General features: G+C 39.8%; 2 protein-coding genes and 1 long non-coding RNA gene across 7 annotated transcripts; all 3 read right to left on the bottom strand.

The window, feature by feature from the left end:
* Positions 1–40,853: 40,853 nt before the first annotated feature.
* LOC124250390 (uncharacterized) lies at positions 40,854–132,608 on the bottom strand. The gene is given in 21 exon segments (XM_046682187.1): positions 40,854–45,934; positions 45,936–47,601; positions 55,997–56,092; positions 56,550–56,676; positions 66,666–66,754; positions 67,170–67,468; positions 67,562–67,722; positions 73,597–74,187; positions 74,462–74,563; positions 86,557–86,807; positions 87,618–87,710; positions 89,183–89,309; positions 92,119–92,177; positions 101,295–101,388; positions 102,588–102,895; positions 119,528–120,721; positions 124,683–124,778; positions 125,094–125,220; positions 127,466–127,535; positions 127,789–127,845; positions 132,078–132,608. Coding segments are annotated over 19 exon segments (5,619 nt in total). The 5' UTR covers positions 127,499–127,535; positions 127,789–127,845; positions 132,078–132,608; the 3' UTR covers positions 40,854–45,828.
* On the bottom strand, positions 69,766–73,925 carry LOC124249872 (uncharacterized). Its single transcript, XR_006891480.1, has 5 exons — positions 73,702–73,925; positions 73,030–73,091; positions 70,927–71,097; positions 70,208–70,259; positions 69,766–69,989 (listed from the first exon to the last, which is right to left on the bottom strand). It is a non-coding gene; the product is annotated as an uncharacterized LOC124249872 (long non-coding RNA).
* LOC124249851 (neurotrophin receptor-interacting factor homolog) lies at positions 84,872–102,701 on the bottom strand. Of its 5 annotated transcripts, XM_046681321.1 has the most exons (8): positions 102,588–102,701; positions 101,295–101,457; positions 92,802–92,932; positions 92,443–92,678; positions 92,119–92,177; positions 89,183–89,309; positions 87,618–87,713; positions 84,872–87,119 (listed from the first exon to the last, which is right to left on the bottom strand). In XM_046681321.1, the coding sequence occupies exons 5-8, from the start codon at positions 92,131–92,133 to the stop codon at positions 86,824–86,826; spliced, it is 534 nt and encodes a 177-aa protein (XP_046537277.1). In that variant the 5' UTR covers positions 92,134–92,177; positions 92,443–92,678; positions 92,802–92,932; positions 101,295–101,457; positions 102,588–102,701; the 3' UTR covers positions 84,872–86,823. The 5 variants fall into 5 exon arrangements, with proteins under 5 accessions (XP_046537277.1, XP_046537276.1, XP_046537280.1 ...); XM_046681320.1 differs by lacking the exon at positions 92,802–92,932; XM_046681324.1 differs by lacking the exon at positions 92,802–92,932 and having other exon boundaries at positions 87,618–87,710.
* Positions 132,609–138,404: the final 5,796 nt, after the last annotated feature.

The raw sequence follows: 138,404 nt of genomic DNA, 5'->3' as shown, positions 1-138,404 counted from the left end.
TGTGACGGTGTGTGTGTAACTGTCGCCGCACACTTTTGTGCTTGCGTATCACGGAGCAACGGGTTCTGTCAGTGCAGGAGTGTCTGTATCTTAAGTCACGCCCCTGGATTGTGGGTTGTTGTGTGACACATTGTGGGTCTGTAACACCGAGAATATGAGAGTGATTGTGAGTGTATGAGAGAGACTGTGGCTGACTTTGGACGTGACTGTTCCTGTAACTTCTTGTCCCAGTGACAGGCGGTGGAGCTTTGTTTGTTCCTGGGCTTGCCTTTATGGTTAGTACGTGGGAGAAGAGTCTGTGTGTGTCTTTGTGTGTTACTGTCTTCAGATCTAGCTGTTCTCCCACCCCCACCCCACCCCACCCCACCCCCACCCCCGGCCGTGGGCGGGGTCAGCGTTATCCTCTTTCATACAACCCTTCTCTAACTGCACCTAATGTGAGGCCGGGCACAGAAGGGAAATTAGATTCCATTTGTAGGAAGATGCTCATTTGCACCAAAGCCATTTATGATTTTGTAGCCAGTAGCTCTGGGGTTTGTCTTGTTGCTGTTTCCACCTTTTCGCTTTACAACCTTACTTAGGGCTCAGCTTTAAGAAAACTGCCCACAGAAAGGACAAGAACGTGAGCCTTCGAGTGATGTTAAGGAAAACCAGAGCTGGACAGTAGTTGAGGCAGTGAAAAAAATATGTTATTCAGGAACTATTGCGATAGAGGAAAAGAGACTTCAGTATGGAACTGGGCTCAGTTCCAAATACAGCAAGAACAAGTGGGGATTTATAGGCAAGGAGCAAGTTGAGGGGTGGGGAGGGTGGATGGAAGATTACTAAGAGGAGACAGCAAGGATGGGAGGGGATTTTGGCTGGACTGACCCACAGGATTCTTGCTGAGGGCAAGTCAGGGAGATCAGACATCACCTGGGTGGCTGAGGAATTTAATTAGATATTGAGAGTGATCAGATATCAAGAATTCTGTTTAAACTGACCTGATATAATAAAATTTATGTAATAAAATAATAATTTGGATGATAACTGTGGTTTGGTACTTGACAAATACATCAAACAGCTCTCCCCTGGACTTGATTATCATGCAGGTTGGAAATCATCTGGGATGTTTCATACTAAGGTGCTAGAAATTTAAGATCTTCCGTTCTTGACTGGCAAGATATACCTCCAGAGCAACTTTGTATGTGTAGGACTGCCTCTTCACATGTCAGTAATTGATCATAGGAAGACTCTTTGTCCTCTGTTTATTTTTCTTATCTCATACCGCCAAGTCCAACCCTGGTTTGACCCAGTCATCTCCAGTAGAATAGGGCAGTGGTCCTCGAAGTGTGCCAACTAAGTAAGTGGTTGCAGCGCTAAAACCAATTTTGGTAGGACTCTGTCTATCAGGGTCTAGTGAAGAAAGCAGAACTACACCGGGAATTTTAAACAGGAGATTTCATTATAGGAAATTGATTACACAGTGTTGAAGGACTGAAAGAGCAGGAAGGGGAGAGATTTATAACTTCGGGAAGCAGCTAACATCCTAGAGCTTGGAGAACAAAGGGGAAGAGATGGATTTGCTAGGACCTGAGAGCTCTGAAGAGGGCTCTCAGCCTGGCTGTTAACTGGATTTGATAGTCTGGTGCTGGGAAAGCAGAAAGAATCTGCAGGCAAACTATAGCCCTCCTCAGCTGCTAGGGAGAGTGAAAGAACTGGAAAATAGCAAGTGAGTTCCTTCTCCCTTTCTCCCTTCCAACCTCTCTTTAATGCCTCCATTGACAAACTATAACAGGAAGCCAGCTAGCAAGGGAGTCTGGGAAATGTCCTTGTCAGGGTCCCAGCCCCAGCATTGCAGAGTAGAGAAAGGCATGCTTGGAGCTGGAACAATGACAGGAAAAGAATCAGCACATGATCCTTCTTAAACTTGCTGGAAAATAATTTGGATAATTTTCCAAGTTTATTTTTTATCCCCAGAAACTCTTCTCAACCAGGTTACTACTTCCTTATAAAGAAATGTCGATGCAAATAATCCATACTCAATCTATAAATCAAAATTGAGGTGAGTTTATTATGAGCCAGACTTGAGGACTATAGCCAGGACCAAAGAAGTGGGGTGTACAGAGTGGTTATATGCCATCTTGGAACAAAGAGCATATGTCACATGTGACAGGAATATCTCTTTTACTACTGTCACCGGATGCTTAGCTGGCGCAGCAGATCAGGGGTCAGCAGGTCAGTGGTCGCAAGAGGAGCGCAGCAGATCAGAATTAATCCTTAGTTCCCTGGAAAAGAGGCTTATCCTTAAAGAAATGCCAGTATAGGGGGAAGCTACATCCCTATCTTTAAGGGCATTGTTCTTTTCTTTGGGACATTGTAAATGTTTAAAGTAGATGTACAACATATGCTCAATAGGCCACCTCAGGCCCTTTTGGAAAAACAAGGTCAGGCTGAATTAGTTTTAAGCCAAATGAGTTCCTCATATACTCCAGTATATACTATTTGTTTTCATTTATTTATCAAGAATCCTATTAAATGACAAAAAATGGTGCACATTTAGTAACAGTATCTTAATAACAAAGCAGTACACGTTCTGAAATAGATTATGTCTAGTTTAATACGTAGTTATTTGGATGAACTCATGTTTTTACCTATTTTGTTGTAATTTTTATAATAAATATACATTTTCCCAACTTTGTTATTAGGTAGTATAAATATTTCATAGTGAACTACTAATTGCCCCCATGACTTCACAGTTCTCAATATCCTAACAAGTATGAGAATGTATGTGAAAGTGTGATTTTTTTGGTAAACTATTATGTACATTAGTTATTTCTTTTTTTAAAAATTGAGGTATGATTGACATATTAGTTTCAGGTGTACAACATCATGACTCCATATTTGCATATATTGCAAAATGATCAGCACAATAAGTGTAGTTAATGTGGGGTGAAGAACTGCCCCACACCGTGGTCTGTGAATTTCAAATCCAGATAAATAAAAAACGCACTGCTAATTTCTGGGGAAGAGAATTTACATTTAATGGATAACTTCTAAGATCCAAGAACTCCGTAATTTCCTTGGTAAATGTTATCTCATTTGTTCTTTACAATATTACAAATAAATATTCTTATCCAATTCTATAGTTGGGACTCAAAGGTGTGACAGCTTGTAAAAGTTCAGGTGGCTGGTGTGGGACAGGAGCCAACCTTATTTATTTTTCTTCAGCATACACGTCTGTGAGGGTTCACCTTGATACATCCTTTACTAAGCTTGATCTTGATCGGAGCAGTGGTCTTTCAAATGCTTTGCTACATTCCCCTTGAAACAGTTTTGAAAAATAAGGTACTCTCTTTTACATATTTAAGTTGACACCTACAATATTTTCTTCATAAGTTTAAATAATGCAAAGATATAATTTCTAGCACGTTTTCAATACCATCATTCACTAAACATACACGAGCAAGCTCTTCTTTAACATTTAGAAATCTGGCACTGTAACTTATTTTGAAATCATTTCCCTTCCACTTTCATCACTGAGTTTTATCTTAATGTAACAACTGCTTATCCTTAAAAATCTTTTATTACCTCGTTTTACTTCTCTGCAACAAAAATGAAATTTTAATTTTTTCTCTGTGACCAAAAGACTCTAAGTGTTAAAAAGTTTTCTTCAAGATTCAGTTATTATTGTAATTATTAGTACTCAGTGATCAAAATAACAATATATTTAACATTTTTAATAATTATTAAACATGCAAAGGGCCACGATTTGGCCCTCCTTTGGCCAAGCCCTTTCCTTCCTGGTGAGAAGTCCATATGCAAAGAGACATGTCCGTCCAGAGCTCACAGCCTTTAGACCATGCTGTGGGCATGTGGGTCCCCAGAATTCCCCACTCAAGTGGTTTCAAGCCTGCTTCCCAAGATCGTACCTCTTGTGTGTCCGCAGCTCCTTCCCTTGATCTGTCCTCTGAACAGTGACTGTGTTGCCTCTGTGCACAAGGTGGCCAAGTGGAAGCTATTTTGGACAGAGCTTAGACAGGCAAGCTGGAGTGTCCATATGTGTCAACGTGAGGCCCCTTAAGGTGTGGGACAAAGATGGGAGTGGGGAAAGAAGGGGTCTGGCTGGGGACGTCCACCTGTACTGTTGACCCAGGAGTCTAAATGTCAGTGGCAGGTTTGCTTGTGTACAATCTATTTTGGAGCTTACTGGTCGTAAGATATGATGGTGGTTTGAATTAGGGTAGTAAATGATAAAGGCAATGAGAAATGTCAAATTGGGATACAATTTGAGTAGAACTAACAGGAGTGGCTGATGCTTGGATGTGAATATTGAAGGAAAGAAAGATATTAAATGTAATGCCTAAATTTTTGTCTTGAACATCTGGATGAATGGTGGTATCATTTACTAAGATAGAAAATAGTGAGTATGTAGCAGGTATATAGGATGGGGGTTGAGGGTGGTCATGTTAAGTATGAGATGCTTGTTGGATATCAAAGAGGTGATACCAAGTAGGCATTTGGATATACGTGGAGCTCAGTGGAAAGGTTGGTACTAGAGTAAGAATTTGGGAATTTCAATTAAGATGCTTTTAGCTGGAAATTAATAATGCCCAGCTGGAAGTAGCTTTTACAATAAAGGCATTTATTTCTCCACTTGGTAAGAAGTTCAGTTGGTTTAGCAGCTGAACAGTTATATCAAATGCATTTTATATCATTTATTTTCATAGTGGATACATTTTATCAACTGCAATTGGTTGGTTAATTGCAAAAGTTTGGTTTTAATGGGAAATCATGAAAAATGATACACACTAAAAACATTTAAGTTTTATCCAAAAATATTTAAATGCATACTCATTTACCTATATTTGGATGTATTACAAGGAATCTATATGAGTGTCTTCTTCTCTCAAGAGCCATCCAGCTTTTGTTTGACCTAAGTTTCATTGCTGCTTCTGCACGTTGGCTGAGAGAGCCTAATTCTTGCGGCATCTAATTACTGCTGGCTTTGGCATGTCAGCCCACAGCTGGACATCATTCTGAGGCCTTGAGTTCACATCCAGAAGAGGGAGGGATTTGGGAAGGGAAGGGAGTAAAAGTGATGGAGGGAGTTATACTTCTCTGAGTGTACTATTTTGTGTAGTTTTGACTTGTAGAAATGTTAGTGTTTCACATACTAAAAAAGTAGATAAATAAAATTAACAAGTGCATTAGTTTTCTATTGCTATGGAACAAATTACCACAAACCCATGTATTATCTCACTGTTTCTGTGGGTCAGGAATCTCGGCACGGCTTAGCTGAGTCCTCTGCTCAGGGTCTTACAAGGTTGAAATCAAGGTGTTAGCTGGGCTGTATTCTCATCTGGAGGCTTGACTAGGAAAGGATTAGCTCCCAAGCTACTTCAGGTAGTTGGCAGAAATCATTTCTTTGTGGCTATAGAATTCATGGCAGTTTGTTTCTTCAAAGCCAGCAATGAAGAGAGAAAATCTTTGCTGCCCAGAGTCTCTGACTTCAGGGAAGGTCTAGGCCCTATTTTAAAGGGCTCACCTGATTAGGTCAGACCCACCAAAGCTAATTTCTTTTTCCATTAACTCAAAGTCAACTGATTAGAAACCTTAATTACATTTGCAAAATCCCTTTACCTTTGCCATACAGTTTAATGTAAAAACAATAGTGATATCCCATAACCTTGGCCATATTCTGTTGGGGTAGGGGGTGAGGTTGAACTAGGGTTCCCGCACATGGTTTGTACTTCTCACCGGAGTTGAAGGAGGGAGCATCCAGGCTTTCTTATCAGCATGCCTAAATGTTGGGCCGAAGGGGAAGAGGGACTCATTAAGCTTAAAAGTTGTCAGCAGTTAAATACAGAAAATGGAGCAGTCTCTTTACTACAGGTAGACGTATACATCGATGAAACAGAAGTCAGAGTCCAGAAATAAATCTTTATATTTATAGTTAATTTATCTTCAACAAAGGTGCCAAGGCAATTCTTTGGGGGAAACGGTAGTCTTTTCAACAAATGGTGCTGGGACAATTGGATATCCATATGCAAAAGGATGGACTTAGACCCTTATTCACACACACATAAAACTCAATGTACATTAACTAAAAATGGATCATAGACTAAAATGAAAGAGTTAAAATAATAAAACGTTTAGAAGAAAATATATAGGACAATATCATTGAGATCTTGAGTTAGGCAATATTTCCCAGATGCTACACCAAAAGCACAGTCCACAAATGAAAAGTTGGGCATTACAAAATTAGAGACTTTTATGTGTCCAAAGACCCCACTAAAAAATGAAAAGACAAGCAACTCACAGGGAGAAAATATTTGCAAAACACATATCTGATAAAGGATTTATATCCAGAATTTATAAAGAACTCTTTCAACTCTTTCAATAAGAAGACCAACATCTCAATTTAAAAAATGGTCAATGGATATGAACAGATTTTCCCAAAGAATATATACCAATGGTTCTTAAATACACGAAAAGATACTCAATGTCATTAGTCACTAGGGAAATGCAAATTAAAACCACAGCAAGATACCATTTCCTACCCAAATGGTGGGTATGAAATGAGATAGAATAATAAATGAGACAGAAAATAACAAATGTTGGCAAGAATCTGGATAAATGAGAACCCTCATAGATGGGAATGTAAAATCACGAAGCCACTTTGGAAAACAGTTAAACGGTTATACATCAATAAACATAAAATTAACGTATAACCCATCAACTCCACTCCCAAGGAAATGAAAAGACATCCCCTACAAAGACTTGCACATGAATGTTGCCTGGGGCTCGGGATGGGAATGGGGATTAACTATAAATGGGCATGAAGGATTTTACTGGACTGATGAAAATGTTCTAAAATTGATTTACAGTGATGGTTGCATCATTTGTAAATTTAGTAAAAATCACTGAATTGTACACTTGAAATGGATGATTTTTACACTATGTAAAAGTATACAATAAAATCTCTTTGTCTCTGCATCCCCGTATTTGTGTCTCTCTTTACCCCATTGTTCTTCTTGGTCCCCTCACGGCTCTCACCCCTTTGTTCACTCTGTGTTCCTCTCTCAGCGTGTCCCTATGACTGTCCTTTTATCTCTGTCCCTCTATATCTCTGTCTTTATTCACTGTCTCCTTCTATTTCTGTCCCACTCTCCCTCTGTCACCTTCTATGTCTCTGTCTTCCTCCTTCTGTGTTCCCCCTGTTTACACCTCTCTCTGTCCCCTTCTCCCTCTCACTAGATCCCTGTTTCTCTGTTAGTCCCTCTGTGAATCCCTGGTTGTCCTCTGTCCCTTGCTCACTCTCTGTCCCTCTCCCTGGGTGTTTGCTTTTATGTCTTTGATGATGTGTGTGTCACTCATATAACCTCTTGTCTTGCCCTCTTTATATCGTTTTTTTCCCTCCCTGCTTCTCTGCCTCATTTCTCAGTATTAACTGAGGCCTGTTAAGTCCTCTGTGATGTCAACTAAAACTTGTTTCAACAAAATGTCTTCAATTCTGCCTTAAGAAAAGTTTCAGTCTTAATTTATATTAATGAAGAATTTGAGGGGCCAGCTTCGTGGCCCAGTAGTTAAGTTCGGTGCACTCCACTTCGGCGGCCCAGGTTCGGTTCCCCAGGCACAGATCTAGACCATTTTTCAGCAGCCATGCTGTGGCGGCAACCCACAGACAAAATAGAGGAAGATTGACACTGTAGGTGTTAGCTCGGGGTGACTCTTCCTCAAGAAAAAAAAAAGAATTTGATTTGGAGGGGCTATTCTTCCTCAAAAAATTACATATTTAACATTGTCTTAATTATTGTATTCCAAGCTCTATGATGGCTGAAGTTGTATTATTTAAGAAAATATCCAAAGCACTCTATAAACCTGACTTTCTGATACTTACTTATATTGTAAGTTTCACCTCGCCTAAATCAAGGAAAATAAAATCCTATGCAATAACTCAATGTTACCAATGATGAGTGAGGACACAAAGTATCAGAGAGCTCACTTGGGATGCTATGCTGTTTTATCTGTTCAGCTATCTATCCCAATAAGGTAGGAAGGGCAAGGGGAACTGGGTAGGAAAAATTCAGCCATTAATTGCAAAAGAGCAATGCAATGGATAAAGGATAATATTTTAAACAGATTATGTGGGAACAACTGGATAGTCAAATGAAAGGAAAATATTCAACCCCTACATCACACCACTCACAAAAATTAATTTGAGATACTTAACATATCCAGAAGAGTGGAGTCACTTGACAGAACTTTGTAAGCAAATGAAAACGTATGGCTTTCATTTATATGAGTATATACATACTAGACACAACATTACAAGAGTTTTTAGGATCTCTCTGGTTTAAATTAAATTCCACAATTCTGCCATTTAGTTTGCTGCTTTTTTTTTCTTTAAAGATTGGCACCTGAGCTAACATCTGTTGCCAACCTTCTTTTCTTTTTCTTCTTATTCTCCCAGAAGCCCCCCAGTACATAGTTGTATATTCTAGTTGTAGGTCCTTCTGGTTGTGCTATGTGGGACGCCACCTCAGCATGGCCTGATGAGTGGTGCCATGTCCGTGCCCAGGATCCAAACTGACAAAACCCTGGGCTGCCAAAGTGGAGTGTGTGAGCTTAAACACTTGGCCTTGGGGCGGGCTCCTAGTATACTTCTTCTGATCCAGACTTGTTTTCTCTAAAAGTTCTAAGACTGAGTGTAAATATTCAGTATCATTGGATCACAAAATACCATATCCATCCAGAGAGAAGAGTGATCATGTTATTTACCTATGCCATCACAGTCTACTTTTATTTCTTCCACACATTTGCTTTATATTCCTAAACCCCTTTATACTCTAGAATCATCAAGCTCTCAAGGCCTGGCATATTTTTTTCATCATTCTTTTGGTTTGTAATATTTAATCTCACAGTTCTACAGTCTTTCTTGTTCTGACAATTTCATTTAAGAAGATTGATGCAATAACTCATTCAGATTAATCTTATTCAAGTTTAGAGGTCCAATCTTGAAATAATTAATTGACTTACATTTGTACCATGTGTTGTGCTTAAATATTCAATGCACTTAAACTTCCAAAGAGGTGGATGAAGATTAATTTCATGAGGATGGGTAGAGGGAATAAAATGAAAGAAACATAGGATGTACACTGATTGGATGTAAGGTGTGAAGGAAAGGCATGAGTCAGTGGGGTTTCCCATGTGTCTTCCCACACAATCAGGTGGATAATGATGCCAGTTGAGATAACCCCGGAGAATGATTAGATTAAGGAGAGAAGATTTGTTCCGTCTTGGACTTGTTGAGTTTGAGATCTCAAGTATGCAGTGAGATATATAGGTCTGAAATTCAGGAGGGAGGCCTGAATTGGAAATATAGGTTATATTAGCAATTCTAATTCTTATTGATAATAGAATATGTGGAGGGATTATATTTTGCTATATGAACACATACTTTTTTCCTCCAAATTCCTTTTTACCCTGTAATCCACCCCCATTCAGGCAAAAAGACTCGATCACAAGTCATTTGTTGCGTCAAGAGGACTGGTATCACTTAACTAAAGAAGTGAGTTTTGGATAATTCCTCACTTAATTAACAAGGCCATTTTATCACTGACCCAGCCTCTGATGAGCTTTATCAATAAATCTATTTTTTGTGTGTATCTTCCTTGCTTTGTTATGTGTCCTTAAATTTTAACAATTTGCTTCTGAATTTCATTTTCTCTAAAGTACAAATTTTCTACAACTTTGTTAATATTAAAGGCTCAAAACATCCTTTGATATGCATTAAGATTTGACAACTGACTGAATAACCTGTTGCAGTTGGTCCACTGTAAGGTTTCCTTGCCATGTGAGTTAACTGTTGTTCAATGAACTTTTAGTATTTTCAAAATGCTATTACATACTTATTAGGTTTGGAAGTTTTCTCCCAAAAATCCAAGAATCTTTTGATTGTTTATTTGGTTTAATTTTTATTTAACAGCTATACCACAATCATTGGTTTAGTAAAGTTTCTCTTTAGTATGATTGTTTTTCAAATGAGAATTAGGAATTGCGTACTTGCTAAGGAACCTCCTGTATTTATTCCATTTTAAAATTTTCTTTTCAATATGAATTCTAGGATATTGAGTAAGGCTTGGACTATCTAAAATAGCTGTTCCTCTTACAATATATTTGTAAGGTTTACTTCTGGTATGATTTTCCCATGTTTGTTATATCATCAGTATTGCTGAAAGGCTATGAAAATTTCATCACATATTTCATGTTTCCTATGATATGAATGCTTCATTTTAAATCAGGCCTAATGATTGGCTAAAAGCTTTCTTAAATTCATTACATTTGTAAAGCATCTGTTTTAATATAATGTTTATGTTTATAAAGTATATGTTAGACAATTTTTAATATTCTTTATATACAGAAATACAAAGGATCATAAGAGACTACTGTCAACAATTACATGGCAACAAATTGGACAACCTAGAAGAAATGAATGAATTCTTAGAAATGTACAACTACCAACACTGAATTGTGAAGAAATAGAATATCTGAACAGACCAATAATGACTAAGGAGATTGAGGCAGTAACCAAAAACCTCCCATCACGGAAAAGCCCAGGACCAGATGGTTTCAGTGGTGAATTCTACCAAATATTTGAAGAATTAACACCAATCCTTTTCAAACTATTCCAAAACACTGAAGAGACAGGGAACACTTCCAAACTCATTTTACAAGCCCAGCATTAATCTGACACCAAAGCCAGATAAAGACATTACAAGAAAAGAAAACTATAGACCAATATCCCTGATGAATATAGATGCAAAAATTCTTAGAAACATATTAGCAAAGTAAATTCAACAACTCATTAAAAGGATTATACACCATGACCAAGTGGGATTTATTCCTGAGATGGAAAGATGGTTCAAGATATGCAAATAAAGACATATGATACACCACATTAATAGAATGAAAGATAAAAATCATATTGTCATCTCAATAGACACAGAAAAAGCATTTGGCAAAATACAACATCCTTCCATGATAAAAACTCTCAACAGATTGGGTATAGGAAGAACATACCTCAACATAATAAAGGCCATTTATGACAAACTCTCAACTCAATGGTGAAAGATTGAAAGCTTTTCTTCTAAGATCAGGAACAAGACAAGGGTGCCCACTCTCACCACTCTTATTCAACACAGTACTGGAAGTCCTAACTAGAGCAATTAGGCAAGACAAAGAAATAAAAGGGATACAAACCAGAAAGAAAGAAGTAAAATTGTCATTATTTATAGATTATATAACTTTATATATAGAAAATCTTAAAGATTCAACCAAAAAACTGTTTTAACTAATCAATGAATTCAATAAAGTTGCAGGATATAAAATCAACATACAGAAATTCATGGCATTTCTATACACTAACAAAGAAACATCTGAAAAAGAAATTAAGAAAACTATCCCATTCACAATAGCATCAAAAACAATTAAAATACTTAAGAATAAATTTCCAAGGAAGTGAAAGATCTGTACACAAAAACTACAAGGCTTTGATGAAAGAAATTGAAGACACAAACTAATGGAAAGGTATCCTATGTTCAAGGATCAGAAGATTAATATACTTAAGATGTCCCCACTACCCAAAGCCATCTATAGATTCAATGCAATCTCTATCAAAATTCCAATGGTATTTTTCAGAGAAATAGAAAAAACAATGTTAAAATGTGTATAGAACTACAAAAGACTCAGATTGGCCAAAGCAATCCTGAGAAAGAAGAATAAAGCCAGAAGCATCATACCTCCTGATTTCAAACTATACTACAAAGCTATAATAATTAAAAGAGTATGGTACTGGCATAAAAATAGACACACAGACCAATGGAACAGAATCAAGAGCCCAGAAATAAACCCCACATATATGGTCAACTATATTTGGCGAGGGAGTCAAGAACACTCAATGGGAAGAGGATAGCTCTTCAACAAATGGTTGTTAGGAAAATTGGAGAAACATATGCAGAAAAATGAAATTGGACCCCTGTCTTACACCACTCACAGAAATTAACTCAAAATGGATCAAAGACTTAAACATAAGACCTGAAGCCATAAAACTCCTAGAAGAAAACATAGGGAAGAAGCTCCTTGACATTGGCAAAGAATTTTTGGATATGACACCAAAAGCATAAGCAACAAAAGGAAAAATCAACAACTTAGACTACATCAAACTAAACAGCTTCTGCACAGCAAAAACAAACAAACAAGCAAACTAAACAGCTTCTGCACAGCAAAAACAAACAAACAAGCAAACGCAATCAATAAAATGAAAAGGCAACCTATGGAATGGGAGAATACATTTGCAAACCATATATTGGATAAAGGGTTAGGATCCAAAATAAAGAGCTCATACAACTCAATAACAAAAAAAAAATCTGATTTTAAAATGGGTAGAGGAACATTTTTCCACTTTGGACATTTTCCAAAGAAGGTATACAAAGGACCAAAGGGTGCATGAAAAACATGCTTAACATCACTAATCATCAGGGAAATGAAAATCAAAACCACAATGAGATATCACCTCAATGGATATCATTAGAAGACAAATGATAACAAGGCAAGGATGTTGAGAAAAGGGAACTCTTGTGCCCTGTTAGTGGGACTGTACTTTGGTTTAGTCACTATGGAAAACAGTATGGAGGTTCCTAAAAATTAAAAAATAGAACTACCATATGGTCCACCAATCCCACTTCTGGGTGTATATCCAAAGGAAATGAAAACAAGAATTTTAAGAGATATATGCACTCTCATGTTTATTGCAGCATTATTCACAACAGCCAAGATATGGAAACAACCTGTGTCCATCAATAGATGAATGGATAAAGAAGATGTGAGATATAGACATACATATATATGGAGGATATCCACTTGCAACAACATGGATGACTCTTGAAGGCATCATTCTAAGTGAGATAAGTCAGACTGAGAAAGACAAATACAGCCACGCCTTGTTTTATTGTGCTTTGTAGATATTGTGCTTTTCACAAGACCCTCCACCAGCAAAAAGATTACAACTCGCTGAAGGCTCAGGTGATGGTTAGCATTTTTCAGCAATAAAGCATTTTTTAATTAAGGTATGTACATTGTTCTTTTAGACATAATGCTATTGCACACTTAACAGAATACAGTATAGTGTAAACAAAAGTTTTATATGCACTGGGAAACCAAAAAATTCATGTGACTCGCTTTATTGCGATATTTTCTTTATTGTAGCGGTCTGGAACCAAACGCACAATATTTCCGAGGTATGCCTGTACAGCATGATATCACTTATATGTGGAATCTACAGAAGCTGAGCTCATAGAAACAGACTAGAATGGTGGTTACTGGGGGCTGGGGGAACCGGGGAGATGTTGTTTAAGGGTACAAACTTGCAACTAGTAGATAAGGAAGTCCTGGAGATCTAATGTGCAGCATAGAGACTACAGTCAACAATACTGTATTATATACACGAAAGCTGCTAAGAGACTAGATCTTAACTGTTCTCGCCACAAAAAAGAAAGGATAATTATGTGCTGTATTAGAGGTGTTAACGCTATGGTGGTAATCGTACTGCAATAAATAAATGTATCAAATTAACACATTGTACACCTTAAACTCACACAGTGTTATATGTCAATTATATCTCAATAAAAAAATTAAAAATCATAGAGATTATTTTGCACATCTCTATGCAAATAAATGTGAAAATAGGGTAAAATGGATATCTTTTAAAGGAAAGTAGTATATCAAATTGAACCCAGTTAAGTTAAAAAGTTTAAGAAAATCAATTTCCACAGATGAAACATAAGAAATTATCAAGGAACTTTCCCTCCAAAATACACGAGACCCAGATGTTTTCACCAGGGAATTATACTAAACATTCAGAGAACAGATAGTCTCAGTGCTATATAAATTCTTTCAAAAAAAATTAAAGACAATCTTCCAAATTCTTTTTATGAAGCCAATACAATATTGATATCCAAACCAATAATGATTGCACGCACAAAAATAAAATTACCTATGAATAAAAACCTAAATAAGATACTAGCATCCATATGTCAACACCACATTAAGAAAATAATGCACCACGACCACGTAAGGTTTATACATGAAATGCTAGGATGGCTAAACATTTTTAAATTTATTAATATAATTCACAATAAGTTAAGGGAGAAAAATCAAATCATTATCTGAACAGATGTTGAAAAACCCATCAACACAGTTCAACACAATCTATAATGAGAACCTTGAGAAAGCAGAAATAGATACTTCACCAACATGATAGAATATACACACATCAGTTCATAAGCCACCATCATAGTAACAGGAAAACACAAGAGGCAATCCCATTAAGGTCAGGAACCAGGCAAAGACGCCTCCTACCTGCATTACTACTTAACATTGTCCTGGAGGTCCTGGCCAATGAGACAAGAGGAAAACAGTCAGTGGGAAAATAACTGGAAGTAACGTGATTCCTATCTGTAGATGCACATGTAGATGACAAGGGAGCTGGATAGTTTCCTACGGGCGCTGCAACAATTACCATAAACTTAATGGTTTAAAGCAACACAAATTTATTCTCTCATAATTCTGGAGGTCAGAAGTTTGAAATCAGTTTCACTGGCATAAAGTCAAGGTGATGGCAGAGCTGATTCCTTTTGGAGACTCTAGAAGAGAATGCATTTCATTGCCTTTCTAGCGTCTGGAGGCTGCCTACGTTCCTTGGTTCACGACCACTTGGGCACAGTACTCCAACCTCCTGCTTCATTCATCGCATCTCTTGCTTCTGAAGTCAAATATATCTCTGCTTCCCTCTTATAAATATATTTGTGATTTCATTTAGGACCCATCTGGATAATCCAGGATAATCTGCAAAGTCCCTTTTGCCACATAAGGTAGCATTCACAGATTCTGGAAATTAGGATGTGAATAATTTCAGGGGCCATTCCCTAGCCTACAACAGTAACATACTTTACAAATCTCTCACTGAAGAGTTTCAGTGATAAAACTAATGCAAACAGTAAAAGAAGTCAGGAAGGTAGCAGGATATAAAAGTAATACACAAAAACCAACAGCATTCATATACACAAATAATAACCATTTAGAAGATATAATGAAAAATAATATGCACTTATTATTACAATAAAAAGATAAAATCCTTCAGAATAAACCTAAGAAATGTTCCAAACATACATGTAGAAAACCATGACACACTCCCAATGAAAATAAAAGTAGAATTGAATAAAAGGAAAGATATTCCTTCTTTTTGATTAAGACATCTCAACACCACAGGATATCAGTTCTCCCTAAATTTATAAATTTAATGCAACCCCAATAAAGGTACTGAACTTTATTATGAAGCTAGAAAATTTGACAGTAAAATTCATATGGAAACATAAACATGTAAGAATAGCCAAGACAACACTAAAAAGGGATATGATGAGAAAATAGCCCTCTTAGACATTAAAACATCTGTCAAAGCCTCTATAATTAAAACAGTGTGGTACTGGTGCATGAAGAGACAGACCATTGGAAAAGAAACCCCTCAAATAGACGCAACACATGTAAATAAAGGTGAAATCTTAAATCAGTGAGGCAAAGACAGTGTTTTAAAGAAATGGTGTTGGAAGAAATGGATGGCTGTTTGGAAAAAAAAGATAAAATTAGATTCATTACACCATACATAAAAATAAAATACAAGTAGATTTAAGGAAAAATGAAATTGTACAAGTACTAAATAAGAGTGAATTCCTCAATAACCTGCGTGTGGCAAAAGGCTCTTTAATTATGATTCAAAATCCATATGCATGTCACAGGAATATCAAAGCCTGCTTGAAAAGACTCCCACTGGCAAAATTTGAGACAATTTGATTATCAAAATAATTAGAGAAGTTATATATATACCACTGAAAACAAACGAACAAATAAGTCCATACTGAAAATGAATGAATGAGAAAAAAGGACTCTTGCCTCTTGCTTAGAGTAGAATCTCTAGAACTGAATAGCAAATGTGGAAAGAGTCCACGTAGTTGGAAAATTAGCCTTTTGACACCATCAGAGTAAAGACTGAGTCAGGACAAAATAATCAATGGATGCTAAATCTAGGGGGGAAATTTACAAGAACCAGAGTATTTGCATGGCCTTAAAGTGTCTTCCCACAGATTGCTTGTCAATTGTAAGAGGGAGAAAAAAAGTAACCACTTTGTAGAGAAATCAGACAATACTCTGGGTGATCAAAATTAATATCACCAAGAAGGGGTAGATGGACATCCTGTGCCTCTGGAAGTGATGCCTAAAATACCCAGTATTACTCATGGAGCATTTCCAACGGGGAATGCAGAACTTGAATCTAATCATGAAGAAACATCAGACTAATCCAAAATAAAGAATATTCTACTCAAAAGGAGAATAAATTCCTCAAAAATGTTAATTTCCTAAAAGGCCAGGAAAGAGTGACAAAATGTTCCAAATTAAAGGAGACTAAAGTGCCATAATTAAATGCAGTAACTGCCACTAGAGTTGACACTGTACTAAAGGGGAAAAAGCCATAAAGAACATTTTGGATCAACTGATAAAATTCGGTTACAGACAATAGAGTGGATAAAACACTATTATTTAAATCAATTAAAATTGAAAACTTGGGGCTCGCCACATGGCCTAGCAGTTAAGTTCGCCGTGCTCCACTTCAGCAGCCTGGGTTTGGTTCCTGGGCATGGACCTATACCACTTGTTGGTGGCCATGCTGTGGCAGTGACCTACATACAAAATAGAGGAAGATTGGCATAGGTGTTAGCTTGGGGCAAATCTTCCTCAGCAAAAAAAAAACAATAGATAGATAACTGTACTGTGGGTACATAAGAGAAAATCCTTATTATAAATACACATTAAATTATTTAGTGATAAAGGGCCATAATGTATGCAACCTTTTCATAACTGGTTCAGAAAACATATGTATATATTTACATAAAAAGAGCAAATTAAAATAAAATAAAGAGGGCAAAAATCTTGATAATAGGTATATCTGGGTAAAGGATATATAGGTGTTATTTGTGCTATTCTTATTGGTAATTTTTGTGAAGTTTTGATGTTATTTGCAAAGAAAATATTAAAAAACAAATGTATGAAATATTTAGAAAACAAAAAAGGGAAAGGATAATAAATATATATTAAAACACATTACCAAAAACAAGAATTAAATCATCTTCAGTGTACAATAAAAACATAAAAAAATATAGGGACATTATCTAAACAGTTACATTTATATTCAAGAAATATAGACTTCTTATCATAAACATAAATATAAAGCATGACAGAAATCAGCTATGTCATGAGAAAAATTAAATATAAGGTAAAATTAAATTTAGATTTTCACTTCACTTCTTTAAAAAATGACTCTGTATATAGCAATATTTCAATAAGTTTGAATAAATGGACACATATGTATATTTAAGACCTTGGGTAAAGGGGCTATTCAAAATGTTATATATTTACATAAACATAATACTAATCTAATATCTATAACATATACGGTGACATTGTAAAATACAGATTTGCTAAAAATTTTTAAATATGAACTATATAGTGATTTTAATTTAAAAAACACATAAAACCTCAACAAAGCAATAAATGATGTTGACCAAAGGTGAAATGAATTTAGGCAATATAGGTATGTATGTATTCATAGGCAGACATATATTTAAATGGACATAATATAACTGGTTTTCCACTCAGCAATACCTGAGGACACATTCCAATGGAAATTGATTGTAGATCAGTATCATCATATTTAATGGATACAGCATTGCATCACAGAAATTTGCCTTAATTTATAGATTTTATAAATGTGCTTTGGACAAAAACACTGTGCATTTATCCTTGTTATACCTTTATGCATGATGACGGTTTGCCTAAGAGAACTTGATAGAAATGAGATTGCCAGCTGAAAGAAATGCCCACTAAAATTAATTTTGTGCATGCGTATAAAAGTCACACATATACCCATTGTCCCCAAAACAACGAAAAATTTAAATTTACCAACAGCCACAAGTTTTTCACCACAGTCATATAAAAGTGCTTTCAGCCTATTCCCTATGTCAGCAATCTGTGACATTGCTGATCGCTCCTTTATTCCAGAGAGCAGAAAATGATTTCATAAACCTACATATCATGCTCTTTCTCCTATTTTCTTGCTCTATCTGCTAAACTGAGACAGTCATATCATCTTCACCATTTTTCTTTTGTGATCACATGCACTGTATCAACTCTACTGATCACTCTATATGTGCCAGGGTAATAATACAACATATTAACCAGTATCTTATCTTCACCATTTCCTCTTAATGAGCCTTTGCCTCTTGGACAAAATGCGTGGGTCTCACAGCACCTCAAGGGAGTATGCTTACAGAAGAAACAGTGGAACAAAATTCAAAAAGCTCAACCTTGGACTGACAAATGCAACTTCCAGCTGCTGCATCCTGAGGCATTGAGAGAACGGGTTATGTGGCACAGCCAGTTTTTCCTGCTCACTCTTGACTAAATGAAGCTGCACACTTGATGAATGAATAGAAATCTGAGAGCAAAGCATGGGGGTTAAACCCACACACCTATAACCATCAAGGTGAGCACTGTCAGTCAATAATGAAACACTCACATAGTGTTCAGGGTTTAAACAGGAGAGGTTCTCTTTTCCAGGTATGGATAATGGCGTTCCTAGAATCTCCCCAACTCATAAAGTGAGCAAATCAGGGAAGAGATGGCTGTGGGCATGTCTAGACAGGGAAGGCCTGACATTATAGGTCTGCAGAGACCTTAGACGCATTAGGCCAGAAGCCAATTGTTCTCATGCTCCTGATGACGTCTGAGAAGAGCAGTGGAAATGGAACTGAGAGAAGCCCTACATGTCGAATGAGGGAGACAGCTGTGATTTTTGAAGACTGAGGACTGAGGATCAGATGGACCCTGTACAAGTCATTAGAGGGCAATGTGAATGGATTATATCAAAATAAGAGACCACTAAAAACAACCACATGGTATTACATTTTATGAGCTCAATCTAGGTAAATTCAAAACCCTAACTGTGTGGGGGAGTGGTGAGAACACCCTGAATTGACTGAAGAAACTCTGAATTTCTTAGGTTTATCCAGATGTGATGGAGATTCAGTTTCTGTCACCTGACAAACTGAGGACTCAAAAAACCGAATGCATTATTTAAGCGAATTCTCATTTGCTGAAACTGAGACACTGAGAGGTATTAGTGAAACAGGTAACGTAAATAACACTGAAGTATAAAAATTCACCTCTTCCACTACATATCTTTCTGTAGAGCATTCATCGTTTCTTTAGTTTTTTAAATTTAGCTACTGGAATAGTGGACAATAATGCCTTTATGAGACACCAAAAATAGAGACATTGCTTTACATAAAGAGGTTACCTGAAAAGGAATATGAAGACTGTCCCTTGGAGATAAGAACCACCCAGGAGAAGAATTACTCCAAAGATGTTAACAGCGAGATTCCTTTAGATGGTCATAACATAAGCTGATGTTTCATTTCATGTCTATCACATCTGAGATGTTAATAAACAAACTAAAGGTGAACCTCCTCTCTGATCGGCCGATGTGTTACTCCTGATGGTTTTCACCTGCCTTGCTCCTTTTCACTTACCTGAGCTTGTGGCTCGTGTCACCATTCTCTCTTCCATCCATGGCTCTTTCCCATTCTCAAGTAAGAAGATTATAGATGGCTTAGGCCTTCTGCTTCCTGCTTGTGAGAAGAAAAAGAACTTGTCAATGCTGTGAACTTCCCAGAACTGGGAAGCGATGCTTTGGTAATCCAGGAGGAGGAGAATTATAGCTACTCTGGAACCAACTCGATCAGAATGCAGATTCCAGGGACACAGGTCCAAGGTTCTCAGAGGCAATCACCATGGGACAGATCTTCGAAGTCAGAATTTTTACCACTCTTAAGGAGGTTTAATATAAACAGAAGTTTTAAAACCAACGGCCACAGAAGGATATGCAGATCATCCAAAGAATGGGTAAGATCAAAGTCCCAGCATTCCGAACATTATGAAACAGGCCACGTGAACCTGCCCATTTCTAATTCCACGGAGCACCTAAAGCTGCAGAGAATAGGAAACAGACATACTGGCAAGCCAGTCATAATTTCCCCCAGAGTCATAATGTAGCACCCAAAGGAATATGGAAATCTTGAGTTTAGGAAGAATGATGTCCTTACACCATGAAACCAGGTTGTTGCCGTTCTCCACCCTCACACTCCTGTACAATCTCTCTGAGCAGGGTCCAGACACGCCCACTCCTCCCAAGAGAAGGTGATGGAAACATTCCTGAAAGTCACCAACCCCTGAAGTGAGAAACCTTTTATGAGCAGGACTGTGCATGCCACTATTATTACAGGGAAAACTTTTTATTAAGAGCATTCATAAAAAGTCCTAGTTTAAGGATTGGCTATATTAGTGTTTATGGTTTTTAACTGCTCCAAGAAAGGTAATTTTGAGCGTCTACAATAATCCTAGTTTTTTAAACTCTCCCTTAACTGCTTTGGATTTTACTATATTTTAAAGAACAAAGAGTTTTTACACACAGGAAAAACAGTAAACAGCAAACAAAACAAAGATTTAAAAACCAAAGTCTATGTTAAGTACGGTGAGTACTTTAAAATCCTTACAAATAAGAAATGAAGGTGGCCTATAGCACAGACCTGCATGCAGTCTTCCATAAATTCCAGGGGCAAATCCCAGCATTCCTCAAAGAGACAACGAGCAAGGAAGAGCTTAAGCTGTTCGCCACAAGACAAAAGGCCAAGCAGGCAATGGTAGAGAAAGAACTTTAATAAGCGATAAGCTACCATATTGGAAGATGGTGGACTGTCATCCTGAAAAAAAACATTTTAGGGGGCTGGCCCCGTGTCTGAGTGGTTAAGTTCGCCCGCTCTGCTTCAGCAGCCCAGGGTTTCGCCAGTTTGAATCCTGGGCATGGACATGGCACCGCTCATCAAGCCATGCTGAGGTGGTGTCCCACATGCCACAACTAGGACCCACAACTAAAAATACACTAAAAATAGTGGGGGGCTTTGGCAGAAAATAAAATCTTTGAAAAAAATAACAACCCATCTTAAAGGGAACTGATTTGGAAGTGACTTATATAATGCAGATGGGGTTGGGGAGGGGCTCAGAAACGTCAGGTGATGGATGACCCCAAAACATTGGGCCCCTCTCCATAGCAGATCTGCTGAATGCAACATTCCTGTGGAATCTAAGAAAACCTCAGTTACCTCCTTATCTGGGACAGAACGAACAGTTTGGGAAGAGGACATAAATTTTCTGCTAGCAAGCTATTCTTTCCACTGGTTACAGATTAACGTGCCTACGTGCAGTTCTAAGCGTTTTTCCAAAGCACATTGTGAGAATAAGACAGGGAGGGGGAGCATGTAGCCAGTCCCCTGCGCAGGGGTGACTGTCCCTCATATTTCTTCATGAGCCACAGGTGCAAATCCAGGGTTGGGCGTCCTATATGTTGCATGCGGTGGATCTTTGGTCTGTGATGTGTCAACTTACAATGGGTCATTGTAGCTGCTCAGTGCTCCTGCGCGATGCTTAGGCAGGCGGGGAGCTGTCAGCAAGCTACTTTCTTCATCAGCGGTCCTCATGTTGTTCTGCAAGACAAACTCAGAAACTTTGGTTACTTGGTTTCCCACATCAACCTTGTGGATACAGGCTCAGTTTCATCCTAATCCAAGGAAATTTCAACTCCACCTAACTAAAACTAAATTCTTGCTCTTATCCCTCCCAAAACGTATACTCCAAAATATTCCTTCTCTAAGTAAATGACAACTCCACCTCCCATTTCCTCAGGCTGCAATCTTTGGAATCCACCCTGGATTTGCCTTTTCTCACATTCCACAATTAATTTTTCAGGAAAACTTTGGCTCCTACCTTAAAAATATATCCAGAATCCTGACACTTCTCCCACTTTTACTAACAATAATTAATCACTTTTTTGATTATTGCAATAACCTTCTAATTTTATACTTACAACTTTGCCCACAGATTTTAACAGACAAGCCAAAGTGATATTTTTTCAATATAAGCCAATCATGTCACTCGTCTGTTTCAAGGTAGCTCATGGCTTCCCCTATCACTCAGAGAAGAAAAATCCCCGCCATTAGAGTTGCCTACCAGTTTCTACAATCTTGGCCTGATGTTAGCTCTAGGACCTCAGCTCCAACTCTCTTCTTTGCATCTTCAACTTAAGCCACAGAGGCCTCCTCCCTCCTTGGGAGTCCTGTCACAGTCAGACAAAAGTTCCTTTCGGAGCATCTGAAATCACTCTCTTCTCTACCTGGCATAGTTCCCCATCTCTACAAAGCTTCCTTTCTCCCTCTCCTCCTTCCTGTCTTTCACAAAGGCCATATTTACTGACACCCCTATTGAAACTGCATTTCTCTACCAGATTCTATGTCCGTCCCTTGCTTGAATTTTTCTCCATAGGTTGTACCAACATATGACATATCATATATTTTATTTCTCTCTGTGTTACCTATTTTTCTACTAGAATGTAGACTATAACGAATGCAGGCTTTTTTTTGTGACCCATCCTGAGACTTAGACAAGCGTCTGTCCCCAGTGATGACCAGTATTGTCGGCAGAAAAAAATAAATGGATAAAAGGGTGACAAAGATTTCTCACTCTAATACTTAAATAAACTAAGAGCTTACTATATGCCAGGTTCCATTTTAAGGTTTTTGCTTTTATAGAATTTAGAAGTTAAGAAAATATTAGAAGTAGATAACAGTAATAGTCATTTTATAGATGAGAAAATAGCACTGGGAGGTTAGTAACGTGAATTAATCACACAGCTGGGGGAGGTCAGAATGAGAAGTGGACACCAACATTTATCATGAAGAAAATTTGGATACCATTGAAAAGATGTTCAGGGGGCTGGCCCCGTGGCCGAGTGGTTAAGTTCACATGCTCCGCTGCAGGCGGCCCAGTGTTTCGTTGGTTCGAATCCTGGGCGCGGACATGGCACCACTCATCAAATCACACTGAGGCAGCGTCCCACATGCCACAACTAGAAGGACCCACAACGAAGAATATACAACTATGTACCTGGCTTTGGGAAGAAAAAGGAAAAAAAAAAAAGTTCAGAACTATGGTTCCAATCACAAAATACAGAAAATAATTTCAGTGTCTACTACAGCTGACAGGTGAAATCAGTCACTGGCCAGGCGGTGTGACAGTACTGTCCCTTTGGAGGTGAGCCAGCAGAGCGCACACTCCCTGATGGCAGAGACCTCTAGCAGCCGTTTGACTGCTGTGTGTCTACAGCCTCTAAACATTGTTTGCCATAAAACCATGATTTAAGCAGTAAGTGATTAATCAATAAATATGATGATACTAACAAATTCTTAAGTATAAAAAAGTGTTACACTATGTTTGAGCAGGATTTTTCCATGTTAGAAAAGACACATAAACACAAATATATATGTGAAAATATTAATAACGGCATCTGAAAGCTGGGTACACAGCTGATTCTTCTCTTTTTAAAAAATATTTGCATATTCAAATGTCTTAAAGAATTTGAATTGTTTGGTTATTAATGTTTTCTAGAATTAAAAAGAACAAAGGAAAAGATCATTTCTGTGACACTAAATGTACATGAATAAAGCAATCATTCCTATTGAAAGCTACATGCACTGATCTTTTGTTCCAGACAAAATTCTCATACACAAAGCAGGCTGCTCCCAAATTCTAGAGCAAAATAAATGAACAAATATCTTGGAAGAAATGATTTCATATTAAGTAAAATAGGTTAAGCACTTCAATTAGCCTGTTGTCTACTTTGAAACAAGGCTCAAAAAAGCTATTTTCTGCCTAAAATAAGTACACATTCAAGAAATTACATTAACAAATATTTTAAATAATTTAGCAAAATGTAACTATTATTTATTCTAATCATCATCAAGTATCTTTTTTGGTGACAGTTATTGGGCACTTATAGCTCAGACAAGAAGCTAAGCGCTTTTAGACATCTTAGAAAATCTGTCCAGGATAAATATAATTACATATTATCAATTTATACATATGGCAACATGCCCAGAACCTTTTAAATACATGCCTTCCAGCAAAGAATTTACTATTTGTTCCAGCCAACACTTGATGATAAGGTCCCAGTCTCCCAGTCTTTGGGAGAGAAAGAGCTTAACTTTGATAAGAGCCAGTTAGCAAACCCAGATGCGTTTTACATGGACCAACGCTCTTCCCACTTTTAAAACTTTTCACTTCCCGGACTCTACTGAGCCCCCACTCACCACCACCCACTTCCCCCGTCACCCCATTCCTTCATTCTCCCTTTAAAACACCCTGTCATGGCTGTACACACTGAAGCTGAGCTCAGTTCACCCTGGACTTTTTTCTCTATTGCAATAGTATATTACTGATTAAAATCTGTTCTCGTCTTTAATTAGTGTTGGAGTTTGTTTGACATCTCTTAATGGTAAAGGAAGTAAATACTCAAATATCATCCTGATTTGGAATTCCTAGAAATCAGGGTACTCATTCTCTTACAGAATAAAATGTTTTACAAATGAGGAACTCTGAGCTATTAGTATTGGCCTGACATCTAAATTGATTCTTTTTAGTCTATCCAGAAACACCTAAATCTCCACCACATCAAGCAGATTAGGATCAGATGAAGCGCTCTTTCTCTTCAGAACATCTGAATATAGTATAATTAAGGGAGCTCTGAATTAGCAAACCCTTCCACATCAAAATGACCTTTCCCGGACATAATCAACACAAAAGTGCCTAGAGTGAGGGGCCGGCCGGTGCCCAGTGGTTAAGTTTGCACGTTCTGCCTCAGTGGCCCAGGGTTCCCCAGTTCGGATCCCGGGTGCGGACATGGCACCGCGTGTCAAGCCATGCTGTGGCAGGCGTCCCACATATAAAGTGGAGGAAGATGGGCACGGATGTTAGCTCAGGGCCAGTCTTCCTCAGCAGAAAGAGGAGGATTGGCGGCAGATGTTAGCTCAGGGCTAATCTTCCTCAAAAAAAAAAAAAAAAAAAGTGCCTAGCGTGTTATCTATGCAGTTGGTCAATAAATGTCAAATGCATTTGGGTAAATTAATTTCATCAAACTAACCAATTCCAAAGGTGAGAAAGTTTGTCCTTTAGTCCCTTTATTAAATTGATCAGTATCTCATCCCAAATCACTCATTTAAGCACATCAAACCCTTTCTCAAACATCTTCAAAACACGGCTTGCGCCAAAGTCCAGTCCCACAGTCGTCAGCCTGGCATTCAGACTCTGGCTGACCTGTCCCCACCCGGGCTAAGAGGTGGTGAATCCATAAACAACTGCCCAAGCCAGGCGGAGAGGTGAAGGAGTGAGGCAGGCAGGGTGTCATCCGGTCAGTCCTTTCGGCCTCAGCATCCAGCGGAGGGAAGGGAAAGGCAGGAGGTGGGACACGTGGACTTCGCAGGCCGGGTCTAAACCAAACTCTGCCAACCCAGAACGCCGACCAACCACAGCGAGAAGGACTTGTTGACAGAGAAGCAGATTATCCAGATTTCTAGGTGAAAAGTCCTTATTATTAATGCTGAAAACTCAGACAAAAACTGTTCTGATCAAGCCAAGCCGCTCCCTGTTCCGCATGCGCACAGCTACTGCATCTTTGCCGGTGTGTAAAAAAAAAAAAAAAATCAACATTAATGAAGCCCATTGGCCATGACACTCTCCCACACTGTGGCAAGCGCACTGTGCAGCCTCTGAGAATAGCCACATTTCCTGTCCTCCTCCCACTGGCACGTCTTCTCCAACGTGACAAATCCGCCTGGGCCCTCCCACCTCTCCAGCCCGCCGGATCTCGGATATCCCTGCCCTCTTCCTCCATCCACCATCGCCGGGCATTCAAACACGGACCTGCGTGTATTTTTCTTTAAATGTTCCATCCGTGCTGTTCAAAGGAAACTACCTGGTGAGATTGCACATGAACGGAGCAGAGAGTGCTGCCCAGAGCGGCCCCAAGGCCAATGCAGCCAGGACCAGCCCGACCACAGGCAGTCTCCAGGGCAGAGACGGGACTGGACCAACGGACGGCGAGGACGAAATTTCAGCCAATACTCACCTTTTCTCTGATTCTCCTGGGCCCACAGCCATCTTCACGTTTTCCTGAGCGCCTTCCCTGGAGATGGGCATAGTCTCCAAAATGCAGATCTGAACTTGAGAGAAATGAGAGGGGCTGGGAGAAAGGCCTAGGATGGAGGTGGGGATGGCAGAAGGCGCCGGCACTGTCCGGACCGCTGCTCATGGAGAACCAGGCCACAGGCCAGCTGCACTGACGTCTGGACTCCAGTAAGAAGAAAAGAGCCTCTGGGGCCACAGGAGTTACAAGTGTGGCTGAGCATCCTTGCGGCAGACGAGGCCGGGCAGGAAAGCTTCCCAGCCTCTAGCTCCACGTGGGCGGGTCCCGTGGGCTGCGGTGCTTCCGGCTGGTTGTCCCCACTGATGCAGGGCTGGCCGGCTGCAGGCCCTGGAAGCGAAAGAGGCTCCAGAGGCTTCTGGAGAGAGAGGACTTTGAATCAGGGAGGTGCGCACACGTTTTTCTTTCGTATGCCCCAATTTAGGGGCCAGATATGTGGGGCCCACATGGAATTTAGGATTGAGTCACATAGCAACTGTCCTAGTTTGCATCACGTCCACTTCAAGAAGAAAATTTTAAAATGGAGTGAGGGGGAACTGTGCTAAATCAAAAAGTTTTAAGAGGTAATTTCATACCTGAAATATCATGTGTGGGTCTTAACTGGATTCTGGTTTGCACAAATCAGCTGCGAAAGACATTTTGAGAAACATTAGGGATGATTTAATATAAACTGAAAATTAGATTTTGTTGGGAATTATTGTTAGTTTTCTTAGGTAACAGGGAAGAGGCCAAGGAGGAAAATAATTCTCCCTAATTTTCAGAGACACACGCTGAATTATTTAGCCATCTGATGATGTTTGGAATTTGTTTTAAAATATTTAAGCTTCGGATAAATCAGTGGCATGGGATAAAATGGAAGGAGAGGTACTGTTACGGAACAAACGAAAAAGACCTAAGACCATCTGAACCAAATGCAATAGGTAAACCCTGCTTGGATGGGGATTTCTCTCTGGGAGAAAACGGTATCACAATCAGGGAAATTTGAACGTTGACTTTTTATTACATAACATTTAAAAAATCATTTTTTAGGTGTAAAAGGGTTTCTGAGTTATGTTTTTTAAAATCCTTGTATATTTCGTAAATATATGGAAGAATTTATTATGAAAAATGTTATCTGGAATTTGCTTTAAAATATTCCAGGAAAAATGTCAGTGGGGGAATAGATGAAACAAGACTGGTGGTATTGACCGTTGTTAAAGCTGAGGAATAGGTAATAGGCAGATTGATTCTACTATTCTCAAACATTTGTATATGTTTGAAATTTTCATAATCAAAGTTTAAAACGTACCATTTTCAATAGCGTAGTTTAGATAAAAAACAGACTGTAGTGAGGACACAGTGTCAATGTCTGAAGCCATAAATGTGAGAATTGTCACGGTGACTATCATGTGGAGACTGCAGAACCAAAATTAGCCCAGAATAGAAATTATTAATTTTGAAAGATGGAAGTACACTATTTCAGGTTAAACTAGGGTTCAGCAAACACAGCCTGTGGGCCACATCCAGTCACTGCTTGCTGTTATAAATAGGCAAAGTGGTTCTGGAACAAAGTTACGCCTGTTTGTTTACGTATTTTCTCTTTTTTTCCTGCTTTTTCTCCCTCAATCCCCCCCAGTACATAGTTTCATATTTTAGTTGTGGGTCCTTCTAGTTGTGGCATGTGGGACGCTGCCTCAGCATGGCCTGATGACCGGTGCCATGTCTACGCCCAGGATCCGAACTGGCAAAACCCTGGGCTGCCGAAGCCGAGCGTATGAACTTAACCACTCAGCCATGGGGCCGGCCCCTGTTTATGTATTTTCTGTAGTTGCTTTCCTGCAGCAACAATAGAGTTGTATAATATAGAGTGTATACCAACAAAGTGCAAAAATTTATAAAATGGCCCTTTCCGAAAAAAACCTTTCCAACCTGGGATTAAATGAAAGAATACAGTTAGCAAAGGAAGAGATTATGGAAGAAAAAGAAGGAAATTGCAAACTGTCAATTATCCTTTGCTGTGTAACAAATCTCCCCAGAATTTAGGGGCTTGAAACAGCAGTGAGTGATTAGCTATGAACTGAATGGTTTTTCTGCTGGACTCGCCCTTCAGAGTCAGCCGGGCGGTCTGGGGTGGCCTAGGAATGCATCGCTTACTGGCCCCTGACGGGCTGCTTGGTGCAGGGAGCCTCAGCAGGGGAGGGTCATCGCTGCTCCATGTCTCCGTGGAAGGAGCCGCAAAGAATATGTGCCCATTTGCATCCGACCACAAACATCTTCCATTACGACAGCAAAAGGCATTTTCGTTTTTAACAGGTTTTTCACTAACATAATTGGCATACAAGAACCTGCACATACTTAAAGTGTACAATTTTGATATTGCTACCAGGCTTGTAGTGTTTATATACATCATATAATACGTATAAAAAGAAATGTATATAATTAGAAACATGTTATATGTAATATATATAATCATTACTAGCAAGGTAGTGAATATATTTCTGTCACTATAGATTAGTTTTCTCTTTCTAGAGCTTTCTGTAAATGGAACCATATAGCATGTACATTTAAAATACTTTTAGATCTTGGCAACTTGCCCTTCAAACAGGCTATACTAACTTAATTGTGCCAATGAAGTTTGACAGCGTCCCTTCCCTAGGATTACCATATAATTTGAATTTCAATATTTGGAATATGTTTTTACTAAAAGGTTATTCACTGTTTATCATAAATTCAAATTGAACTGAGCGTCCTGTACTTTTATTTGCTAAATCCAGCAGCCCTTCTTTCTCCCAACGTCTTCCTAATACTAGATATTTGACATTTGAAAAAATCTGAAGGGAAAAATATTATGTTACTATTTTGATTTGCATTCAGAACAAATAAGTAGAAAGAGAACGGCACAATGAAACTAATGAAAAAATAATATATAAAAGAACAGAAATTAATGGAATGTAAAACTGAGGCATTAATAAATCAATCCCAAAGCTGGCTTTAGGAAATAAAGTAAAATAGATGGAACACCTACTAATATCAAAAAGAACCGAAGCACAAATACAGAAATTAAAAACGTGGAAAAGGGAAATAATCAGAAATACAAAAGGTGCTACCAATTATTTTATTACTCACATAAAAAATCTCTAGGTGTTTAAAAATAATATGAAAATCTGCTAGAAATGGATAATATGCTTGGGTTATAAAAGTTGACCTTGAATGTATAAACAACCTAAAACACCAATAACCTCGGAAGAAGTCAAGGAAGTTATAAAGGCGCTAAGCTCCCAGAAGCTACCAGGTTCAGAGATTTTCACAGGTGAACTCGATTTCAAATTTTCAAGGAAAAAAATTATTCCGGTGTAATTTAAAGTTTATAAAGCTTAAAGAGAAGTTTTTATGATGTTTTTAAAAAAATCAGACTATTTTTAAGAACAGTTTTAGGTTCACAGCAAAATTGGGCGGAAAGTACAGGAGAGTTCCCATATGCTCCCTGCCCCCACGCACTCACAACCTCCCCCCCATCACATGCCACACCTCAGTGTATATTTGTTACAACTGATGAACCTACATCGACACATCATTATCATCCAAAGTCCATAGTTTCCATTAGGGTTCACTCAGTGTACAATTTATGGGTTTTGACAAATGCACAGTGACACGTACCCATCATTGTAGTGTCATGCAGAATAGTTTCACTGCCCTAAAAATCCTCTGTGCTCTGCCTGGTCACCCCTCCCTCCTCCCAACCCCTGGCAACCACTGATCTTTTTACTGTTTCATAATTTTGCCTTTTCCAGAATGTCATGTGGTTGGAATCGCACAGTGTACAGCCTTTTCAGATTGGCTTCTTTCACTTAGTAATGTTCATTTAAGTTTCCTCCATGTATTTTTGTGACTCGATAGCTCATTTTTCTGTAGCGCTGAATAATATTCCATTGTCTGGATGTACCAGAGTTTATTTATCCCTTCACCTACTGAAGAATATTTGGTTGCTTCTTAGTTTTGGCAATTATAAATAAAGCTGCTAAAAGCATCCCGGGGCAGGTTTTTGTGTGGACGTAAGTTTTCAGTTCATTTGGGGAAATACCAAGGAGCACAAATGGGTCATATGATAAGAGTAGTAGTTTTATAAGAAACTGCCAAACTGTCTTCCGAAGGTGCTTACCATTTGGCATTCCCATCAGCAATGAATGCGAGTTCCTCTTGCTCTAATCCTCACCACAATTTGGTCTGTCACTGTTCTGGATTTTACCCATCCTAATAGGTGTGTAGTGTTGTCTGACCGCATGCCTACTTGTGTGAGCAGTGCAGGATAGGTTGCAGAGAGACCGAAATAAAGACCCGGAGACAGTGTATGAGACATAAGAGTTTACTGGGACTTATGTACAGGGAGTCCAGGAGTGGCTTGCTGGATGAAGTTGTGCACTGCTACCGTGAATAGAGAGGGGGTTGCTTAAGTAGGCAGGGGAACAAGGCTGCATGCTTGCCAAGGGGACCATCCTTGCATGACTAGCATTCCAAGGACCAATAGCTCACGTGGGAGGACTCTGTGTTTCTTCAAGATGTGCTGTTGTTTGAGATCAACAGATCTGGGCTGGCCAGGTTGGCATCCTGCCCAGAAGGGGGCCAGAAGGACACATGGTTGCTATAGGACATGTGGGCTAGTGTCCCTACAAGTGCTATCTCATGGACACATGATGTGGACGTCTTTTCGCGTGCTTATTGCCATCTGTATATCTTCATTGGGGAGGTGTCTGTTCAGGTCTTCTGCCCATTTTTTGATCAGGTTGTTTTCTTATTGTTGAGTTTCTGAGTGTTATTTGCATACTGAATTGAACAGAACTTTATCAGATGTCTTTTGCAAATATTTTCTCCCAGTCTGTGGTTTGTCTTCTAGCTCTCTTATCTTTCTAAAAGCAGAAGTTTTTAGTTTTAATAAAGTCCAGCTTATCAATTCTTTCTTTCATGGAGTGTGCCTTTGGTGTTGTAAGGTTATTTTTATGAAGCCAGCATCTCACTGATTATAAAACTTGACAAAGACAGCACAGAATTTCTTCGAATGCAGCCTTGGCCTTAAGATGTACTTCCACTTAGTCTTTAAGTGATTTAGAATGTTAGGGTAAGTTAAATGCTTTTAAATAAATATTTTTGTTTAGGAGAGGACCTAAGGGGAATTTTTCTAAATAAAAACAAAATTAAGAGACAAATCACTCCTCAAATGCCACATGTGGGCCTTGACTGGGCCATGATTTGCCCAAACCAACTACAAAAGATATTTGGAGACTACTGGGGTTTTTAGAAATATAAATAGAGAAATAGATGATATAATTAATAAATTAAAGTCTAGAAGAGTCCAGAAATACAGAAAAGTATAATTTAAAAGTCAGGGGCCAGCCCCGTGGCCGAGTGGTTAAGTTCCTGCGCTCTGCTTCCGGTGGCCCAGGGTTTCCCTGGTTCAGATCCTGGGCGTGGACATGGCACCACGCGTCAGGCCACGTTGAGGCAGCGTCCCATGTGCCACAACTAAAAAATATACGCAACTATGTGCTGGGGAGATTGGGGGAGAAAAAAGCAGGAAAAAAAAAAGAAGAAGAAGATTGGCAATAGTTGTTAGCTCAGGTGCCAATCTTTAAAAAAAAAAGTCAGTTCTCCTTCAAGACTCTTCCCATAGTCACTGTGGCAGGAGTAACCTGTTTACTGTTTAGTGAGCGTCTTTCAGTTTGAATTTTGGTTTATGCATTTACATTCTCATAAATGTAAAGCATAGACAAAAATACACACACACATTTGAAAACAGTGTTTATTCTCATAAATAGGAAACGTATTCATTTGAGATTTGCTATTTTCAATTAATGACTTGGAGGTATTTTCATGTCACCACACAGAGATCTGAACTCACTGTTTAAAATAATTCCAAAACCATTTATTGGGTGTACCATATTTTTAAAAACTACACATATAGTAATTGGCATTGAGATTATTTCTAGTTTTTCTCTTATACAAACAATACTCCGATCAGCATTCTTGTACAAATAAATTTATACACATGTGCAAATGTTTTCTTATCTGAGAGAAATATTTTTTATCTGTTTATTATCTGAGAGATAAATAAGTGGAAGTGCAGGGCTCAACATCTAAACTACCACAAAATGGCACTTTAAATAGCTATGTCATCTAATTGCAACAATAATTGTTTGAGTGCCCTTTTGCTCTCTATCTCTGCCAATAGTAGGTATTTTCAATTCTTAAACTTACCAACCTAAAGGTTAAAAGATATTAATCTACTTTTTAAAACTTGCATCCAAGTCAAGAAAGTAGAAGGAGAACCACAAAAGGAAACTAGGGAAAACAGAAAATGATTCAAAAAAGAATAAATATTAATGAATTAGAAAATGTAGCACTGCTAACTAAATTTGAATGGTGGTTTCAGTAAATGAAATAAAACAGATAATACACTTGATGTTACTGTGAATGATTCTTTTCTTTATTCCTCTTTCAGATACTTCATTGCTAGTTTCCAGAAACGCAAGTGGTTTGGTATGTTGATTTTGTATCCTGCAACTCAACTGAGTTCATTTATTAGTTCTAACAGTGTTTTGGTGGAGTCTTTAGAGTTTTCTATATATGAGATCACATCATCTACAAACAGACAAATTTACTTCTTCTGTTCCTATTTGGATGCCTTTTATTTCTTTCTCTTGCCTAATTGCTCTGGCTAGGACTTCCAGTACCATGTTGAATAGGAGTGGTGAGCGCTGGCATCCTTATCTTATTCCTCATTTTAGAGGAAAAGCTCTCAACCTTTCATTTTTGAGTATGATGTTAGCTGTGGAGCTTGCCATATATGACCTTTATGACAGGATATGTTCCTTCTATGCCCAATTTGTTGAGAGCTTTTATCATGAAGGGGTGTTGGATTTTGTCAAATGCTTTTTCTGCATAAATTGAGATGATTATATGGTTTCTATCCTTCATGCTATTAATGTTGTATATCATGTTTTTTGACTTGCATATGTTGAACCATCCTTGCATCCCAGAGATGAATCCCATTCGGTCATGGTGTATGATTCTTTTAACGTGCTGTTGAATTAAGTTTGCTAATATTTTGTTAAGAATTTTTGCATCTATCTTCATTAAGGATAGTGACCTATAGATTCTTTTCTTGTAGAGTCCTTATCTGCCTTCGGTATCAGGATAATGCTAGTCTCATAAGTTTGGGAGTGTTCCCTTCTCTTCAGTTTTTGGAACAGTTTGAGAAGAATTAGCATTCATTCTTTAAATGTTTGGTAGAATTTACCAGTGAAGCCACTAGGTCCTGGGCTTTTCCTTGTTGGGAGGTTTTTGATTACTGATTCAATTTCCTTAGACATTATTGGTTTGTTCAGATTTTCTATTTCTTCATGATTCATTCTTGGTAGGTTGTATGTTTCTTGGAATTTATCCATTTTTTCTAAGTTATCCAATTTGTTGACTTGTAATTGTTCATAGTAGCTTCTTATGATCTTCTGTATTTCCATGGTGTCAGTTGTAATGACTCCTTTTTCATTTATAATTTTGTACAATCGAGACCTCTCTTTTTTTTTCTTGGTTAGTCTAGCTAAAGGTTTGCCAAATTTATCTTTTCAAAAAACCAACTCTTAGTTTCATTGATTTTTTCCCCTATTGTCTTTATAGTCTTTATTTCATTTATTTCTACTCTGATATTTATTATTATATTTCCTTCCTTCTGCTAACTTTGGGCTTAATTTCTTCTTCTTTATCTAATTCCTTGAAGTGTAAAGGTAGGTTGTTTATTTGAGATCTTTCTTTTTTCTTAACGTAGGCATTTATCACTATAAAATTCCCTCTTAGAACTGCTTTTGCTGAATCTTGTAAGTTTTGGTATGTTGTGTTTTTGTTTTCATTTGTCTCAAGATACTTTCTGATTTCCCTTTTGATTTCTCTTTGACCCCTTGTTTGTCAGGAGCATGTTGTTTAATTTTCATGTATTTGTGAATTTTTCAGTTTTTCTCCTGTATTAATTTCTAATCCCCTACCCCTGTGGTCATAAAAAATACTAGATATGATTTTGATCTTCTTAAGTCTGTTAAGGCTTGCTCCGTGGCCCTACATATGATGTATCCTGGAGAACATGTGCTTGAGAAGAATGTGTATTGTGCTGTTGTTGGATGAAATGTTTGGTATAAGTCTGTTAAGTCCATTGGTCTATAGTGTTATTCAGATCCACTATTTCCTTATTAATTTTCCATCTGGATGATCTATACAATGTTGAAAGTGGAGTATTGAAGTCCCATACTGTTACTACAATATTATTGTAATATTGTTACAATTATTGTAACTGAAATAGTATTGCTGTCTATTTCTCCCTTCAATTCTGTTAACATTTGCTTTAAATATTTAGGTGCTCCAATGCTGGGTGCTTATATATTTACAATTGTTATATCCTTTTGATTAATTGACCCCTTTATCACTATATACCGACCTTCTTTGTCCTTTGTGGCCAGTTTTGATTGAAAGTCTATTTTATCGAAGTATAGCCTCTTTTGGTTACCATTGCATGAAATATCTTTTCCCATCCCTTCACTTTCAACTTATGTGCATCTTTAAAGCTAAAATGAATCTCTTGTAGGCAGCACATTGTAGGGTCTTGTGGGTTTTTTAAAAATCCATTCAGCTTTGTGTCTTTTGATTTGAGAATTTAGTCCATTTACATTTAAAGTAATTATTGATAGGTAAGGACTTATTATTACCATTTTGTTCATTGTTTTCTGACATTTTTAAAGTTTGTTTGTTCCTCTCTTACTGTCTTCCTTTATAATTTATTTTTGTAGTGGCATGCTTTAATTCTTTTCTCTTTACCTTTTGTGTATCTGCTATAGGGTTTTTTCTTTGTGGTTACCACGAGGCTTACATAAAACATCTTACAGGTATAACAGTCTATTTTAAGCTGATAACAATATACCTTCAATTGCATACAAAACCTCTACACTTTCTCTTTTCTCCCCACATTTTATGATATTGATGTTGCATTTTACATCTTTTTATATTGTGCATCCATTAACAAATTATTGTAGCTATAGTTATTTTTAATATATTTGTTTTTTAACTTTTATTTTAGAGATCAAAGTGATTTACACCCACCATTAGAGTATTACAGTATTCTGAATGTCTATATATTCACCTTTACCAGTGATTTTTATGTTTTCACGTTGTTACTTAGCATGCTTTCATTTCAACTTGAGGAACTCGTTAAAATTTCTGGTAAGGCAGGTCCAGTAATGATGAACCCCCTTAGCTTTCGTTTGTTTGGCAATGTCTTTCTCTCTCCTTCATTTCAGAAAGACAATTTTGCTTGTTATAGTACTCTTGGTTGGCAGGGTTTTTTTCTTTCACTACTTTGAATATTATCATCTCACTCCCTCCTGGCCTGCAAGGTTTCTGCAGAGAAATCTGCTGATAGCCTTATGGGGGTTCCCTAGTGTGTGAAGAGTCATTTTTCTTTTGCTGCTTTCAAAATTCTCTTTATCTTTGATTTTAACATTTTGATTATAACGTGTCTTGGAGTAATCTTCTTTGGGTTGATCTTGCTTGTGGTCCTCTGAGCTTCCTGTAACTGGATGTCCATATCTCTCCCAAGATTTCAGAAGTTTTCAGGTATTATTTCTTTAAATACACTTTCTTCCTCATTCTCTCTTCTCCTTCTGGGACTCCCATGATGCAAATGTTTGTTTGCTTGATGGTATTCCATAATTCACACAGACTTTCTTCACTGTTTTTCATTCTTTTTTCCCCTTTGTTCTTCTAACTCGCTAGTTTTAAATGATTTGTGTGCTCGAGTTCACTTATTCTTTCTTCAGCATGATAAAGACTGTTGATGAAGCTGTCTACTGAAATCTTCAGTTCTGTCATTGTTTTCTTTAGCTCCACGATTTCTGTTTGGTTCTTTTTTTATGATTTCTTTCCCTTTATTAAATTTCTCATTTTGTTCATGCAGTTTTCCTGATTTCTTTAAGTTGTCTATCATGTTCTCTTGCATTTCATTCAGGTTCTTCAAGATGATTATTTTGATTTCTTTGTCAGGCAAATAACAGATCTCCATTTCTTTGGAGTTGGTTACTGGACCTTGATTAATTTCCTTTGGTGGTGTCATATTTGCCCGATTCTTCAGATCCATGTAGCTTTGTGACAGTGTCTGTACATTTGGAGGAGCAAACACCTTTTCCAGCCTTCCACCTCTTCCAGTCTTTACAGACTGCTTTCAACAGGTAAAGACCCTCTCCTGTCTGTTCCTTGGACTAATGAAGTTACCTCTGGAATTGTAGTCATGCTAGTTTGGAGCTGGTTACAAGACTGTTGCTAGGTCTGCAGTGGGGTCCGCAGTTGGCAGGTTTGTTTTCAGGGGCGTGGATCCTGTCTGGATGAGACTGCCTCTCACACCTGGTTCAGTAGGCTGGTGCTGGGACAAGGGTCTGCTTCAGGGTTTGCAGTTGGATCCTTAGATAGTGGGACTATAACCAGGTACATAGATGGGTGTGGCTCCCATTAGATCCCTGGGAGGGCTGCTACCTACTGGATTGGCCCCTGGATGAAGGACTGGCCCTGGACCATGGCTGAGAGGGGCTGGAACCAAGCTCCAGGCCTGTTTCAGGTTCCACAGCCAAAACTGAGGTCTGCGAACTGGCTGTGCAAGTACAGATGGGTGTGTCTCCTGCCAGGTCCCTGGGTGGGCTGGATTGCTCCCTGACTGTGGCTGGTAGGGCTGGAGCCCAGTTATAGGATCCTTCCAGAATCTACAGTCTGACTCATTTGGCGGGCTTACCTCCAAGGATTCCCAGACTGTGGCTGAGAGGAGCTAGAACCCATTCACAGGCCACTTTGGGATCAACAGCTGGGATTGAGATCTGTATGCCTACCACCTGTTGCACAGGTGGATGTGAATCCTCCCAAGGTCCCTTGGTGTTTATGGTGCTGGTGACAGAACCAAAGTCAACTGGGGCTGTAGCTGAGTTCCCAGGGTACAGAGCTGTTCCTGGGTCTGTAGCCAGGATCATGGTTGGTGAGTCAGCTGTCTGTGTATGAACCTACCTTCTCAAAATGGCTCTCCCCAGTCTTGACTGCATCAGGGTTTCATTGTCTCCAGCTGGATCACAAAGAACCCACAAAGTCACTTTTGTCCATGGGTGGATGGCATGCCAAAATTATTGTTGTCGAGGAGATACAAGTAAGGGATGTCTTATTCAGACATCTTGCTAATGTCACTCCCTAGATTCAATTTCTCTAATACTTATAGGACTATTCTATGTTTCATCTCATGTGAGTTTTGGTAGGTTTTTAAAAAAAGAATTGGTCTATTTTGCATAAGTTGTTGAACTTATGGGTGAGAGTTACTCATAGTATCTATTTATTATCCTTTTAATGTCTACAAGGTCCCCCTTTTCACTCTCGATATTGATAATTTCTCTATTCTCTTTTTTTTTTCTTTGTCAGTCTGCCTAGAGATTTATCATTTTTATGGATCTTTTCAGAGAACCAACTTTTGGTTTATTTTCCTCATTGTGTTTCTTTTCAATTTCATTGATTTCTCCTCTTATTTTCTTCATCCTCCTCGCGTTGGATTTATTTTCTCCTTCCTTTTCAAATATCTTTACTTTGAAGCTTAGATTACTGATCTGAGAGCTTTAGACCATCTAATGCTATAAATAACCTTCTAGTTACTGTTTTAGCTGCATCCCACAAGTTCTGATATGTATTATTTTCATTCAGTTTAGTATGTTCTTAAATTTTCCTTTGAGACTTCCTCTGTCCCATGGATTGTTTAGGAGTGTACTGTTTAATTTCCAGGTGTTTGGAGAGTTTTCTGCTATATTTGGGTTATTAATTTCTAGTTTGATTCCATTATGGTTGGAGAATAAACTCTGTATGATTTCAAGTATTTTGAAATTCTTGAGATGTATTGTATAGCCAAAGATATCGTTGATTTTTTAAAAATATATCCTGTGGGTACTTGAAAAGAACGTGTGTTCTGCTGTTGTTGGTTGGAGTGTTCTATAAATGTCAGCTGGATCCTGTTAAGTTCAATTATTTTAAATCTTTGATAATTTTCTGTCTAGTCATTCCTCCAATTACTCAAAGAGGAGTACTGAAGTCCCCAAGTATAATTCTGGATTTGTCTACTCACTTCAGTTGTTAGTTTTCACTGCATGTATTTTGAAGCTCTTTATTTGGTACATACATATTTAGGTTTGTTATTGTCTTCTTGGTGGATGGACTCATCACTTCGTAGTGTACCTGTCTGTCTCTGGTAAATTTTTTGCTCTGAAGTCTACGTTATTCTGTACATCTTTTTCCATCTATTTAAATTTTTTGTTGAGGTGAAATTCACAATTAATGTACAATTAGCCATTTTAAAGTGTACAATTTAGTGCATTCACAATGTTATGCAACCACCACCTGTCTCTAGTTTCAAAATTTTTCATCACCCCAGAAGAGTACCCCATACCCCTTAAGTAATTACTGCCCATCTTTTCTCCCCCATACCCTTGCTTTCTGTCTACGAATTTGCCTCTTTTGGATATTTCATAGAAAAAGAATCATACAATGTGTGACTTTTTGTGAATGGCTTCTTTCACTTAGCATAATGTTTCTAAGATTCATTTAAGTTGTAACATGTATCAGTACAGTACTTTATTGTTTTATGGCTGAATAATATTCCATTGTATGTACTACAATTTGTTTATCCATTCATGTGTTGATGGACATTTGGATTTTTCCACCTTCTGGCTATTGTGTGTAGTGCTCCTGTAAATATTCATGAACAAGTATTTGTTTTGAGTACCTGCTTCAGTTCTCTTGGGTATATACCTCAGAGTGGATCTGCCAGGTAATATGGTAATTATGTTTCACGTTTGAGGAACTGCCAAACTGTTTCCCACAGTACTGCACCATTTTACATTGCTACCAGCAATGAATGACGGTTCCTAATTTTCCGCATCCTTGCCAACACTTCTTTTGCTTTTTTATTATAGCCATTCTAATGGATGTGAAGTTGATCTTATTGTGGTTTTGATTTGCATTTCCTTAATGACCAATGATGTTGAACATCTTTTTATGTGCTTCTTTACCATTTGTATACATTCTTTGGAGAAATGTCTACTCAAGACCTTTGCCCATATTTAAATTGTGTTGTCTTTTTGTTTTGAGTTGTAAAAATTCTTTATATATTCTGGAAACTAAAGCCTTATCAGATATACAATGTGCCATTACTTTCTACCATTCTGTAGGTTGTCTTTTCACTTTCTTGATAATGTTTTGTTGCATACATAAAGTTTTTAATTTTTATGAAGTCCAACATATCTATTTTTTTCTTTCACTGCTCATACTTTTGGTGTCAAATCTAAGAATCCATTGCCAAACAGGTCATGAAGATCTATTCCTATGTTTTCTTCTAATAATTTAATAATTGTAGCTCTTATATTTAGGTCGTTGATCCATTTTCAGTTAACTTTTGTACGTAGACTGAGGTAGGGGTCCAACTTCTTTCTTCTGCCTGTGGTTATCCATTTGTATGCAGCATCATTTGTCGAACAGACTGGTCTTTCCCTGTGAAATGGTCTTGGCACATTTGTCAAAACTCAATTGGCCCTGGAAGTTTGGGTTTATTACTGGACTTTCAATTCTGTTCTGTTGGCCTATGTGTTTATGCTTATGCCAGTCCTACATTCTCGATTACTGTGCTTTTGTAGTTAGTTCTGACATTGGGAAGTATGAGCCCTCCAACTTTTTCTTTTTCAATATTGTTTTGGCTACTTAAGGCCCCTTGAAATTCCATAAATATGGTGACCAACTTTTCATGTCAGCCTAAAAGGCCATTAGAATTTTGATAGAGATTGAAATGAATTGGTAGATCTCTTTAAGTAGTAGTGACATCTTCACAATATTGTCTTCCAATCTATGAACATGGGATGTCTTCACATTTACTAGGATCTTCTTAAATTTTGTAGTTTTAAGTTTTGTAGGTTTATTTTTTGATTTTTGTATTTTTCAGTGCATGAGTCTTTCACCTCCTTGGTTAAATTTATTCTTAGGCATTTTATTCCTTTTGATGCTATTACAAAGGGAATGGTTTTCTTAATTTCTTTTCCAGATAGTTCATTGATGTATGAAAATACAACTGATTTTTGTGTGGTGATCTTGTACTCTATAACTTTGCTGAATTTGTTTATTAGATCCAGTAGTTTCTTCGTGGATGCACTTGTATTTTCTACATATAGAATGATGTTGTCTGAAAATAGAGTTTTACTTCTTCCTTTCCAATTTAGATGCCTTTTATTTTTCTTTCTTATCTAATTGTTCCAAATATGGCTTTCAGTACTATGTTAGATAGGACACTCTATTCACAAAACAATATCAAAATGAAAATGAAGAAGTGAGAAAAGCAAATACTACTAAAAAAGGCAAGTGTAACAAAACTGAGAGCAGACTAATTAGAAACACTGAATGGGACCTGAGGTTGCTCTAAGGTTTTAAAAAGGAAAATTCATCATGAAGAAATGTTATTAATTTCTATAGATCTAAATAATTTAGCTTTGAAATGTATTAAGCAAAATTTGATGAAAATACATGGAGAAATGTTTCCTAACATGATCATAAATTTATTTACTATATCACTTACAGAAATGGAAGCACTAAGTTTTTAAAAATAATTAAGGCTTATTTCTTCTGTTGGGGTGAATACAATGGTCTTTGTTTTATTAATATTATTTATATCTTCATTTTTATCACAGATCTAATTTTACACACGTTAAACATAAATTAATAAATAAAAATAAAGAGATCATTAATACAAAACAACAGGAGAATGATAAGGTAACTATATAGAAAAATATCAAAATTTCCCACCTTTTGTGTTAATTTTGGTATAATATTGTTAAAAGAGGTATACACACGTTCACACATTCAACACTTGCCTTTCCATACACATACAAATCACAGAGCTTGATTAGATTCAAAACCAAACTTTGTGAATTAAAATAGAAGAAATCACAAAATACATTGACTACAATGCTAAAAAATAAAAAAATAAATACTAAGAGACTGCAAAAATGAATATATCCATCTAGCCATTGATAAGCAGTCTTTGAAACAGTAATTCTTGTCTAAAAGAGAAAATAAAAATGAAAATTAAAGGCCACTTAGAAATGAATTGACTTTCAGGAGAACAGTAAAAGGAAGAAGATAAATGAACTGAATTATGATTAAATAAGCTTGCCACAGCAATACAATAAAAAAGAAATTACCTTGAGATTAGTAAATATCAACATAAATTAACAAAATATGAAATAAAAAGACACACTGAAGAGACGACTAAAACCATAAAGCTGCTTGTTTGATTAATAAATAGAAAAAATATTTAGCAAGAATATTCAGAAAGAGACATAGCCACAAGCATGGAGGAGATTAAGCAATTATATAATTTAGTTCTAAAAGTAAACATGCCCCAAGATTTCTGTGTTTTTTCTAGATAGAGCAGTATACTTCGGATTGTAGTTTATATCTGTCAGTGGGTGTTAACAAGCATTTTCTTCGTATTTGTTTCACTTGGTAATTTTCTTCTATGCCTAGTTTAAATTATATAAAGCATAGCTGTTAATTGTATGTTAGGTATTATGACATGTACCAAGTTTTTCCTGGTGGTGTATGTGTGCAGTGTTTTTCACTGTGGAATACAGACCATAAACATCTAGAAACAACACACTTAAAGGTGAAAAGTAAGGCGTTTCGCTTTCACTTGGGTTTGAATATCTTCTACCAAAGAAACAAATCAGTGAGAAGAGTGGCACTATTTCCTATTTTTTCAAATCTCTTTAACGTCTGGTTTAATAGAAGATAGCTGGTATTTTATATGTGCTCCTGCATTCAATCTGTTGAGATAAATAAAGAAAATCTGGCCTCACACAGATATAGAGTTAGAAAATGGAGGAGTATTCTAATGGACTTTTCAGATACTTGTCATATTATTCTTTGATACTACACTAAAAATCAACAAATGGTAATTTCTTAAAGGTTTCTTGTAATGCAGAATCTGGCCTTTATCTCTTTAAATTAAAATCCATTTGTCTATCTTATACTTTAACATACTCACGAATGATTTTGCAGCATCATGCACTAATCATTTGGAAAATATTGGTTCAATGAACTAGGCAGATCTTCCAAATACTGACATATTTCATTATATGGTATTATAAAATCACATTTATTAATCTCATCATAAAGGACTAAGTATTAGGAAGTTGTCAAGTTCAGCATGGCAGGTATTTGTTTTTCAATACTCTAATTTTTTCCTTGAGAGTCAAATTAACAAAAATTACTGTGTTTTCAAAAATCACTTCATTCTTGACAAAATGTCTACCAAATATCCAAATCTGAATCATCTTATTCGAAATTTGTCAGTTATTCTTTCAAATAAGAATTTGTCAGTTATAATTTCAAATAAAATTGGTGTCAGAGAAGAGCATTTCTTTGAAACAACCTCATACTTCAGCATGAAGAAGGGTTCTATGCATATTTCTTTTTTCATCACATAAAATATTTAAAAGATGTGCAAATATCAATTTTAATATCTTGGTTGTGATACTATAGTTTTCCAAGATGTTACCACTGGGGTAAACTGAGCAAAGAGTACATGGGATCTCTCTATATAATTTCTTACTATTGCAAATGAAACCACAATTATCTCAAAATTATACGCATAATTAAAAAATTTGTACTCAAGGGTCAAGATTTAACTAAATTAATTTTTACTGTTTTCTGAAGACCATTCTCAAGTGGAACTGGCACTTCTTACAAGTATGCGGTGGTAAAGAATACAATAACTAGTTGTACGGCTTGGTGACACTACTTTGATTCACGCTAAAGGGCCAGCAGTTTTATCTACCATTAATTCTGCACCGTCTGTGCAAATATCAGCACAATAGGAAAAAAGCAAATAATGCCTCAGTGTTATTATGAAATTGGTTTTAACCATGCAGATTGCCTGAAAGGACCCTCAGACACCCTCTGACCACACTTAGAGAACCACTGTTCCATAATAATAATTTAAAATAGAATTAAATGAAATAGTTATATTAAAACTTACTGCCACTCATTTTAAAATAGAACATTTCAATGGTGATCATAACAGGTTTATGCGTGTGAAGCAATACTCATTGTTTCATATTGTTTATCATCTTTTCTTCAAAATGTGCTCCACACGGTACAGTCTATTTACCATGGAAGTGGTAGGACTGGGCAGTAGCTGCTCTGGGGCACTTTTTCTGTTTTTTTAAACATCTAGAGCTGTCACCTCAGGATATGAAATATGGGCACCAGTGGATGGCTAATCCAGACAGGGACTGGAAAACAATTAAAACACAGACTGAGAAGATTCACGTATTTGAATACTCCATGGTACTTGCCTCCTAATCAGCTTCCACATTTGCACACAGATTTTCATGCCAGGCCCAGGTGAACAGCTCAGGTCACCTGTCCCAATTCTGTCTCTTCTGAGAGGTTCTAAGCAGAGGGACTGATGTGGGTTTAAGAGTCAGCAGAGGTGTGGGCCCAGCCACGTGGCTGAGTGGTTAAAGTTCCTCACGCTCTGCTTTGTGGCCTGGCTTTGCGGGTTCAGATCCCAGGCACGGAGCTACTCCACTCAGCAGCCACGCTGTGGCGGTGTCCCACATACAGGAAGGTTAGCACAGATGTTAGCTCAGGGCTAATCTTCCTCAAACAAACAAAAAAAAGAGAATGATTGGCAATAGATGTTAGCTCAGGGCGAGTCTTCCTCAGCAAAAACCAAAAAAAGAAGAATCAGTAGAGGCGGCCTGGGCAGGGCCAAAGTGTGGGGCTTCTTTCTATCCCTTCCTCAGAACATTTCCAGCTTTCTGTTTGGCTGCTTCTCCACAGAAACTGTCTCCCAGGATTTGGATCTCTTTGAATCTACTGGAGTCTTCACATACCAGCAGTGTTCTATTTTTTTCTTGTTGAGAATTTTAAGCAATTTAAGGCAAAATCTTTTAGTTTTACGGGCCAATTATCTTGAAAAATGAAGTATTCCTTCTGAAAGTTAAAAAACAGTGTATGATATATGTTTAATTTTGGAATCCTTACTTTTGTGACATGATTTTATGGAAAAGAATAGTTAAATTCTAAGACTCAAAGAGATTAAAACCCAAAGGGTAGTTTCCTATTGAGAGGGAGTAAGAACATGAGGTCAGGAATTCCCATGGGGAGGGAGAGAAGGGCAGACCTGGCCAACTGTTCCGTCCAGGGTAAGATTTCATCATTTTTCACCAAGTTCTGCTCACTCCACTCAAACTTAGATCTTGAACAAAAATTAAGACTCTTATTATACCTCATTTTATTTGAGAGAGTGATTCCCTAACGCTAACTCCTTTGGATACTGAGACTGTGGGACCTATGTTTATTTTTTCCCTAAATTGAGAGCCAGTGACAAACACTGAAACTTGTCCTTGCCATTTTCACACTAACTTGAAATCCTGCTTCATCACTTTCTGAATACTCATATATAAATGAGGTTTTTTCTCTATTTTTATATGGTTCTAAAGGTCTATTCTAAATACCTGTACACAGGTAAAAAGACATGATATTGTACACAGTTCCTTTATTTTTCTGCCCATTCTTGGAAATTTTATTTTCCAAATAAATTTCAGAATCATTCAGTCAAGTTTAATGAAAAAAACTGGAACTTGGCCCAGGATTATAAGTTAATTTGTGAAACACTGCCATTTTCAAAAAAGAAGAGCCATCTCAACCAGAAAAATAGTATATTTTGCAATGGTTAGAAAGACTTAAACTAAAGAATTACGTCTGGGATATTGTATCGTAATTCAAAGAAAAATAGAAAGTAATTTCATTTTCTATTTCTGTATTTGTGTGTGTGTTTTCTTCATAAAAGCATATAATGCATTTCTAGTCTAAATATATTGGTCAATAAAATTATCTTCAGTATGGATTCAACCTGGAAACCAGAGAAAGCCCCAGGAAGCAAGCAAAGGTATGGTATTCCCAAAAATGGACACCTCTTCCCAAAACCTAGAGCTAGGATAGTTACAGCCTTTCTTACCTGTCAGCCTTTGTACAATAAAATCTTCTTCTACCCACATACTCTCTCTGTCCCCACGAATTCACCATTTCCAGAACTCTCCCTGAAGCTGACTATGCTGGGCCATGCTCTGGAGAAGCAAGAATAAATCAGTCATGGTTTCTGTCAAGCCTCCTGTTCTCAGAAGGTCAGCCGGACACTAGAGACAAGCTCCAGTATTGTTGTTTCTGTAACATCCGGGTTACTGTGGAAGGACTATTCCAGTGTACTTGGGGAAAGACACTGGAACAGTCTGTTCCCTAATTTCAACCTCTTTGGAAGTAGTCCCTTCCTCAAGTTACCTGAGACCTTCCACAACCACCAGCCCCACCAGGGAACCGAGAGCTCCTGAAAACGCAACAGCAATTCTCCTTCAGGCGGATTGCAGATGTTGACTCTTACCATTAACAGCCTCGTGAACACTCCCATCACACATAAGACGTCTCCACTTTGGTGCCTGGCAATGGCGGACTTATTACTAAAGCCACGGCCCTGAGAGTGATCTCTGGTGTCTCACGAAGTGTGACTCTTGCCTAAAGGTCTCACTACACTCCTTGGACACACGAGGTTTCGATCCTGTGTGTCCTCTGATGTCTGATGAGGTTTGATTTCCGACTGAAGCCTCGCCCACACTTCCTGCAAGTATAAGGCTTCTCTCCTGAATGGATCCTCTGGTGTCTAACAAGGTGTGACTGCCGGCTAAAGCCCTGCCCACACTCCCTGCACACATGAGGCTTCCCCCCCGAGTGTGCCCTCTGGTGTGTAATGAGCGTTAACTTATCACAAAAGCCTTGCCCACACTCTCTGCACACAAAGGGGATACCTGCGTGCGCCCTCTTGTGCCTAAAGAGGTTTGGCTTCTGGCCGAACCTTCTACCACACTCCCTGCATATGAAAGGCTTTTCCCCTGAATGTGTCCTCTGGTGTGAGATGAGGGTTGACTTATCATTAAAACCCCGCCCACACTCCACACAGACAAACGGCTTCTCCCCTGAGTGTGTCCTCTGGTGTGTGATGAGGGTTGATTTCCGGGTAAAGCCTCGCCCGCATTCCCTGCACACAAATGGCTTCTCCCCTGTGTGTGACCTCTGGTGCTTGTTAAGGTTTGACTTCAGGCTAAAGCGCTGCCCGCACTCCAGGCACGTGTAAGGTCTAACCCCTGAGTGTGTCCTCTGGTGTGTCTTGAGGTTTGATTTCCAGCTGAAGTGACGCCCACATTGTGTGCATACATAAGGCTTCTCTCCTGTGTGTGTCCTTAAGTGTCTAATGAGGTGTGACTTCTGGCTAAAGCCTTGCTCACACTCCCTGCACACATACGGCTTCTCTCCTGAATGCGTCCTCTTGTGTCTGATGAGGTGTGAATGCTGGCGAAAGCCTCGCCCACACTCCCTGCACACATAAGGCTTCTCCCCAGAGTGTGCCCGCTGGTGTGTAATGAGGTTTGACTTCAGGCTAAAGCTCTGCCCACATTCCTTGCACACATAAGGCCTGACCCCTGAGTGTGTCCTCTGATGTGTGAAGAGATTTGATTTCCAGGTAAAGCCTCGCCCACACTCCTTGCACACATAAGGTTTCTCCCCTGAGTGTGTCCTCTGGTGTGTGACGAGGTTTGACTTCCAGGTAAAGCCTCGTCCACACTCCCCGCACACATAAGGCTTTTCTCCAGAGTGCATACTCTGGTTTTTGGTGAGGACTGACATATTGCTAAAGCTTTGTCCCCACTCACTGTACATTCGAGGTATCTCCCCTGTGTGTGTCTTCTGGAGGCTGAGCAGGTTTGACTCCTTGATAAAGCCTAGCCCAAACTCTCTATATTTGATTGTTCCAAATCCTGAGACTTCTAAACCGTGCAATACTCTGTCTGTTTCCTCAAAGTCTGTCCTCTGGGCTGGGCAGGGCCCTATATCCACCTCTCTGCTGTCTTCCTTGGACCTTACTGGCTGCTCTTCTCGTGGGCTGGAGAACGCCTTCAAAATGCTGCTTGTGCTTCCTCTCCCAAACAAAGGCTTGGAGTCGTCTTCTCTCTCTTGGATTTCTGCTTTGTTGCTCGAGCAGGTTGGATCAGAGAGTTGCTCCTGCTGCTGGTTCTGATCTTCTGGATAGTGTGTCCCTGGATGGAGAGGATTTCCTGCACATAAACTTGACAACAGCTGAGGGAGATGACTGAGCCACACATGTTGGCTGAGGGCTTGCCGACTAGAGAATGCCAGAGGGCAGGAGGGACAAGGCTGAATTTCTAGCTTTGATCCTGCTGAAGAAAGAATGTTTTTAGTCAGAGTAGTCATAGGTAGGGCTGCCAGGCCATTTTGCTTTGCCCATTGGTCATTCATAATATGTTTACCTCACAAGCTGTTTCCCATCCAGCCATCCTTCTCAAGATCTATTTTTCATTTCACTTGATGCGTTATGTTTTCTAATTGCAGGAGTTAGCAAACATGCTCAGTGGACCAAATCGAGCCTGCAACCTGCTTTTCTATGGCCTGCCAGCTAAAAACGGTTTTCACCTTTTTAAAGGGTTGAAATAAAAAGAAAGAAAGGAGACAATGCAACAGACTGTATGTGGCCTGGAAAGCTTAAAATATTTACTATGCGGCCCTTTATAGAAAAAGTTTGTTGACCCTTGTCCTATTGAAATGTAGAAAACTCACACCAAGGACGTATTTTCACATTACCCAACAGATTAAAAAGTTTCAGGGGTTCTAGAAATGAACCAAAAACATACAATAAATTGAGACGTGTTTATTCATGAAAAACAGTGAACTTCAGATAAGAAGAGTGGGAGTCTGTGGCATTATTGCCTGGAGCCGCTCTCACCCTTCTAATCCCCTAGCGTGGGTGGTATGGTGGCTATACCAGGGCAGGCCAGAAAGGATCAGTTTTGCTGCTGCGGGAGGGGGCTCACTTGATTTGGGGTGGAAGTTCCAATGCCCAGTGGAACTGTCAATAAATGCAGTGATCTAGGCAGTAAATGAACAGGGAAGGCCAGTGACTGCTATCTGAGATTGAAGTCTTGGTTGTGACAAAAAAAAAAAAAAAAAAAAGACCGTCAGACTATCCAGCAATGCAGCAGGGACAGCCTGCAAGTGAGAGAGCCAGAGAGGGGCTTGATAAGCTCCCCACACAACCCTAGCTGACTGGAAGGCTGTTGGCAAAAGAAGGAAAGACTTCTGGGGGCCCAAGCTCTGCACATACCCCTGCCTGACAGAGAGGCTGCAACCAGGTCCAGAGGAAAAATGAGCGGGATAACTGGAAAGTAAAAGGCCAGAAAAGACTTGAAAACTACTGGAACATTGAATGCACTCCCCAGCTCATGCACTTATCCATTGGCAAAGGTAGGAAGCCTTACTGGCTCAAAGTATTTGAATATAACCTATAGCCAATTTTTGCAGACCACTAAGCTCTGCAGATACAAGGTTGAAATCTAGGAAGCCAGGATTAAATACAAACAGAAGAATAAAATAAAAAATCAAGGAGAAACATCATCTTCACAGAGGAAATATATTCCACATATTTAGTCTAAAAAAGTTACTAAACAAAGATCACAACAACAATACACAGGCAGGAAATACAATCAGATACTAGAAGGGCTACAATATAATATCTAAAATATCTTGTTTTCAAAGAAACAGGAAAGAGTGACTCACACTCAGGAAAAAATGCAGCCATAGAAACTGTTGCTGAGTGAATCCTAATGTTGATTTACCGGAATGGTGGGGGGAGACTTCAAAGCCGATACTAGGAATGTATTCAAAGAAGTAAAGAAAACCATGTGTAAAAAATTAAAGGAAAGTAGGATAACTTAAAAAATAAAGAATTTCAATAAAGAATAGAAACTATTAAAAGGAAACAAAAAAGAAATTCTGGAATTAAAAAGTAAAATAACTGAAGTTACAGCGTTACCAGAGAGCTAGACTAGCACATTTGAGTTTGTAACAGAACCAGTGAAGCTGAAGAAAGATCAATAGAAATTACCTAAACTGAAGGACAGCGTGAAAGATTGAAGAAAAACAAAGAGCCCCAGAAACCTGTGGGACACCATCAGGCAAACCAACTCACGTGTAATGGGAACTCAGGAAGGAGAAGACAGAGTGAAAAGAGCAGAAAAATACCTGAAGAAATAGTGGCTAAAAAGTCTGAAATTTGATGAAAAACATTAATCTACAGGTCCAAGAAGCTCAACAATCCCCAAGATAAACATAGAGATCCCTAGTTAGACACATCAAACTGTTGACCATCAGAAAAAAAGACAAAGAGAAAATCTTGAAGGCAGTAAAGGAAAAATGACTCCACACATTTAGGGTGAAAACAATATGATTAGTGCTAACTTCTCATCAGAGACAATGGAGACCAGAAGGCAGTGGAATGACATAGTTAAAGTGCTGAAATAAAGGCAAAAAAACTATCAATGAAGAATTCTAATCTCACAAAACTATCCTTCAAAAATGAAACTGATATAAAGATATTCACAGAGTAACAAGTACTCAGAGTATCCATTGCTAACATGAAATAATAAGTCCTTCAGGCTGAAAAGAAATGACATCAGACACTAATTCAAATCCACAGGAAGAAATGAGGACTACTGAAACTGGTAAATACATAAGACACCATATGTATATTTTTCTCTTTTATTTTCTTAATTTCTCTAAAATGCATAAGATTATTACAAAAGCAATAACTATAACACTATTCTGTGGGCTTTATAACATATATATATAATTATCTTACTAATTAGAAGTAGATTGTGATAAATTAAGATGCATATTTTAATTCCTAGAGCAGTGGTAAGAAAATAACTCTAAAAAAAAAGAAGAAGAATTAAAAAATCAAGAGAATTAAAATAGTACACTTAAAAATTTTTTTAACTGATTTTCTGCAAAGGTGCCAAGACAATTCAATGGGGGAAAGCATTCTATTTTTAACAAACAGTGCCAGGACAATTGAATATTCATATGCAAGAAAATGAATTTAGACTTTCATCTCATACGATACACAAAAATTAACTCAACATGGATCACAGCTCTAAATGTAAAAGCTAAAAGTATAAAACTTCTAGATGAAAATCTTCATAACCCTGGCTAAGCAAAAAGTTCTTAGTTACACCACCAAAAGCACAGCCCATTAAAAAAATTGTTAAATTGGATATCATCAAAATTTAAAACTTTTATGCTTGAAAAGACACTATTAAGAGAATGAAAAGACAAGCTACAGACTTGTCTCTTTTCTGAAACTTCACTTCATAGAGTTAAAAATATGTGAAAATCCTATATCTGATATAGGACTTCTGTCTAGAATATATGAAAAACTCTTACAACTCAAAAAGAAGACAAACAGTTCAATTTAAAAATGGGCAAAAGAATTGAATAGCTATTCCACCAAAGAAAATATGCAAATGGTTAATAAGCACCTAAAAAGCTCAACATCACTAGTCATTAGGGAAACGTAAATTAAAACCACAATGGAATACCGCTACACACCCAGTAGGATGTCTATAATCAAAATTAGAGACGATGACAAGGGTTGTCAAGGATGCAGAGAAAATTAAACCCTAATACAGTGGTAACAGAAAATGCAAAAATAGAAAATAGAAATGTAAAACAGAAACATACAAGGGGCCGGCCCCGTGGCCGAGTGGTTAAGTTCGCACGCTCTGTTTCGGTGGCCCAGGGTTTTGCGGGTTCGAATCCTGGGCGTGGACATGACACCGCTCATAAAACCATGCTGAGGCGGCGTCCCACATGCCACAACTAGAAGGACCACAACCGAAAATACACAACTATGTACCGAGGGGCTTTTGGAGAAAAAGGAAAAATAAAATCTTAAAAAAAAGAAACATACAGCCACTTTGGAAAACAATTTTGTAGTTTCTTAAAAGGTTAAACTTATCATAAAATCCAGAAATTCTACTCTAGTTAACTACCCAAGAGAAATGAAAGCATATGTCCACATCAAGACTGGCACATGACTATTCTTAGCACTACTCACAATAGCCGAAAAGTGGGCACTGTCCAAACGTCTATCAACCTGTGAATGGGCAACCAAAATGCATATCCATACATAAAATGTCATATTGCAATAAAAAGGAATGAATTACTGATACATATAGCAACATGGATGAACCTGAAAAACATTCTGCTAAATGAAAGAAGCCAGTTACAAAAGATTATATATTTATGATACCATTTATATAAAATGTCCAGAAACAGCAAATCTATACAGCCAGCAGATCAGTGGTTTCCTGGAGCTCAGATGGGAGGAGGGATAGATGCAAATGGGCACAAGGGAACTTTCTGGAGTGACGGAATGTTCTACAGTTGGATGGAAGTGATGATCATACAACTCTAAAAGTTTACTAAAAATAAATGAACTACCACTGAAAATAAGTAGATTTCATAGTATACAAATCACACCTCAAAGAAGTTGTTAAAAAAGCAGCACCTGTGGAACTTTATACTTCTAAAATGTCAATGTCATAGAAGACAAAGGAAGGTTATGGAAATGGCCTATAATGAGGGAGACTAAACAGACACGACATGTAAATGCACCACCTAAACCTGGACTGGATCACGTTCTAGAGAGGAAAAAAGATATTATTCTGTCTACCGACAAAATTATAATATGAGGTATTATTAGATAAAATTACTGTATCAAAGTTAAATTTACTGAGATTGATTACTGTACTATGGTCACACGAGAGATTATCGCCATTCTTAGAAAACCTTTTAACAAACTACACACACATATATATACATAAACATATACATAAATATATACACATACATATTGAGAGAGGGAAAGAGAAGAGAGAGCATGCACACAGGAGAACACAAGCAAATGATGAAGCAAATTGGGTAAAATATTAGCAGGTGATTTCATGATGCCATTTTATAATAATCACATGCCATATATATTTACACACACGTATACACACGTGTGTGTGTGTGCAGAGGATATAAAGGTGTTCTTTATTTTTATTTTTGAAAATTTTCTGTAATTTTGAAATAATTTCCAAATATCAAGTCAAAAATAAAAGGATGAAGCCTACTTCTGAAAATGGCAGCAGACTGAATTGGTCACAAGAATCCCGGCAGAAAACAATAATAAAACTGGATAAAATACAACAAACAGCTATTTAAAGGCACTGGGAAACACTCAAAAGCAACCAGAGGCTGGTTGGAGGAGAGAGTTTATGTTCAAAAAAGTGCAATGGAGGGGCCAGCCCCATGGCCTAGTGGTTAAGCTTGGTGCACTCCGCTTTGGCGGCCTGGGTTCGCAGGTTTGGATCCTGGGTGTGGACCTACACCACTCGTCAGCCAGGCTGTGGCGGCAACCCACATATAAAATAGAGGAAGACTGGCACAGATGTTAGCTCAGGGCCAATCTTCCTCAAGCAAAAAAAGAGGAAGATTGGCAACAGATGTTAGCTCAGGACTAATCTTCCTCAGCAGCAACAAACAAACAATGGGAAGGGATAAGAATTTGATTTGTGACTCTCTTGCCCAAGAGCACTCCCAACACACACAACTACAGCAGTGGAAAAATAGTGCTGAAACGGCATAGCCTGACTGGGTCAAGGTGCCAGAGAGGATTCAGAGCTGCAACAGAAGCTGCAGGTATGGGTTAAGAATAGAAGGAAATTTAGAGTCTTAAATCCTCATATGAAAAAAGACAGAAGGCTGACAAGTAATACTGTTAAACAGTCATCTCAAAAAATTAGCAAAAGAATAGCAAAATAAGCCCAAAGTAAGAAGAGGAAGGAAATATTAAATATAAGTTCAGTCACAATACATACAATAGACATGATCAACAAAGCCAAAAGTTGCTTTTTGAAAAGATTAATAAGTTTAACAGACTTTTGACAAGAGTGAGAAAGAAAAAAGGGAAGGCAAAAATATATAGATGAAATAGTATTCTACATATGAAACATTAAAGACAGAATCATAAATTATATGATAAACACCAAAGAACTAGAAATTAAACACCAAAGAATAAGACAAATCATTGGATTAATAAAACCATTCAGCCACGCTGCTGGATATACCATAGACGATCGTTATAGTGAGACATTTTAGTTATACATGTCAATGAAAAACAGTTATAAACATTTAGCTTTTAAAAATATAACTCTCAAAACAGCAAAAAATAAGCCTATGTATAAATTTAAAGAAAAATGTCCATTTACAGAAAATTATAAAACTTAGCAAAAGTTTTGTAAGTAATGAAGTTCTGTTAGTAATGGAGATGCATTAATAAATAAGTGAGAGCAGACAACATACAACAGAAAGACAATGCTGTAAAAGATGTCAATTCTCTTCAAATTAATTAAAATATTAATATATGTATATTAATTAATAAATTCAATGTAATTACAACAAAATCCTGATAGGCTATTTTATGAAATCTGACAAGCTGATTGTAAAACATCAGTGGGCCAAAACTAACTAAGACATGGTGAAGAAAAAAATGGGAGGGCTTGACCTGCCAGACAGGAAGACATTGTAAAGCTGTGGTAAATTAAAACAGTGTGACATTGGTGCAAGGATACGCAAACACAACAATGGAACAGAACAGAGAGGCCAGAAATTAATCCGTGCGTGTACTGAAATTCAAAATATGAGAGAAGTGTCATTTTAGGAAAATGAGGAATTATTCAACGAATGGTACCAAATCTGATGGCTATGCATTTAGAAATATATAAAACTAGATCCATATCTCCCAAGACTTAACAAAATCCATTCCAGAGAGATTAAACACCTAAGTGTAAAAAGCAAAATATTTTTGAATTTATAGAAGAAAATCTAAATAATGTCTTTATGATCTTGACGAAAGGAATTCTTAAATCAGACACACACGCAAAAACACCATACAAAAAAAGATTGACAAATCCAACCCCAACATTAAAATTTATAAAATTATTATGAAAGGCCATTTACACAGTGGGCAAATTTTATAACATTCTTGAAATAAAAAACTTTTACTGACGGGAAACAGATCAGTGGTTGCCAGGGGTTAAAGCTGGGGGAGGACAGCAGGAAGGATTTTCTGTGCAGTGATGGAACACTCCGTACGCTTAATGTGGTGGTGGTGGTTACACGAGTCTACGTATGTGACAAAATTTCATAGTACTATAGAACAACAACAACGAAGCACACGTAAAAACTGATGAAATCTGAATCCGAATGAGGTCTGTAGTTTACTTAATAGCACTGTACCAATGTCAACTGCCTGGTTTTGAAAGGTACTATGCTTATATAAGATGTAATTGGAGAAAGCTGCGTGAAGAATAGATGGGAACTTTCTATATTATTTTTACAAATTGAGACAAATTACTTCAAAGTTAAACAACTTTTTAAAGAGCAAATAGATCACAGACTGGCAGAAGACAGACAGAACACATGTAACTGACAAAGAATTCATTCCCAAGATTTATTGAAAAATTTCTGCAAATGAACAAGAAAAAGAAAAGCCGGGAAAAGGTTTGGACAGGCAATTCATAGGAAAGGAAACATCAATGCCAATCAACCTACGAACATATCAAAAGACGCTCAAGCTCAATGCTAATCAAATTAAAACTACTGTGAGAGGCCATTTCACCCCCAAAAGATGGTCAAATACTAGAGTCTTCGTTGCAGCGGCCCTAACAAACTAACGCGGCAACTGCGGGGAACAATTTGGCATTACCTAGTCAGACTGAACAAGTACGCACTCTTGGACTCAGCTACTCTACTCTTAGGTTTGCAGCTTAGAGAAACAGGTGCTGACACACCTAAGGGCACAGGTGTGAGAATGTTCACAGCTGCATTCTTTAATAGCCAAAACTGGTAAAAACATCCATGTCCAACAAAATAGAATGGAGAAATGAACTGTATTATAGGTATGCATATCATACAATAAATGCTATACAACATATATCAACGTGAATAAATCTTACAAACTTAGTGTCAGTGGAGAGCAAACTACAGAAAGATACACATGGTATGATGACACTGATATACAGTTTAAAAATATGCCAAACAACACTATAGATAGTTGAGGGATTTATGAACTAAAGCAAAAAGCCATGAATGGGAATTATAGATCCCTAGTTTTGAAAAACAGTCCCTTTGGGCAGGGAGGTGGGGAGGTTTCAGATAGAGTCTGGGAAGGGGAGACGGAGGCTTCGACTGTTTAGGTAATGTTTTATTTTTTAAGCTGGGATGTTGGTACATGAGTATGCATTTTCTTATTATTCATAGCTTTCTGTAATCTTAATTACTGAGTAATAAATTTTTTAATTATAGGAATTAGAAAGGTGGAGATAATCAAACTACGCTTAGCCGAAGAGAAAATGGAAAGTGTCTAATGCTCATGGGGTAGGTGCAGTTTTTAAGATCAAGAGGAGAGAAAGCCCGTAAGTGAGGAACGACCAAGCACGATGGAGAAGGCAAGCCAAGTGAGAGGAAGGAGGCTCCCAGGTGGAGCAGAGAGACAAGGAAACCGGGAAGGCCCCTCCCTCACCTGGAGATGATATTCTGGAAGGGAGATCACGCCAGGCAGCCTTACTGGGGCCCAGGAAGGCCTGAAGAAGAGTTTCCTCCCAGGACCCAAGAGATGCCTCCTCCCTCCGTGTGCCAAGCTGCAAAGTCCCGTCTGCCCCGTCTCACACTCACCTGGACAGAGGCCCAGCGGACATTGTCTCTCCTCTATCCAGGGCTCGTCCCCTTGCTCCAGCTGAGAAATGAGTTTTGGTTTGGAAAGTGGAATTTCTGCTCATAGGGAAAGAAAACAAGGGAACTCTAGGTTATGGCTCAAGGGGCCATTCCAGAACTCAGAGCCAAAATGGGGAGGGAAACCCAGAGGGTGGTACAAAGGACCTATGAATAGTGAACTCTCTAGGAGGGTTGAGTAAGAAAAGGGGAGTCCAATCAGAAAAACTGCACATTAACACTTGGTCAATGACAATCTCCTGAGTTTGGAGCAAGCTAAAATAGAGAGCCCCAGCCTTGGGAAAGAGGCCTGAAAATGCAGTGTCATGTTCTGTACAACATGAATAAATCTACCTCCTTTCACTACACTAAATCCTGATTTAACCCGAGGAAAAAGGTAAATTATTGTTTTTAAGCCCAACACTAAGACAAAGCTGCTTCGTGGGCAGCCTTTCCTTGTAACATGTAGAAAATACCCTGTGGGCAGATTTTAAGCGCTAAGGGAAGCCATCCTTACCCAGTGAGACCAGGTGGCTGTAGGTCTCCAGCATCACTTCCCTGTGCAGGGTCCTCTGAGCAGGGCTCAACAACCTCCACTCCTCCTGGGTGAAGTCCACGGCCACATCCCTGAACGCCACAAATGCCTTGAACACAAAACACACCCCTGCTCATCCAGGAGTCCGCCTTGCTCACAGTAGGGATCAAAAGGCTTCCCCGAGAAATGCAAATCAAAACTACACTAAGATATCACCTTACACCCGTTAGAATGACAAAAATATCTAAAACTAATAGCAACAAATGTTGGAGAGGTTGCGGAGAAAAAGGAACCCTCATACACTGCTGGTGGGAATGCAAACTGGTGCAGCCACTATGGAAAACAGTATGGAGATTCCTCAAAAAACTAAAAATAGAACTACCATACGATCCAGCCATCCCACTACTGGGTATTTATCCCAAGAGCTTGAAGTCAGCAATCCCAAAAGTCCTGTGCACCCCAATGTTTATTGCAGCACTGTTTACAATAGCCAAGACGTGGAAGCAACCTAAGTGTCCAGCAACAGACGAATGGATAAAGAAGATGTGGTACATATATACAATGGAATACTACTCAGCTGCAAAACAGAACAAAATCATTCCATTTGCAATAACATGGATGGACCTTGAGAGAATTATGTTAAGTGAAATAAGCCAGCGAGAGAAGGATAATCTGTGTATGACTCGACTCATATGAGGAATTTAAAATTATGGACCAAGAACAGTTTAGTGGATACCAGGGGAAAGGTGGGGTGGGGGGTGGGCACAAAGGGTGAAGTGGTGCACCTGCAACATGACTGACAAACATTAATGTACAATTGAAATTTCACAAGATTGTAACCTATCAATAACTCAATTAAAAAAAAAAAAAAGCCTTCCCCGAGGGAGCTGGAGATTTCTAGACCCTACTTTGGACTGTAAAGGAAGGGTAGCAGAGTATGCCACTCCAAAATATGCCACTTTGGCATCAGGATTACTTTGAGCTGAAGGCAATTAAGAAGCAAACACAAGAGGGGCCAGCCCAGTGGCATAGTGGTTAAGTTCACACACACTGCTTTGGTGGCCCGGGATTTGTGGATTTGGATCCCGGGCACAGACCTACACACTGCTCATCTAGCCATGCTGTGGTGGCATCCCATATACAAAATAGAGGAAGACTGGCACAGACATTAGCTCAGGGACGATCTTCCTCACCAAAAAAAAAAAGCAGACACAAGAGAAGCTCTAAAAGCAGACCATAAATTTGTAAAGGTGTCCCCCATCCCCTCTCTACCAGGGGGAATAGAAGTTAATCACCAGACAACTCTAGACCCTTATGAGCCTAGAGACGGGCCCCAGAGGAATCTTACCTAACTAGCCCCCATCTTCCATTAGTTCCCCCATATATTTACCTTCCCACAATTTGCTGTCCTAGAAACTCAAAATCCTTTTCCTTTGTCTTGTCACTTCTCTAAAAAGTTATTGTTCTTTCACTAAGACGCTATATGAGCCCAAGTTCTAACCATCCCTTTGAGTTACTCATCACTGAGTCCTGCCATGTGTATGCATGATGGACATGTTAATAAACTTGTTTATTTTTCTTGTTAATTAGTCTTTTGTCAGTCTAATCTGCAGGGCTCCAGCCAATGAACCCAAGAGAGGCAGAGGAAAAAAGAATTACTTTCCTCCTCTACATGACCTTGGTCCCAAGGGTCAAAGTCCTTTATTCTCATATCTCTGTCCAGCCAGCATCATTTGTGCAGCTATTGCTATCAACATCCTAGGCTTGCTGCTGGAGGGGATAAAAGCAAAACAAAAAAAAGTTCCTTCACATCGGGAGCTTTAAATCTAGTCAGGGAAAAGAGGGAAATCTCTCTCTCTCTCTCTCTCACACACACACACACACACACACACAAATTAAACAGTAAAAAATAATCATCTTGCTAAGCATTTATGTTCTAATAGCAGCAGGTGAGCCCCTGGGTGGGGGGGGCTGGTGTGAATAACCCACCAATATGTATACTTGACAGCAGGACTCATTCCTTCCCCTCCCTCACACTGCCACTGCCCTGCTCAGGCCTGAGGAATGGAGGTGCAGGGTGGTAAAGAGCCTGGACTCAAACCACACTGCCTGGATTTGGAACTCACCTGCCCCCAGTTAGGGTACCTTTAGGCAAATTAGCTAACCTCTCAGCCTGAACTGAGAGTAACAGGGTGGTGGAGGAGCCGACGAGCGGACAAATGACTCGGACAACTCACTGCTGCAACAGTAGGTGCTCAGGGAGGACTCCCCGGCCATTCCACGTAAAATTCCCCCTCCTGCTTTGCTGTCTCCCTTCCACTCTAGATAATGCGTGTGTTATTCGTCTTTATTTTCTGATTCCCTCCTAGACTGTAAGGTCCCTGTGCGTGGTTTACTGCTATGGCCCCAGTGCCTGGAACAGAGCCTGCGATCACTAAGCAGGCAAATGCTTCTAGAGGACTGAATATGCAATTATTCCACTGGCAAAGTTTCAGATGACCCTCTGCCACCTGGAAAGCTGTACTTTGGAGGCTGGAATAGACGATGGTCCTCGGCACAGCAGTTTTGGGGAGGTGTCGGCATGCAGGTGCGGGAGGCGTGCAGAAACCAAGTGCAAACGAGCCAAGGGATCCAGGTCCGGGATTCTTCCTAGCCCAACCCTTTTCTGTCTTTTAAAATGGGGTACGATCTCCAGTCCACAGGTTTAGTTTGACCCATGCACTGCTTTAAAACTTTTTTTAATATCAATTATATATTGGGAGATTTCATATGAAAATCTCAACTTACGGGCCCTGTTGAGAAATCCGTAAATCTGACCACTCTGGGCTTTGCACAGCTGGAGGCCACAAATGGCTGAAGGTGACTTATACTGGAGGTCGTTAGCCTAGGCATGTTATTGGCAGACTGCTGCAACTCCCACCTTATCCGTTTCGCTCATTTAGGTACACGCCTGGTCTCTTTGGTGATCTGGCTTTGCATCCTCTTCTCAGAACACCACCACTCCTTGAGGGATGACACTGTGTCTCTCAAACTGATTCCATGCTGTGCCCTCCCCATGGCTCTTACCTTCTCAGGAGACCCTCCCCTCAATTTCCTGTCCCGTACCAGCTCAGCTGTTCTCCAGTGGGGCTGGGCTGTGAAATGGCCTTAAGACACTACCCCACTTTAGGCCCCCTCTCCACCTATAGTAATAGCAGTTCTAGAACCCAGCCTGCCCCCATGTCATTAATCACAAAGAGCACAGGCAGGACAAGTGAGAGTTGTGGTTCTTATCCCTCATCCCTGGCTGTACTTTAGAGCTAACTGTGTGGTGTTTTAAATTATGGATTCCTGGGTCCCACCCCAAATCAATAAAATCAGACTCCGGGGATAGGGCTTTCATACTCTTAACAGCTCCTAAGTATAGTCATGGTTGTGAATCACGGGGCCGGAGGACCTCAGGAGGGAGGTTACTGAGGGACAGACAGATCAGGGCAGGTTTCACGAAAGGGAAGTATGATCTTAGTCTGAAAAGGCAGGCAGGATTTCAAAGGATCAGAGAGAAGAGGGCTAGGCAATCCAGACAAGGCACGTGGGATGGGAGGGAATAAGGAATGAAAACTGGCTCGTTGGAAAAGACAGCAGGCAGGTTGTGCAGCCTACAGCGGGTTTGAAAAGCCAAACGAACATAAAACTCTATGCTTTACTGTGCATTTAAGGCACTATTTGAGTACTACCCTTGAATTGATGGTAGAAAGCACATGTAGCAAAACATCCATTGTTGAATCTAGGTAGAAGGCAGATATGTGAGTATCAACATACAAGTCTTTGTATTTTTTCTATAGGTTTGAAACTGTTCATAGCTAAATATTGAAGAGGAAAGACTATTCACTCATTCAGGTATTTGCCTAGTCCCTGTGGTGATTAGATTTTACAACCCTTCTCAGAATGAATGCGCGCGGGTGTGTGTGTGCGCGCACACACACACACACACATCCCCTTGAAAACCCCCGACAAAGAAGCTACATTAGAGACCATCCTACGTTATTTCAACAAGTTTAACACAACTGGTATTCCTGCAGCCCTGGAAAAATTAATGGTGTCTTTGTATGAGAACCATGCATGTAGGTGGTAGGGTAAACACTAAATGGATGACTCACCGTGATCCATTCCAAACTTCTCCACTGGGGAGCAACACGGCGTGGGGAACTAAAGTCAAGTCAAAGGGAGGCCTGACTGACGTACAAATAACCCATGCCCCTGCCGGCTGAAGAATGGATCTACCGCTGACGCTAACCAGAAGCCACAAGAAGCCTGCCGTAGGATTCCAGCAAAAGACTTCTTCATTTTTAAGATGGAATAATGGGAAGCCAATACTTTTCCTGATGCTCATAAACACAGGCACAGGTTACCCAAAAGCAGCAGCATAGCCTAGTGCACTGGCTTTCAGTGTGGTCCCTGAACCCATAACACCAGATCTCTTGGGAACTTGTTTGAAATACAAATTCCCAGGCCCCATCCTAGAACCAATGAATCAGAAATTCTGGGGGTGGGGCAAAGCAAGCTGTTTTAACAAGCCTTCCAGGTGATTCTGAGTCACAGTAAAGTCTGAGAACTACTCAGTGGCTAAAGCACACTCTGGAGACAAACTGTTCAAATGACAGCCCTCCTCCCATGACTCTGCATCAATAACTTAACATCTCTGTCTCAATTTTCCATAAAATGGATATTATAATAGTACTTACCTTTTGGGGTTGTTCTGAGAATTAAACAAAGTTGCTATTGGTAAACATCCTACGCCTCTGAGGGGAACCAGCCTGGGTGAGGCTGACACTGTGAAGAGCAGAGTCGAGTGGAGGAATCTAAGAGCCCCAGTCGTTGACACGCTTATGACGGTAGAGGACCAACCCCAAAGCGCGTCCTGGCTCTGGACTTCCTTTCATGTGAGCTAAGTTACTTAGTGTTTAGAACAGTCTAAATGGAGTTTCCTGCTGCTTGCAGCCCAGAGCATCCTAATTGACTGGTGGATTGTTATAAGTGATGGCCCCCAGTGAACCATGCCTCCCTGTTTCTACCCTTTATGAGTTCTCCTCCTAAACTATCTCTAGGCTTGACCACACGACATCCTTTATCTTATGGGACATTAGCAAACATGATGCAGAGGTTTAAAAGGCATTTGGGTTTGGGGCTGGCTGGCTTTCTTTCTGTGCGGAAACCTTGAGGCCACCATGTAAACAAACTGAGCTTGCCTGCTGAAGAGGCCACACAGAGAACCAAGAAACAAGGTACCTCAGCTAACCAGCCTCTCAACCACCAGACAGGTGAGATCATCCAGCTCCAGCTGAGCAGCCAGCTGACTACAGCCACATGAGTAAGCCCAGGTAAATCAACAGAACCATTCAGCTGTGCCAAGATGAATCGCTGACCCACATGACTATGAACCAATACGTGATTTAAGCCACTAAATTGGTACACAGAAATAAAGTGCTGTCATAACATACACCCATAACATGTGGCATTAGCTTTGGGAACAGGACATGCACAGAGGCTGGGAAAGCATCTAGGAAACTGTTAGCAGAGGTTGGAAAAGCAGTAAACAAACTGTTAGCAGAAGCCAGAAAAGCAGTGAGGAAACCACTCTGGCAGCTTAAAAAAGACAACACATGCTATGTATTAGCAAAACTACCACCTGCACTAATTTGGAAAATAGAAAAATATGTAGTGAACTTTCAGATCTGGCTAAAGAGATCTCTGGAAAGCCTGTTAAAAGTTTCAGACAGATGCTTCTAACTAAATATGATAACGTATAGAAAGAGAAGAGCTAAAGAAGCAACTCCGGCGTTTGCAAGCCTAATTTAGAGGAAATACAGACAAGCCAGGACTTGCTGGGTTGGAAAATAAAACTGTTTTATATCTCCAGTCTCTCCAGCCAGCAGAAGTCTCAAAATAAGAAATGGCCTCAGGGTAAAGATCAAGTTTGGCTGAAAGACCCAAACTTTAGGACCTCTGAAAGTTTAAGCTGATGTCTAGGAGACTCTAAACTAGACAAAAGGGATTCAAGATTCTTACAGGTATTATCTCACAGCACTGACACCCTGACCAAAGCTGAGAGGCCTATCTGGAAAAGAACTGTGGTTATAATTTTTGTTTAATAGAGTGGTCTTATAATCCGATACATGGGAAACCCAAAGAGTTTTTAAAGAAATTTTATCAACTTGACTAAAAGGGCTAGAGACATTTCAAACTGAAGAGGCCTCCTATGTGTCGTCTCCAATTCCTCCCCTTTTTGAATGGGTCTGTCTATTGCAGTTTTCCTGTCCCCGTCTCACCACCGCATATTAGGTGGGTGGCTGGGGGTAGAGGGAAACAATGACTTGTCTTTTCAGTATACAGGTTTCCGACTTAAAGGAGTTTCACTGAAGAAGCCTTAGCCACATCCAGACTGATATACATAAGATACTGGGCTTTGAGTCTGTGATGAAACTTTTGGGGATCCTGGGGGAGGGGTGAGTTTATCTTGCACATGGGAAGGATATGAATCACTGGGATCAGAGGGTGGTTACAGTAATGAACCCCAATGAATCCTGTGTCCCTGTATCAATACCCTTGTGTTATCCCCTTCTACAACAACTCTGGACTTGGCCATGAGACTTGCTTTGGTCAAAGGGACACTAACAAACATGACACAAGTTGGGGCTTAAAAAGTGTTTGTTCGATGGGGTTGTCCTCTCTTGCTGTATAGAGAAACCCAAGACTATCATTTGATCAAGCCCAAGCCCACATGGAAAAGAACCAAGAAGAACTAAAGTACCCTAGTCAAGCAGCTTGGTAAAGTCATGGACGGATGGTCATCTAGCTCCAGTCAAACTGTCAGCTGACTGCAGCAACATGAGCAAGGCCAGGTGAACCCCACAAAACACCCATCTGTGCCCAGCTCTAAATGCTGACCTACCAAACTGTGTGCTAATAAGTGATTTTGCCTTAAGTCAATAAATTTTGGGGTGCTTTATTATGCAGCAAAGCCTAACTGATACACTGATAAAGAAGTCATGTTACATGAAAAATGCTTTGCAATAATATCACCCTTGACTTGATAAGTTGCTCATGCAGTCAGAAACTCCTAAGATAGATTTAGAGAGCAATAGATTCATTCCTCCCATTTCTCACTTACGGGCATGAAGCCATTAGATGGGAAAGAAGACAGATTCATGCGAACAACCAGAATAGTTATTTTTCTCCCTTTTTCCAGCTGAGTGCCTAGAAAGGCAATTTATCTAAGTCAAAGGTGTATATGAGATGACTCTGATGTGGTTGCAATAAATATACTTTCTGAATGAATAATCAGGACATGATGTCAGACACCAGGACAACACATTTGGAATGAGGACTGTCCTAAATATCTAACACACTGTCATGAGCCACTAAAATCTTCTGAACAGAAAAGTGATGTTACCATAATGTTTGGGGAAAATGAGGATTACAGAAACATACAATGGGTAGCAAAGGACCATGTCAACATGTGAAAACAAACCAAGACACTATTGTGAACATTCACGAGAGAAGAAAAAGATTTGCACTGGCAGGTCTGCCTTGGGAATGTACAACTGCACAATGTAACAATAAAAACAAAAACAAAAAACCTGCACAGTGTAAAGCAAAGACATCGTGAGGGAAAAAGGGAGTCTCAGAAAAGGAAGAAATAACTGATAGGATTAAATGTTTGAGAACAGGCAGGGTTCAAAGCTCCAGCAGGTAAACGGTCATTGCTATTTAGCATGTCATATTTTTGTTTGAAGAATAAAAACAAATCTATAAAAGAATTTCTTGCACAAAGTTGATCACAGAAGCATTATTTTACAACAGTTAAATGTTGGGAACAAGTTAAACGTTCGGGAAATATTTAATCCATTCAATGGACTGTTACAGAAATTACTTCTGGTGGGATGAGTGTTGGCTGTTCCTTCATCTACAAAAATGGGTCTCAGAAGATACACTGTCACTAGCTTTAGTAACATGATTTAGTAACTATGATTTAGTAACTATGATTTTATCATTAAGGTTTGTCAAAATGCATGTAGGTAGGGGGGGTGTGTGTGTATGTGTATAAATGAAATCAAATCCCAGTGATAAAGGAATCCCAAAATAAAACGGAAGACTCAGAAGTGTGCAGGCCGTGCTTTACACATCACTGACTGTAGTCTATTGTGTTCTGCACACGGCAGACATTCAGCAAATCTGTTCAGCAGGATCTATGAAAAAATGCTTAACGTTAGTAACATCATGTGCTAATCCATCTCATTTGTCACAAATTCTAATTTCTCCTCGCAGGCAAAGGTCCTTGCCAGTGATACCTAATGTCCTACTGTCTATTTGCCTAGATCGTTTTGTATAATTCAGATGTCATACATATGAGAGTACCTGGAAATTCTACTCAAACCCGCTGAAATACGTGGTTAATTTTATGCCCCAAAAAACACACCAAAACAAACAACAGAAACTCCTTTGTTACTTAGTTCCTTCAAATTAATTTATTTAACGTTGTGGTTCCTTCATGCACCAAACATTTCATGTGTGCCAGTTACTCCTCGAGGCACAGAGGTCTCATTTTAAACAACTTATCCATTCAAATGCTTGTGCCCTTTGATCAATTTTTCCGAAAAGTATTAGGGGCAGGAAAAGTCAGCTGACACAAACTTCTAGCTTTTCTCAGAAAATCAGAATGCTTCCCTATTAGCAGTATGAGCAGTGAAAAAAGTACACTCAAAAGATTCAATGTTACCTTGGGAAACGTCCTGAATTGGATTTCTTATGCATTCTTGGTAGTTTCAAATGAATGAACTATTTTACAAATGAGAAACACACAACCCTCACAGTTCTGATAACATCCAGGAAATTATAAATCTCCATCACGGGAGACCAGGATTTAAGAATAAATCAAGATCTCTTTTTCTGTCTAAATTCTACTCTGATTTGTTGATAAGGACAGTCAAGGCAGATCTGAAATAACCAAGTTAACCCATATCAAAAGTGACCGTAAACCAACCTATTGACTGTGTGTTGGTGCTCAATAAATGTTAATTGCATTCAACTAAGTGAAGGTCACCATAATCGCCATTCTCAGGGGTTAGAAAGTTTCCCCTTAAGTCCCTATACGCCCATTTCATTGATTTCCTTATGTCAAATCCCTTCTCAACATCCTCTAAAACTCAGCTTACTCAAAGACAAAGCCTACACTCCACAGTCTGGCCACCCAGAATCAGAGGTGGGAAATGAAAATCCTTCAGGGGCCAGGTAGGTAATAAATATTGAAGAGGCAGGGAAAATGTTAGCTGGTCAATGGTTTCAATCTCAGTATGGAGGATACTGTAGCAAATGCAGCAAAACAGACTCTGCAGGACTTGTCCAAATGATGAAGACACTTTCAGCTCAAATTCCCTGACACCAGAGCACACTGCAGACTTATTTTCAGAGAAGGAGGAAATCTGTAATTTTGGGAGAAAGCTCCCCATTGCCAAACGCTGAAAATGCTCTCAAGTGTAAAATTAAGGTCAAACCATATCAAACTCCTCTCTGTTCCATGTGTGGACAACTAGTCTGTATCTTCACCTGTACATATTTAAAAATCAACCTCATGTAAGTCTAATGGCCACTAAAATCCTCCCACACTGTGGCAAGGGCAGTGTGCCCAACGGCCCAGCTTCTAAGACTCACCACACCTCCTGCCCTCTTCTCACTGGTATGTGTTCTGCCAACTCTCCAACTTACCAAACCCTCAGGGGCAGCTCAGACAGCCCTACTTCTCCTGGAAGCCCTTCCCAACCACTTCAGGCATCTCTGCTGTTCCTGCCCTTCATCCTTATCACTGGACAATTAAGCATGGACGTCCCTGTATTTTTATTTAAACTGCTTCATGTATGATGTTCACAATTTACTTCGTGGATGACTGTGGCATGGATAGAGCAGACAGGAATGCTGAGGAAGGACTCCTTGTAAGATGAGCCGCCCCTCCAGGACCAGGAGTGGACTTTGCCCAATACCAACAAGGCAGCCTCCAGAGCAAGAAAAGGGAATGGATCCATCCTGTTGACAGCCAAGATGGAATTTACAGGAAATCCTCACCTCTTTTTTGGCTTTCAGGAGCCCCGTGGCCATTTTCCCGGTCTCCTGAGTGCTCTCCCTGGAGAAGGGCAAAGTCTCAGAAGACAGATCTGGGGACGTGAAGAGAAATGAGAAAGCGCCTATGTGGAAACCCTCTCCCCACGAGTTAAAGCGGGGTGTGCTCCAGAGCCCCATAACTGGAGGCTGGGAGGGTCACAGAAACCACCAGCACAACCCAATTCCCACCCAGGCCCTGAAAAAAAAGGACGCACGGTGATCGAGCATCCTCCAGCTCAGGCCCAAGCTCCGGGCAGAGAGTGAAGCCCATGCTCCCCAGCAGCTGACTTAGGGTCTGTCTCTAACTCTGCGGGCTGGAATGAAAGGCAAATGGCCTGGCGGTGCCTACAGGAGAGCGCCCGCGAGTTCAGAGGCAGCTCCGCCTCTCAGCCTGCGTACCCGTGAGTAAAACTGGGACGAGCAGAGCGATGTGCTAACTGGATGAGGCTACGACTACAGGGCACTCACGGAACGCTGGGCGCACGCTGCCAATCCTGAGGCTGAAGCCGGGGGAACCAAGCGCAGAAGCATTAAAAGGACCCAGACGGGCAGGCTCACGCAGCCGCCAACCAGCCTTACGGGCGGGACCCACCGAGCGGAAGTGCTCCTGTACGACAACGCCACACGCTGAGGGGCGAGCGTGAAGGAGGACGGAAGTGGCCGCAGAGGCCTCTGGAGAATGTAGTTTTGGAGGTAGAGGGGAGGTGGGTGAGTTGGCCTCGCCGAGGCAGGGTGACTTTGCGCCTCTCATACAAGCAAGTTTAGGAGTTCATGGTGAAGATGCCCAGACCGCGAGGTTCACAAGCTTCTCCTCCGAAGGCTACTGAGGTCTGTGGACACCGAGAGCGCCGCAGACACACCCGAGGATTCTGGGAAATGTGGTCCTGGCGCCCAGCCGGTGTTGCAGCGGCAGGAGGCCAGACCGTGCGCGCCAACCTCGGGCGGCGCGGATGCCAGATCTCCGCCCCGTGGGTCCTTCCCGAGCAGCAACCAGGGTCGGGACCGGCGGCTGTGGGCTCGGCTCCCGGCAGAAACATAAGGGGTGCTATATACACCTCTAAATTTATGCTTTCTAGTTTCGCTAACTCTAAAATTAATTTGGAGATCCATCAAGACAGATAACGTGAAAAAAATGGGAAGTGTCACAACTAATGGGTGAAAGAAAATAATCATTAGGTGGTGACTGCGAATAAATGCCCGACCAAGACAAAAAGAATTGTCACCTCATGCGAAAAGGCTGAAAAGGGGTTTAGAAGAAAACTGTGGCCCTTAAAGGAATGTAAGACAGAAGAAATCAGGTCAGAATGTCAAGAAATTGGAAATGATTCTTCATGTTAGAAAAAGAACATGACTAATGGAAAGAGAGGAGAGAGGGAGGCAGTAGTCAGACTCCAAGGGTGTGGGGGTCGATGAGAATAAAGGGGGCATCAAGAGAGATGGAGTGTGTACCTAAAATCATTCTCTAGAGCTGTGCTGTCCTGGAAGGCAGCCACCCATCACATGTGGCCCTGAGCATTTGAGATACAGCAAGGCCAAATGGAGATACGCCGTAAGTAGAAAACACATTCTAGATTTTGAAGACACAGTATGAAAAAAAGAATGCCAATTAACTCATTAATAACTTTTATGTTGATTAAATGTTGAAATATTTTGGATATATTGGGTTAACTATATTATTAAGATTATTTCACCTGTTTCTTTTTTTTCCTCTAAAGAGTGGCACCTAACAACTGTTGCCAATTTTTGTTTTCCTCCTTCTTCTCCCCAAAGCCCCCCAGTACATAGTTGTATATTCTAGTTGTGAGTGCCTCTGGTTGTGCTATGTGGGACGCTGCCTCAGCATGGCCTGATGAGCAGTGCCATGTCCACGCCCAGGATCCGAGCCAGTGAAACCCTGGGCTGCCGAAGCAGAGCACGCAAGCTTAACCACTCAGCCATGGAACTGGCCCCTCAGCTGTTTCTTTTTAATTTCTCTAAAGTGGCTACTAGAAAATTTAACATTTCATATGTATCTCACATTATATTTCTATTGAAAAGCACCACTCTGGAAAGAAGAGTCTCTAGGGAGGTAGGAACTTGGGGACCACAGTAGAGGTGGAGGGAGGGAAGTGACAGACACCCCTGGTGAGTACCTTCGTACCTTCAGTTGCTGACAGTGGGGGACACAGGAGAGATTAAAGTGTAAACACGCCCCCATCTACACAGAGCAGGAGGGGGGCATGGGTGACACGAGTAGGTGCAGGGCTGACATACAAAACTACTTAGTTTTATAAAAATTTTTAAGCGATACTGTTAAATCACTGACGGCTCACAGAACAAATCATAGTAGAAATGAGAAATACTAAGGAGCAAATGATACATAAATACCCAACATCAAAACTGGCTGCTGGGGCTGGCCCCTTGACCGAGTAATTAAGTTTGCGTGCTCTGCTTTGGTGGCCCAGGGTTCACAGGTTTGGATCGAGGACCTACACACCACTCATCAGGCCATGCTGTGGTGGCGTCCCACATAGAAGAACTAGAATGACTTACAACTAGGATGTACAACTATGTACTGGGGTTTTGGGGAGAAAAAAAAGAGGAAGATTGGCAACAGATGTTAGCCTCAGAGCCAATCTTCCTCACCGAAAAAAAGCATACCTAAAAAAAATAAAAATGGCTGCTAAGGAGAGAGTCCCACCGCTCCACCTCCCCCACCCCAGCCCACCCCATAAAAGTACCAACTGTAAAAGAATTGAAGCTCCCCATGAATAAGCTGAGATTGTGAGAATGTTTCTTTTTGGAGCAGGAACCTCATCTCCACAATGGTGTTGAAGGTGCCCTCCACTGTCATCTCTCTGCTATGCCCTTTTTGATTAAAAGTTACCTCTGATGCTAAGTGAGAAATCAGTAAGAGAGAGAAAACTTGGGAAAATCTAATTTGGACATTTAAGAAAACAAAGTTCAAAATTCACTGCTAAGGAGAATGAATCTTCATGGGAAATATAAGATACTTTCTCATGAACATTAAAGAAAATTCTAACAACCAAAACTCGGATTTAGGGTAATCCAAATGAGATTTTAATCTCCCTAAAGGAATTATAATTTCCCACCAAGAGTTCTTTACAGCTAGGGGTGGAAAATTGTCTTTACAGCTTTTCACAAAGGATCAAAACCAAATATCCAAGATCAGGTCTTCCCACTCTGACAGGAACTGGTCCTGAGAACAGAAGAGGCATACAGGACCTCGACCTGGAAACGACTCAGGAAATCTGGAATATTCCCTCAGGAGAGATCCATGATGGAAACCTGGCATCATAAATCAAACAAACATAAATCATAAAACAAACATACAAACAAAACCAGATAGCTCTTGTGAAATGGCTGGAGCCTGAGGTCTTCAGATGGGTCATTTTCTATCCTGGGGTCTGAAGAAGCCAATTATAACCCCTTAAAACGAAGTGAACAAAATAAAGGGGAAGAAACTGGGGAGAAAGACAACGGAGAAGCTGAAAGGGATTGTTTACTCTTTCTCTCCAGCCTTCAAGGCTCCTCGCTGCTGGGGGTCCAGTCCCAATTCTAGACCAAGAAATGGGAGGATTTCAGAGTGATTAGTGGTTTCCCTATTTTCTCTAGTTATTAAAACGTTCTCAATTGTTTATGTAAAAATTAACAAAACCATCACAGGTGACTAAGACTAACACACAGGCTATAATACACATACCATCTCCCAGTTACCTAGCCACAAGGTGAAGGATTTTAAACAGTTAGGGTCATTATCTCTATTATCACCATGACATCGGGTCACACACAAACCAGCAGGTGCCATATAGACTGGATGTCTCAACTAAAATCAGTATGCTGTGCATGGAGAAGCACTGAGCTTCCCCAGTGTGGCGGCACACCAGGAGGTGACACACGTGTAGCACAGTAACCCAAGATAGTTTACTGTCACACACAGTCAGGAAGGGATGCCCACCATGAAATGTTTACACAATAAAGCTGCAGTTGGGCTGGGCTGGGAGTGGGTTCTGAGAAAACTGCACATCCTGGTAGAGGGGGGGGGGGGGGGGCAATCAGGCTTTGAGGAGACATGTAATCCAAAATTACACCTGTGCAAACGCACACAATTAAGATCACACCACGCTGAGTGAGGTGGGTCAGGAAGGACAGAAAGCAGAGGAAGAGACTGAAAACATAAAAGGGCTTCTCTGTAAACTGTTAGGGGAGTAAATGCCAGCTATACCTCCAGGAAGTGGTTATGGCAGCATTCCTTCAATTAACAGGGCAAAGGCTGGAGCAGCAAGGACCAGATGAAGGCCAGGCACTGCCCCGGAGTCATCAATGTGAGCTGGCAGCCAGCCACTCTGGATACCACCATTTTCCCCACGACGAATCAGAGGCACAGAGAAGTTCCCTGGTGGGTTCAAGGTCAGACAGCTGGTAAACAAAGGCTGGATCTGGGATTTGAATGAGGCTGTTGGCCTCCCAGGCCTGTGCCTGATGCTCAGTGACAAAAAATCAACCTCACATAGTAATACGTGCAAAGAAAGTCTCTCTCCACGTCCCTCAAGTTATTCTTTTTGGTTGGTATTTCCTCTGTGAGCTAGACATGATAGAAGAAAATGAAAACTCAAGAAAGTAAGCACACTTCTAAACTGAAGAACGGTCAGAGAAAATGCAACATACAGAAGGATGAAAATGCCACTTGCAAAACCAGCAAAATGAGTCCAAAGTCTGACTTACAAGGAAACTTGCCTTCAGATACATCCAAGACAGAAGAAAAGGGCTGGGAAAGACGCTCCTAACCTCTGCTGAGGTGAGAAAACGATAAGCACAAACAGAAGGAAATCAGACCAAAAAAAAGACCAATTTCTAAAACACTGCTGAGTCCAAGACAAATGAGAAAGTCCTGCCCTGACCAATAAACCAGAGCAGAATCTGGGCACCTCAAATCTCGGGAGGGGGCCTGAGCCCGTGCTATGTTCCAGACCCTTCTTACACCTGAGAGTCCTTGAACCCGTCTCAGAATATTGCTATAAAATACATGAAACAAAGGCATGGGATTTCAAATGACACAGAAATGCAGCCATCCCAATATTTCTAAAAATTTTTGATAAATAGATGTGTCACTGTAGCAGTTTAAAAAAAAAGGCTGCACATTGCTGGACACTCCTCCCACTGAGAGGTGGAGTCTATGTTCTGTCCCCTTCATCCTGAGTGGACTTGTTGTTTGTAACCAAGAGTAGAGTACAGTCTAAGGGACAGTAGGTAACTTACAAGGCTGAAGCAGCTTCCCCCTTGATCACTGCAACACTTCCCTTTGGAGCCCTGTGCCAGGTAAGTCCGACTACCCTGAGACTGCCATGCTCTGGGAAGCCAAGGCCATATGGAGAAGGCACGTGCAGGCACCCTGCCGGACGGGCGCAGCTGAGTCCAGGCTTCCACACATCCCAACTGAGGCACCAGGCACGAGGGAATGAGCCTTCACACGGTTCCAGCCTCTAGCTGTTGAGTTTCCCTCCAGAGGCCACAGGCATTGTGGAACAGAGATAAGCTGGCCACGTTTGTGCCCTGTCTGAATTCCTGACCCTACGGAATCCATGAGCATAACAAAATGGTTGCTTGAGCCGCAAAATTTTGCTTAATTTCTTATGCAGTAATAGTTCCTAAAACAGTCACTTTAACACATTAGTAACAATATCGAGTGGCAGGCCATCATTAAGAACTGTCATTGGGAAGCAATGACAAATACAGTGCCTATTTGGAGATGCTGTAATATGACATAAAAACTGCTCTGGACTCCACTGCTATCAAAGCCCCATCCCTGGGGGTCCTACGTTCAGGATGGAAGGAAACACTCCATTTCAGTGAGAGAAAAATGAAAATTTAGATGGGAATTTCTCATGGACTCCTAAAAGGTGGCTCATGGAACTGAAGGTTAGTAAGAACTCATAGCCCATGGAGCTGGGAGTAAGAACCTATGAGTTAGAGGGAGTCAGCGGCGTCAAGGCTGGTCATGAAGCAGCTGACACTCACTAACTCAAGTTCGGACAAGAGAGAGGAAAGAAAAGAATGATAGCTCAGCAGGGACGTCAGAGAGATATCCAGTCATGGTTTCCAGACACCCAGAAAAGGGGACACCAACGAGTAAAGGATTCAGTATGAAGGTGTGGAGAAACATCAGGAGGAAACATTAGTGGTTAATGCTGGATATTACCACGGCTCTCACATAACAAAAACTTAGTTTAATTTTAGGTACAATGTCAGGAGTACAGGGATGCTGAGAATTAAGGAAAAGGCCATGAAGAGTGTGGGGGTTGCTTTATAAACCCCCAAATCTCCTCACCTCATGAAGATGAGGACCTGAAGCCCACATGAGGTCTCTCATCCAAACCTATGAAATAAATCCTGTGAAAATAGAGATCCACCAATTAACATTTTAAAGGCGCTGGGAAGGTAGTTATTACCATTATTAAAAGAGTCAAAACAAGGATTATATTTTTTCAAACAAAATCCCAAAACCTCTTTACCTGGCTGTTCCTTTCACAAAAGCCACTTTCTATATAACTGCCAAAACATAAGATTTTAAAGGAATTGGGGAATTATAACCAATATTAAGATATCAAAATCAAGAACTTACTTTCCTTTAAAAGAAAAAAAAAATTCAAAGTAACTTGCTGCGCCTTTCACAGCAATTTCTCAACATTTTACGAAGCATGAGAAGTTGTTAGAATCAAGACTAAAAATTGGTCTTAACAACGAAAAAAAATTCCAAAGCCACTGTAACCGACTGTCCTTATCTCAGACATTCCACTAAATAATACAGGTGGGCAAGAAAGGGATTTTAAAAAGCTTGAGGCTCAATACTATTATTAACACAGCCTAAACCAGTAATTTATTTTATTTCATAAACCTGAACCCGTCGGTCAACGCCTCTCGCAGGGCGTTCTGTAAAATACATCTGCGGAAAAATAAAAGGGCGTTTTGCCTGGATAGGCTGAAAAGTCCCGGTTTTGACCTTCAGTACCGACCCCCCGCGGGTCGGAGTCGGGAACCCGCGTGCTTGAGCCCCGCGCGGGCGTCCACCCAGCCGCGTGCAACCGGGAGAGCCGGGCCCGGCTCCTCGGTCACCACTCGGGTTCAGAGCCCGAGTCCCGGTTCCCGCCGTCTCGAGGGCCGAGGTGCCAACCGCACCCAACGGTCCTGGAGGACTCTCGCCGGGACAATACCAAGCTGCGGAGCGACGCCGAGCACTCGCTGCCGGGACCGCCTCTACCCGCCCGCGGTTCGCCGGAGGCTTCGTTTGGGGGCGGGCTTCCGGAGAAGGTGGCCAATGGGAAACACGAGCAGCTGTTGATAGGCAGGACTCCGTTTCCAGGCAACGCAGAGGGGGAAGGGAAGAAGGACGATCCTCAAATATGGACAGAGCTCTTAGCCAATAGGTGCGTAAGGGAGGGGGCCGTTTCTCACATTGGCCAATAAGAAGCGTTTGCGGCCGACCCGCCTACAAACAATAATAAATTGGGTTTTGCGGGTTGCGGCGCGAGAACGGCTGCGCGCTCGCGTCGGACCTTGCAGTCGCTTTTCGCGCGGTTGGCTGCATCTCGGAGATTTGCACCGGGCCTTGGAGACCTTCCGGCCTTGTCCATGTGTTACGACCTTGTCTACACCGAGACCCGACTTTCCACACAGCCGGTCTCATTATCAATGAGCTAATCATAAATAATAAAATAAAGGAAATGGACAGGGGAGACATTAATGCTTGAATTCAAACATACGCTTTCGGTGGAGGGCCCGCCCTTCTTTGCAAAACCGCGCTCGGGGGCGAGCGGCACGTTTCTAACCAGCAATCGGAGCACAGAGCGGGCAGGCAGCAGGGCCTTGGGTTTAATTCAAGTGACTTGTCAGTGAAGTCGCAGGGTTTGCAGGTATTTCAACGTTGCACCGTCTGCCTCAGTTCCAAGAGCAGCGCTAGGCTTACAGGCAACCGCGACCCACTGGTTTAATTTCAGCAAACTCTATTTTGTGTGGGGATCTGGAATTCTCTCTGAAGGGAACATTTTAAAATTTTCGTTTCAAAATTTCTATGGCCCTCTTGCATTTTTTTGTTGGGTTCCCCAGGGACCCACGGGCCCCTTCAGTGAGTTCATAGAGTTCAGAGCCACATCCTTCCACTCCGCAACTGTTCCCCAAATACAAGAACGGTATCATGCAGAAAATATGCATAAAAGTCTTGCCATTGTTCACTATAGAACCCCACATTACAAACTGATGAAAACTGAGAATTTTAACCCGAATATATTTTTCCTGTATTTGAATCCAAACATTTCTGTCTTCTTTACAATATTAGGCAGAATTTCAAAATCCATCAGTAAACCCCCTTAGGTTTATTGTATGTACAGTGCCCCCTCCACATATGTAAGATTAAATGCAGGTCACATCCCCTGCCAGCACTAGGGACTGACAGACCCACATCCCAGTTTATCCACCTCAGTGCCTTCTAAGGTGCCGAAATCAAACTGCTCGCCCCAGAAAATGGGTGCCTCAAGAAGTCATGGCTTAGCCGTTACAGTTCGGTGGGTTCTGCTTCAGGGGCCCAGGTTCGGCTCCCCAGCACAGAAGCACACCACTGGTCTGTCAGTAGTCATGCTGTGGCAGCCGCTTGCATAAAAAGAGTAAGATTGGCAACAGATGTTAGCTCAGGGCGAATCTTTCCCAGAAAAAAAAAAAAGAGAGAGAGACATAGTGGCTCAGCAATCCCACTCAGGTAAATACTCAAGAGAAATGAAACCATATGTCTACACAGAAACTTGTACATGAATGTTCTTTGCATTCATAATAGCTCCAAAGTGGAAACAACCCAATGCTCATCAGCAGAGCACAGATAAGTAAAACGTGGTTTATCCATATAATTGGATACTACACAGCAATAAAAAGGAATGAAGTATTGATACATGCTATAACATGAATAAACCTTGGAAACATTATGCTAATGATTTCATTAGTAAAAGAAGCCAGTCACAAAAGACCACATATCATGTGATTTCATTTATATGAAATGTCCAGAGTAGACCAATAGATAGAGACAGAAAGATTAGTGGTTGCAGGGGAGGGGGAGTTGGGGGCAAATAGAAGGGTGACTGCTAAAGGATATGGGATTTCTTTAAGAGTAATGAAAACGTTCTGAAATTGACTGTGGTGATGTTTGCACGACTCTGAATATATTAAAAACCATTTAATTTTACACTTTCAATGGGTGAATTGTATGGTATGTGAATTATATCTCAACAAAACTGTTAAATAAAAGAAATAACAATGTCTGTGTGTATTTTTATGTAATATTTCCTCAAAAGTCCACATTTTTGCAATTGACCAAGAAATCAAGATTTAGTTCCTGTCATTTCAGATGCTCTAAACCCATTTTATTCTACCATAATTTCTGAAACAACATCTCACTGGAGTTTTGCCATTAGTTCCCAAAGCATTTTACTCCTAAGATTTTCATCAGAATGTTTCCGGAAACAAAATATATATTTAGTGATCTGATACAAATAAAAGACCTTTATGATCTGCAGAAGCCAAGAACAGATAAAAACCCAGTCATTCTTATGAGTCTTTAATGTCCCTGAATTATAAGAATTGTGACTTCTATGATTAAAAATAAACATGTATGACAAAGATTCAGTACGGGACAGGCATAAATAAACTGTAATCCATACTTACTGGGATGAGGTCTTGAAAGATGCTATCACAGTAATAAAAAAGAAAAAGAAAAGGCAGAGAAATTGCATTGGCTACCAAGGTGTTAAAATCTACCTAAGCCGGTTCTTCAGCACACACGTACATTAAATGGATGTGTAAAACCATCCACACAGTCTCCTACGAATGTGTCCCCTTATTAATAGGTCTGTGGAGTGAGAGATGGGAGTCAGGGATGGGAGAATCTGCGGTGTCAGTGATGGGATGTCTGTGGAATCAATGAGAAGTCTACCTGTGAAGGCAGGACCTGTGGGGTCATCAATCAGGATGTGCGTGTCAGTGGTGGAGATTCTGTGGGGTCAATGACTGTGTGATATTAGGCACTTGCCACTTTGTATTTGGGGTCCGGCCAAGTGTACCAATTCCCTCAACGGGTCCGGGCCGGAGGGGCGCCCCTTCTCAAGGACGTGAAGAGTGGGGCTGGCGATGTTTTTTTCAGCTCTTAGAGACGTCAGACACATGCAGCCTTTAGGAAGTTTTGGTCTGGCCCGAGCCACCTGACGCGAGCGACGCAGATTATGGCTCTTGGCGCGGTTCTGATCTGGGCAGTTGTGTTGATTTGTCCGTGCGGTGCATGCATGTAGGCGGTGGCTTTGAGTGACAAGAGGACGGGGAAAGGACTGTAATTGACAGACAAGGGCTCCTCGGGCTGGATCGACAAAGGCTTGAAGAAAAGCCTCCCTAAGCACAGCAGGGGCCAATGGGAGGCCTGACGGGAGGTACCGCTGGGCGTAAGCGACTGACAAGAGCTGGCCCTCCCAACAACAAAGGAGCTATCCGAGGCCTGGGAGGCTGGGCCGCGGGCCTGTGAGTGACCGGCAGGGGCGGGCCCTCCCAACGACAAAAGGCCCTGGGAAGGAAGCCTGTACGTCTCAGGACACTGAGATGTTGCTACGGGAACCAAGGGCCTTTCAGGTCCCTGATCACATTCTTTCTCGGACAGTTTCTCTGTGTAACTGGGAGATGTGGCAACGTCAGGTAGTATCATTCCTGGCAGCAAACCTTTGCCTGCTCAGGTTTCCCAATCTCTACGAGGTGCACCTTCTCCCTGCAGGGGTCTGAGTGGATGGTGGTCCCCAGTCTCTTCTCCCCTGGACTGGAGTGAAATTGGCCCCGGGGGTTCAATCTGTACACATCCTGGGTGGAGGGCATGGTGTCTTTGGACTTTTAAAATATTCAGTTTTTGCAGTTACATTTGTCAGTCTCTTCCTTTATGGTTTCTGGATTTTCTTATATGCAAAGGTATTCTCATCCTTCCACTAAAACAAAAACGTCTTTACTTTCTCCTAATTCTATTATGGTTTTGTCTTTTAAATTTCTCTTGGCGTTTATTTTGGGGTACAGTGTGAAGTATAGACGTAACTGTTTTTTCCTAGGTGGATAAACAGTTGTCCTAACACCAGTTGCTGAAGGGTCCTCACTTCCCACCGTCTTCTAAGCTTGTCTGTTACTGTCCCAGCACCACGCTGAAGCTTTGTGGAATATCTGACTGCTGGTATGGCAAGTCCTTCCAATATGCAATTATCTCCCAAAACTTTTCTGACTCTTCTGGCCCACTTCATTTTCCAAATGAATATTAGAATGAGCTAGGCAAATTCTATTAAAGAAATGATGCTGGGATTCTGATTGAGATGGCCTAGAATTTATAGATTATTTTAGAAAGAACCGACATCTTCACACTAACTCTACCCCTCCAGAGTTATGGTATCCGTTTCCTTAAATTCAGGTCTTTTATGTCCTTCAGTAAAATTTTATTCTTTTATTTATATAGCTCTTCCACAATTCTTGCTAGATCTATTCTGAGGCTTTATTCTAAGGTTTTATTTATTTTTATAATGGTTTATATTGTAATTATGTATTACATTTTCTAAGTGATTGTTACTGGTGTGTAGATTTTTTAGCATTGATCTTACTCATTTTAAGAGTATAAAACATATGTATAAATAGGTAGTTTGGTTTTGCTTACATAAATTATGTATATTGTTTTGTACTTGGTTTGCTTAGTTAACATTATCTCTTGGGAATTTTTCCATTTTGGTACATAGAAATATTTCTGTTTTTCTTTTAAACTGCATATTGTTTCATAGTAAAAAGGAACCATGGTTATTTACTCATTCTCATGCTGGTGGATATTTAAATTATTTTCACTGTTTCATTTGCATTGCCACAGTATAATGAGCATTTTAAAAATGTTTACCTTCATTCATTTATGTGACATGTGACTATTGCTCCAGGTTGGGATTGCTCCCTGAAGAGTCTGTGATTTTCAGCCATTAGTGGGCACTGTGAGGCTGTCTGGACAAATGTTCTTTCCCAGCAGCCACCTGTGAGCGTGTCTATTTCTACCCCAGCTGCCAACACGTGACACTCAGGATCATTTGTGGCCCCTTGGACCTGTGGACTCCCAGTCTACAGCTGCAGGGAATAGGCTTCTATGTGCCCCCACCCCGCCCCGCCCCCTTTCTTGCTGGCTGCTCTTTCCTTCTAGAATTTCTGTGAGATAAGAACACAACAGACCTTCAGAATCCTCCATGACCTTCATGTGTTATTTCATACTTGCCATTTGTACTGCATCCTGGCACATTCCTCGGATCTGTCTTCCTGTTCAACATGTCCATCTTAAACTATTCATTCTTCCATTCAGCTTGTTTATTATACTGTTTTTATTTCAGTGATTTCATTTTTAATTTCCAAATTATTTTGATTATTTTTAAAGAAGTAATAATGTCTCACATCTCTCTGAGCAGAGTGATTGGACTCATTCTAACGTTCTGCCCTGTTTGCTTTATTAGTCCCATTCCTTGGTTCTATCAGTGCTTAACTTTTTAACTACAACCTACCCTGAATGTTTCTGCATGTTAACATCTTCCCCTAAATGTTAACATCCTACATAACCATAATACAATTACCCAAACCAAAAACTTAACATGATACAATACTAAGCGGTTTTCTCCTACTAGGATATTTATGCTGAACATATTTGTATGCTTATGACTTAAACTCACTGCTCCCTTCATATTCAAGGATCCCATTTATTTTCCTTTCTTGTCCTTTTCTTTCCTGCCTTTTCTTCCACTCGTTTAGTATTTTTCTCATCTAGTGGTATAGAACTTTAGTCCCTTTTTGTCCTATTGAATATTATTCCTTGCTTTCTGTATGTCTGATATTAATATTGCCATACTTGAATCTTTTTTAACATTTTCCTATGATATCTTTTTCAAAAATCCCTGTATTTTGAACCCATAATCTGTTTTAGTTATCTCTCATAAACAGCATGTAGCTGAAAATTTCTTTTTCAATCTTAGTGTCTTTGACTTTCCATCCAACAACTCAACACATTCTTCTACTGAATCAGTAATAATAGTGACAGTAAAACCCATAGTAAAATCAATTTGAGTAATTATTGTGTCCAGGCCTTGTGCAGTATTTTACATAGATAAAATCTATTTGTTATAAACAATGGATTATATACCATTTCATCCTGAAAAAAGATATAGGTAAAATTATTCACATTTTTCAAATGTAGAAAATAAGACCAGAAAAGGCACTAGAAGTCTTTGCCCAATGTAACACAGCAAGTGGAAAGGATTTGTACCCATAAAGACTGGGTTCCAAGTCCACAAGTTTAGTCACTATGATATATGGCTACTTTTGGACTCTTTTTAAAAATTGTGCTTTCTTGTTCTCTATCCTTCAGTCGTTTTATGAGTTTTCTTTCTCCATCTATTTAATTACATATGGAAAAGTCAGTATTCTCCCTCCAGTTCCACCGTCTGACCCAGTTCCAGTGTTAACAAGAAATGAACATCTTTCCACAGTGTTCTCCAGGATTTATATAAGTATTTGCAAACATATAAAAAACATATGTTTTCATTATTTTATTTAAACCATTTTACTTTTTTCATATAACAATTTACCATAGACAGCACTTCAGGACCGTAGATAAAAAGCAAACTCATTCCTCTTAAGAGTTAAAGTATCCTCCTTTATATGATAGGATATAATGATAGGATAATATGAAACGAGATATATATAGATATACACATAAATGATTTAAGATGTTGAAGTACTTTTGTCACCAAAGCTAAGGCTTCAATAAATACCCTTTATTTATATCTTTATGAGTTTTTAGTAGATAAGGTTCCAAAGCCTCACCTCTGACTGACCTTCGGGCTCTGTGCAAGCAGGAAGTGAAGGCTAAGGCTTACCTACAAAATGCCTAAGTGTTGAAGGTGTGCCACCACACACACACACACACAGTACATCTGCAAAGACTAGGGGGTTATTTTTAGTTCCAGGCAAAAGAAATCTTGGTCAAATCACTAGCTCACGACAAACCAATGGAACAGAGACTTCTGTGACTATGCATCATGAAGAATATAGACCTTACAAGATTAGTTCAGAACAGTCACTAAACAAATTAATACCAAGAACTATTACAAGCAGCAAAAACAAACTCTAGGAAAGGGAGCAAAGATGATTTCCAGAGTTGCCATATTGTAATATTAAAGATGTCTGGTTTTCAACAAAACATTACAAGGCATGCAAAGAAACAAGAAAGTATGGTTCATACACAGGGGAAAAAAAGAAATTAATAGAAACTATCCCTGAAGAAGCTCAGACATTGGACTGAATAGACAACAATTTTAAATAAATTATTTTACATATGCTCAAAGAGCTAAAGGAAACCATGAGAACAATGCCTCACCAAATAGAAAATATCAATAAAGGAAAATAATTTATAAAAAAGGAACCAAATAGAAATTTTGGATCAGAAAAGTACAATAATTGAAATAAAAAATTCACTAGAGGACACAACAGATTTGAACAGGCAGAAGAAACAACTGGGAAACTTGAAGATACGTGCAATGAAATTATCCAGTCTGAGGAGCAGAAAGGAAAAGAAAGAAAAATGAATAGAGCCTAAGAGACCTGTGGGGCACTTTCAAGCATACAAACATACACAAAATGGTAGTCCCAAACTGGGTAGGGAAGGGGAAGAAGGAATATTTTAAAAAACTGGACACAAACTTTCCAAATTTGATTAAAAACATGAATCTATACATCTAAAAAACTCCAAGTGGAATAAACTGAAAGAGATTGACACCAATATACATTATAATCAAGTTGTTGAAAGCCAAAGATAAAGAGAGAATATTTAAAGCAGCAAGAGAGAAGCCACTCATTATGTACAAGGAATCATTAACAAGATTAATAGCTGATTTCTCATTAAAGACCATGAAGGCCAGAGGCAGTGGGATGACATATTCAAAGTGCTGAAAAAGAAAAATCAAAACTGTTAACAAGATTTCTATATCCAGTAAAACTACCCATTAGAAAAAAAGGAGAAATTAAGACATTTCCAGATGAACAAAAACTGAGAACGCTCATCACTATTGGTCTGCCCTTTAGGAAATGCTCAAGGGAGTCCTTGAGGCAGAAATGAAACGACACTAGACAATAACTTGAATCCACATGAAGAAATAAAGAATACCAGCAAAGGTAACTACATAGGTAAATATAAAAGTCAGTATTAGTATCTTTTGGGTCTATAACTTGTCTTAATTCATATATGAATTTAAACAATAATTATAAGTCTATGTTGATGGACACATGTATAAAGATGTAATTTGTGACAATAACAACAAAAAGAGGGGCAGAGCTGTAAAGAAGCAGAGTTTTTCTATACTATGGAGGCAAAGTTGGTATTAATTCAAACTAGACTGATATAAGTTTAAGATGTCAACTGAAATCCCCAGCATAACAACTAAGAAAATAAAAAATATACAGAAAGAGAAATGAGAAGGGAATCAGAATGGTACACTACAAAATTCAAAAATAAAAGAAGGCAAAAATGGAGGAATTTGAGGAACAAAACATGTATAATATAAAAACCAAATAGCCAAATGGCAGGAGTCCTTTCTTATCAGGAATTATTTAAATGTAAATGGATTAAACTCTCTAATTAAAAGGCAGAGATTGGCAGAATGGATTTTTTAAAATGATTTACCTATTTGCTGTTTACAAGAGACTCACTTTAGATCCAAAGACACAAAGAGTTTCAAAGTCAAAGCATGGAAAAGACATTTTATGTAATTAATAGAGAGCCCTGGGATGGCTATAATATCAGACAAAATAAACCTGAAGTCAGAAAAGGTTACAAGAGACAAAAGAGGACGTTATATATTAATTAAAGTGTCAATCTATCAGGAGATATAACAATTATAAACACATAAGCAGCTAACAACAGAGCCCCAACATATATGGAGCAAACACTGACAGGATTGAAAGGAGAAATAGACTGTTCAACAATACTAGCTGGAGATTTCGATATTCCACATTCATTAATGGATACACAACTAGATAGAAGATCAACAAGGAAACAGAAGACTCAAACAACACTATAAACCAAGTAGACCTAAAAGACATATATAAAACACTCCATCCAACAGCATTAGAATAAACAATCTTAAGTGTACATGGAATATTCTTCAGGATAGAACATAAATTAGACCACAAAATAAGTCTCAATAAATTTATAAACATTAAAACCATACAAAGTATCTTCACTGACCAAAATGGATTGAAATTAGAAATCAATAGCAGAAGGAAATCTGAATATTCACAACTACATTGAAATTAAATTTACACTCTTAAACAACCAGTGGATCAAAGGAAAAATCACAATAGAATTTAGAAAATACTTTGAGGTGAACGAAAATAAAAACACAACACATCAAAACTTATGGACTGCAACCAATGCAGTACTCAGAGGGAAAGTCATAGCTGTATACTGCTACATTCAAAAGAAGAAACAGCCCAAATTAGCAACCTAATCTTCCACCTTAAGGAACTAGAAAAAGAAGAGCAAAGAAACACAAAGTAAGCAGAAGGAAGGCAACAATAAAGATTGGAAATGATATAAACAAAACAGAGAATAGAAAAACAATAGAGAATCAATGAAACCAAAAGTCTGTTCCTTGAAAAGATCAACAAAATTGATAAACCATTAAATGGACTAAGAAAAAAAGAGAAGACACAAGTTACTAACATCAGAAATGAAAACAGGGACATTACTATTGACCTCACAGAAAATAAAAAGGATTATAAGAGAATATTATAAATAACTTTATGCCAACAAATGTCAAAGGACACCAACAAGAAAGTGAAAATACAACTCAAAGAATGGGAGAAAATATTTGCAAGAATATATTCTGATAAGGGCCTGGTATTATATAAATAACTCTTACAACTCAACAACAAAAGATAAACAATTCAATTTAAAAATGGGCAAAGGAGGGGGCCAGCCCCACGGCCTGGTGGTTAAGTTCGGCACTTTCCACTTTGTGGCCCAGGTTTGATTCCCGGGTGCAGACCTACACCGCTTGTCAGCAGCCATGCTGTGGTGGCATCCCACATGCAAAAATAGAGGAAGATTGGCACAGATGTTAGCTCAGGGTGAATCTTCCTCAAGCAAAAAGAGGAAGATTGGCAACAGATGTTAGCTCAGGGCAAATCTTCCTCAGCAAAATAAATAAATAAAAACAATAAAAATGGGGGCCAGACTGGTGGCATAGCAGTTAAGCTCGCACATTCCGCTTCAGTGGCCCAGGGTTCACGGGTTTGGATGATGGGTGCGGACCTATGTACCGCTTGTCAAGCCATGCTGTGGCAGGCGTCCCACATATAAAATAGAGGAAGATGGGCATGGATTTTAGCTCAGGGCCAGTCTTCCTCAGCAAAAAAAAAAAGGAGGATTGGCAGCAGATGTTAGCTCAGGGCTAATCTTACTCAAAAAATAAAATAAAATAAAAATGGGCAAAGGACTTGAACAGATATTTCTCTAAAGAAGATACACAGATGACCAATAAACACATGAAACAAGGTTCAAGATCACTAGTAATTAGGGAAATGTAAATCAAAACCACAATAGGATACCACTTCACAGCCACTAGCATGGCTAGGATCAAAAAAACAAAAACAAAAACAGGAAATGACAAGTGTTGGTGAGGATGTGGAAAAACTGGAACCCTCATACACTGCTGGTGGCAAGGTAAAATGGTGTAACCAGTATGGAAAACAGTTTGGCAGTTCCTCAAAAAGTTAAACAGAATGACCACATGACCCACCAATTCCACTCCTCCAGATACACCCAAGAGAATTATAAGCATATGCTCAATGAAAAACTTGTACATGAATTTTCATGGTGACATTATTCACAAAAGCCAAAAAACGGAAACAACTCAAATGTCCATCAACTGAAGAATGGATAATGTTGTGTATCAAAACAATGGAATACTGTTGGGCCATGAAAAGGAATGAAGTACTGGTACACGCTACAACATGGATGAACCTTGAAAACGTGATGGTAAGTGAAAGAAGCCAGTCATGCAAGGCCACATATTGTATGATTCCATTTATATGAAATGCCCAAATAGGGAAATCTATAGAGATGGAAAGTAGATTAGTGGTGGCCAGAGGCTGGGGGAGGGGAATATGGGGAGTGACTATTTAATGGTAACAGGGTTTCTTTCTGGCCTGATGGAAGTGCTCTGGAATTAGACAGTGCTGATGGCTGCACAACATTGTGAATGTACTAAAAACTACTGAATTGTACACTTCGAAGTGGTTAAAATGGCGAATTTTATGTTACCTGAATTTTACCTCAATAAAAAAAATTGGTTTTGAAGCAAGGGTGATTCTTTGAAAAACATATTTTTAAATAGATGTTTATTCTTTGAAGATGTACACTAAAGTATTTAAAGATGAAACAATATCCTAGTCTAGGATCTGCTTTAAACACTTCAGGATTGAGTGTGAGGGAGGAGGCTGGAATAGAGGAAACAAAATTTATCATGAATTGATTGTTGAAGCTACATGACGTTTGTTACACTCTTCTATTGCTATATTTGTTGGAAATTTTCCAAGTACATGTAAAAGTCCAATGTACAAGATAACACTCTTAGATGGCATAATTATTTTCTGTACATTGACATGTAGTGAAAATTAACCATGTATTTCAGGACTTTAATAAGCCCAGTTTTTTAAAAAGTGACAAGTTTTTTAAAAAGTTTTAGAATACCCATCAATTCCACTCCTAAGTATATACTCAAGTATACTCAAGAGAAATGAAAGTATATGTCCACACAAAGATGCGTACCCAAATGTTCACAGCAGCTTTATTCCTAATGACAAAAACCTGGAAATAACTCAAATATAAATGTCCCTCTACAGCTGAATGGACAAACAGTGGTTCATCCATACAGAGGAATACTACTCAGTGACAAAATGAATGAACTTCTGAATACACACAACATGGATGACTCTTACAGATGTTGAGCAAAGTCCTACACGAAAGATTACATAGTGTGTAATTCCACTTATGTGATATTCTAGAACTTGTAAAACTAAGGCTTTAGAAGGCAGGAGAGTAATTCCCTTGTGGGGTAGAGAATGGACAGGCGAATGCAGAGGTCTTTTGGGAGAGATGGAAATGTTTTGTTTCTCCGTTCAAGTGTGGACACAGGTGTGTTCACTTTGTGACAATTCATCAACCTGCACACTTGTGATCTGTGCTCTTTTGTGTATACACACTCACAAATGCCATAGACCATTATGCCTGAGCCATGCCGTGCACCTCAGCACCCATGCCCTGGCATTCCCCCTGGCTCTGGAAGGTACCTGCATGAATGGAGCCCAATTTGGGCAGCCTCTCCCTACAGTGCACCTTCTGGTGCGTCCGCAAGTGAACTCTCTGACTAAACCCCTTCCCAAACACAGCACAGGGATAGGGCTTCTCTCCTGTGTGGACCCTCTGGTGCCTCTTGAGGGCCGAGTGATGCCTGAAGTCCCTCCCACAAGCCCCACACCTGTAGGGCCGCTCTCCTGTGTGGACCCTCCAGTGGATGCCCAGGTCCTTGCTCCAGCTGAAGCGCATGCCACAGGCCTCACAGTGGAACGGCCTCTCCCCAGTGTGGACACACTGGTGCAGGTAGAGGCTGGCTCTCCGGCTGAAGCCCCGGCCACACGTGTCACACACCTAGGCCTTGTCCCCTGCATGGTCCTGCTGGTGCCGTGCCAGTGCTGAGCGTGAGGTGAAGCCCCGGTCACACACCTCACAGGCATGCGGCTTCCTTCCTGTGTGGACGCTCTGGTGGATCTGCAGGGCTGCCCTGCGGCTGAAGTCCTTGCCGCAGTCACAGCAGCGGAAGGGCTTCTCGCCCGTGTGTCCTCGCCGGTGGATGGGCAGGTTGGAGCTGCGGCTGAAGTGCTTCCCACGTTCCTCACATGTGTGAGGCTTCTTTCCCCTGTGCTCCTTCTTGTGCCTTCTTAGGGCAGATCCCAAGGTGAAGACTCTGGAACGCTCTGTACGTTGGGAGGGCTATTCTCCCGGGAGGAGCACAGGAAGGTTAAGGTCTGCTGTCCTCTCTGTGAACGCTTTTCCACACCCATAATACGGAGGGGGCTTCTCTCCCGTCTGGGTTCGCCGGTGAATTAGAAGGTTTCTGAGCTGTCGGAAGTCTTGGCCACCATGGGGACAGCTATAGGGTTTTTCTCTTGGAGGCCAAGGGAGAATCCTATCCTTCTCATCCCTGACTCCTGGGACAAAGAAAACTAGGTGATGAAAGGGAGCAGAGCTTTTGGCTGCACGGGGCTCCTGGACACACTCAGGAAGTCCTGGCAAGACAAAGAAACTTCACTGAGTGGACGAGTGCTGGGCTGCTGGTCTCCGTCCTCCTGGCTTTAGGTCTTTCATTTTTGCTTCAAGGGGAAGGAGAAGATACTGGGGACCTTCTCATTAGTCAAGGAAACTAAATACTATTAGAAACACTGAGTCAAATTCTGTGAGCTACAAATGGGTTAATGCTTCCAAAGTATAATTATCAAAAAGTTAAAAACATAACTTTCATACAACTGTGGAGTGAATATCTGTCAAAAATTTTAATAAGGAACCACTAAGATAGTAAGGCTGGTACCAAGAGCATTTGAGGAACTTGGGCATTTAATGTTTTTATTAAAAAAGATATTTATCTCTAATCAAATAAACGTTCAAATATTTTCAATTAAATTATCAGCATAAAAAGTCAAATAATATATATTTTTAAAGTTGACACCCACTGATCATGGATTCATAGGGTTATTGATGGCATTTACTCCTGGCCGACTGGTTCTCACCTGAATAGGAGCGTCTTGGTATTTCTTCTTCCACCCACACATCATCTTCTTGTTCAAAATGGAAGATCATTTCTGGCTTGGGCAGCAAATGCCCTGCTTGAGGGGAAAGACCCAAGGATTAGGGCACTGTGATGTGGACAAGAACCCTCCCACAAGTCAAATCTTAGCCCTTGGTATTCGTGAAGGTCCTCTGAAGACTGGAAAAGGTGAAAAAATCCATTACGCATTAATATTACATTTAAATTTACCTATATTTATATAGACATACATATACGTATATTTCCCAAAACAAAAAGGGTTCCAGGAGTTCCAGGGGATGTCAGTGAAGAGGCCCATTTGCAATGTAACACAGTAATAATTCTCAATGAGTTGAACAGGCAGTAATGATTCTGTGCCTGCCAGAGAAGCACTGTGCAAAGTGTGGTTTGAAGAGACTTGTCAAAAATGCAGACTCCATCCCAAATCCACTGAAGCACTAGCCCTGGTGATAGAAGCCAGGGACATGGGTTTTTCTGGATAAGCTTTGATTTTATAGAAAAGTGGCAAGAGTAACACCAAGAAGGGGCTGGCCCCGTGGCCGAGTGATTAAGTTCGCGCTCTCCGCTGCAAGCGGCCCAGTGTTTCGTCAGTTCGAATCCTGGGCGCGGACATGGTACTGCTCATCAAACCACGCTGAGGCAGCGTCCCACATGCCACAACTAGAAGGATCCACAACTAAGAATATAAAACTATGTACTGGGGGGCTTTGGGGAGAAAAAGGAAAAAAAAAAAAAAAAGAGTAACACCAAGAACACCCATAGAACCTGAACCCGTATTCACCAACTGTTGTTATTTGACCCATTTACTTTATTAGTCTCTCTACGCACACATGGGATTCTCTTCTAGACCATCTGAGAGAAAGTCACAGGCCCCATGGCTCTCTAGGACTAAATTCTTCAGTATATATTTCCTCCTTCATAACCACAGTACAGCCATCAAAGCTAGGAACCTTCACATTGACACAGTATTATTATCTAACCCACAGTGAATTTGCAAATAATGCCAATTGTCTCAATTATGTCCCTTTTAGCACTCTTTTCCCGTATTTTTTTATTTTCTTTGCAGGGGAAGATTCACCCTTCACTAACATCTATTGCAAATCTTCCTCCTTTTTTCTCTCCCCCAAAACCTCAGTACATAGTTGTGCATAGTTGTAAGCCCTTCTCGTTCTTCTATGTGAGCCGTCGCCACAGCATGGATACTGACAGACAAGTGATGTTGTTCCGCACCCAGGAACCAAAGCCAGGCCGCCAAAGCAGAGCATGCTGAACTTAAACCGCTAGGCCATCAGGGCTGGCTCACCTGGATATTTTTATCCAGGATAAAGCATCGCATTTAGTTATCGTGTCTCTCTAGTCTCCTTTAATTTGGACAGGAACCAGCATTTCTAACCATCGTCTCAGGCACTTGTATGCATCTCAAGTCTGACCCCACTGCCATAACGGATCTGGAATACGTGGACCCCCAAATGCAAATCCCCTCAGGATTTAATCCATACAGTTGAACCACTGAGATGCTGTTCTCACCCAAGGAGATGAGATTCCCATAGTTCTCCAACATCACTTGTCTGTGCAGGTGCCTCTGAGAGGGGTCCAGATGCTCCCACTCCTCCTGGGTAAAGTCCACAGCCACATCCCTGAATGTCACCAGCTCCTAAAACAACAAACAGAGTCACCCTCAGACACACCCATTCCCACATAGGAATGTAGCTGACAAGCACCAGTGAATTCTGACATCTCTAAGTGGTCCTGGCAGTTTCCAGGGTCCTGAGCTAGGCTAATTTAGGCACGCATCCAAGCATCTGTTTGTGTTATATTACAAAGAAGATGGAAAAGATACAGGAGGCACATTTCTAAACTCTCCGACCCTTAAGGTTTCTTTGGTGAGAAGACTCAAATTTCAATCAGAGTACACCGAAAGCTACCCAATTCCAGAGGTGCTGTCTGCACCACATTCTACGACTCAGGAGAATAAGCTTGAGAATTCACTCAGGGAAGGGTCCAAAGAGGAGGAGTCTAGGGTGCGCTGGGGCCACCAAGGCAGGTGCCATGGAGAAAGCCACGTACCAGACTTGTGGGATGGTTAGAATGTGAACAGAGGAAAGGGAGGTGGTGAATTCCAGCTGGCAAGAAAAGGAAGTGGACAGTTGTGTGATAAGGTGTAAGACATGTATTAACAGTAAGGAAATGTGCAATCTAGGGAACCTCTCTCTGATGATTATGTATTAACAATGTTTATTACGGGCCCCAAATCCCATTCACACATCCACAGTAGAAAGGCTATATGAACGGTGGTATAGTCACATAAAAGATCAATATTCAGTAGCAGTTCTCAAAGTGTGGTCCAGGGACCCCTGAGGTTCCCTGAGACACTGATGGGTGGGTCTGTAAAGTTAATAATTATTTTCATAATAATTATAAGATATTATTGGGCTTATTCACTCTCATTCTCTTACAAGCATACAAGGAGTCTTCCAGAGGCTACATGATGTGTGATCCTGGAACAGAGAAAATGTGGAAGCAGGTGTGAGATTCCAGCTGTCTTCTATTAAGCCAGCTATTAATTAATACCAAAAATGTAAAACATTTCCATTCTTCTCTATAAATTTTTTTGTTTTGGAAAAGTAAGTATTTTTCATAAAATGTGGTATTAACATGTAATGGATTTATTTTTGAATAGATTAATAAATATTTAAAAATTTTGTTTCGACTTCTAATATGGTAATATTGATAACCCACATAAGAAAAGTTGTTATTAAAAGTGTAAAGGGGGGACTTGCCAGGTGGCTGAGTGGTTAAGTTCGAACACTGTGCTTCAGAGGCACAGGGTTTCGCTGGTTTGGATCCTGGGTACAGACATGGCACTGCTTGTCAGGCCATGCTGAGGTGGCGTCCCACATGCCACAACTAGAAGGACCCACAACTAAAACATACAACTATGTACTAGGGGGATTTGGAGAGAAAAAGCAGAAAAAAAAAAAAGATTAGCAACAGTTGTTAGCTCAGGTGCCAATCTTTAAAAAAAAAAAAGTGTAAAGGGATCCTAAAAGCAAAAAGTTTTAGAAACTATCACTATACAGAAATGAAAATGAACAAATGACAACTACATGCCACAACACGGATTAATCTCACAACATAATATTGAAAAAGCCAGAAACAAAAGAGTACATGCTGTGTGATTCCATTAAATAAAGTTCAAAATCAGGCAAAACGAATCTACAGTACTGGAAGTCAGAATAGTGTTCGGAAGGTGGGGTTCCCTCCTGGGGAGGGGTTGTTCAGAGCAGGAAGAGAGAGGGGAGGGCCTAGAACAGCCATGAGGGGGAGGAAGGGGTGGTGCAAGCATCAGACAACAGACAGCGTCACAGCCCAGCAGCCGGGTCTCTTGGCATATATGTTAAGCCTGTGAAATAGAGAATGTAGACAGGGGGGTTTCCAGAGAGCTGGTGACTCACAGCGTGGGGGTGATGGGAGCTGGTGGGGGCGAGCAGGATGGCAAGGCATCCTAGACGGCGCTTTTGTGCAAAGTCTAAGAGGCCAAACAGATTATGCTGGACAAAAAAAAATTACCTTCTCTGATCCTCTTTCCTCTTCTCTAAAATAAGCATGTCCCCAACACCAAACAGATTTTTTTTTTGAGAAGGAAGTTGTTTTTATGTTGTTTCTGTGTACAAATTTTTTCTAATTTAGGTACAATTTACACATAGTGAATTACATAAATCTTAAGTATTCCAGTTAATGAGTTTTGACAAAAGGATACGCCTGTGTAACTCACACACCAGTCATGATATAGATTGCTTCCATCACCTCGGAAAGTTCTCTTATGCTGTTCCCAGTTGATCCCTGCCCCTCTTCCAACAACCACTGATCTGCTGTCAGTATAGGTTAATTTAACCTGTTCTAGAATTTCATATACGTGAAATTATATAGCAAACACTCTTTTGTCTCTGGCTTATTTTTCTCAGTGTAATGCTTCTGAAATTCATTCATGTTGTTATAGGTATCAGTAGTTTGTTCCTTCTTTTTTATTACCGAGTAGTTCTTAATTATATGGATTAACACATTTTGTTTATCCATTTACCAGCTGATAGACATTTGGGTTGTTTTCAGTTTGGAATGATTATGAATAAAGCTGCTATGAATAGTCACATACAGATTTTTGTGTGGACATATGTTTTCATTTCTCCTGGGTAAATACCAACAATGGGGTTTCTGGGTCAATGTAAGTATGTATTTAATTTCATAAGAAACTCTGAAATTGTTTTCCAAAGTATATTATACCATTTTGCACTCCTACCAGCAATGCTCAGACAGCCGTTCTGAGGATTAAATAGAGACAATGGAGTAACATATGTCTAGCCCAGGCCAGCATGCTATGTGTGTTACATTGCTCTCCTTCCCCAGCCCCTAAAATGAGCTATGGGGGTGATATTTCCAGAGAGAGAAGGTGGACTGCAACTTACCTGTACTTCGGGCATTTTCTCCTCTTCCTGAGGGAGGGCAGAGCCCTCACAAGGCAGTGCTGGGGAAGAAAGAAGCAGAGAGAACCGAACCTGGCTCACTGAAGCAGACCAGCGTCTTAGTCATCGAGATGGGAGAAGGGGGCACATTGTGTTCAGCTGGTGACATTGGTCTTGTTTATCATTACCTGACATGCCCTCCCCTGGATGTCTTTTCCTTTCTTTCTACTTTTATAGGTGGCCCTCGAACCCAGACTCTTTCTTCTTCCCTCCTTCCAAAAATTTACCGAATACCCACTATGCGCCTGGTGATGCCTTAACTCTCACCTTTCTCCTCAGCCTTCGCCGTCTCTCCAACTTCCACACGTTCGCATATCTTGCCCTCCCTATTTAGGAGGGGAATCCCCTCAGCCCCAGGGCTGTGCTGGGGGATCTCTCTTCAGCCTCTCCACACCCCACCTGGAACATCCAGAGGGAGTTTCTGGAGGTGTCGTCTCCGCCCAAGATGGAATTCTTGTGTGGCAGGGATCCCCTGCTGCCTTCCTGCTCAGGCAGCTGCTTTCCTGTAGGCAGGAGAGGAGACGTCCCAGACATCAGGCTGGCTCCTGGACCTCTCAGTCTAAGCGAGAGCACAGTTAACTAGACTAAAGCACAGTTAAGGCAACGAACATTTATTAAGCACCTACCGTGTGCAAGGCATGGCCCTACTTCCTCAGGGCACCCAGACCTGACCTCCCTTGGACTGTAGCTTCACGGGTTGATCAAGTCACAAGGCAGCAATGAGCCTCCTCCATGAGGCTTTCCTCGAAACCTCCCACTTTGGGATATAAATTCACAATCTCAAAAAGTGAACCTGTCAAATTCTTGAGTTTATCTTTTTTACTATTAATCAGTAAATGTTTTAAAATCTGAAAACCTTATCACTAGTGAGACCATGGGAAAACAATAATTCCCATGTGCTGTGAGAACATAAATGGGCACAGCCTTCTTGGGGGGAGTAATCTGACATACCCATCAAACTGAGGGGCAGGGAGGTCAGGAAGCAGGGACTACAATGTGAACAAGGAAACTTTTGGGGCGACAGGTGCATTCATGACCTTGATTGAGATGATGGTTTCATGAGTGTACAAACGTCAAAATATAGCAAATCAAACACTTTATATGTGCAGTTTATCATGTGTCAGCTAATTCTCAATAAAAAAAATTCAGTTCCCTAAAAAATGTTTTTTAATATACAGAACACCTTTGGCCCCACAATTCCAATTCTACATAAAAAACTTGCCCAAGCGCATGAAGATATGAGTGCAGAGGTATTTACTGTGGCAGCATTTGTAATCCTCTGAAAGTACATCCACCCTGACCACACGACACGTAGTACCTGCTGAAGAAGGAGGCAGCTCCGTACATACTGACAAAGACAGACAACTGTAATATAACTTCACAGGGAAGCAGCCAAACTCTGTTAAGATGCACTTGGTAAGTTTTTTCAAGTATGACAATTTTACATAGATGTAAACGATGGTCAATGCATTAGATGGGAAATTGGCACAGGCTAATTTCATGTTCAACTTTATACCCAATTGTATTCTTCTATTTTTAACAAGCAGTGTGTTTAACAAGCAAAATGTTATGCTACTTTGTTTTTAAATGAGTAAAGACTATAGAATAAGAAATGAAAGAACTAAACATTAAGGTGACAGCTAGATGAATCTCACAGATATTATGTTGAGTGAAGGGAATACAATTTGTATTTATACAAAATTCTAGAATAGACAAGACTAATCAGAAACAGTGGTTGCCTACGGGGGAAACTGATGGGGAGGGGGCACAAAGGGAACTCTGTGACAGAAATATTCTATGCATTTATTTGGGTAGTGGTTTCATTGGTGTGCACGTATATGTAAAAATCCATCAAGATGCGCCTTAAGATTTGTACAATTTATTGTATACAATTTACATCTCACTCAAAAAATCTTTCTTGAGCCAGGCCTGACGGCCTAGTGGTTAAAGTTCAGGGCACTCTGCTTCAGCAGCCTGGGTTTGGGTCCCAGGCATAGAACCAAACACTTGCCCACCAGCAGCTGTGCTGTGGCGGTGGCTGTAGAGGAACTAGAAGGACTTACAACTAGAATATACAACTATGTACTGGGGTTTAGGGGAGGAAAAGAAAACGAGGAAGATGGGCAACAGATGTTAGCTTAGAGCAAATCTTCTTCAGAAAAAAAAATCTTTGCAAAAATTTAAGAAGTTATACTGATTCTAAGAAACTCTAGTTAGCAAAGTTATGCAATAATACAGTTTTTGAAATTTCTTCACAGAGAAGATAACATTATAGATTACCTTAGAAAGAGGTTCATGTTACGATGTTTGGAGAAAAAATGCAAACTGCAGATTAATATTTTCATTTTTAAAAATTATGTGCACACCTCCATGTAGGTTGAGAAGCAAATGCAAAAAGATGTCTGGAAAGAGACATCAAGTCCTTTACAATGATTACCTTTGGGGAAATGCGGGGCCTTTTACTTTCTACTTCCTATTCTTTTATTAAACCCGGTGGAATTATGAGTTTCTTTTTTCTAGATTTTCCAAAGTTCTCTAATTACTTTGTTCATTAACATTTATAATAAAGGTTATAAAGCCTTTAGAAAGTAAATACTCCAGGCCGGCCCCATGGCCGAGTGCTTAAAGTTCCGCACATTCCACTTTGGCGGCCTGGGGTTCGCGGGTTCAGATCCCGGGTGTGGACCTGCGCACCGCTCATCAGGCCATGCTGTGGAGGTGTCCCACACGCACGGTAGAGGATGATGGGCGCAGATGTTAGCTCAGGGCTAATCTTCCTCACAAAAAAATAAATAAATAAAAAAGTAAATTCACTGAAAGATACCCAAGATCCCTGACAGTCTACCATTTCTTGATTTATAAACCTGATTGTATTACTCTTGCTACCTTAAAGGCTGTCATAATTTTTCTACTGTTCCTTTGTACTTCTAACTCAGTAAAAAAAGAAATTTAGATCTAAAACCACAACACAGAGAGGGGTGAATGTAACAGCTTACTGAATGTCCGTGTATTTCACAGACGGGATAGTCTGGACACTGCTAACAGTTTGTGTGTGTGTTATATGCATGTATTTCCCAGCAAGTTCTGGAACATTTATTTTTTGCATAATATCCTTAAAAGCATTTCACATTGTTCCAAATACATCTAGAACTTTAAATCACCTCTTAAAATCTAAGAACAACGAATAATGTTCTTGTCCCTCAGGGAATTTATTGCCTTCTTCTTAAAGATCTTGCATGTTTTTTCTTAGCTTCAAGGCAATATGTTTGATATTTTTGTTGCTTTTGTGAACAGAATCTTTTCTCCACTATTTAATTTCCTAATCAATGTTTGGCTACTATAAAAAGACTTTTCATTTTTGTAAATCTGCTGTCTAAACTATCACTTCTCTGTGGAGGAAAGAATGGAGGCAGGGAGACCAAATAGACGCTCCTGAAATAAAGTTAGCAAAGGCCCAAAGGCGCTGGCAACTAAGATGGGGAATGGGGATAAATTTGTTGGGCATTACAGAGGCAGAATCAATAGGATTTAGATGTGAGGGTCAGAAAGAGGAAGAAATGATAAATGCCCAAGTTTCTGGCTTGGGCACCTCTGTACTGAGATGGTAAACAGAAAGGAGTGTGTGTTAAAGGTGAAAAATAAGTGTTTCGATTTTGAATGTGTTGGATTTCAAAATCTGTAAGATACTCAAGTGAAGATATCCAGACAGAAGAAGAATATGCTGTCCCATATCAACCCAGCTAACCAAAAAACTGGATTCTGTTGATTGTAGAATTACTTTTAAAGATTTAATTTTTCCTTTTTCTCCCCAAAGCCCCCCGGTACATAGTTGTATATTATTAGTTGTGGGTCCTTCTAGTTGTGGCATGTGGGATGCTGCCTCAGCATGGCTTGATGAGCAGTGCCATGTCTGCACCCAGGATCTGAACCAGCCAAACCGTGGGCTGCCGAAGCAGGGCACGCAAACTTAACTACTCCACCACGGGGCCAGCCCCTATAGAATTACTTTTAGTGACAGCCTTTTGAACCTGAAAGCTATTTCTTTGTACTCCATCACAGGGGTTGTAAAGTTTCTTTCAGAATGAATAATACTATAGACAATATAAATTATTTACATATTAAAGTAACAGAATGAAATAAATAAATAAACTTTCTCTTTCCTAAACTCCTGTTGGTTCAAAGAGCTTTTCCTTTCCAAGAATTTTTATTTTTATTTTTGAAAAGGTATTATGCATGCATGTTTATTCGTGTAAAAGTACATATAATGACAAGTCTACCTCTTCCCGTCTCTCTCCCTGGAGACAACCTCTGTTAAACTTCAAAAAAAAAAAAAAAGGCTATTTTTTAGAGCAATTTTAGCTTCATGGCAAAATTGAAGGGAAGGTACAGAGCTTTCCCATTTACCCCCTGCCCCTACACACACATAGCCTCCTCCTTTATCAACATCCCTCACCAGTGTGGTACATTTGCTACCATTGGTGAACCTATAATGACACATCATTATCACCCAAAACCCATAGTTTATCTTAGGGTTCACTCTTGGTGTTGTACAGTCTATGGATGTGGACAACTTTATGATGACCTGTATCCACTATCATAGCACCACAGGGTATTTTCACTGCTCTAAAAATCCTCTGCCTATTCACCCCTCCCTCCCCTGCAAACCCCTGGCAACCACAGATCTTTTTACTGTCTCCATTGTTTTGCCTTTTCCAGAATGTCATATAGTTGGAATGATACAGTATGTAGCTTTTCAGATTGGCTGTCATTTAGTAATATGTATTTAAGGTTCCCTCACGTCTTTTCATGGCTCCATAGCTCATTTCTTTTTAGTGCTAAATAATATTCCATTGTCTAGATGTATCACAGTTTATTTATCCATTTACCTACTGAAGGACATCTTGGTTGCTTCCTAATTTTGCTAATTATGAATAAAGCTGCTCAAAACATGTGTGTGTGCAAGTTTTTGTCTGGACATACATTTTCAACTCCTTTGGGTAAATACCAAGGAGCGTGATTGCTGGATTGTGTTATGTGTTTTTTATAATAACAAAAAAAGAAGTAAAGTAACATATGATGACAACGTCACACCAAATAGAGAATAACAATAAAGAGACATAAATTAAAAAAAACAAATGAAAATTCTAGAGTCAAAAAGTACAATCACTGAAATAAAAAATTCAGCAGAGGGGCTCACCAGTAGATAAGAACTGGCAGAAGAAAGAATAAGCCAACTTGAAGATAGATTATAGAGATTATGCAAACCAAAGAACACAGAGAACGAAGAATGAAGACAAATGAAGACAGCCTCAAAGAATTGTGGGACACCATTATGCACACCAACATACAAGTAATGGGAGTACCAGAAGGAGGATAGTGAAGCAGGAAAAATATTAGAAGAAATAATGGCTGAAAACTCCCCAAATTTATCAAAAAACACTAACTTCCACATCCAGAAAGCTCAATTACCTCCAACTAGGCTAAATGGAAAGAGACCCACAGACACATCATAGTAAAAATGATGAAGGTCAAAGACAAGGAGAAAATCTTGGAAGCAGCAAAAGAAAACTACTCATTACGAACATAGGAACCAAAATAAGATTAACAGCTTTTAGACCGGCTGTTATAATGGAGGCCAGACAGCAGCAAGATAAAATATTCAAAGTGGTCAAAGTAAAAAACTGTTACCTAGGAATCTTATATCCAACAAAGTTATCCTTCAAAATTGAAGGCCAAATAAAGACTTTTCCAGATACACAAAAGCTGAGAGAATTTGTTGCTAGCAAACTGCCTCACAAGAAATACTAAGGCAAGTTCTTGATGCTGAAAGCAAGTGACCTCAGATGGTATTTCAAATCCACGCAAAAACCAAAGAGCCCTGGTAAAGGTAACTATGGAATTATAAAAAAAGTTTAAGAGCATATTTTTCTCCTTTCCTGTCTTAACTAATTTAAAAAGGAATCAAGTTAAATAATATGCATATAATGAATTCTTGGCCCTATAACATACAGAAATGTAACATGGATACATTTTATGCCAGTAACACCACCGAGAAGGTGAGTAGGAGCAAAGCTGTATCAGACTTAAGAAATTCTTACAGATGGAAAAGTAAATTCTTACAGACAGTAAATTATTACAGATGGGTTTGTAACATTAAGAGATGTAACATGCATAACGATAATAGGACAAGAAGGGAGAAGAGGAAATAGGATCTATTAAGGTGCAAGGTTTCTATACATCACTAGGATTAAGCTAGTATAAATTGAAAGCTGATTTGGATAAATTAAGATGTGTATGGTAAGCCTCAGAGCAACAACAAAAGAATAACTCAAATAATACAGTGAATGAATAACTAAAGAAATTAAAATGCTACCTTAGAAAATATCCACTTAATGCAAAACAAAACTGAAAGAAGAATAGAGGAACTAAAAGACACAAGACATAGAGAAACATAAGTAAAATGACAGATGTAAATCCAACTACATCAATAATAACATTAAATGTGCATGGACTAAAACATCCGATCTAAAGGCCGATTGTCCAACTAGATTACAAAAACAAACACGATCCAAGTACTTGCTGTCTGCAGGAGACACACTTCAGTTTCAAAGATACAAGCTGATTATACGTAAAAAGAAGGAATAGATGGAAAAGCATGCAAATGGCAAGCACAGCAAGCTAGAGTGGCTATACTAAGATCACACAAAATACACTTTGAACACAAATTGTTACTAAAGACAAAGAGGGACATTTTATAATGGTAAAATGCTCAATACATCAGGAATATATACAATTATAAATATACATGCATCTAGTAACAGGGCACTAAAATACATGAAACAAAAACTGACAGAAATGAAGGAAGAAATAGATAATTCAATAATAATATTTGGAGACTTTGATATCTCACTTTCAATAATAGATAGAACTAAATAGAAGATCAACAAGGGCATAGAAGACTTGAACGAAACTATAAACCAACTAGACGTAACAGACAAGTATAGAACACTCCATCCAACAACAACAGAATATACATTCTTTTCAAGTATATTGGAACTTTCAATCACAATGGAACATTCTCCAGGATGAACCACAAGCTAGGCCATAAAACAAATCTCAATACATTTAAAATTATAGAAATAGTACAAAGTTTATGTTCTTTGAACACAATGGAAGACACTAGAAATCAATAACAGGAAAAAAATTTAGGAAACTCACAAATACGTGGAAATTAAGCAATGTACTTCTAAATAACCAAACGGTCAAAGAAGAAACCAGGTTCCAAGAACTGCGCTCCTTCCTGGCCCTTTCAGCCTGTGGTGGTAAGGGCTCCATTCTGTTGCTGATTCAGGGACACTGAAACCATCCCACAATGGTCTCTGAAACCCTTTTAAATAGTCCCTTAATGAAGGTCTCCTCAGCCATCCCTTGAGCATGTTATCTGCTTCCTTCTGGGATCCTGATGGACACACTTCCTGATTCCCCATTTTCACACATACTTGCCAAAATCTGGTGCCCTCTCTATTTCCTATCTCAGAAAATCATACCACCATTCATCTAGTTGCAAAACCCAGAAGTCTAGGTATTGACACTTCCTTAAATTAATCACCTAATCCCACTGATTTTACTTCCTAAATAGCTCTCGAACATTTTCATTTCATTCCATCTCCACTGCTATTCTGGTCCAGAACACCATCAACTCTTACTTGGAGCTCTATGGCTGCCTCCCATGCTAGATTCTACTCCCTCTCTGTCCGCACTTTAATATGCTGTCCACATGATAGTGGCAGCTGGCTTTAAGAGATCTCCTCCCTTCCTCTTCAACCCCCAAGCAGGAACTTCACAGTGGAGAGACCTGGCACACCCTATCTTAACTAAGTGATTAAAGTTAGTATCACCAGTAATGAAACAAATTAGTATTATGTGCCATCTGAAACAACACATTGAGGAATAGCTTCTGTGTTATTCCTACCAAAAGTGTATAACATGAATCTAATCATGAGGAACCCTCAGACAAATCCAAACTGAGGAACATTCTACAAAATAACTGGCCTGCACTCTTCAAAAATGTCAAGATCAATAAAGACAGAGAAACGTTAAGAAAGTGTTCCAGATTAAAGAAGACTAAAGAGAGGTAATAATGGGGAAAAAAGCCATAAATAATTTATTAGGACAATTGGCAATTATTTTTTCTTTTTAAAGATTGACCCTGAGCTAACATCTGTTGCCAATCTGTTTTTTTTTTCTTCTTCTCCTCAAAGCCCTCCAGTACATAGTTGTATATTCTAGTTGTAGGTCCTTCTGGTTGTGCTGTGTGGGACGCCGCCTCACCATGGCTTGATGAGTGGTGCTAGGTCTGCGCCCAGGATCCAAACCAGTGAAACCCTGGGCTGCTGAAGTGGAGTGTGCAAACTTAACCACTACGTCACGGGGCTGGCCCTGGCAAATTTTGATTATGAGTTGGAGATTAGACAATAGTATTGTATCAATGTTAAATTTTCTAAATTATACTACGGTTATTTAAGGGACTGTTCTTGTTTTTAGGAGATGCATGCTGAAGTAATTAGCAGTAATAGACATGATGTCTGCAACTTATCCTCAAATGATGCATAAAATGGTAAATATACACACAGAGACGGAATGATAAAGTAACTGAGGCAAAAAGTTGGCAATTGATGAATGCGAGTGAAGGGCATATGGGAGTTCTTTGTATTATTTTTTAAATTCTTCTGTAAACTTGATACTATTTAAATTTTAAAATCCATTGCAGTAAGGAAAAAACAAAACAAATCTCACAAGACCTACAAGCCCTCAAGAAAAGACAGCATTTCCCAACGTACAGAGCACAGACTAGGGCATGTGCAAGAGAGGCTGAACCACTGCGGACTAAATCAATGGAAAGCAAAGGCGAAGGCGTGCCAAGGGCTCTGATGTGGTAGCAGGGGTGGTAGTGGCGGGGAACTGAGGAGGGAGAGTGGGCTTTCCCCTGGAGTTTCCCAAAGCTGTGCCATGATTCACGTTTGCCTTAGATCCTTCGAGGGCTCTGCAAGGCAGTGAACAAACACATCACCTAACTGGGGACAGGGATTCCTGCATGAAGGAGGGTAAATCCCACTCACTGGGAGTCTTGCTGCCAGGAACCCAGGAGCCATTTTCTCCTCTTTTCACAGATCTCTCAAGGCCAGCAGATTCCCAAAAGGGCAGAATAAGGAGCTGGGGGTAAAGAAGACGGAGTCACATGCCAGAAGTCCTCATACCCGGTGTCTGCAGATCCACCCTTACCTAAAAGGAAAATAAAAGTCAGGAGCCAACCTCAACCAGCAGAACCACAGAGAATTTAGGGCATGCGCATCCCACAACCACTGCACTCAGAGGGGCTTTGCAGAGATTCAGCCAGGCCTGTGACTCAGGGGTCAAGCCGTGATAGCAAATTCACAGCTGGGACACCTCCATCTTTAACACCTGGGACTAAAACTGCCACTGGGACAATAAAGGGGAAACAAGCCCTCTAGAGCCCTTCTGGCCAAGGGTGTGGAGAATCCTCTTCTGCAGATACCTGTGGAGGTGATTCAAGGTGTGATATTCCCAGCTTTGCCATCCCCGACACAAGTCCCCAGAGGAAGGTCATTTAACTCCACAGCACCTGGGAGCTTAGAGAAGCTGCTGAGCTCTTTGTGCTCTGGGGTTTCTCAGATGCAAAGTAGGGGGAGTCCTTTGGCAATCCACATAGGACCTGGCTGGAGGAACAGCCGGCCCTGGTGTCCAGGACAATCTGGCCATCCCTCTGATAACACACCCCTTGACCCACTTACGGAAAAGCCCTCTGAGTCAGAGGTGAAGGTGGTCTCACAGGAGCGGGGATACAGAGAAGACTGTGGTCCGCCCTCCTCAAAGTCCAAGCCACACCTCCAAACCCAGGGATGCCAGTACACATTATAACTCTAAAGACCAAGACTCATGACCCCCACTACATCCCAAACCCAGGGGCACCCACTTCCTAACTCCTGCCCCCATTTCCCTAACCTGAGAATGCACACATCTCCCGCCCCCACACTTAAGAACATACAGCCCCAGACGCTACCCTAGAAGCTGCCTCACTATCCTCACTCCACCAACCTGGGGCTGCAATGTCCCAGCTGCTCCCCAAACCAAAATGCCCGGCCTGGGCTGCCCCCTGAATCCAAGGACCCCTGGCTGCTGCCCCCCCAACCCAGGGATGCATGGGGGCCGACCGATCTGGGGGGACACAGTCGCAGCCATACGCCCCCTTCTCAATAAAACCAAGGCGCCCCCTGCGTCTCCCGCGGGACTCCGCGACCCCTGGACGTTGGGTTTTCCCTGTGCCCCTTCGCGCGACCCGGAGACCTCCCGCTATTACCACCGCCCTCATCCCCTAAGATTGGAGAACTCACCTCTCCAGGCGTCCGCCTGGAGGTCTTGGGCACGGAGGCCACCACAGGGCCCTCGCGGGCCGCCGTCCCGCGGATCCAGCCCGGCCCAACCGCGGGGCCGCCAGCAAAGTCCAGGGGGCGCGGGCCGCTGGACCACGTCTCCCAGAAGCCCCTGCGCAGGCCGGGGGCGCGCGCGAAGCCCTGCCCCAAGGCGCGGCGGGGGCGTGGCGAGGCCAGCTCAGGTGAGCTCGGAGTTTCACCTGGGAACGTCCCGTTTGCCGGGGCTGGACATACCAGTCCAGAAACAAACACCGGCCTCCACCCGCCGTCTACACTCAAGAATAAAATATACCTGTAATTTCTCCATCCAGACATAGCTATGTTTCAGCTTACATCCTTTCACATAAATATTTGTCTTCTTAACCTACTTTTTAAATCAAACATATATTGAACATTGTGTTCTTCCACAATATTTTGTAAATTCTACATGCCACTTATGTAATTAACGTCTTACCTTGTTACCGTTAGGCTGTTTCAAATTACTGACATTACAACCACCATCACTTGTGTTTGGCAGAGACTCAAAGGCAGGCTGGGGAGTGGGAAAGCTTCCTAGTGAAAAAAGGGAAGACTTCAGGTGTGCTCTGACTGGAGGTTACTGGTACAGAGAAGCTGGAGGTGGGCTAACCAGAAGTAGTGCATCTTATGTGATTGATTTGCAGACCGTATTTGGCTTTCTTTCGTTGGCCCTGAGTTGGAAGCAGAGGCAAAAAATAGGGAAAGGAAGTCACTGACCAAGTCCTGACTGTTCTGGACTGATTGCTGCCGAGGTTGGAGTTTGGTTTCCCGGTTGGAAACCAGCTGGTTGCTGCAGAGTTTGTGGGTCAGAGTTCCATTGTCATATATGATCTGGCATTTTCTGTTTGTATCTTCAGTCTCTCAAGTTTAATGGTTTCAAACAGCAGTCATTTATTATCTTTCATGGTTTCTCTGGGTCAGGAATTCAGGAGCAGCCTGGCTGGACAGTTCTGGCGCAGGCTTTTCAGGATAGCTGAAGCTGGAACAGTGTGGAGGTCCAGGAGCAACTCGGAGCTGACTGGACATCTCTCTTATTTCATGTAATCTCAGGATTTCTCCATGGGCTCATTCTATGTGGGCTAGTTTGAGCTTCTTAATAGCACAGTAGCCTCAGTCATCTTACCTTGTAGCTCAAGGTTCTAAAGGCAAGAGTCCCAAGAAAAATCTGGATGGGGCAACAGAAGACTCCGAATTGCTGAAGCAATCCTGAGAAAAAAGAACACAGCTGGAGGCATCACAATCCCTGACTTCAAAACATACTACAAAGCTACAGTAAGCAAAACAGCATGGTACTGGTACAAAAACAGGTGCACAGATCGATGGAACAGAATTGAAAGCCCAGAAATAAAACCACGCATCTATGGACAGCTGAGGGCATACAAATGGTGCTGGGAAAACTGGAAAGCCATAAAATAAACTCAAAATGGATCAAAGACCTAAAGCTGAGACCTGAAACCATAAGGCTTCTAGAAGAAAATGTAGGCAGTACACTCTTTGACATCAGTATTAAAAGGATCTTTTCAGACACCACGTCTTCTCAGACAAGGGAAACAATAGAAAGAATAAACAAATGGGACTTCCTCAGACTAAAGAGTTTCTTCAAGGCAAGGGAAAACAGGATTGAAACAAAAAAACAACCCATTAACTGGGAAAAAATATTTGCAAGTAATACATCCGACAAAGGCTTAATATCCATAATGTATAAAGAACTCACACAACTCAACAACAAAAAATTAAACAACCCGATCAAAAAATGGGCAGGAACATGAACAGACATTTCTCCAAAGAAGATATACAAATGGCCAATAAGCACATGAAAAGATGTTCATCATCGCTGATCATCAGGGAAATGCAAATCAAAACTACACTAAGATATCACCTTACACCCATTAGAATGACAAAAATAACTAAAACAACTAGTAACAAATGTTGGAGAGGTTGTGGAGAAAAAGGAACCCTCATACACTGCTGGTGGGAATGCAAACTGGTGCAGCCACTTTGGAAAACAGTATGGAGATTTCTCAAAAAATTAAAAATAGAACTACCATACGATCCAGCCATCCCACTACTGGGTATCTAGCCAAAGAGCTTGGAGTCAGCAATTCCAAAAGTCCCATGTACCCCAATGTTCACTACAGCATTATTTACAACAGCCAAGACGTGGAAGCAACCTAAATGCCCATCAACAGATGATTGGATAAAAAAGATGTGGTATATATATACAATGGAATACTACTCAGCCGTAAAAAAGAACAAAGTCGTGCCATTTGCAACAACATGGATGGACCTTGAGGGAATTATGCTAAGTGAAATAAGCCAGATAGAGAAGGACAATCTCTGTATGACTCAACTCATATGAGGAATTTAAATATGTGGACAAAGAGAACAGATTAGTGGCTACCAGGGGAAAGGGGGGTGGGGGTGGGCACAAAGCATGAAGGGGTGCACCTACAACATTAGTGACAGACAATAATGTACAACTGAAATTTCACAAGATTGTAACCTATCATTAACTCAATAAAAAATTAAAAAAAATTATTCATTGTTTAGCTGAAATGAAAACTTAACTGGGCATCCTGTATTTGATCTGGCAATCCTAGCTTGGGACAAATCATCATAAGCATTATTTTTCTCAAAATTTTGACTTTAACTATATTTGATCACAAGCTTTAGAAGATGAGAGCTTTCTCTGCTTCAGCATTGCAATATTCTTTGGGGCTATATAATTCCAAAGTCAGCCTAACTTCAAAGTCCACATCCAGTGTCCTTTTCAGTTCTTCAAGGCTCTCAGGTCAATACTTGGCCCTGTAGGCTCTGAATATGCCTCCACTGTATTCTTTTCCAGCTGAAATCTTTCCTTTCCTTATGGACATTCTCCTCCATACAGGATTCCTCTCCTCAAATCACTATTATACATTTCTATCCTTACCCTCTCACACCAAATTGCTTGTTTTCATCAGGTCCATTCCATTCTTCTTTCTCTGGTTTAAAGCTGCCTTTCTTAGAGTCCGGCTGGTTCTTTACATAAAGTAATTGTTGATAACAAACATAAAGAGGAGGTTTTTATTCTCTTTTTACTGATAAGGAAAAATGAAGCTTTCAGAGCAAAATTAAAATGCTTCAAGACACATCACTAATATATTTTATAACAGAATTTGAACCAAATTCTAGCTGAATTTCAGCCTCTATTTTTGTCACTGTATCAAAGAGTTTAAATGTCTTTCTCTCCCAACATAATTTAAATTCCTTACTGCAGACCCTGTGACTGAAGTTTTTCTGTCACTCAAAGATCCAGTCTAAGTTGGTCCTCAGTCATTTATTTCCTTATGTTTTTTAATTTATTATTATTATTTTAAAGATTGGCACCTGAGCTAACAACTGTTGCCAATCTTCTTCTTTTTTTTTTCCTTCATCCTGGAAGGGATTTATGGTTGCTACCAGGACCTGCTTCGAGCCTGAGTGACTTCAAGCCATAGTGATAAGCCTTGGGGAAGCCAAGGCTGCAGGTTTCTTGAGCCCAACACAGCAGAATCCTGTGACCCCTTGAGGCTGGGATTGATGCGTAAGACCCCCCCAGGCTGGAATTAAAAGGAGCTTTCACGTCCACTCTCTGAGTACCTAGTGCTGTTGTTTCCCAGGGGTGTTCTCTGCGGCTCATTTTTGAGTCTTTCATCCTTCAAGACAAGGATTTTCTATCCCGTCATGTCTCTCAAGAAAAACTTAAAATGACTTCACAATCACCAAAGCTCCATCTCTCAGAACATGGCTGACTTTGTTCACTCCCACAGCTTCTGTCAACATGTAGCTTCTCAAACTGCTGACGCTAATCAGGATTCTTTCCCAGAATTTTGGGGCCGTCGCTCCCAGAGAACGTTTCAAACCTGTCCGAGCAGACGTCACACAGACAACGCCCACTGAGCATGGTCAGAGCACCGCGCGTGCGCGAAGGCTGCCCACAGGCTAAGTCGCTTGGTCCCACCGAGAGCCTGCTCGCAGGCTGCAGCATAGTCGGGTAGGGAGAGGTCGTCCTGAGAGGGCCATCCTGGGGGGAGGCTGAGCACGAGGCAACAGCCCTGACGCTCACTCGCACCTTCCGCTCAGGGCGGTGGTGGCAGTGGTTGCGTGGGAGCAGGAGCCATAGGTGTGGTGCCCCAGTGGCCTGTGAGAGGATGGAAAGGCTGAGGCCTCAGCTGCTCGTGAAAGGTACTTGTACAAGGAAACGAAACTGCAGACAAACCATCGTCCTTCTAACCGCTTGCAGCCTCTGTTTGGTTTTGTTATGTTTGCATGGGAGATGCCACCTTAGGCCTGCATATTTGAAGACAGCATTACTCTGTGATCAGCAGTCTGTGATCACAGATCTGTGATCAGTGTAATCCACGGGGACAAAAAATAAAAAATAAGGCTTTTAGATTGGGCTGGGATCGGCACTGACTGACATTTTTTATTTTTTTACTTTTTAAATTATTTTTAAACTTTTTATTTCATAATGCTTACAGACTCACCAGAAGTGGCAAAAATAGTACATTCAGTCGTGAACTTTTCACCCAGCTTCTTCCATTAGTGACATATACTGTAGTACACTATCAAAACTAGGAACTGACATTGTACAACACTTAACCAGGCTGCACGCCTTACTCCATTTTCACCAGTTTGTATGTACACTTGTGTATGTTTGCATAGCTCTATGCAAGTTGACCTCCTGTATAGATTCCTGTAACCACAAACAGGATCCAGAACAGCTCCATAATCAAAGAAGAACTCCCTCTGCTATCCCTTAATGGTCACACTCATGTAACGCCACTCATGTTCCTTTTTCCCGGCAACTACTAATCCGGTCTCCATCTCGATGGTTTTGTCATTCTGAAGATATTCTACAGATGGAACCATACAAAATGCACCTTTTGATATTGGATTTTTGTTAAGCATAATGCCCTTAAGTTCCATCCAAGTTGCTGCACATATCAATAGCTAGTTTTTATTGGTGAGTGTAGTTCTGTTGTATGTATGCAACTGTGTTTTCTTAGATTCTGTATTTTTCTATTTGGCATCCATTCGTCACAGGGCCAATTAGATTAACTATTTTTTCTTACTGTCTGTATTCTTGATGCTTTGGCATTTGGGAGCCTTACAGACCCGGGGAGAGGCTTCCTCCTAGGGCTGACCAGTTCTTAGAGAGAGCAAGGGGATTGACCAGAAGCACGCCTTTCATATACAAACCAACCAGACCAGAGTCTGTACATCCCAACCATCTCCTTATCCAACTACACTAAGTCAATATTTCCCCTGCTCTAAATCATCTCAGGACCAGGTACCAGGCAACCAGAGACCACTGCTGTGTTAAAAAATAAAATTCAACTGAATAAAATTTAAAGATCCTGTTGGCTTTTTTCAATGATTCATGAATTAGGCAGCATCCAATCTAGCAGATGGACAGGAGCTCTGAAGAGCTATACATGACAAGAGATTTTATAGGCAGAAGTAGGGTTGAGCATAAGTGACTCCATTTTGAGCCTGTTACCTTGTGTTTAACAGCTGGAATTATTCAAATTTGCCAATCTTAAGGCCAGTCTGCCCTGCCTTGCCTTTCCCATGGAAACCCCGGTAAAGGCTTTGGCTTAGGCTTTCCTCTTGTTCCTTTCTGCCTCCTGACTGACACTAGTGCTCTCTATGTAGCCCTGTGAGGCCTGGTGTGCCTTCTCCTTTCTCGAACTACTATATGATCTAGCAATTCTACTTCTGGGTATTTACCCAAAGGAAACAAAAACATTAACTCAGAAAGATATATGCACCCCCATGTTCATTGCAGTGTTTACAATAACCAAGGCAAGGAAGCAACCTTCATGTCCGTCGATGTATGAATGAATAAAGAAAATGTGGCATGTATACATACACACAATGGAATTTTATTCATCCAGAAACAAACAAAAAAGATTCCTAATGGTGAAGGAAAGAGATTAAAGCTAGATTTCTCTGAATAGATTTTGACTTTAGAATCATGAAAATAATGTACAAAACTTTACAACAAAAATAAATTTCAAGAAATCTTCACTAAATTTCAAAAGCAAAATCAAACAGCTGATTCTGATTGTGTATTGACTTGATGGCATAACCACATGGAGAGGACCTGTTTCAAGGGAGAAGAACCTGATTAGTGGGATATACAAAGAGAACAAGAACAGATGAAAAATCTTAAACAGCTTTCAGAAACCATATTGTTAGTGATCATGTTAGTATTGTTATTCTTTTGTGTGTGTATTGTGGGCTATGAAAATGAGTAATTGTTGTTGCTGAAAAGCAGACTTTTCAGAAAAAGAAACACAAGTGGAAATCGGTGAGCTTGAAGAACAGCCCTGTGGAACAGAATTTGAAGTATATTTCCTATCTCCTTAAACTGAAAAGCTTTGAAAAAATTATCAACCAAGTGGCACTGAGCACTCCTAACTCCCATAGTTTGGTCTTTAAATATCATCTCTTACTAAAATAAATTGGGCTTCCTTTAAAATGTGGCTGACACTGTATCTGGAGCAACAAATGTTTAAGATGAATTTAGAATGTCTTGTCATATCAGAAATCGAAGAATCTATGAAAACTATTGGCATCCATCAAAAGACTCAGGAACCAACTTAAAGAGGCTCTCACTAGCCAAAGATGGGATACCAGTATTAATAATAACTGCAGCCAATTGAAAAGTGGGAAATATATTTAAATTCATTAGTGTGTAATGATACTCAACCTCATTAGTTACCTTTGGAGGATGCTAAGGAAACTGCGTTGTGTTGAAAACTAGTGAGTAAAGAGAATCAAACATTTATCCTCCCTCTTTTGCATGCATTTAATCTCTGAATATCAAATGGTGGATGAAAGTAAGTTTCACTTTAGAGAAACATTCCAGCTAAATAATGAGGAAAAAGTAAATGAATAAAAATATCACCATATCACCTAATATCACTGAAAGGCTTTAGCTGTATCAATTTACAAGAAATACCAGGGATAGAGGAGCATGAGATGAAATCAAGGGAGTAAAATCAGCAAAATCCGTACTTAGGGAAACTCCTGAACAAACCACCTGGTTTTCATGAATAAAGAATTGCAAGAAAAAAGAGAGGGGGAAATCTCGCTCTCTCTTTTTTAGATTTTATTGAGGTCATAATAGTTTCATTGTGAAATTTCAGTTGTACATTATTACTTGTCAGTCACCTTATAAATGTGCCCCTTTACCCCTTATGCCCACCCACCAACCCCCTTCCCCTCTGGTAACCACTAATCCAGTCTTTTTGTGCATATGTTAGTTTATCTTCCATATATGAGTGAAATCATACAGTGTTTGTCTTTCTCTGACTGGCTTATTTTGCTTAACATAATATTGTCAAGGTCCATCCATGTTGATGAGAATGGGACAATTTTGTCTTTTTTATGGCTGAGTAGTATTCCACTGGATATATATACACCACATCTTCTTTATCCAATCATCAGTTGATGGGCACTTGGGTTGCTTCCACTTCTTGGTTATTGTGAATAATGCTGCAGTGAACATAGAGGTGCATAAGTCTCTTTGAATTGTTGATTTCAAATTCTTTGGATAAATACCCAGTAGTGGGATAGCTGGGTTGTGTGGTATTTCTATTTTTAATTTTTTGAGAAATCTCCATACTGTTTTCCGTAGTGGCTGTACCAGTTTGCATTCCCACCAGCAGTGGATGAGGGCTCCCTTCTCTCCACGTCATCTCCAACATTTGTCACTTTTCGTCTTGGTGATTTAAGTCATTCTAATGGGTGTAATGGGTGATATCTTAGTGTAGTTTTGATTTGCATTTCCCTGATGATTAGTGATGTTGAACACCTTTTAATGCACCTGTTGGCCACCTGTATATCTTCTTTGGAAGAATGTCTGTTCATATCCTCTGCCCGTTTTTTGATTAGGTTGTATTTTATTTCTTGTTGAGTTGTGTGAATTCTTTATATATTTTGGAGATTAATGACTTGTCAGATATATGATTTGAAAATATTTTCTCCCAGTTGGTGGGTTGCCTTTGCATTTTGTTCATGGTTTCCTTCGCCTTGCAGAAGCCCTTTAGTCTGATGAAATCCCGTTGGTTTTTCTTTTGTTTTCCTTACCCAAGTAGACATGGTATTGGAAAAGATCCTTCTAAGACTGATGTCAAAGAATGTACTGCCTATATTTTCTTCTAGGAGTTTTATAGTTTCAGTTCTTACCTTCAAGTCTTTGATCAATTTTGAGTTAATTTTTGTGTGTGGTGAAAGATAATGGTCTACTTTCATTCTTTTGCGTGTGGCTGCACAGTTTTCCCAATACTGATACCGACCCTGGTATCAGTTTCCCCACATTAAACCCAGCATATACACTCATTCCCTGCTTACTCTCTGGCTTCCTGGCTCCAGAATCCGCTATCCTCATGGAGACAGACACTGTCGAGGACAAGCACCTGGACCATCTCCTCCCTACAAGGAGATACGAGCTGGTGGGAAAGCTGCTGACCAGCAAGGTCATGAGCTGCCTCCTCTCTGCAAGTGTCTCAAGGCCAAAGACAGGCTGGTGGAAAGCTCCGACCCGCAAGGCCATATGCTCCCCCTCCCCTACCTAAAACCCCAAATAAAAACCTTTCCTTTTAGCTTTTCGGGGAGTTTGGGATTTGAGCGTTAGCTGCCCTCTCTCCTTGCTCAGCCCTGTGCAAAAATAAAGTTCCTACTTTCTTCTACCACCCCCGGTGTCAGAGATTGGCTTGCTGCGCAACGGGTGAGCGAACTCACTTCAGGTTCGGTAACAATACCATTTACTGAAGAGACTTTCCTTTCTCCCTTGTATGTTCTTAGCTCCTTTGTCGAAGATTAGCTGTCCATAGACTTGTGGTTTTACTTCTGGGCTTTCAATTCTGTTCCGTTGATCTGTGTGTCTGTTTTTGTGCCAGTACCGGGCTCTTTTGAATCCTATAGCTTTGTAGTATACTTTGAAGTCAGGGATTGTGTTGCCTCCAGCTTTGTTCTTTTTTCTGAGGATTGCATTAGCTATCCGGGGTCATTTGTTGCCACATATGGATTTTAGGATTCTTTGTTCTATTTCTATTCTTTGTTCTGTGAAAAATGTCATTGGAAGTTTGACAGAGGTTGCATTGAATCTGTAGATTGCTTTAGGAAGTATGGACATTTTAACCATGTTTATTCTTCCAATCCAGGAGCACGGAATATCTTACCATTTCTTTGAGTCTTCTTCAGTTTCTTTCAAAATGTTTTCTAGTTTTCAAGTACAGGTCTTTCACCTCTTTGGTTAAATTTATTCCTAGGTATTTTATTCTTTTTGTTGCAATTGTAAATGGGTTTGCATTCTTAATTTCTCTTTCTGCTACTTCATTGTTAGTGTACAGAAACACAACTGATTTTTGTGTGTCAATTTTGTATCCTGTAACTTCACCGTATTCATTTATTATTTCTAAGACTTTTTTAGTGGATCCTGTAGTGTTTTCTATGTATAAAATCACGTCGTCTGCAAATAGTGACAGTTTTACTTTTTCCTTTCCAATTTGGATCCCTTTTATTTCTTTTTCTTGCCTTATAGCTCTGGCTGGGACTTCCAATACTATGTTAAATAAGAGTGGTGACAGTGGGCATCCTTGTCTGGTTCCTGTTTTTAGAGGGATAGCTTCCAGTTTTTCTCCATTGAGTATGATATTAGCTGTGGGTTTGTCATATATGGCCCTTATTATGTTGAGGCACTTTCCTTCTATATCCATTTTATTCAGAGGTTTTTTTTTAAAAAACCATAAGTGGATGCTGTATGTTCTTGAATGCTTTCTCTGCATCTATTGAGATCATAGTTCCTTTCTACTTGCTAGATGGGATTCTACCTGATCCATGAATTGTTGAATAAAGTCAATTAGATCTTCAAATTTACTCAGTTGAATTTTGTTGGTTTTTTTTTTAACAGTAATATAGTACATCCACTCTCGAAAATAGTTTGGCAGTTTTTATAAAACTTAAAATGCACTTACCTTATGACCCAGCAATTGCACTCTTGTGCATTTATCCCAGAGAAATGAAAACTATGTTCACATGAAATCTCTTCATGAATGTTTATATTAGCTTTATTCATTATACCCAAGACTTGGAAATAATCCAAATGTCCTCAAATGGAAGAATAATTTTAAAAATTGTGGTATATTCATGCTATGGAGTACTGCTCAACAGTAAAAAGGAACAAACTATTGGTACATGCAACAACTTGGATGGACTGCAACGCAATTATGTGGAGCAAAAAAAAAAAAAACCAATCACTGAAAGTTATGTACTTTATGATTCCTTTTATATAACACTCTTGAAAGTAAAGAAATTATTGAAATGGTGAACAGATTAATGGTTTCCAGGGCTTAAGGATGTGGGAAGGGGTGAGTGTGGCTATAAAGTGATAGCATAAGGTAGCCTGTGGTGGTTGAACAGTTTTGTATATTGTCATGGGTGGCTCCATGAAACTTACACACATGATAAAATTATGTAGAACTATTACATACACACAGAGAAATGAGTGCATGTAAAACTGGTGAAATCTGAATAAATTCTGTGGATTATTTCCAATGTCAATTTCATGGCTTTTTTAAAATTTCTTTTTTTTTTAAGATTGCCACCTGAGCTAACATCAGTTGCCAATCTTCTTTCTTCTTCTTCTCCTTCTCCTATTGTACTATAGTTATGCAAAATATTACCTTTGAAGGAAACTGAGTGAAGAGTACATGGGACCTCACTATATGTTTATTTGCAACTTAATTTGAGTCTATAATTATTTCAAAATAGTTTTTAAAAAACGTAGACCAAAGAAAAATATTACCATTGAATTTATAATTTTTTTAAACTAAATAATAAAAGAAAACATAAGAAACTAATGGGATGAGGTAAAGCTTATAGGGAAATTTATAGTCATAAATATACATATTAGAAAAGAAGAAATGGTAAAAATCAATGATATAAAAATTTTGAAAAAATACAGCAAATTAAACCCAAAGACTAAGAAAATAACAAAAATAGAAAAATAAGTAAAACAGAAAATACCCACATAATAGAGAGTATCGAGAAAGCAAGAAGTCAATCCTTCAAATGATTAATAAACCACCACAAAATTACTCAAGTGAAAAAAAGGGCACAAATAACCAAGATCAGGAATATACTGTGCAATATAATGCAGATTTTAGAAAGAGTAAGATTATACCTATTGATCTGAAAGATGTACAAGTTAGACTGTTGCTGTACAAAGTAAGCTAGAGAAAACAATGCACAGCTCAGTGCCATTTAAAAATTTGAACAAAGACAAATAGCTATGTGCGTAATGTTAGTATGAGTAAGGAGATAGGTGCGAAAAGGCTTTGTTGAAATTGTAGATAGGTCTGAAAGATTTGGGGTGGGGGCATGACGTTATTTATGTATCTTTTCATTGTTTACCAGTTGTGAAAATATATTACTTTTGTAACTTGGGTAGAAGAATATAATAAAATCTATATTAAAAATGTATAATGCAAGGTAAAAGAAAAATTCTATTTCTGACAGCTCCTATTCAAATATTAAAATAGAAGTAGAAACAAAACCAGTGCTGAAATTCCAGATACTTTTTCTGTCTTTTTAAAGTCTTCCATTCTCAGAGACTTTTCTCCCTTAGAAAATATCTGCTGATTTTCTCACAGATTTTTAATGATGCAATTTAACGTATCACTTTTTAAAACCTGTAAAAATTACCATAATTCAATGTTTAAAGAAGATCTCTCTCATAGGGGACTGGTGGGGAAGAGATAGAGAAAGGGAAGATTAATGAGATCTTTGGTGAGAGGCATTTCCTTCTGCAGAGCAGGACTGCCTCCCACAGACAAACTAGAGACTTTCCGCAGGGCTTAATATTGAAGGTGTGGAAAAGCTCCTGACCCCAAATACTTAGCTAACTACCTACAATCATCTCCTCAGCTTTATCCTTTTATCCATGTATTCTAGTCAAGTAAATATTTCCCAGATATGTTTATTTCTCACAAATGTTAATAACAATTAGGAGGAAAATGGGTTTCATGGTCAAATTACTTTGTGACAGCTGGAATATACAAGTTGAACTCTGGGGTTTGCTGTTGTCTATTTCTGGACTCTGTATTCTACTCCACTGACCTGTTTGTCTATCCTCAGACAAACAGCATGGTCTTTATTGCCTTGTCATAGAGTTATAGCAAGTCTTGAAATCAGATAACACAAGTCCTCCAGTTTGTTCTTTTTCAGAACAAAAGCTATTCCAGGTCTTCGGATTTCTATACAAATTTTAAAATAATTGTATCAATTTAAAATAAAAAGCATTCTGGTTCTTTGGGGTTGCATTGAATCTGCAAATAAATTTTGGAAAATTTTATCAAAGATATTGAGTTTTCCAATTCACAGCCATGGTATCTCCATTTATTTAGATCTTGTCTAACTTATGTCAGCAACGTTTTGTAGTTTTCCATATAAAGGTCTTTGATATCTTTCCTTAAACTTACTCTTAAGTATTTTATGTTCTTGATACTATTATAAACTGTATTTTTGTTTCATTTTACAATTGTATGTTGCAAATATAAAGTATGGGTAGATGAAGGAGTAGGCCTGACAGATGAAGAGACTTTACAGAAATAAAGAGAAATTAAAGCCTAAAGTGATACTTAGGACTTTCTGGATGAATTAGAATCTGGAAGAGCCCCGAATGCAGAAGATTTAAACAATACTATCAACCAACTTTACCTAATTAATATTTAATGGTACTTTCAATAACCACAGAATACATTTGCTTTTCAGTTATACAGGAAACACTAAGACCACATGTTGGGCCATAAAACAAGATTCAATAAGTGTCAAAGGACTAACATATAGATTATGTTTTTTAACGTAGAACTAAATAGAGCTCAATGATTAAAGATATATAGGAAAATCCTGTTTTCTTCCAGATGCTTGATAGTCTTAGCTTTGAATTTTAGGTGGATGATTCACCTGGAATTGTTTATAGTATGAAGTATAGGTTGGGGTTCATTTTTTTCTTCACATAAATATTCAGTTGTTCCACTTCTTTTTGTTAAAAAAGACTTTCATCTTCTCCAATGAGTTGCTTTGGCCCTTTTATCAAAAATCAATTGACCATAAATGTATACCTTTATATTTATATCATTTATATTTATATCAGGAATTCAGTTCAAAGCTTTCTTGCCTCCACCCCTCTTAAATATTCCCATAGGCAAGTATGATTTTTATCTTGTCAAGGCTTTTCTTGCTGTCATGGGAGTGAAGGCCTTTCATATTCTTCCATATTCTAATTGCAATGAAAGTTGAAGTTGGGTGCTTGTTTTAATAACCTCCTTCCCACCTCCCATACACCCTCACGCTGAAATGCATGGCAATGACTGGATTCATTGGCTAGGTTTTAAAGACTCTTCAAGTGAGAAGGAGAAAGGCTATAAATGGAGGAATGCAGTGATACTGCAGCGGGTAGGATAACTCAAGTTCATTTATAAAATAGATCCCATTCTGTCAAATACTGCTAAAAAACAAGAAGGGGACATCTAGAAGATACTGGGGCTTGACTGTGTATTTTAATTTATAGTGCTTTAGTTATTTGAACCCTAGAAATTCCATGTGAATTAACTTGTGTCATATTCCAAGGATCCCTTGCTGTCCAAATCTATTTGGTTCCTGAGTGCAGATCCTAGGAATACTATGCTATCTAAATCAATTTAATTTCCAAGTTTCGGAAAGGGAGTAACAAGTTTGGATAAGGATTGATCAGAAACATTTTGTCCCTAAATTCAGATTGTGACAAATATTTATTATATTTCAACGGATTACTAGATTCAATTTGCTAATTTATAACATGACATATTTTCATAACTGATTCTGGACTTATCTTTTTGTGTTCTCCTAGCAAGTTTTTTTTTTTTTTTTTAAAGGGGAACTTCGTGTGTGGGCAGCCTGGATTCTTTTTTTCTGTTCAGGGAAAGGTTCATCCTGAGCTAACATCTGTTGCCAATCTTCCTTTTTTTTTTTTTCCTCCCCAAAGCCCCAGTACATAGTTGCATATTCTAGCTGTAAGTCCTTCTAGCTCTTCTATATGAGCTGCCGCCACAGCACGGCAACTGACAGACAGATGCTGTGGCTCTGCAACCGGGAAAGGAGCCCAGGCTGCGAGAGTGGTGAGAACACTGAACTTTAAGCACTAGGCCATCAGGGCTGGCTCTCCCCTAGCAAGTTTTAATATTAGGATTACGATAAATTCATAAAAATAAGGGGCCGGCCCCGTGCCTGAGCGGTTAAATTCACACACTCCACTTCAGCGGCCCAGGGTTTCACCGGTTCGGATCCTGGATGTGGACATGGCACCGCTCATCAGGCCATGCTGAGGTGGCGTCCGGCTTAGCACAACCGGAAGGATCTACAACTAGAATATACAACTATGTACTGGGGGGCTTTGGGGAATAGAAGGAAAAAAAAAAATTGGCAACAGATGTTAGTTCAGTTGCCAATAAAAAAATGCATAAAAAGAGACAACTTGGTATCTCAGTCTATTTCCTTGAAGAGTTACTAAACCATTTCATAGATTTCACCTATAAACATGTCTAGTTTGGCAATCTTCTTTAGATATTCAAAGTATTTTTTGGTCTAATTTTAAAATTTTCCTTTTGGAAGGGAGTCTATTAAGATTTTAGACCCCTTCTCTAGTCAATTCTGATATCAAGTCAATTCAATTTCTTCATAAAAGTCACACATTTTGTTCAGATTTTCAGATATATTATAAAAATGTCTATGGTACTAACTTGTTTTTTAATTGTGATAAAATTCATAGACCATTATTTTCACCATATTAAAGTATACTGTTCAGTGGTTTTTATATTCACAAAGTTGTGCAACCTATACCACTAATCCCAGAACATTTTTATCACCAAAAAAGATATAGTCCTTTTAAATTTAAATATGTAGTCACTTCAGTTTCTCATTCACAATGCTGTCCGTCATCCTAACTTCCCCACCCAAATCACTAGTTTGTCTACTTTTTTCCTGTCAAATAATCAGAATTTCTATTTTATATTACTTTTTCTTTCATTTATTTCTGTATTTTACAACTAATAATGCCCGTCTCTACCCACGTTTTAGATTTATTTTTGTTTTAGCTCCTTGGGTTCTATATTGATCTTATTAATGATCTTTCTAGTATTTGAACATATGCATACATATTGGGTTATAAAACTTCCAATACAACTTTGACTGCCACTCACGTTTTTCAATTGTTTTCATTTTCATGCACATTTAAACAACGTGTATATTAAGGATTTAGTTCCTTAACCCATGTTAATCAAGAGGGTACACTGAATTAATATTCAGATATTTGATGGCTAGCCTGTTGTTACTATTTTCCCCATTCTGGTCAAATAAGGTGTATTTTCGGCTTTTTTGGGGAACTAATTATTGGGAAAAATATTCTCATCTCTTCCTGCTTTTTTGAGAGCTGTGCTTTCAACCACGCATCCTTACATCCACAGGGTTTCAGACTGCTATTAATCTTTGTGCAGCATAAAAGATGAAGTCAGAATGAAGACCCACATGTACTTTTCCTTTTCCTTTTAAAATTCGATGCTGACTAATGAGTGATGGGAAAAAGTTTTCCTATACTCATGACATTCATTTCTCTTTTTGCATTATGAATTCTTTCATTTAGACAAAGGTAAACAACATAATTAAAATCCTTTCCACAAATAATAATGAAAATAATTATGAAAATTAGTTATCAATGATAATAGTGGACTTTTACTAAACATTTACTACGTGATAGGAATAGTTTTAAGCACTTTATATTTATTAATTCATTGAAACCTCACAATAAACCAATACATACAGTATGATTATATTTACTAATACAGAAGAAGTAAAATGCCACTAACATACATAAGTAAAAAGTAAAAAAAATATCTGGAAGGATAAACAACACTTTGATAACAGTGCTTAATTACCTTTCTTGCATGAGATTGGGGTTAGGATTGATGAAAGAAACAAAACAGTTACGAGGAGAAAGTATGCATAATTTCAGCAATTAAAACAGGTGTTTTAAAAGAAAACAAACAGGTATCCAAAGATAAACTTTGGGTCATATTAATCAGGGCAGATTTTATAACTGCAAACATTTAGATGCAACCATAATATGAATAATAGTCATTTTAAAAAGTCATTAAATGTAAGTCATTAAAAATAATAAAAATCTCTATGGAAATGGCCATGATATTTTGGATGATAAAAGCAGGTGAAAGTACAATATGCAGGCCATGCCTACACTTTCTTGAAAAACAAAGTCTGGTAGGGCTTGCTCTAGCAACTGGAGAGTAGTCATCTAGAGTTGGTATGATTACAATCTTGGCTTTTTAGTTTCTGGTTTCCTGTTTCATAATAAGAAAATATAAATTTGTGAAACAAAACAAAAAGATTAACACTGACTTCAACAAAATTATAATTCTACAAGGAATTAAAAAATACAAGGTCACATAATTTGAGCAGTGTAATACTGGTGTAAGCACAAATATATGGGTCAGAAAAGAAAGGACAGCCGTGAAACACAAGCAGATATAAACAAGGATATAACGTATCACCAAGAAGGTAGAACAAAATAATGGGGAAGGAAAGAATTATTGAACAACTGCCATTAGTACAACATGGGGGGAGGTGGGAGATGGGCAAATATCAGTTTTGAATTTGAATCCATTACTTAGAGTGAAATACATTTGGATTAAAAATAGACAAAATAAAATTAAGAAACAAAAAATAGTGAAAGCGAGTAACTATCAAACATGAATTTTTTTGTTTAAAATATTAGGAAGGTGATAAGAACTTCAACTGTCATTATTCATCAGTATGAATTCCCTGATGACGAATGAGATCTGAGCCACTACTAAACGCCTTCCCACATTCCCTACAGTTATAGGGCTTTTCACCAGTGTGAATTCTCAGATGTCGAGTAAGGTTTGAACATTTATTAAAGGCCTTTCCACATTCATTACATTCATACGGCTTTTCATCTGTGTGAATTCTCTGATGTTGAAAAAGTTGTGAGTTCTGAGTAAAGGCCTTCCCACATTCAAGACATTCAAAAGGTTTCTCACCAGCATGAATTCTTTGATGTTGACGAAGTTGTGAGCTCTGCGTGAAAGCCTTCCCACATTCCTTACAATCGTAGGGTTTCTCCCCAGTGTGAATTCTCTGATGATTAGTAAGTGCTGAGCCACTACTAAAGGCTTTGCCACATTCCTTGCACTCATAGGGTTTCTCACCAGTGTGAATTCTCTGATGCTGAACAAGTTTTGAGCTCTGCGTAAAAGCTTTGCCACATTCCTTACATTCATAGGGTTTCTCGCCCGTGTGAATTCTGACATGTTGAAAAAGCTGTGAGCTCTTAGTAAAGGCTTTCCCACATACTTTACATTCATAGGGTTTTTCACCCGTGTGAATTCTCTGATGGTCAATAAGATTTGAGCAATAACTAAAGGCCTTCCCACATTCTTTACATTCATAGGGTTTCTTACCAGTATGAATTCTCTGATGTTGAGAAAGGTATGAGCTACAACTGAAGGCCTTCCCACATTCCTTACATTCAAAGGGTTTTTCACCAGTGTGAATTTTCAGATGTCGAGTAACATGTGAGCCGCAACTAAAAAATTTCCCACACTCCTTACATTCATAAGATTTTTCACCAATATGAATTTTCTGATGTTGAATAAATTGTGAATTCTGACTAAAGACCTTTCCACATTTCTTACATTCATAGGGTTTCTCTTCATTATTAATTATTTGATGCAGAGTAAAGAATGTCTGTTGAATAAACGTGGGCATGTATTCATGAGTGAATATTTCTTGACTGAAATGCCCATTTTGATATCCCAGTTGTCTTTCAAAGTGGCTTCTATATTCCAAAACATCTCTAAAATTGGAGCACTCAAGGCCATGCTTTGTAAGTCCCATTATCTCCCTCTGGCATGATTCTATTTCGTAAACTTCCTTTTTTAGAGATAATAACTTCGTTTCACACATTGATTCCAGATCTGAAAGAAAATGAAATGGTAAATATTCTTTTCCCCTCTTATTTGTGACAAATTAAACTTTTATAACAGAAATGGAAAAATTAAAGTAAAAATAATATCTAGTAGTAAATGGCATACAGTTTTCAAGTATATCTGTTTAATCTGAAAAATGGACAAGACATGCAAAGATATTAATGAGATACAATGCAGGAAACAGAGGGAGGAGACTATGGAAATAGGAAACCGCAATGATTCTCAAATATTGATGTGCATCAGAATCGTCTAGAAAGGTTGATAAATATACAATGCTTGCACATATGAAAGATAACTAGTTATAATTACATCTATAGAAGCATGCATGCATGTGTATGTAAGAAATAGAGTGTATCATCATATGACATGTATTACAAAAAGTGGGTAATTTTCTGACCTCCACTAAAGGTCTCCCGAAAGGAATAAATGCATATAGAGGAAGATTCTTGGGCTCTGCAGCATAATAAAGAATAAATTTGGTCTTTGTCCCTGGTTCCTAACACAGAGCTTCAAAACCTTTTGGAATTTCCAGAGTGACAGGAGCGGTTTTTGTTATGCTAATGAGGTGACTCATGGTAGGTCCCTAGATAGCTTCAGGATGGGGACTGGTCACCAGAAAGACCAAGAAAGTGATTAGAGGATTGGAACTTTCAGCTACTCGGCCTCTGGGGGGGTGAGGGGGCCAGAGATTGAGTGGCCAATGACTTAACCAATCATGCCAATGTAAGTAAACCCCAATAAAAACTCTGGACTCCAAAGCTCAGTGGAGCCTTCTGGTTGGTGGACACACTTTGACTCCACAGGGGGAGGGTGTGGAACTTCTGCATCCAGAAACCTTCCAGAAGCCTACCAGACCTCACCCTAGTATATATCCCTTATAGTAAAACTGCAATCATAAGTATAGAGCTCTCCTGAATTCTGTGAGTCCTTCTTGCAAATTATTGAACCTGCAGGGGCCATGCAAATCCTTGAATTTATAATTGGTCAGAAGTGTGGGTGGTCTGAGGAGCCCCTGAGATTTGAGCTGGTGTCTGAAGTGAGGGCAGTCTGCTGTAGGACTTTGCCATTAACCCGTGGAGTCTACACTAACTCTGGGTAGTTAGTGTCAGAATTAAACTGCAGCACACCCTGTTGGCATGGAAACAGAATAGGCTCCATAATAAAGGATATAGTGGGTGAAATTTGAAAGAGATTATGGAGGGTTAGCCACAGACACCCTCCCTCAGGGGAATACCCTGAGATAAGTCTAAGACATTGAACAACTGATGTGAGTGACAGATAGGGAAGACTCAGAATATGTTATGTGCTGGGGACTCAGTGAAAATACTGTTTGCCCTGGAATTTTGTGATGCTGATCTTGGGAGAAGAGAGAGACCTGCTCATGTACCACTGCAGTGACTGAGACGGGAGGGAGCTAAAGTTTAAGGCAGATGGAAAGAAAATAAGACAGAGTGCAAAAGACTGCCATGGAGAGATGACAAGAACCAGAAGCAGACTGATGGGAGCTGGGTCCCAACTCTGACCGTTACTCTATGTTCCCAGGCAATGATTTAACCTTTCTAAGTCCCCGTTTCTTCATCTGTAAAAGGGATATAATCGTTAACTCATGATTACTGGGAGGGTAAGGAAAAACATATGTAAATGTCTTAGAGTAAGTTCAGTATTTGATAGCTATCATTATGAAAGCATTTCTTACCAAAAATGGGGACTTAAGGCAAATTAAACGGTTTGAAGACATCAAAATGGAGCCTACTGGAACATCTCCAGCCAGAAACACAGGGAATTCATTCTAGCATCTTTTGTCTCCTACCTTTATATGATCTTTCAGCAACTTTCATCTAGTTAAGCTCCTAAGTAACTTTTAAACTAGCCTCTTCTATCTCTCCTGCCAATGCCCTCCTCCAAACCAGAATCACCTCTTACTCAGACCACTGAGGCAGCCTCCTAACCCAGTCTCCCCACCAAGGTCTCATCCTTTTTAATCTATTCAGGGACCACAATGACATTTGGCCTGGCCTTCCACTGCTCAACACCCAAACTCCTCATAGTCACTGGCAGTGTGGTTCCTACCTGTCTCTCTAACCTCGACTCACACTCCACTCTCGTTTGCTCACGGGGCCCGGCAACACTGGCTTGCTTTCAGTTCTTCAAACACACCAAGCTTTCCCCTCCTGGAAGGGCCTTCGCAGAGGTTCTTCCCTCTGCCTGGAGTTTTCGTCTTTATTAACACATTAAACAATGAGACCTAGCAGTCAGCCTAGTACTATGGGAATTCTGAAATAGTGATGAGAATAAATGATATTTCGATATGTCTACAACAACAGTAAAATGATATGCAAATACCTGTGATTTCCAGTCATGTCAAAGTCACAGGAACTACCCCTACTACTCCTATGGGTTGTTGCATACACCATAAATGGAAGAAATGCTAAATTTCAATTAGAGGTTACTAAGTATAAAGATGCATTTTTTCCTTCTCATCCAAGTTCATGGACTGCTTAAATTCTATCCAAAAGAATCCAAAATTAGCAATCTCTTGAGTTAGACTGATCCTTTAAAAACATAATGTCGCTCCTCTGCTCAAATCATGTCATTCCAAATAGAATGGCTTTACATCTCATCCAGAAAAGAATTCAAAGCCCATCCCAAGGCCCACAAGACCCCAAGTCATCTGCAGGCACACCCTCCCTCCCACCAGCACCCAGCACACGAACACACCTACATCCTGCTGCTCTGCTCATCTCTGTTCACACAATGCCCTCTGCTCCTTCTGCTCCAGCCACAATGGCAGGAGCTCAAAAGCGCCTAACTCAAGGACTGGGTTCTTCCTGTTCCTTTTGTCTGAATCTCAGATACTTACATTACTTGTTCCCTCACTTCCTTCAGGCCTTGATTAAAATATCACCCCATCAGAGAGGCCTTCTCTAACCTCCCTTCACAGCACCTATCACCCTCTGATGTTATATACACCTATCTTTTCTCTCACCTTCTAGAATATAGGCTGCAGCAGAGCAGAGCTTTGAATGTTTCGTTCAGGACTATAATCCCAGCACCCGGACCAACGCTTAGCATACAGTAGTGCTCAATAAATGCTCTTCTTGTCCTCCTCCTTTATATCAAATCTCTTCTCTGCCACCTCTTCCTTTCCGATATAGACACAGACGTTTTTGTTTTTCCCCACATTGTCTCTACGGACAGTGACTGCAGTCACTTGCAAGGCTCCTACCACTGTTCCATTCTGGATTAATGCCACTTCGGCATAGTTAGCCCCTGACTTTCCGCTAAGCTCCCTGTCTGATTCTCTTTTACTAGATTCTACTTTGTAAAAGTTATTTATGGATATATTTTAGCACCATTTTTTGACTCCAAGTTCTTAACAGCTGACATAATTAGCCAACTGCAGCAGCTGACAGACCCCCTTACACAAATTAGGAAATCCAAAAACGTTGGATAAAGGAAAACTGCACAACAAACTGATAAGAAAATGTCATTGGCAAGCAGCTATAACAAAGACCAGTACTTGGAGGGGAGGGCCGTGGAGATACACACACACACACACACACACACACACACGCACACGCGTGCACACACACGGATATTATTTTGGGAGTGGGAATAGAAGACATTTAGATGAGTCTAAAAGGAAGAGAAGCTAGGAAGGAACTGAATCTAAAATACAGGTAAAAGAGTTTTCTTTGGAACGGAAGCGAAGGGCACTTTCTACCTGAAATTAAGAGGTGGGTTGGAGAAGAGTAGTAGAAAGAGTAGTAAGCGAGGGAAGGAATGAAACAGCTATCTGTAAGCGCATGCTAAAAGGACTTAGTTGTTCCCAGAGACCGAGGGTTTTGATGGGAGCTTCCAAGATAGCATCTCAAAGGTGCTGTTTCTTCACTGATCAGCTGAGTAATTACCTGTAATGCCCCACCCTGTCCAATCATTTCTCACTCACCTGAACACAGGCCTCTTGTCAGCTCTCTGCCAACCATCCAGGGCTCTTTCCCTTGTTCCAATAAGGAGATAACTTGAGGCTTAGGAATATAAAATCCTGCTCACAAGAAAAGACATGGAACATGGTTATGCTGTGGGTAAATCAGATGCAGAAATAAGATCCTGTCCCTTGAGGATCAAGGAAGAGATGCCACTACAGGAACAGCCAAAGAAAGAAGAAGATGAAGCTTCAGCCATAGCCAACTGCAGCTGCCCATCTCCCACTCTTCCTTTGCATTTCAGCTCCAACCCTTGATTTGGGACTAGGGAGCAGAAATTTAGCTGGCCACTTGAAAAGCAGCTGAGAAATTCACTGTGGAAGAAGCAGACATTCCAGAGGAGATCTTTAAATGACTGGTATAGATGTCCTTACCCATCGACACCAGGTTGCTATAGTTCTCCAGCATCACATCTCTGTACAAGTCCCTCTGAGCAGGGTCCAGGCACTCCCACTCCTCCTGAGAGAAGTCCACAGACACATCACTGAACGTCACAGATCCCTGAAATAACACATACACGTATTACTTGTGTAATAAAAGAAATACTCTAGAGACTATTGTGCTTGGATTGTGGGATAAAGCAAATGAGCAGTTACATTGATGTCACTGAGAACCAGAAGCTTTGGGTCTCAGAAATAGAAGCAAGAGTAATCAGTTTATTTTATATTTAAAAAACAAATTCCTGACTCAGCCCATTGAAAAGGCCTAGAAACAATAATTAATCCAGTAGCAATGAACACCTCTAGTATCTAGATTGTAGTCTCTAAGTACCATGTTCAAATAAAAGGAACCAAGGCTATTTGGGGAAAGAGAGGATCTCAGGATTGAGTTAGAAATGTACAGGATGAGCCTCAACATTCTATTCTATCAGAAAGCAAGAGAGTTATCAAAAACTGTTAGCATCATGTTCAAAGGACTCAGGAGCCTCCCACTGGCCAAAAATGGTATAATTTGAGGATCAAATGTCATAGGCTGATCAGTTCGAAAATGTTTAAATCCATGCGCTCATAATAATAATGGACAAAAAATTACTGGTCACCTTTGTAGGAGTCTAAGAAACCAATTCGGTATTTTAAAAACTGGTAAACAAAGGGAAAAAAAATCAAACATTCTTTCCTATATGAACTGTCTTTCAGGATAATCAAACAGTTGATGAGAAGTTTTATTTTTCAGATACTATTCCACCAAATCTATGAAAAAGGAATGACAGAATTAAAATATCATTTGTAACCTAATGAATCTAGACAATAATCATCAATGGTGGCTAACATTACAAAAGAAAGAGAATCAGATATAATGCGCCTCCTGATGGAATCATACATCACCACCTATGAAATATTCTTTTTCTTTTTTTGGAGGAAGAGTAGCCCTGAGCTAACATCTGCCACCAATCCTCCTCTTTTTGCTGAGGAAGACTGGCCCTGAGCTAACATCCATGCCTATCTTCCTGTACTTTATATGTGGGATGCCTACCACAGCATGGCTTGACAAGCCTGGGATCTAAACCGGCGAACTGTGGGCCGCCAAAGCAGAACATGTGACCTTAACTGGTGCACCACCAGGCCAGCTTACCTATGAAATATTCTTGACAAAAAAATCCCACCTGAATCTGATGAAGCTTCTGGACCTAACTGCTAATTTTCAGGAAACACTTCAATGATACCACAAAGATGCAATCAGCAAAATCTAAACAGTGGACAAATGAATCAGATTTTTTTCTTTTCTAACAAAAAAAACTGCACAGAAGAGCCAGCCATGGTGGCCTAGTGGTTAAGTTTGGCACACTCCACTTTGGCAGCCCGGGTTTAGTTCTTGGGCACGAACCTACAACACTTGTCTGTCAGTGGCCATGATGTGGAGGCAGCCAACATACAAAAAGAGGAAGACTGTCAACAGATATTAGCTCAGGGTGAATCTTCCTCAGCAAAAACAAAAAACAAAAAAAAACCTGCACAGAAAGAAAAGAGATGAAAGGGGTAAGAGACTCGAGAGACATATCAACCAACTGCAGTACATAGTCCTTTTTTGGATTTGAATTCAAATAAACAATTTAAAAAATTAGACATTTATGGAAATCTGTACACTGAATAGTGATGATATTGACAAATTATTTTTAACTTTTTTAGATTCAGTAATGGTGAATTGTTGTTTTTAAAAAATAATCCTGGGGCCGGCCCAGTGCTGCAGCGGTTAAGTTCGCACGTTCCGCTTCTCAGGGGCCTGGGGTTCACCGGTTCGGATCCTGGGTGCAGACATGGCGCCGCTTGGCACACCATGCTGTGGTAGGCGTCCCACATATAAAGTAAAGGAAGATGGGCACGATGTTAGCTCAGGGCCAGGCTTCCTCAGCAAAAAGAGGAGGACTGGCAGTAGTTAGCTCAGGGCTAATCTTCCTTAAAAATAAATAAATAAAAATTAAAAAAATAAAAAATAATCCTTATCTTCTAGAGATACATACCAATTTGTATGTGCTGCAAAATAATCCTGCAGGAGAGAGGGTAGGGAGTGTGCAGGGAGGAACCAGGTAGTGGTATAGATGAAAGAAGACTGACTCTGAGTTGATAATTATTGAAGCTGAATGGTGAGTATACGGTAGTTCATATGACTACTCTACTTGTCTGTGCCTGCAATTTATCATAATAAAGCTTTTTTAATGGGAAGTGGTAGAAAACAGCTACAATAGAATATTTGCAGAGTAACAATCATATGTATAGCATTGATTTAAATAAACAAAACTGTGATATACCTCTGTTGTGGGAAAGGAAGTAGAGTGTGACATAGCAAATTTCCTCTCCACTATAGTCCCCGGGAGACAGCTGAGAAAAGAGATGCTCAATTATTGAATGAATGAAAATGTTAATGCTGGGTCAAAATAAGAGGGGCACGTAGGAACGGTATAGGAGTATCTGGCTAGAAGGAGAAGAAATGGGGACCAGGATCCTGAAGGGGGACCCTGATAGCCAGAAATGTCAGGAGAAGGAAAGCAAGTGCTCACGTGCTCTTTAAATTTTTTTTTTATTTCTTAAAAAGAATTGAATGTCAGGAAGATAAGAAAAAGCACCAACTCACCTGGGCCATGGCTTTCAGTATTGCAGGAGATGATCAGTCCTCCTCGGGCCTGTTCTCCTGAAAAAGGAGAGTGTCCTGAGCAGGCAGGCCTGGGGCAGCAAAGAAATGCTCCAGAAACACACTGGCCTTACAGCTCTCAGACTGACCAGGTAAAACCACCTCCACTTCCCTTGATCTTATGATACAACTCTAGGTAGCGGGAGTATGGAACAAATCCTACTCCTTCCTCAACTCCAAAAACCCTAGGCTTTAGCTACAGCAAGATGGATCCTGGCTAGTGGAGCCAAAGGAATACAGACTCAAATTCCCTCTCCTTCACCCAAGCACTCAGCTTCCTCCCTCGGCCAAGTGATTCAGGCCAGACCTTGCCCCACCTCAGCGATGTTGCTGCTCTGAACCCAGACAGAGCTGCTATGATCTGCCCTGAGCACATCCCTTCTCTGCAACCCTCAGGCCCCCAGGCAGCGCCCTTTGGCCAGGACCTACCCTCTGACCAGAAGGACTAGACTTCCCTTCAAGTTTTCTCACTTCTCAAGCCCAAGAAAGTCAGTCAACTTCTCTCACCACACAACCACACCCACACAGACACACTCCTCATTCTTATGTTCTAGCTGTTTTGTAAAAATAAATAAACTTTGTTAACATGTTTTTGCCATGCAAAACAGTCAAAATGTCAGCTTTTCAGTAAGCTCTTTCTTACCTATACATATTTATATAAATTTCTCTTTTTTCTATAACTTCAGTGCTTTCATTTGTTACACTTAAATCTTTAATCAATTATTTTACTTTGGTATAAGATTATTTGATAAAAGACTATGGTCTAAGATTGTAAATTATAATTTTATCTTAGTATAAAATGTGAGTTAGGAATCCTACTTAATTTTCCCCCCAGAAGAAGTTACCCAGGTCCAGCAAAGTCACATGTGAATAACATAATATTTCATGGGACTTAAATGCACCACTATTTTAAAGAAACTTTATATAAGATATAACCTGACTTCAGATATGTTGAAATGCGAGACTAAAAAAAAACAAGTGAGCCTTAGAACAGATGACTATGGAATGTATTTTCCTTACTGATTTAAATGCTGCAATTATCATAGACGATACATGTTTGTATTTACTTGTGGTTCTACTTTGGTTCAGTGATCCATTAAATGTTTTGACAGCATCACATCCTCTATTTATTATAATTTAAGAATATGTTTTAATGTCTTAATAGAAGACCCCTCCACTACACACCTATTAGAATGGCCAAAATCCAGAACACTGACAACACCAACTGCTGGAGAGGCGCAACAGGAACTCTTTCGTTGCTGGCGGGAATGCAAAATGGTACAGCCACTTTGCAAAACAGTTTGGCACTTTCTTAAAAACATACCCTTATTATGCGATGCAGCACTCGAGCTCCTTGGTATTTACTCAAAGGAGCTGAAAAATTACGTCATGCGAAAACTTGTACACAGATGTTTATAGAAGCTTTATTCATGATTGCCAAAACTTGGAAAAAACCAACATGTCCCTGAGTGGGTGAATGGTTAAATAAATGTGGCACATCTAGACACTGGAATATCATTCAGTGATAAAAAGAAATGATCTATGGGAGTCATGAAAAGACAGTAAATATTACTAAGTGAGAGAAGCCAGTATGAAAAGCTATATACGGTATAATTCCAACTATATGACACTCTGGAAAAAGCAAAAATATGGCGAGAGTAAAAAGATCAATGGTTTCCAGAGGTTAGGAGGGAAAGAAAAAGGGAGGGGTGAACAGGCAGAGCACAGAGGATTTTTAGGGCAGTGAAACTACTCTGTATGACACCATAATGGTGGATACATATCATTAGACATTTGCCCAAACCCACAGACTGTACAACAGTAAGAGTGAACCCTAATGTAAACTATGGACCTTGGGTGATAATGATGTGTCCATGTAGGTTCATCAATCGTGCCAAATGTGCCACTCTGGTGGGGGATGTTGACAATGGGCTACGCATGTGTGGGGGCAGGTGGTATATGGGAAATTTCTGTACCTTCCTCCCCAGATTGCTGTAAACCTAAAACTGCTCTAAAAAAATAAAGTCTTTTTTTAAAAAAGTTCTGGTTCTGAAGCCTGTCTAGACGCAAAAAAGTAAATAACCCCTTATCACTCATCTTTTTCAAGAGTTTCCATATGAACACAGATCAGTAAAAATATTATACTGCATAAAATGAATACATTAAGGAGTTCTGACATATTTATGATGTTGAGTCATATGCTTTGATTTCAGTACTTTTTGGAATGTTTAAAACCACATGATATACCATTAAAGCAGCAGATTCATCAAAAATTAAAATGCCAAGTGATCAACTATTAGAAAGAACACAGGATGACAACATTTATAAACCACTGGCAGGAATTTAACCAGTACAACCATACCGAGGATCAGTCCAGCATTATCTAGGAAATTCGAAGATACACACATATCCTATGGCCCAGCAATTCCATCTGTATGTTTATACCCTAGGAAAGTATGCATATGTGCGCCAGGGTACTTAGAAAAATACGTTTAGAGCAGCCCCTTCAAAGGAGCCGAAAATTGGAAATAACCAATGTCTAAACTATAGCTATATATAACAACTGACCACAAGGGTGAGACTAAGAAATATAATATTGTGTAAGAAAAGCAAGACCCAAAACAACAGGACACAGTACAATTTCATTTCTATAAAGTTAAAAAGGCAAAACTAAACTATATTATTTAGGGATGTGTAGATATGTAGCAAACTATTTTTTTCAAAAAAACCAACATGAAAATAATTATCACCAAAGTCAAGATAAGGTTTACCCAAAGAGATGAAGAGGATTGGTTTATTCTGGGGGCAGGACTAACAGGGCCTTCTGGAGTGCTGAAACAAGCTTTTGTTATAGAGAGGTTCCCTTTATAATTACTTCTTAAACTATATGTCTATATTTTAAGCACTTTTGCATATGTATGTAATATTCAAGAATTTAAAAAAAGAAAAAGACTCTATAATAGCTACAAATAATTTTTAGTGAAAACGAAAGATAGGAAATGATAAATGCTGTAAGATTCCAACCTTGAAACAATGCATACTATATGTACACAGGAAACTTATTAGAAAGAAATCGATCAAAATATTGACAGTGGTTATGTCTGGGTAGTAGTTTACTTTTGCTTCTTGTAACTTCCTATTTTCCAAATTCTTTAAAATAATCATGTTTTATGTGTGTGTTTAAAAAGAAAGTAAAACAGTATACGGGAGAAACTGAGCTATTTTCTAAATTAACATGAGAACATGGAGGAGGAAATGAGGGAGAATACTGGGATCTGTGTGTCCACACCCAGGGCTTCCCGTCATTCTCTTGGATGGAAACGTGTAGGAACCAGGTCACTTGATGAGTCTGTGTTAAACAAGACCATCCGGGAGAAGGAAAGCAAAAGGCAAACCCCAGCACACCTTGAATTTGGCTTGGTCAACAGCCATTCCTCCTCCTTCCTCTGGGGACCTCTGAGAAGAGCAGGAAGGGGAAAGGAATCCTGAGACGCCAGGCCTTTCTTGCAGCCCAGACTGACAAGATTAGAAGGGTCTGGACCCACACCCACCACCCGTGGAGAGGAGGGATGGAGAGAGGTCAGAGGAGTCTGGGCTGTCCTGAGCATTCCTGGTGTCAGAAGGGGGAAAGTCTCTGCTGCCTGCCACCAAAATCTGTCCTGACTTCACACATCAGCCACGGGGACACACACGCTGTCACCCTGGCACAATTACAGGCACCCTCCAACCGCACACAAAGTGTCACAAAAAGTTACATGATCACACTCACTCATCCCCACGGTCACAGACATCCAGTACACAGTGCTGCTAACATGCAGTCACAACCCCACACACACAGCCCTCCGATAACACAGTCACAGCCGCATAATCACAGATTCTCTACACTCCCCCCGTCCCACACTATGTCACACAAAGTTATACGAACGCACACAATCACGGTCCCTCCACGAGGACACACACAGCGCCGCACATTATCACAGTCACACACCTACAACGAGAATATCCAGTCACATCAGCACAAAGAGCTCCGCGCATGGTCACAGACACAATGACACACCCACCACAGGGACAGACAATCACACCCGCACACACGGCGCCGCACAGTCACGTAAGGTCACAATCGCACACATGGAATCTCACACCTCTTGCCCCCTCCCCCAGCCCAACCAACTCACACAGGCCTGAGACTCCGGACCCGCCCAAACTGTCCCTTCAGATCCTCAGGGACTCACCTGAAAGCCTAGTCAAGCCCCCGAGACCTAGGCCGCTCACCTTGCCCTTCCCCTTCTCCGGAGGCCGAGGATCCCGCAGGCAAGTGAACGGGCGACCCTGTTCCCGCGGGAGTCTCTGGGAAATGTAGTCTGGATCCGCCGGCCAAGATGGCGGCGGGCCCTCGGGTTCCCCGCCAGCGCACAGCCCGCGCCAAACCCGCATCCCGGCTTCTCTCCCCGAGTCGCTGTTAGGAGTCTTCGAGATCCAGACGCAGGCTCGGAGTGAGGCTCCCACACGAGGCAGGCCGCAGACCCTGGAGACAAGCTTCCTCCATTGACCCGGCCAATCCCAAGGAACCATGTGTTCCCTGAGAAATAGAAAAAAGTCGCCGGGTTCGCGCCAGAAGTTGATTAGTGCCGCAAGAACTTCTGGGAAGTGTAGTTTAGAGCCGGAAAGGGCGAGGTGCCAGCGCTGGTAGATGACTTTCTGCGCTGAGCTGTCCACCGAGAAGCGCGGAGCGGAGCCTCGCCCAAGAGTCTTCCGGGAGCTATAGCCCGCTCTGTGAATACTCGGGACTGACTGACTACATCGCAGTTTCTGCCTTCGTCAGTGGATGAGAGAGGCGGGGCACGGCGCTGCTCACTAGCGGAAACCTGGGAGTCCCAGACCCGAACAGCACCGGGGAAAGTGAAGGAGAGTAATCCAGGAGCCCGGAATGGGGCTTTTGGGAACCGGTTCTCCGGAGCATCCAGCAGTGTGTGTGTTGGGGATGGGATGGTAGTGGTGACTCTGAGGATGGCCCGTGTGTGTAAGGCCATAGGTGAAATTGGATGTTACCTCACTTGCTTCTCTGGAAAATGATTCTGGGGGCGCGTGTTCTTGTACCATCAATTTTACGTGAATATTGGAGACGCAAAAAGCAAACCAGTTGGTCTGACACTTGGTTTCAAACGTGGTTTTTATAAAATCATGTTTCTGTTCTTTGCAAATGATTGTGGATGCCACACTCTCTGATGCCTTAGGGATATTGTTTTCATACGTACAATTTCAGTCTCTCTCTGCAGCGTTTAGAGTTGTACTTTTTTCCTCTCCAGTCTTCCATGGTTTGAGCCTTGACTCCCTTAACTAGGAAAAGAAAAAAAAAAAAGATTTATTAGTGTGATCAGTACAACAGCTTTGATATGAATCCTACCCCCTTTCACCACTTGGGAACAATTCAAAGTCACAAATGGGGACCAAAACAGCAGACTCCAGTTTCAGTAAAGTTCAGAGAAAGGAAAAGTCCACGAACTCCAAAATACACATGAGTGCTTCCCAATACAGTTGAGATTGGATAGAAGCATGTCAGAGGATAAGGACTGGTAAGCAGAGGTGAGAAGTAGTGCTTAGGAGCTCGTGAACCTATTCGAGAAAACACCAGATATAGGGGGTGAAATCATTCCAGGAAAAGGAGGAACTTATACTGAAGTATAAACGTTGGAGAAGGAACTGCCGTAAAGAGAGTAGAGGTCAAGCAGAGTAATATCAGGTGGAACCAATGTGCCAAGATTAGGACAGTCGTGTTTAAGGGAAAATTGATCCAGAAAAGTAAAATATGCCTTAATTTTGACCGAAGTTATTTGGTCTGTAAGATGAAGACACTTGAGCATCTAGAGAAAACCTCAAGTTGCTTAAAGGAGAGAAACTACTGAATATTTAGCACCAGAAGTCAGTGCAACAAAACCAAAAGAATAACAAAGAAAGAGAGTGAAAGCCAAAGATTTTTGTCCACGATGAAGCTGCAATTCAGGTGTAATTTAGGGTCACCCTAAAATGAGGATGTGAACTAGGGCGACTTGAGAACCAGGGGAGTAATATAAAGGATAGGCTGGTTTAAGCTAATAGAATAAGCAGAGAATGATCATTAAAATATAAAAAATAGCTACAAACAAACCAAAAACAAAAACCACTAAAAGTGTTGGCTGAGCCTGGCATGAGTGGAAGAGGATGGAAGAAGTAGAGTAGAATAAGTATGTAGGGTTTGATGGAGCAGCCGTGTGTGAGAATTCTTTAGGACAAGAAAGAAGGGCATCGATACGGCTATTTCAGAGATGAGGGGGAAAAGAGACCTGTGGGGAAGACAGTAAAATGTGAAATAAAATGGCTTGTTAGGAAGATTGTATGCTTCAGATTTTGACAGGCCTGAGATTCAAATCCTACTTCTGAAAATGACCGTTTGTAACCTTGAGCAAATGATTTGTGCTCTATGCGCAAGATATTCCATATCATCAAAAATCTTGGTAACAGTATTTTTTTCTCAGGAGTGTCACATGGATCAGAGAAAATGTGCGAATTAGCTTACACAAAATAAGTGGTGAAGGCTATTATATAAAACACTTCCCAACTCGTGCTTTAAGGCCAGTATTACCCTGATGCCAAAATCAGACAGAGAAATTATGAGAAAAGAAAACTAGAGACAAATATCCGTTATGGAGATAGACACAAAAATCCTCAAAAGTTACTAGCAAATCAAATCCAGCAACATATAAAAAAGATTATACACTATAGATAACCAAGTAGGATTTATCCCAGGAATGCAAGGGTGGTCCAATATAATATGTCATAGAAACAATCTAAATGCCTATAAATGGATCAATGGATAAAGAAAACGTGGTATATCCATACAGTAGAATATTATTTGGCAGTAAAAAGGAATGAAGTACTGAAACACACCACAACACAATGGCCTTGAAAGCGTTAAGCTAAATGAAGATGCCAGTCACAGAAGAATAGTCTACAATTCATACAAAGCATAGAGATGCGTAAACTTTTATGCATTTCTATAACAATTGTCCAGAATAGGCAAATCGACAGATACTTAGGGCTGACAGGGTTAGACAGAATTGGGAATGATTACTGAAAGGTATAGGGTTTCTTTTTGGGGTGATAAAAGTGTTCTTGAATTAGATAATGGTGATGGTACACAACTCCAAGAATATGCTAAAAATGACTAAATTGTACACTTTAAAAAAGCTAATTTTGGGGCCAGCCCGTTGGCGTAGTGGTTAAGTGCACACGCTCTGCTTTGGCAGCCAGGGGTTCACAGCTTTGGATCCTGGGCATGGATCTATACACTACTCATAAAGCCATGCTGTGGTGGCATCCCACATACAAAAAATAGAGGAGGTTTGCACAGATGTTAGCTCAGGGTTGATCTTCCTCACACACACACACACAAAGGTTAATATTTTTGGTTTGTGAAATATTTGTGTGTATATTTTTAAAAAATCAACTTTATTGAGTTAAAATTTAGGTACAACAAAATGCACTCATTTTAAGTGAACAGTTTGATGAGTTTGAACAAATGTATGCATTGTGTAACCATCACCATAGTCAGGATAGAGGACATTTTAATTCCCACCCCAAATTTCCCTTTGACCTTGTTCAGTCAATCCCCATATTCCTACCTCAGGTCAGACATCCACTGATTTACTTTCTGTCACTATAGATTAGACCTTCTTATCCATATAAATGGAATCACATTGTAGGTGGCTTCTCTCTCTCAGCATGATGTTTTTGAGTCCATCTATGCTGTTTTCTGTGTTAGCCTTTCTTTTTATTGCTGAGTAGTATACCATTTTATGAATGTATCTGAATTTGTATATCCATTCATGTGTTTATTCACACTTGGGTTGTTTCCAGATTGGTTAATATGATTAAAGCTGCTATAAATGTTTGTGTACAAATCTTTTTGTAAACATATGCTTTCGTTTATATTAGAAAATACGTAGGAGTGGAATTGGTGGGTCATATATGTTAGTGTATGTTTACTTTTACAAGAAACTGCCACATTGTTTTACAAAGTTATTGTACCATTTTACATTCTCACCAGCAGGCTCTGAAAATTCTAGTTGTTTCACATGCCTTCGGCACTTGCAGTTGTCAGTCTTTTTAATTTTAACTATTTGAGAGGGTGAGCAGTGATATCAAATTGTGGTTTGATTTGCATTGTCTGATGACTATGGATTTCAGCATATTCTCATATAATTATTAGCTATTCTTTTATCTTCTTTTGTGACGTCTGTTAAATCTTTTTCCCGTTTTAAAATTGTTTGTGTTCTTAGCATTGAGTTGTAAGAGTTATTATATATTCTGGATAAATCCTTTGTCAGACACACACATTGCAAATATTTTCTCCCTGCCTGGGGCTTGCTTTCTCAATTTCCTAATGATGTCTTACAAAAAATAGTTCTTACATTGGATGAAATCCAATTTATCACCTTTTATCTTTTATGCTTCATGCTTTTTGTGTTATTTCTGAAAAATTTTTGCGTACCCCAGTGTTGTGAAAAATTTTTTCCTGTATTTTGGTCTTTTTATACTTTTTTTAGTTTTTAGGCATATGGTCCACTTGAAGTTCATTACTATGTATAGTGTGAGTAATATCAAAGTTATTTTTTTCCATATGGAAATCCAGTTGTTCTAACACCATTTGTTGACAAAACTATCATTTTCCTGTGGAATTACCTTGATATCTGTTGTAGGCAAGATAATAGGTCCCCCAAATATCTATGACTTAATTCCTGGAAACTGTGAATATGTTATGTTACATGGCAGGGCAAATTAAGTTAGCAGGTAGGATTAAAGTTGCTAATCAGCTGACCTTAAAATTGGGAGATTAAACTGGATTATATGGTTGGGCCCAGTGTTATCACAGAGTCCTTAAATGGAGGAGAGGAAGGCATAAGAGTCAGTGTCAGAGTGGTGTGAGGTGAGACTCGACCAGTCATTACTGGATTTGAAGATGAAGGGGTGCCATGAGCTTAGGAACGTAGGCAGCTTCTCGAAGCTGGAAAAGGAAAGAAACATTCTCCTCTAGAGCCCCTGGAAAGGAAAGCAGCCATGTCAACCCTTGATTTTAGAGCAGTGAAACTCACTTCAGACTTTTGACCTAAAGAACTATAAGATAATAACTATGTGTTGTTCTGAGCCACTAGGCTTATGGTAATTGCTACAGCAACAGTAGGAAACTAACACAGAAACTTTGTAAAAAATCTATTAACTATCAATGTGTAGGTCTAACCCTGAAATCATCTGTATGTCTATCCTTAGCAAATACTAACTCAACATAAATATTTTTATTGAGATATAATTCACATAGCATGAAGCTCACTATTTTAAACTGTACAATCCAGTAGATTTTACTATAGTCACAAGGTTGTGCAAATATTACTGCTATCTAATTCCAGAATATTTTCATCATCCCCCCCCAAAATCCTGTACTTGTAGGGCTCACTCTCCATTTCCACCTTCCCCCATCCACTGGCTTCCAAAACTGTATGTTCTGTTCATATGGATTTGCATATTCTGGATGTTTCATACAAATAGAATTGTACAATATGAGGCCAGTTGCGTCTGGCTTATTTACTTATCATATTGTTTCCAAGTTTCATCCAGGTTGTATCAGTACTTCATTCCTTTTTATTACTGAATAATATTCCATTGTACAAATATACCACATTTTGTCTATCTATTCATCCACTGATGGACTTTTGGGTTGTTTCCAGTTTTTGGACATTATAAATAATGCTAAAATTAACATTCACGTGCACGTTTTTGTGTGAATATATGTTTTCACTTCTCTCAGGTACGTACCTAGGAGTGGAATTGCTGGGCCATATGGTAATTCTATGTTTAACATTTTGAGGAACTACCATACTTTTCTCCACATTGGCTGCCTTGTTTTTCAATCCCACCAGCAATGGTTGAGAGTTACAACTTCTCCACATCCTTGAAAACACTTGTATTCTTCCCTTTGTTAAAATTATAGCCATTCTAGTGGATGTGAAGTGATATATCATTCTGGTTTTGATTTGCATTTCCCCAGTTACTAATGATTTTGAGCATCTCTTCATGTACTTGCTGGTCATTTGTATATCTCCTTTGGAGAAATGTCTATTCAGATCCTTTGCCCATTTTTAAGTTGAGTTAGTCATCGATTATTGAGTTGTAAGATCTGGATGCAAGTTCCTTAATAGATATATGATTTGCAAATATTTTCTTTCATTCAGTGGAATGTCTTTTCATTTCCTAGATGGTGTCCTTTGAAGCACAAAGGATTTAATTATGTTGAAATGCAAATTATCAATATTTTTTTGTTTCTCATGTTCTTGGTATTATACCTAAGAATCCTTTGGCAAATCTGAGACCATAATGATTTACCCATATATTTTCTTCTGAAAGTTTTATAGTTAGCTCTTCCATTTGACAATTCGATCTATTTTGAGTTAATTTTTGTACATGGTGAGGTATAAGAGTCCAACTTCATTCTTTGCAGGTAGCTATGCAGTTGTCACAGCACATTTGTT

Source organism: Equus quagga, chromosome 13, assembly GCF_021613505.1.
Source record: "Equus quagga isolate Etosha38 chromosome 13, UCLA_HA_Equagga_1.0, whole genome shotgun sequence".
NCBI lineage: Eukaryota > Metazoa > Chordata > Mammalia > Perissodactyla > Equidae > Equus > Equus quagga.
Note: the sequence above shows the minus strand (reverse complement) of the source record. Positions and strands in the feature narration are given on the sequence as shown.

Bases quoted from the DNA above. Each gene is read 5' to 3' on its own strand.
- LOC124249851 (XM_046681321.1), bottom strand. The intron at 87,714-89,182 runs GTGAGAACAGCA...TTTCCCCTCAAG, and splicing joins TGGGAATCTCATCTCCTTGG to CAGGGCATTTGCTGCCCAAG. The intron at 87,120-87,617 runs GTGAGAACCAGT...TTGTCTTGCCAG, and splicing joins ACCAAGACGCTCCTATTCAG to GACTTCCTGAGTGTGTCCAG.